At 43.0% G+C, this 117199-nt stretch overlaps 4 protein-coding genes and 1 long non-coding RNA gene across 12 annotated transcripts; 2 read left to right on the plus strand and 3 right to left on the minus strand.

Annotated features, from left to right (window-relative positions):
• Window positions 1-17760: 17760 nt before the first annotated feature.
• Window positions 17761-42173, minus strand: STYK1 (serine/threonine/tyrosine kinase 1). 7 transcript variants are annotated; one of them, XM_080391637.1, is made up of 13 exons: window positions 41200-42173; window positions 39948-40026; window positions 36435-39469; window positions 35352-35886; window positions 27616-27720; window positions 26563-26706; window positions 25350-25598; window positions 24844-25025; window positions 23133-23216; window positions 22683-22891; window positions 22402-22442; window positions 21373-21469; window positions 17761-20670 (listed from the first exon to the last, which is right to left on the minus strand). In XM_080391637.1, exons 5-13 carry the CDS (start codon window positions 27680-27682, stop codon window positions 20466-20468), a joined length of 1278 nt encoding a protein of 425 aa, XP_080247763.1. In that variant the 5' UTR covers window positions 27683-27720; window positions 35352-35886; window positions 36435-39469; window positions 39948-40026; window positions 41200-42173; the 3' UTR covers window positions 17761-20465. The 7 variants fall into 7 exon arrangements, with proteins under 7 accessions (XP_080247763.1, XP_080247767.1, XP_080247764.1 ...); XM_080391641.1 differs by lacking the exon at window positions 36435-39469 and having other exon boundaries at window positions 35352-35746; XM_080391638.1 differs by lacking the exon at window positions 36435-39469.
• Window positions 41742-47829, plus strand: SYCE3 (synaptonemal complex central element protein 3; the record flags this gene model as incomplete). 2 transcript variants are annotated; one of them, XM_080391681.1, is made up of 3 exons in its annotated part: window positions 41742-41777; window positions 42851-42959; window positions 44065-47829. In XM_080391681.1, 2 exons carry the CDS (start codon window positions 42851-42853, stop codon window positions 44232-44234), a joined length of 279 nt encoding a protein of 92 aa, XP_080247807.1. In that variant the 3' UTR covers window positions 44235-47829. The 2 variants fall into 2 exon arrangements, with proteins under 2 accessions (XP_080247807.1, XP_080247806.1); XM_080391680.1 differs by lacking the exon at window positions 41742-41777 and adding an exon at window positions 42233-42292.
• A 3158-nt stretch (window positions 47830-50987) lies between these two features.
• Window positions 50988-74736, minus strand: YBX3 (Y-box binding protein 3). The gene is made up of 9 exons (XM_080391646.1): window positions 74329-74736; window positions 70582-70645; window positions 68946-68979; window positions 63955-64044; window positions 63249-63371; window positions 57294-57388; window positions 52700-52871; window positions 51943-52043; window positions 50988-51504 (listed from the first exon to the last, which is right to left on the minus strand). Exons 1-8 carry the CDS (start codon window positions 74597-74599, stop codon window positions 51978-51980), a joined length of 915 nt encoding a protein of 304 aa, XP_080247772.1. The 5' UTR covers window positions 74600-74736; the 3' UTR covers window positions 50988-51504; window positions 51943-51977.
• A 151-nt stretch (window positions 74737-74887) lies between these two features.
• LOC308065599 lies at window positions 74888-99185 on the plus strand. Its single transcript, XR_013928807.1, has 3 exons — window positions 74888-95219; window positions 95888-96001; window positions 98140-99185. It is a non-coding gene; the product is annotated as an uncharacterized lncRNA (long non-coding RNA).
• Window positions 99186-99321: 136 nt separating this feature from the next.
• LOC308065594 (uncharacterized protein) lies at window positions 99322-110841 on the minus strand. Its single transcript, XM_080391679.1, has 8 exons — window positions 109248-110841; window positions 108123-108167; window positions 104896-104940; window positions 102707-102751; window positions 102234-102272; window positions 101341-101388; window positions 100472-100522; window positions 99322-99511 (listed from the first exon to the last, which is right to left on the minus strand). Coding segments are annotated over exons 1-8 (345 nt in total). The 5' UTR covers window positions 109318-110841; the 3' UTR covers window positions 99322-99509.
• Window positions 110842-117199: the final 6358 nt, after the last annotated feature.

Consider the following 117199-nt stretch of genomic DNA (forward strand, 5'->3'; position numbering starts at 1 on the left):
CAAGTCTCCAACTGTACCCTGCCTTGAACTGCCCATCCTGCCTAACCTCAACAGCAGGTTAGAAAAGAAAACTTTTTAGCGTACAAATGCAAATCTCTACTTCAGACTTGAATCTGTTAGACTGTTTATTAAGTAATGCATACATCTTTCCCTTTATTAGCAGACTTTACCTTTGCTCTCAGTGTGCTCTTTTCTCTGTCTTCTCATCATCTTCTTCTTGGAAGAAGTGCAGTCTTTCACATTCAGATAGATGTGCTCCTTTTTATTCCTGTCACATGCTTTTAAGTGTTGCTTATTTTTACTTCGGTTTACTTGGTGTTTAGAAGTCCAGTTAGCTACAACATCCAGATCTGGAACTGAATTTCCCTGAAGGTCAACAGAACTTCCCTCCCAGCTGTTTGGAATCATTTCTAATGACAGAGCATATTATTAGCAGAAGAGTAATACACAGAAAGAATGATGTCCTAAATCAGTTTTCTGGAATAACAAAACACTTAAGCAATGACAATAATTCATTAAGAGCTCTGCCTTTGTAATTAAAATGCTGCTATGATGGATGCTACGTAGGTCAATGTCAGACGGGGGATCTTGCTTTCACAGGGAATTTATCTAGCCTTCTCTACATTGACTAATATAAGTAAGCGACTTCGGCTTGACTGAGATGACAAAGGTGAGGAATTAAATTTCCTTATGTAGCAAATGGATAGACATGGGTAGTTCTAGTGGGAAAATCTGCAGAACACATTTCTCCTTTCACTGCAAGCACTGTCAATAAAAACGATACAGATGCATTTGATCTTTATCAATGACATACTGATTTAAAAAAAAAAAAAAAAAAGTCCTTTGAGCATTTGAACAAAAAACTGGGGGAACTTACCTAAATTCCACAGGAGGAAGCTGAAATGCAATAGCAGAACTGGCTGTGCATCTGTCCTGATGTCCATATGTAATGCTGCAGGGTGACAAAGTGATCGTTGCTATCAGACCAAAACATGGCAACTGAGAGATGAGAAAAAAGTATTGTGGCAAGCCACACAGGAAACTCACATTCTTTTACCCCAGCAAAAAGCTCTACCCTTTCAGAGCTATAGTAACAGAACCTGTTCCTGCCATGGTCACACCAAACTCTGAGCTAATTGTAATGTTGCAGTCACTGAGCAACTGTCCAGGAGCTGGGGTAGAGTTAATTTTCTTCTTAGTAGCTGGTGCAGTGCTGTGGTTTGGATTTGGTGTGAGAAGAGTGTTGACAGGACACTGATGTTTTTAGTTGTTGCTGGGTGATGTTTATATTAAGTCAAGGACTTTTCAGTTCCTTGGGCCCTGCCAGCCAGAGGACTGGAGGGGTGTGGGGAATTGGAAGGGGACACAGCCAGGACAGGTGACCTGAACTGGCCAAAGGGATATTCCATACCATATGATGTCATGCTGAGTATATAAACTGGGGGAAGAAGAAGGAAGGGAGGGGGGACATCTGGCATTATGGTGTTTGTCTTCCCGAGTAACCATTACGCGTGACGGAGCCCGGCTTTCCTGGGGATGGCTGAACCTGCCTGCCCATGGGAATTGGTGAATGAATTCCCTGCTTTGCTTTGCTTGCGTGCACGGCTTTTGCTTTACCTATTAAATTGCTGTCATCTCAACCCTCGAGTTTTTACATTCCTTTCTGATTCTCCCCGCCATCCCTCTGGGTGAGGGGGGAGTGAGTGAGCAGCTGCGTGGTGCTTGGTGCCAGCCAAGGTTAAACCACAACAGCAACAGAGCACGTTGAACAAGTTGAATCTGTAGAATCCATTACTAAAATCATAGGCTTGTACTGCCAGTCCTTTTCCTACAAGAACAATTTCTCTGATCTGTCCAACAATATCAGTCTTTCCACCCAGGAGCTGTCTGATGTCATTGTGAGGCCAATTTCAATAAACCTGGAAAGGTAATGGTGATCAGAAGAGGTCTCTGAAGACTGGAAGACAGCAAATGTGACTCCTGTCTTCAGGAAGCAGGATCCAGAGAACCACAGGTGAGTCAGCCTGACATGAACCCCTGGGAAGCTGATGGAACAACTAATCCTAGGAACCATTTCTACAGACACCAAGGACAAGAAGGCAATCAGCTTCTCGTCAGCATGGATTTACAAAGGGGAAAACATGCCTGACTGACCTGACGGCCTTCTACAATGAGGTGACTTGCTCATGTCCCCGAGTTCTTTATTCTGCTGCTGCAGCTGGCTGCATATTCTAGGGTAGGATGTTCTTAATTTAAACCATAGATGTATCAAACAAATTTAAATACAGAATGCAGGATTAGATGCAATAAAAGCCTTCCTTTTTATAATTCAGTATAAGAAACTAAGCAATTAAACTTACTAAAACATAACTAATCAAACTAAATGCTGTCCTCCATCTTAGAGCTGGAGTATACCTGTGCAGAAAGTACACATTCAAAAAGAAGTAGCAATTCAACCTATATCTGGCTCTTCTTTCTTGTCACGAACAATAAACCACGGTAAACCCACACTTTGAAAAGATCACACCAGCTCACGGGAAATGCTTTTTCTGAAGACAGTATCTTCAACCAGACAGGAAGCATTGGCTTCATAAAAAGCTTTGGTGCCTGATATATTGCTCATGGGAAGGAATGATTTATAAGAAAGCCAATGAGGAAGCTCTACGTGCTCCTCTTCCACAATGCCAAATACCTGTCATAATGCCATCTTTCTGTGTCTCAGCAGATAGGTCTATTTTGCAACATGTCCATAGGTTAAGAACTTAAGCAAAATGCTTCCATTTCTGCTTTCTTTGTTTGTTTGGAGGGGGTGGGGCAATTTGCTGCTCTGGTTTTTGGTTATCTCAGAGTCAAGTCTTCTCACAGAAATACAGAAATACAATTATCAACAAACAAACTCATTTAAACAGAACAGCATATGTTGCTTTATACTGTACATCTCCACAATGTACGGTGCTGCTCCTATCTCTTCACCTCATCTTGAAGATGGGTTGTGGTGAAGAGCTGGGAGCTGCAGCTCAGCTACACACATAAAAGATCACATACATGCAATTGATACAATAAAGAAAGGTACAGCTGATCATGACCTGACTTCAGGCACAAATATTTAATTGATTTCATTCTTATTACAATGATTCGGGTGAAAAGTAATGAAAGATTTCTCCAGCGGCAACAGCTCTGCTATAGCCTTTCCAGAACAAAATACTCTCTTCTTACCTACCCAAGCCCCATGCGTCTCCTCCATGGACTGAATTTTGAAGTACAAATCATGGGAAACTGATTAAACCACTACTGCTCACGCTGACACTAAAACGTTTCTGTAAGGCTATGTGGAAGGTGAGAACATCCACTTTATTACAGTCATTTGATCAAGGACCCTTTAAATGCAGAAGAAGATAATAAGTCGTAGAGACACAAACCTGGGGCATATAAAAATAACAGAGGCAACAGCAAAGACCAAAAGTCTTCAGACACTAATTGATGGGCCATCAAGAAACTCCAGGCAGAGCTTTGGAGAGGGACACCCTGGGCTTTGTAACTGCTGAGAAGGGGACAACAAGAGGAACAGGGGGATTGGGATATCCCCAAGGCAAAACTTGTCGAGGAAAACTTGTCTACTCTATGATTTTAATGGTTTCTACCAGCCTGTGTAATGCGACAGGCAAGCTTCTGGTGTGTAGCTTTAAGACCCTTAAAAAGTGGTGCTGTGTTTGTCTTTTGTTTCTTTTGTGTTGGGATACATTCAAGAAGTAAACTACTCTGCTGGGCTGACCCTGGCCAAAAGCCAAAAACCCATCCAGTCACTCACTCACTCACTGCCCTCTCCAACAGCACACAAAAAAAATAGATGTGAGGTGAGAGGACTTGTGGATTGGGGTAATGACAATTCAGTCAAGAAAGCAAAAGTTGCACACCCAAGCAAAGCAAAAAGTTTTTTCACTGCTTCCCACCAGCTAGCAGATGTGCAGCCAATACCAGGAAGGATGGGCTAAGCATGTATAATGGTTGCTTGGGAAGACAAATGCCATAGCCATGAAGGTCCCTCCTTCCTCTTCCTTGCCATGACCTGGGTGTTTCCTCTGTTGTTTCTTGCTCTTTTTATCCCCACCCTTTCTTGAACACATTTCCCGAGAGGTGCCACCAGCCTGGCTGAGGGGCTCAGCTGTGTGCTGCGGTGGGTCCATTGCAGAGCTGGCCACCCCTGGTCTCTTCCCACAGAGACCACCCCTGCAGCCCCCCACTGCCTACATCTTACCGCAGACACCCAGCACAGTTACTTACCTAACTCATGCATCCAGGGGGAGCAGAGAAGGGGCAGGTGTTTAGGGAGCCAGAGCAGCAGCAGGCACCAGGCACCAGCTTCCATCACCGGGGCAGCTGGCACTGGGGTTGCACCACAGGCGCTGCCTGCCTTGCCCTGCGCACGCTCACACTGCGGCTTCCTAGCCTTAAGAGCTCGGTTTGGAAAGGTGCTGTTACTTCTTTCCTATGTGCGTTCTGCCAAAGGGTTGTGGGGGTTTTATTCTTCTGCTTTTTTTCCTGGTCCTGGTGCTATTTCACAGTGACTTCTACTTTCTAAGGCTCTTTTTTTACCTCCCATCTTTTTACCTTCCTTTACCTGCCAAAAGCTGCACTTTTGAAAGTGTGACACTTAAACTGATGTTCTTTCAACATGACTTTAAATAGGTTGCTGTATTTATGTGGTTCACTTCTATTAAAGACATACGACATTGGCTGGTTGGTTTCTTGTTGTGGTGTCCCCTCCCCATTCAGAACTGCAGCTGCATTTCTTCCTGAGGCCGTGCACCCGTGTGCGAGTGTGTGTTGGGGCAAGAGACAGAAGAAGATGTGGAGAAACAGCGAGAAATACCATTGTAAGGATTGTGATAAATAATAAATGAAAAATAAATTAAGACGCCTCTGTTGGGTAGTGAAGTTTTTCATCTAAACTGCTATGGACAGAAATAGAGACTTTTGTGAATGTGAACTGCTGTGTTGGCTTTTTTCTGAAAATGTCATACATGAAGAGGTAAGCAAGAAGAAATGAAAATATCACAATAGGCAACCAAAATGAGAGACAATATCATTAAAATGTCCCATGCCCATGATCTGAGGTCTGGCAGCCAGGACCGGTCAGCTGCTGAGCCTCTGGCCACGGGTTGTTCTTGGGCTTTGATGAAAGGTTCGGACATGTTGATGAATCTTGTTCCCATCATATTTGATTTGTTTAGATTTGCTAGCATAGAAGCAACAGGTAGTATTTATTAACACACAAATACCTCCTTGTGAGGCCCAAAGAATTTGGATAGCTAATTCTGAGAGCACATCTCCATCTATAGATTCATTAATCTATGGCAGCATTTTTGGGTCATTCCAAGTGTAGCGGAAACATTGTCAATAGCTTGTTCAAGTTCAGCAACACCCAAGCGTGGAAATAGAGCATGTACAAATTCATGAAATGTAGTTGGTCGGGTTACTAAGGGCTTAGACACGCCATGCTTATTACATACAGGGTAATAGTTGCACTGGAAGTTAAAGGTTAAATTTTTAGATTGGACTACAAAAGGACCGAGATGTGCCTGCCTACTGTGGAGGTACCCTTTTGTAGGCATTAATGCTACAAAGCCAGAACCATCCGGGTATTAAAATGGTGGGCCACCAACCCCGTCTAGAGTCGTTGCGATGCTTGCAGAATGAACACCATGAGTTCGAAGGACAATTGAGTTTCATTAAGTGCATTTGACTTAATTGGATTGTCCAAAGGGATTGCAACCAGACACATTGTTTGTGCTGTATGCATAGCAACTACCATTAGTACTCAGACAACCATTCCTCTGCAGACCACATCATGTGGAATTAGGACTGGTGAAATTATAGTATCTTTGAGATTTTGTGTTATTAACATTCAGTGTAAGGTTCCCAAGTTCCAAACCACTAAAAACACCTTTCTTGGCAATTGCTGATTCATTATTACAGATCCATGAGGTTTCCAGATCAGAATCAATACAAGCTTGTGTTCTGTCGCATTTAAATTGAAAGCATCCTTGGATATGATTGTAATATAAAATGTAATTACAACTGCTCATCTTCCCCACCCAGACTGAATTTACACCCTGGGGCATTGTCATGTACCATGGGGCTATATCATAATGACATGCCTTAAAAGGTTGTTGTCAATAATTTGGAGTATTGGGAAATAAATATGTCAAATTAGGTTGATACCAAGATGCTTATGTGACAGGTTCTGCTAACCACCAACATTTGCTTCCAGTGCCCAAGGCTGGTATAAACAACAGCAGCAGTCTGATTCATTGCGCACTTGAAAGATTGTATTCATAAACTGAACAACACGATTGCTATCCCATTCCTGGGAAAAGGGAACAAACACTACTATAATCATGTATATTAAATAACAATTATATGAAAGACAAAAAAATGAGGGAACATTGCTCATGAAATGATTTCATTTCAGGTGAAATTGCCAGTCAGTAGGATGAATAAGTTAGACCAAAATCCAAGGAATTAATCTGAGTTCCTGGTTGCTGATGTTGCAAGCAGGGCAACCTTAAAGAACAAAAAACAAGACGCCTTCATTTATTTTGGGTATTAGGTAGTTTGGATATCCTGCACTCAGAAGTGAGGTGCTTATTACTCTAGTGACTGAACATCTTCCACGCAGTACTTTGAGGAGGTTTTGTAATACGCAGGAAAACTTCCTTTTTGTGGAGATTCACCTGGACAATTTGTCCAATAGATTATAATAATTTATGCCTGAAGTTGAAGTTATCCACAGATGCATCACTTCTATAGCAAAAGTAAGATCTGTAATAGAAGGGACAGCTGCTTTTCATTCAATCCATTCAATATTTTTATTCAATGTATGATAATTTATCATCAAACGCCAGGTATCGTTAGGCTTACAGACAGGCCATGGAGGCAAGTTATATGGGGAGTGAGTTTTCTGAAAAATACCCTGTCTTTCTAACTCCTGACTGAGAGCAGTTACGCCTTGTGAGGCTTCAGGGTGAATATGAAATTTGTCATACACGGATTAAGTACTTTCAGGTAATTTAGGTGCAGCCTGTAACAGAAAAGTAGTAGACCCTCCAGCTGGTATTGCATCCTTAGAAATTACAGAAATCTGAGTTTGATGGTTTGGCACCCAATGCCTAAGGGAGTCTTAACAGTCTGAGATTTTAATAAATCCAAACCTAATATACTTAAGGGTCCTACTGCCACTAAAGGTCTCAGTGTTCTTCCATAGGGCAAAACCAACTTTATCTTGGCCTGTCTTTTTTTGGCAATCCCTGTTAAAGAAATTATTTCTTGAGTTTTCTGAATTAATCCAGGGGCATCCTCAGCTTTAATCATTGATATTGAGGCTCCCATATCCAAAGAGACAGAACATAAATCTATTGCTATTAATGGCATGCAAGGACTTTCACCAGCATTAATTAAAAAAAAATCAGCCAACTGGGACAGATCTGCAGAACTCCCTGGGCTGTAAATTGGGGTTTTCTCTGTTTCTTTACCAATACTAGGATTGGGAAAGCCAGTGGAAGATTTTCTTATTCCTCCTCCCAGGAACATTCCTATCCAGTCCTCATTCAGTTTTTTGCCATACTCTTAGGACACCTGCCTTAGCTGTTCTTCATGAAAATTTGTGGTGGCCATCACAACCGAGGTGGGGGAGCACCTCTGCCTCTGGCAGGAGCCAGGAATTGTACCATGGAGGTTTTAATGACAGAGTACGAGGAGGCTCTCTTACCCGTATGATGCTCAGGTAAGGACGTGGGTGTGAAAGTCCTGCTCTCAGAATCGAGATCATGCTTTTCATTATCAGTTTTCAATATGTTGGTTCTTTCAGCAATCCCATTCCTTGAGACTGGGTGTGTATGCTCTTGCTCTGGCTGTTGTAAAGCCAGGGGTCTGAAATTAGTTTCTAATTGTCAGAGTAATTGGCTCTTATCACGACTATGAGATTCAAAGGCAGCTGCTCTAGCTCACTATAGAGTATTTTGAGCTTGCTGCCTCATGGCTTTAAATAAAGTGCCAGTGGCTGCTAATGCCTCTTAAGAAGCCCCATGAAGGACCCTTACTTGCCTTTGTTACATTTATGAGCCTCCTGGCACCTCTGAAATTTTGCTTACAGCATTTCCCAATTGAAACACTTTTTAGCTACTTAATTCTTCTCTCACATACGTGTTTTCCATGCCTTATCTTCTTGTTATCTTCACTGTCTTCCTACCGCCTCTTCCTGTGGCCCTGAATTTTCCCAGGTTCAGAGCTGAGTTGGGACAATGGGATGGGGAGAGAGACCAATTTCCAGAGCTGTACTCGGGTAGCCTGGCTTCTATGCTAGGACATCCAACTAGGTTTTCGTTACTGTTTCTGAAACATCAGTTTCGGATTAAAGACCTGAAGCCAGATGTGGGTGCCCTCACCGTAAAAAACATTCTAAATTTTTATAGAGATATAAATATATAAGTGGAAAAAACCTGGTGAGTGTTTGGTTTGCATTTCCTTTCTTCCATGCAGTGTGGCTTCAGGCTGCAAAAAAACAACAGGGGCATTAAGCAAGTATCACGCAGGACCATCCCTTGGCACTCAGCAACTTAAATAAACACTGACGTGTAATACAGTGAACAAACATTGTCCTGACCGTGATTGTTCTCAGAGTTATGATGCCCACTTTCTTCAAGCCTCAGCTTCTTGTGAGATACTGCTACCAATTCTAAATGTTGTAGAGAAGCTTCTGTACAGCTATACTCAAGGTTTTATCATCTGCGTATCGCATGTTGCAGAAATCATCGTGATCTGCAAGTAATTTGCAGGAGTTTTCAAGGCTGCATGCATATGTATAGGATGGAAAAATAGCTGGTAATTGTGAATTTTCAAAATGTGCTCACAACAGAGCTGCTAGTAGAAGCTGTGTAAGTATTGACCTTGATGGGAAGTCCTGCGTCTATCTCCCCATGATTTTCTGTTTCTCATTTTAGGTCTTTCCTTTCTCTCATTTTGGTTTTAGCAATGAACTGCAGTAACCACAGGCATCCTCTGCCTACTATTAACATAAGCATTTTTTGAGTACATACATCCACAGAAAGACACAAATATGAATATCATATATCCTTGCCTGGTGGCAAAATGTACCTTTGATAGCACGCCACAAAACTCCAAGTCTTAAGTGAAGCAAAGCAACCCTCTCACTATTTCATCCCTTACATTTTCCTAGACTTGTTCTCTGGAGAAGCAAAAAGATACAATTGGAGGTCAGAGATGGGCAGCTGGTGCTGCAAGAAGAGTACAGCCCTGGTAAGCATACCTGGGGGCACACCCCACAATTACGCTGCAGGTAGGACATAATGGCAGGACTATCACCCACACGTCTTGCTGCTGTCAGGTACAAGACAAGCACCGAGCAATCCCACTTCAAGCAAAACCGAAACAATGGATGCCTCCTGGCCGCAAACAGACCATCTGGAGTATCTCAGCACGTGCCAACCTGGACAGGAAGCCTGGACAGGAAGCAACCACCAGGCAGCAAAGCCCCCTTCTTTTCACAAATGATGCTTCACTTCAGGTACCAGCTTCTGCCAAACTGATGACAACCATGGTGGAAAAGACAAGTCTGGTACTAGTTACAGCATCCATAACCACAATCCAGACCTTCTTCCAGCGTCCGTGTCCTCCAGCAATCCTCCCTGGCACCATGACCAGGAGCCCCAGGCACAGAGCAGTGCAGGCAAGCGTTTTGGCCAGTGTGAGGTAACCTGGCAGCTTTACCTCTGGGGTGAAAAGCTGGCTCTGTCACAGGCAATAAGATAACCTACACTGGAATTACAGTGCGGTGCCTGGAAAAAAAATAGCAGCTAGGAGATTATTTTTCTAACTAACTTCTTCTGACTCAATTCACAGACTTCCATAGAAGAGAGCTCTTTCAAACGCTTTTTTCCTTATCTTTGCCACATAAATCAGCTCACTGAGTAATCACATGGCTGTACTGTAGCCTCATAACTCTGGATGTGCCCTGAGTGAGAAGAAACATACAGCTCCTCTCACTGAAGAGGTAATTATCGTGTTTGCATTCAGCAGCTCCTGCAAAGAAAAAGGTGGTTTAATTAATATGAATCACACTAGCACCTCTTCCTACTCTGAATAGTCTTGGAGAATTTAGTCATATCATAGCAAATGTTGCCCTGAAGACAAAATATCCAAATGTGCTAGCACCAACAGGTGAGGCAGCCAGCTATTAACAACTAAGAAGCAAGAGAGAGCATTTTCCACATAACGCCCTTGCTTAAGATTAGCATGAAGAACAGTTCCAATGCAGGTACTGCTCTATGATCCCAAACCAGGCAACTTGCTCAAAGTCAGATGTTTGAACAAATTCAGCAGTCTTAGTCTGGCTATCTTGATGTTACTCTACTATCCTGGTGGGCTCATCCAGATCCTGTTCCGACATACCCAGTTCTCCCTGGACACCGCAATGAAGGGCTCTAGATGTCATTGCAGGGTGGAATGTATCTCACACAGCAAACAATCATTGTGTTATTAATGAAGCAATAGGGAAAGAACAAATCTGCAGTGGCTAGCGGGAATCAGGAAGAAAGGCGCAGCATGGGTGTCATGACAGGGCTTGGTCTTGTGCTTCCTGATAAGCAGATCCAGCCCCTTTGGAAGGTACTGGATGGAGGCAAGGGTCATCCTATGGCAGCAAGAAGACACAGTAGCTTCTTCCTCTGCCATGAACAACTCCTTAGCTTCTTTAATCCTGCCCGGGCTCTTCTCTTGCTCTTTAATAGTTCTTTCACTCTAAAACCCTGGATGGTGACATCTCTACTTCTACCAAAAAAACGCTGCAAGAAAAAAACCTTCAAATTTAGATTCTGGACAGAAATCATTCCTTGACTTATGTGCACTGATTTAAACTCTAAAATAAACAGGATTATGAATATTTCGTAGTAAGTCTTGTTGGTAGTGTTGTAGCTCAAGCATAGCACTGTTAAACGCTGCTTCCTCACAGAACAGGTCTGCTCTAAGTTTCTCAAAGTCAGAATTAGTTACTGTAAGTGAAACAGTTTGTGCAGAAGGGAAGGAGAGGGTAGAGTGAGTTGGTTTCATTGTAAGATATTTTTGTATTCATCAAGTTAATCCATATATGACAAAATGACAAGTTTCTTATTTACATTTTTGATTTTGGTTGTTTGTTTGGGTTTTTTTTTAATTTACACTTTGAGATGGAAACTCACACTCAAGGTTGAACAGAGATATTTGGAAAGGAGCAACTTCTGTGAATACAGTGTACGGGGTGATGAAGCAGGACATGCTTAGAGGCAGTCTCCAGGAAGCTGGCCAGCTGCTGGGAGCCCAGGAGACAAGAGGCTGTATATCTGTGCACCGGCGGGGGACTCCCCATGCATGCTTCCATGTGTGACAAAAGACCAGCTGTAAATACCGTGACAGACGCATTTTCAATACACAGAAAGAAATCTGTAACACAGGACACCTCAAAAAAGAACCCAGCACTTCTACCTAAAACAGCTGCAAGGGAGAAGAGATTTCAGCTTAAATAACACCTAGCCACTCACTCGCCAGTGAAGGCTCAGCCTCCCCACTCACACTTCAAGCTCACACAGTCTTAAGAGCTCAGCAACAAGTCCAAGATGAACTTTAAATCTGTGCCTCCAACACGAACAGGAAAAAAAAAAGCTGTGCCGGGTAAGAAACATTTATCAAACCTAAGAGTGAAGTAAGAAGCAAGATCCAGGAGCTGTGAAACTCTTGGGACAGCTGGAGTCCAGCAATTTTTGCTTCAGCTTTAAAGAAGTCTATATGTGATGCAGGTTCTATGGATACCTATCATCCTTACTAAGATCTGGAATTTCAGGACCCTTTTGCCTTATCTGATATGATATGGTATTTCACATGCCAGTTGCATCCATGTCAGATTCACTCTAAACAAGCAGAAGAAAACACTGTGGCTGCACTTTCCACACCACGTTTCTTCATCTGCTGCTTACTGACTGCTCACCTGTAACTCAACCACATGGCAGGGTGCTTACAACTCGCAAACCAACCACCAAACTCAATTTTAAAGCGGCTATAAAAGCAGCTACACAGCACAGCAAGATTTCAGTAACAGTTTTCTGAACAAACTACTCATAACTGAGGTGTATCCTATCCCTTAGAGTAACAAAGGCTAGGTCGGATGCCATTCCAACATTGGATCATCAAGAATAGACAGTAATTTGCAATAGGGGATCACAGCAGATTATCAACATTTTCAACACAAGCAGCAAAGCTATGGTGGGTAAGACATGACAGGTATTCAGGAAGCATTCTCTAATGCCAGTGTACCACTTGGCCTGAAAAAATAAGTATTTGTTGTCAGTCCCAAATGAATTAATGTCACCTTGTCAGTGTTTTCCAAGCATTCTTTTTTTACCTGATATCTATCTATCCATCCTGAGTCAGACTCCAAACTGTGCTGCCATTACAGATCTGAAAAGTCACTCATGGCCACCCACATTTTTCACGTTGTATGCAGATCTTAAGGAAAAGACTGATCTCCTTCCCTGGTTTCACTTGGCTAAAGGCACCCACGCTGGCTGAAGTCAGCTCTTTCTCTACAGCCATTAGCTGTATCTAGCAGCTTTTATAACCTTTGAACAGAAAAGCTACTGCCACATAGAATGAGGCTTGCAAGCACACATTTGGACCCCGAGAGTATTTAAAAAATATTAGTTAAAACTACCCTACAAACCACTTAAAGATTTTCTGCACAACTCTGCCTTTATATGTTTAGTCTATTTTAAACAGCTCTCCAGGGGATAAGACCTTCAAGCCTTCTGCCTTCACTTCTTTTCTGGAAAAAAAAAAAACCACAACAAAATGTAATTATTTTAACATGCATAAGTCCAGTCATGGACTATACTAAGCATGTTTCCTGGTCATCTTTGGTTTCCTGATACGTTTTGTACATGAGCCATATTCAAAAGTCCTTGGATCACCGACAAGCTATATGAAATCCACTTATTGTGCTGGGTATTGAATAACTCCATTAAACTCCACAGGATTGCTCATGCCATGCAAAATAAGAGTTACTGTATTTTTGTGTGTGATATTAAATGAAGAATTGAAGAATGGTTTTGATATAGTACTCAAGCCACTGTTGCTAAAAGTCAGTGATGGCAGCTCAGGCTGGCTTGCTACATACTCACACGAGATTCTTGGGAACAAGTTACGCAGGGGAGAACTGTAAGAAAGAGAGGAAGGTAAAGTAAGATTCCAAAGGCAGAACTGGGCAGAGGTGGGCACAGGTGGCAATGATACACCAAACCCATAAAGGGAAATACAGCAGCCTGAACAGAAATGATTTACATAGGCAGTGGAATCTGAGATAAAGTTATTACAATTCAAAACAATTTATAATAGGAAAACCAAGACAGCATTTGTTAACATGTGGAAAAAAAACTTACTGGGTAGCAAGAACTAAGCCACAAAAGACTCAAAGATTTCCATGAGCATCACCAAGCTAGCAATTTAAAGTTTTGTGTATGAATTATCAGTTTCACACACTGAGTAGAAATCTGCAAATGGCCCAAAGGGTTGATTAGGAAAGTCTCCACCAAACCAGTAAGCATGTGGGATAACCCAGAAAACAGAACAGGAATATATCCGTTCTTACAGCAGTTCAAATGTGGCAGGCTTCATCTGAAAGCTCAAACTCTATTAGAAGACAGTACAGCTGCTACTGTTACCTGAAATGTATGAACCAACTACACATGGAGTTGTTTTAATGGTATTCAGGTTCACAGTTGCATCTAAACAAAGCCAGGCGTACAGACAAGTCCTCCTCTTGCATCGCAGCATTAATTCTTACTTCTAAGGTAGACTACCAGGGGGCAGATGTGGTAAGGCCAGCCAGTCCTGCCATACAACTGACAGCAGCGACTATATGGAAACAAGGGCAAACACTGCAGCCCGTGGGACAGGGCTGAGTTTTGCCACGTTGCTGCCTGTTTCTTATATAAGAAACCACGCCGGCATCCTGTATGAACCCGTGTGAAGTAAAGGCACCCACAACCCTGTTACAAGGATTTTTTTGACATCCATTTGGTCCGACAGCTGAGAAACTTGCCCCGCCTTAGCAAAAGCCACTGCTGCAGTGATGCATGACTGATCTTTGTCATTAGGATGCCACCTCAGAACAGCCCTGACGGCAAGGGCTGCTCCAGCAAAGGCAAATAAAGAGCAAAATATGCGGGGTGACGGCAGCAGGGGAAAGTAAAACAGAACTAAAGTACCGGTCAGAAATTGGAAATAAGCTTGGGAGGTGAACGAGCTTGTAACTTCTGAGCTTCAGCTATAACATGCTTTGTGTGAAGCAATGCTGACATAGGAACAGAAGAGCAAAACCCCAATGCAGAACACAAAGCTACAGAAGTATAATGCCTCTTGCAGAAGCGAATGACAATGGGGGCTGTTTAAAAAAAGCACAAGAGGAAAACCCCAGGCCATCTCCTTTTGTCATAGGTAGAAAGACCTATTAGAGCCTTCTACAAATAAGTATTCTATAAATATGAGACTACAGTGAAAAAAATTAGCACTTTTAGGTGTCTTGGAGAGTTTGCAGGGGATACGTTTGTGAATTACTGCTGTTTCTTTGATGGTACCCGCTATAAATAAAAGCACAAGCTGTAGGCAGCAGCATAAACAAATGCACTCTCACATCCCTATCACCAAACCACAGCTCTCACCAAAAAGCAATTCTGTGACCACAGAAGAGCAAGTAGGAGCACTGCACTATCCCTTTCTGTGTTTAAATGGGAATCCTTTGCAACATGCCCACTGTAGCAGGAAGAAGATTTATGGAGGCCTAGAGAATTCAAAAAGACTCTTCAAGGGCTCATGGCTCCTCTGTAGTTTCAGGAAATTCCAAGCATGGTGAAGCCAAACCATGCCACCGATATTTAATATCTGTGCGCCCTGTCTGTTGTCACTTTTTGGACCATAACCTTTTTTTCCTCTCTGCCTGCACTGGACAGAACTTCCTCATCTTCAGAAGAGCTGTTAGTGCTAATTCAGCCTCTCACTGAAAAGATGATCAAGTGGCTGAAGAAGACAGGTAGCTGATAAACCTTTATCTGTAATGAAAGATGTGCTACATTGACATTTGAGAAGGACAATGAAACAATCCACTGTTTTCCAGTCTCCAATCCTATAGAAGCAGACCCATTGTATGCTGGTCCCATGAAGACTCAGATGCATACAATGTACACGCCGTGGTGCTAAACTGCTCCTTCCCTGTCCTGTCGAAAGCAAGGCTGGGCAAACTCACTCTCAAATGGGCAGTAGAGTGAGGTGAGACAGCCCTTGTTGACCCTAACACTCGCTACCTCTCAGCACACCTGAGCTCCTCCGGTGCAAGGTCTCACCATCAGGGCTTCAAAAATGCAGGAGGCAGCAATGCAACAACTGTGCTGGTTCTCTGCATTTGTTCCAGGCGGAGGAATTCTTCTCTTGTGCTCTAAAAAAGCTTCCAGGCTTACACCCCAAGCCTAGGGCGTGACCACGCAGAAAGTAAAAAGGTTGTTTCAAAGAAACAGTAAACTCACGCTTTTGGTGATTGCAAATTGTCAGACAGAAGCATCACAACGCGGAGAGGTGAAGCCCAGGTGCAAGTCCATTCTGCCAGTTCTGCAGGAGTTGGGGCTCTGCTTCACACTAAGTCAGCGGGGACTGACTGAACTATGTGGATGGCCCTGCCATCTTGCAGAAAAATTCAACATCATAATCAAAAGTCAACATTTTTCATGGGAACAAGATATTTCAATGAAACAAATAAAACCAAGTCATTGAAAAATCCACGCTTGTCCACAAAACCACTGTGAAAAATCTTCACCAAGCCCTCAGTGGATTCACTAATGAGGAATTCATGCGTGAGTCCACACTGATCCTAAAAATTTAGACCCATGCATGGAGACTGCCATGTGGAAAAGATTTCTATGCAGAACTACTTTAATTAGCATGAAGTGTAGTTAAACTAGGGTAACTCCACGTGTGTAATTCCTTTTATGCCACTATAAAAATTAATTTTATTTATATTGTCACTTATTATTAATTTATATATAAACCTATATAAATTAATCCGGCAAAAAGGCAGTCAAACCAGAATAAAAATGCTTGCATCAAGAATCAAAACACTTTATTGAAGGGAAATTAAATTTAGACCTTATTATACAGCAGGATAATGTCTTTCTGTGGGCAAATTCATAAGCAGGGTCTTGGCACAGATTTGCTCCCAGGAGAAACTAAAGCAGATTTTTTGTTAGAGGCTGTGAGGTGCTCAGCATCCTGGATTCCCACAGATTCCCTTGATCAAAGCTTTGATAACAGAAACAAAATATGAGGATTCGTGTAAACCAGAACATTGCTTTCTGTGATGTAACAAGATAGGGAGCTTTGAGAACAGCGATGCATTTGTCACATTTATCTCTCCGTTTAACAAAGCTCCCTGTGAAGCACTGTGCATTATTCATCAGGTCTGCAGCGGCACTATGGATGCTGTTCACAGCTCTGAGATTGTATGACATGTCTGAAACACACCCACCCTTTCACCGGCAAGACCTCTGAGAATATCCCATCCTTGGGCTTGAACCAAGCAAATAGTTTTTTTAAGGGATAGTTTATTCATCAAAAAAATAATATCAGCTGACTGACTGTGAATTTGACCTAGATTTACCAGGTAGCTTTGAACCTGTTTTCAAGGGAGGGAGGGAGAAGAGGATGTTACTATTTTAGCATTTTGGAAAGAAGATGTTTCAATTCTTCAAGCCAGATTTATACCAACAGTGGTTATGAACATTAAGGTGGCAGTTAGCCAACACCGTAAGAAAAGTCAGAAAGCGAACTGAGCACCCTAACGGCATCTGCAACGCTGTTGTGCTCTATGAACTAACATTACTTTTATTTCTGCATGGAAACATAGTTTCTTACAAATCCTAAGCGATATAGGAAAAACAACCATTCAATTAATTGTATTTAAAAGAGGAAATTTCCTAATGTTTTCTTTGGAAGAAGACCAATAAATTTTGATAGAAACAGGAATCTAAGCTCCTTTTTACAGCAATGTATGTTTAATATCTGCAGTGGTGGTTGAAGACGTCCTTCAGGGTAAATATCCCCCTTTAGAAGAGCCATCGTTCAGCTTATTTTCACAACACAGATTTTCAGCTTTGCATCCTAATGGCTAATGTACATAATTTTGGCCTTATCGGATGCTGCAGGTCTGCAGCATGTTCTGAAATTATCAGAAAGACTGAAACCTGATGAACGTGACTGACTGTAATCAGCCTTTTGTGGGTGGCTAATGCCCTCCAACTTCAAACACATACAAGGGTCATGCCAATTGGAGGGATAACAGAGTGAACACTGAAACCACTCTTCACGCAAAACAGTAAAACTATTCTTTTAATGTGCATTGATTCTTTTTTTTACAAGAACCTTTATAGCTTAAAGTGCCAAAAAAATCAGAGAAAAAAAAATATAAGGCACTGTCAACTTAGAAACCACAAACACTAGAAGACAGATGAGAAAATCTGTTTCAGAGACTGATTCTGCTTCTTTTGAAATGATGGTAAAATGTTAATGACTTAAGTGCCTCTGAATTTTTACAAAGTTTGCATGTTCATTACAATCAATGACCAAATATTTTCAGATCAGCTTTTTGCGGCTTACATTATAAAATACAAGTGCTGAACAAGCAAAAAACCCACTTTTTTTGATTAAAGAGACATACTCCTCTTCCAGGCAGACACTGAAAACATACAGGTGCATTTCCACTGGGACTTCAGCCCCTCAGCTGTCCTAGGGCAAGTCTTAGCAGATGCACTACCAATTTTTCTGCACAGCCAGAGCCTGCTCATAACCTGAATAGTCAAATCACGTGCACTCACCTAAATCACCAAGTGCAACAACCCTAGTCACCGAAATCTGTAGTGGAAACAAGACTGGAACTCAAATGAACACGTATCCACTGATCCATGCATGGCGTATGAATGGCTTACAAGAAAAGTACATACATTAACTTTCTCACATTATTATTTTAAGCTGAATCTTGAGCTCATATTGAGCAGCTCACTGGGCAAAAGTTCACCTCTTCCATATGATTACCAAAGTTATGTGTGTTGTTATTATGTAAGTCCTTGAAGTATCTCTGTTGTCATCACAGTATTCACAAAATGCCACATACTGGCACACTTGTCATCGGGTAACTCAGAAGTGCATGTCCAATACCCAGATCCTCGCTGTGGAAGTCATACAGCAAAGGTGTCACCACAGTGACAGGCTATAGTATATTCTCGCCATAATCACACAACAATGTCACTATGCATGTTTATTTTCATCATATGTTGTTTTTACTGTAGATCAGCCTTTCTTATTTGGTGTACTCTTAATATTTCCATACTGTTTTCACAGTAGCTGTTGTAACGATGGACAGATGTCCCCAAAAAACCCCAAAATAATTAACTCAGCAATTAGCAACTCAAAAGAGAAGCACATGAACAAATGACCTGCTCTGCTCAAAGGAATGATTGGTTAAGGCCCATCCCTCAGAAATTCAGGTCTGTAAGAACTTTTTCCTAAGACAAGCATGGCATGGTATGACTTTTGTCTTGGAGTACTGACTTGATCCCATAGCTACTACAGGGAAGGAACACTCTACATGAAGATGTATTACATTAATGTAACAACTTCTGCATCCACAGATATGCACGGATTGTTTAGTTTTTCTTTTAAATACAGTACCCATTCACCCGTGGGAAGTTGAGTATAAAGCACTGGAGAAATCCCAGGTATTTATTGAACACTTAAAAGACAAGAACACAACTGTCTTGAACAGGACCTTAGTGAACGGACAGAAAACTATCCATTTGTATTACCTACTCCGTACACTTTTTCCTACAGGGCTGTGCCCCACAGCATATTCCCAAGGTCGTCTCCTCCTTTGAATACCCAACTGATACAATTTCTTGGAACAGAAAGGATGGGGAGAGACTTCCAGAAACCTCCTTGTGTTGGGCTGACCCTAGCAGGATGTCAGGTGCCCACCCAGCCACTCTATGACTCCTCCTCCCCAACTGGACAGGGGAGAGAAAATATGACAAAAGGCTCGTGGGTCGGGATAGGGAGAGGGGGAGCACTCTGCAATTACCATCACAGCAAAACAGACTCAACTTGGGGAAAGTAACTGATCACCAACCAAAATCAGAGTGGGATAATGAGATATAAACACAAACCTTACACCACCTTCCCCCACCGCTACCTTCTTCCCAGGCACAGCTTCACTCTCTACTTTCTCTACCTCCTCCACTCCAGCAGCACAGAGGGATGGGGAACGGGGGTTACAGTCAGTTCATCACATTAGTTCTGCTGCTCCTTCCTCCTCACACTCTTCCCCTGCTCCAGTGTGGCCTCCACAAACTTGTCCAAAGTGGCTTCTTCCCACAGGCTGCAGTTCTTCACAAACTGCTTTAGCATGGGTCCTTTCCACAGTGTGCAGTCCTTCAGCAGCAGACTGCTCCAGCACGAGTCCCCATGGGGTCACAAGTCCTGTCAGCAAACCTGCTCCAGCCTGGGCTTCTCTCTCTCCATGGGGCCACAGGTCCTGCCAGGAGCCCTCTTGGCCCAGGGCTTCCCACAGGGTCACAGCTTCCTTTGGCCATATCCCCCTGCTCCATCATGAAGTCCTCCAGGGGCTGCAGGTGGATACCTGCTCCATCATTAACTTCCATGGGTTGCAGGGGCACAGCCTGCCTCACCGTGGGCTTCACCATGGGCTTCACCATGGGCTGCTGGGGAATCACTGCTCCAGCACTTGCAGCACCTCCAACCCCTCCTTCTTCACTGACCTGGGTGTCTGCAGGGCTGTTTCTCTCACATACTCTCATGTCTCTCTTCTGGCTGCTGTTGTGCAGTATTTCTTACCATTTCTTAAATTTGTTACCACAGAGGTGCTACCACTGTTGCTGATGGGCTCAGCTTTGGCCAGTGGCAGGTCCATCTTGGAGCTGGCTGGCACTGGTTCTATTGGACATGAGGGAAGCTTTCCACATCTTCTCACAGAAGCCACCCCTGTAGCCCCCCAGCTACAAAAACTTTGCCACGCAAACCCAACACATTCCTTTAACTCAAGCTTCTCATGACATTTTCTACAGCTTCCTAAATCCACTTTGTTTCCAAATGACCAATGGCAGAATTACATCAACAGGTTGATTTAATAATAATAATGATGATAATAGTTTGTTGTTTCTGGCATGGAGGAGAGATCTGATATATATTTAACGTGTTTGAAAAACAAAGGGATCCCTCCCAACATATACACCTCATTCTGAACTTGCAAAGCATCTAGGAAGGGCAAACTTGGAGACTTCTCATTTACCAATATGTGAAAGGGTCCTTCAGAGTATAGTGTATTCCCTCACTAGACTGTACACATCAACACCAGCAACATCAGCATACAGTTCAGGCACCACTAGCTCAGGCACCTGCAGTACTGCACAGCCATTGCTGGTCTTTATAGCTGTTTGTAGGGACCAGATCAGGTCTGCTGGAGAAGGCCGTTTGGTTGCATTCCACTGCCAGCAGGACTTCATGATGTTGTACCTGTAAGATGGAGAAGTAGTAAAGCACTGAGAACGAGAAGCCCCAAACAAGCAAAGTTTTACTACAGTCAAGTCATCTCACATTTAAGACGTCTAGAGACCTCCTCTTTTTCTGCTTCATATAAAGTTCTTTCAATGGCCCTTTGAAATTTGCAACCACATAATAATGTGTGGGGACAAAGGCATGCACTTGTTTGCCAGGATGTCAACTGTGAGCCAGTACGGGAAACGGGAAAAAGATTATTTGGTATTCCCTTCTGAAACAGCATGTGGAAGAAGCCTCTGAATATTAAAAGAAATTACGTCTTCACAAAAGGGCATATAACGCCTTAGATCTTCCCCGTGAATGCTTTGTGTATTTCGGGGAGAATCCTGCAACTTAGAAGATAAAGGCTACTCCAGAATATTCCTGCCTCTTGCAGGGAAGCAGCGGAGCAACAAAATGCAAGGGCAGAAAAGGAAACAGAGAAAAAGCTGTTTCCAAAAGCAGGAAAGAAAGGTTCTGGCAATCAAGGTTTCATGCAGCAGAATCCAGTGAGGAGATGCGGCAGATATGTGAGAACAAGTCTCCACAGCTAACAGGTTACTGTTTTGTATAATCTAGGCTTAAGAGACTTCCTGTAAGATCTAGTTTTCTATGTCCCACTTCCATTTGGCTCTGCAAGATCTCAAGTTCCAATTGTCCATAAAGCAAAAGTCTTACATGGCTTTCTGGCAGCTTGATGGCTGCCTCATAATGTTCTGCCTCTGCAGGTATGATAAAATGTCAGAAGGTGGCACTTCAGGATATGGTGGAGCACCTGGAAGGGCAAAAGGAGTAACAGTAGAAAAAATATAAGGTAATGGCTGCAGATAGAAGTTTCTGTGTAAGAATGTCTTCATTCCCTACCAAAATCCATCGTTTTCTGTCCTGGTTTCAGCTGGGATAGAGTTAAGTTTCTTCTTAGCAGCTGATGATGCATTGCTGTGTCTTGGATTCAGTGTGAGAACAATGTTGATAGCACACTGATGTTTTCAGTTGTTGCTAAGTAATGTTTATAGTAAGTCTAGGACTTTTCAGTTTCTCAGGCCTTGACAGCGAGCAGGCTGGAGGGGCACGGGAAACTGTGAGGGGACACAGCCAGCACAGCTGACCTGAACTCACCAAAGGGGCATTCCATAGCACAGGATATCGTACTCAGTGCATAAACCAGGGGGAGCTGGCCGGGGCCTGTTGATCACTTCTTGGGGGCTGGCTGGGCATCAGTCATCAGGTGGTAAGCAACTGCATTGTGCATCAACTGTTTTTTTTCTCCCTTCCCTTTGGATTTTATTCCTCTCCCCTTCTCCCTCCTTTCCATTATAACTACTGTTGTTGTTATTATTATTGTCGTTGCTATTGTTATCATTATTATTGTTGTTTTGGGTATTTTTTCTCCTATCTTATTTCAATTATTAAATTGTTCTTATCTCAGCCCCCGAGTTTTCCATTCAATTCTCCTCCCCATCCCTCGGGGAGGCGGGGAGTTACCAAGCAGCCACATGGTACTCCGTTTCTGGCTGGGGTTAAACCATGACTACTGCAATTCACACTGACAGAAAGTCTAAAAGGAATTGTCACAACTTTGCAAGTTAGGAAAGACAGGATGCTTATTTAAATAGCCCAATTTTACATTCTAAAATTTGAGATTTTAGGTCTTGTTAATTTGCTGCTTCCTCACATATTTTTTTTATTATATTTAAATCTTCTTACCTAATGTAATCATTTCATACAGTAGAATTCCAAAAGACCATCTGCAATAAAAGAAAAAAAAATCAGTGTTGTTTCTATTCTACCCATCTATCTATCTGAAATACATACAAAAAACGAGGCATGACCTGCAGAAAGGAGAAGTATGAGCTATGAAGTGGAGCATTCCGCTGAGACTAGATATGCCTTACTGTGAACTTCAGGACATGAAATGATACATAAAGGAGTGAAAGAGATAGGCCTGGAAGACAGACGGAACTTCAAGTCCAAAAATTAAATCATACATGTCTGCCTTGATACTGAGGGGTTTCTTCAGGAGCCGCTCTGGTGCCTGCCACTTGACTGGCACAATCTGTGTGACTGAGTTGGCACCATATGTGTGAGCTTCATAGGCTAGACCCAAACTACAGAGCTTAGCAGTGAAGTTGTGATGAAGGAGGACATTCCTGGCAGCAACGTCACCATGGAACAACTTCTTCTGTTCAAGGTAAGCCTGGAAAGTTGGAAAAGAAAGAGACCATGATCATTTTAAAAGGAATTTTAATTGATACAAATATTCAGTTAGTTTATGCCTGTCTTCCACACTGTGGAATACAGGTGTATGCTCACCAAAATAATGCAAACATATTTGGCTCGGTTTTAACAAAGCACATACTCAGCGCTTAGGCCACCGAGCAGACTTGTGTTGCAATCAAGCAAGAAGAAAAAAATGCAGCAAATGTGAGCAGATTTACCAGAGCTGCCGCAACCTGCTGTCCAACTTCGTACACTTGCCTCTCAGTAAGGTCACAGGGGATACCGTCCATTGTCACTACATCCTAGAGACAAAAGAGCAGATCTTGGTTGAAACAAATGCCATAGCTGTAAGGTACTGGGGAATGTTTTTTTCTAATCTAATAAAATGAGTACTATCTAATCTCATGCTCCCCCAGCATAAGATTACAACTGGTCATAAAATGACTGAAATATAAGGGTACACAGATGGGTGATGTTGACAGATGTATGGTGGGCCAGGTAAGACAAATACATTAGAGACAACTGGTGGGTAAATTGAAGGGTGGAGAAGAGATTAACAGGTTAGAAATGGGCAGAATGACAGCTCAGAATGACAATCCATACAGGTGAATGAAAGATACATTATAAATCAGAATGATGAGTAGAAAAGCACATTTACAACATACAAATTGTTATCTGGTATGAGACTAACCGTTCATCTCTCTTACTTCCCTGCCTGTAACAGCAACTCTAGCTAGATGCCCAGATGACAGAAAGAATAAGGTAAGCACAGAATGCTTTTCCTGTGTTGTTTTCCAGACCCAAATTATTTTCAATTTAAGGACTTCCTGAGATGGTTATGGTTTCCAAATGTTCAGTAACCTTTGAACGGTTATGTCCCATGAATGTATTCATTCTTGTTTTGTACTCATGTAAAGTTTCAGTACCTGAAGCAGTCAGTGGCAAGGAATTCCATTAGTCATCTCCCCACTTCATGAAGAGCCACTTCCATTTGTTTGTTTTGAACACTACACTTACTAGAGCTCTTTTTGCTATCACCTCAACCTTCTGCTGGACAAGACAGCAAGCAATCTCTCTGTATTTAGTGTTCCAGGTGTAGGAGAATCATGGATTTATATAGTGACACGGCAGAGTTCTGTTTCTATGTCATTCTTACTAATGCCTAATATTTGAAGTTAACATTTTTCATCAGACTGTGTATTTTCAGTCAGACCCATGACTCCTCATCAACAATGGCCAGATATGAGGCCATCCTTACATATGTGAAGCTAACATGGCTTTTCTACATGTGTATCATTTCATTTTTAACTGTGCTGAATTTCATCTATTCTTTTTATTGGCCAGTCTCTCAATCTTAGAAGATCCTTCTGCAATTCCTCAGGGTCAGCCCTTGCCTTTACTGGCTGGAATCACTGGCAGCCATCATCACCACAGTCATCCCATTTTCTAGGTTATTGATACATGCAAAGAACAGCACAAGGTCCTAGTATCAACCTTTCACTCATGCCCTGTTTCCTGTCTTTTAATCAATTAGTTATCATTCAATGACCTTCTCCCTGGTGTTGTTACTGCTTTCCTTTCTTAAAAGCATCTGGAGTGAGACATTATTTAAAAAATTTTAGAAATTCAGCTTAATTGTAGCAACTGTCACTTTTATTCCAGCTACACCCTTCAAGAACTCCAGCTGTTTGCAAAGTAGTACTTAGCTTTACAAAAGTATGTCAGCTTCTCCAAATTGTATCATATCAATTGAGATATCCACTAATTCTATTCCAGTTTAAACATGCAGAACTTCTTTGGGGGATGGAAATAGATTAGAATGATAAACAGGGATGCATGGAGAGATGAAAAGAATAATCTATGACTTATGGATAGGTATGTACCTAAGGAATTTAAGAAGATATTTTATTATCACTTCTTTTGACTCACCTTCCGACATGTCCATAGAAATGTCAACAGGTCACCAAGAGACACATCCTCCATGATCATATAAAGTGGGAGCTGGTTGACACAGCATCCAACCAATTCAACGAGGTTCTCATGATGGCCAAGATTTTGATGGAATTTAATCCTTCCCAGGAAATCCTTTACTTTCTGGGGACTAGCCAGCTCTGAAAGAACAAAAAAAAAAACCCAAAAAACCAAACAAACAAAAAAACCTGCACTCCATCCACCCCACCCCCTGAAAAAACCCTCAAAACAACAAAACACACACACAAAATGGATGCTGCAAAGAACAGGGTGAGCAGCTTAAAATCAACATGAGCAATCTTCTTTAGTCCTACCAAGACACTCCCACCAAACACCACTCTGACTAGCTAATATAATACTGAACACAGCTTGTTCTTGTCCAGTAATGACTGCAAAGTTCTGCCCAGCATCATGTCTTTGATACAGAGATCTGTACCGAAGTGGATCCTGACCATGGGCCTTACCTTCTAAGGCTTTCAAGACTACAGTCCTAGTCTTCCCAGGGCTCCCAGTTTCCAGTTGTGCTCTGTAGATACTCCCATAGCAGCCATGCTTTATCAGCTGCAAGGTGCCTGGTAAGAGTTTCTCTCGTGGTATCTCCAGTTCTTTCAGAGTCAAGGATGCAGAATTTAGCAGGCCCTCCACAGATGTCTCAGTCAGCTGGATGTAATGGTTCTCTGTGGAGCTGGATTCCTCATGATTCTTGTCATTCACTGACATAAGCAAATACATATGATGCGTAAAAACAGACAGCTGAACTCTTGCAGTAGATGGCAATGCCCATCATCCTATCCTCTTTCATTTTTGTTCCATACTGGTTTGGAAATCAGAATAAAGTAAGGAACTGCTATTGTATCTTACTTAACCTGCTCCTTGAAGAGGAGAAGGAGCTTATCTCCCCCTCAATTGGATGAAAAGGCAGAATGAGTCTAGAAATCTCTACTGTATTAAACTATGTAAACTTTCTAGTTAAGACACATTTGTACTTGATTCCCATGTGCTGAAACAATGACCATTTTATTACCAGCTACTGGTTGTTATGAAAGCAACAGGGTGTTCCCACAAAGGCCTTATCTTTGTTCTCAATTATTTCCCTTAATATACGCTGAAGAGACCTTTTCCTCTGCAAAACTAAAATCAGCTCAGAACTGGATTTTCATTTCCACACAGCAACATGTATCTGCGGCACCAACAAACCTTTCCCTACCCCCTCACCAGTCCCTGCTCTATTTCCTGTTGTCTCCATAGGAAGTGGGAGACAGCAGCTTAAAATTAAATTTCTTAAAATACAGTATAGAAAATGGATTAACAGGTGTGATCTACATCAAAATGACTGTCATTCATAATTACTCCGGTGAAACTCTCCTTACAGAAGCCTCTAAAAGGCTGTTACATAAACACACTCTGCAGCTCTCAGGCGACGTTACCACACTATGTTAAACAGCATATATGGTACGTTGCTTTAGGCTTTCTGAGATCCATCTATACTACAGCTTTCAGTACTACTACTGCAAGTGGTTCCCAGTTTTTCTAACATTGACTGGATTGCTGAATACCACTCTGGCTCTTCATAAATGCTACTGTCTAACAATAGCATTGCTCAAGCAACAGGGAAATGGGATTGTTCTGGCTACTGAAACTAACACTCTTTTCTCTGGTTGAAAAATATTTTTTTACCTTGGTGTCCAGACGATGATGATTGCTCCTGCTTTGCTCGCAAGCCTCGACAGTGGAGCCAAAGGATCACAGTTAGCACAATGACAAAAAAACCCACAAGGAGAACTGGAACAACAATCACTTCAGTCTGATATTCACGCAGAACTGTCAGCAGAAAAACAAAATATGAAACCAAGGAAGACACAGCACTGCCTCATGCACATTGTTTCTGTATAGCAAAGTAGTAATAACCCATTTCAGTAACTTTCAACCCCAAAAACATGTGTATCTATCCTCCACTCCTTGGAATAGCAACTGAACACTGTCAGTGCTGCCACTCTATTTTTCAAAGGTGCTGAGTATCTAAACTACTTGAAATCACTGGGACTCTGAAACCTAAGGTCACTTATTCAAGATGCCTTAACACAGACACTAGGAATTGTAGCCATGTGCAAGTACCATCCACCAGTGAAATAGAACTGGCCCTGGCAGAGGGACAGCAGGGAGCTGGGAAGGGCTGGATATTGCTATGCCATCACAAATACACATGCAATTACAGCTTCAGCTCCTTCTATTAAAATTACATGGAGCATTTTAAAGAGAACAGGGCGTGGTCACCTGGTTTGGAACTTGACCAGAAGACATTGCAATTAACAAGGATGTTGCAGGCAACTAACTCTCTTATGTCCCCAGATTTGGAAGTAGTGCTATGTTTGTGTAGGCCAAGACCACGTTTCAGTTCCCGAAGATGACAGAAAGTCATGAAATCAAAATCTCACAAGAGTCGTCCTTAGGGAAGCTGCAGGGAATCTTTAATGACTATATGATGTCTCATTCAAAGCAGAAATACTCTAAAATGACTAAAATTATGTGAGATGAATCCCACCACAAAGGCTGCATCCCCTTAAAAATTTCTCCCCCGAGACACAACGCAGGGAAAGCTCAGTCAAATCCTTCTGTGTGGGCTGGGATGCAGGTGGAGGAGGGGAAAGGGCTTGGCCCACTTTTTAGTAAAGCTGGACTTCCTGCTCAGCATGTGAAAGCTTATTACTTAAAGGAATCTGTGAATCTTACCACACAGCTTGTCATTGCTGTTGCATTCCAGTAGCATGCGTGTGAATCTTTTTACATCCCCTGCCATGTTCAATTACAAGCAAGTGGGTCTCCAACCTCTGTCTTCTGCACAGACACAAAGAATATTAATGGAATTTATTAGGAGAAAGGATGATTTATGGAACAACAAGCGAGCTTTCTACCCCTTACAATCAGTGGCTGTGTGATGAAGCAGCACTGGGACTTTGATGTTTAGAGAATGACGGAGGACATCCACTATCAAATCCTATGAATGGTAGACTGCATGACCAGAGAGAATTTAAGATTAAGATTGTTCTGCAGTGCTTCACAAGCAAACAGGTACCCTTAGGCCTACAAGCTGGTATACGCACAAAAATTCATAGTCATGAACTTAATTGTATTTAAAGAATAGCCAATACTTCTCGCTAACACACTTAGATGCCAGAATGGCTCAGCCTTTTACCTTCTATAACATATGTCCATAAGAAATGAACAGATCAGCAGCACGTATATAAAACTTGTCTGTCATTCTTGCCCACAGCCCCAGCCACAACTCATACTACTGCTTCACAAAGACAAGGAGAAATAAAGTCTTGTCATCAGGGCTCTCTGGTACCTTAACACTTACAGGTCTGTAACTAATCTGAAATACAATGTCTGGAATTCTTATGCATTTGTAGTTGAAAACCCAGAGTCTGTGCAAGCATGTACCTTTCCAGCTGTAATTTCAGCTATCACTAATCCCTTGGCATGTGCAATCATACACCTACAAAACCTTCTGGTTGTGTAAGTGCATTTGTCATGTGTTCAACCCTGCTCAGACAGGGCTAGATTCACCAGTGTGTGCAGGACTGCAGATGAGCGGCAGGCCTCCCAAAACACATCCCTGATGTAGAATTCCAGCTGTTATACATTACAGGGGGAGAACACATCAGCATTTTAGAAAATGCCCCACTGCTACACTAAGTATACTATCCTTACTGAGGACTGAAGTTATAAAATAGGAATAGGCTCTGTGGTGCTGCATTGCTTTACACCAGCAGAGGCCCAGGATTACTATTTCTAAATTACTAAAATCAATGTGCCGAATAGTGATGGCTGACAGAAAGGCAAGGCATGTACATTTAGCCACTGTTTCTTTCACACATTGCCAAAAATTTAAGACTCAACAGCTTCACAGTGTTATCTAGAACATTTTATAGGCATTGGGACTCTTATCCTCTAAGTACTTACTTTATTTTCAGCTATGAATTTCAAGGCAATTAACCACAATGGCAAATGTTAATAATATGGCATTCTTACTGATATTAATATGGTTTTACAGAAGTTGGTGATGCATGAAACATTAAACAGAGTTTGTACTCATGCTTAAAATTAAAAGGTGAAATTATGCTTTACCAGTTGCACAACAGAGAAAGCAGAAATAGGAAAATGGAATATATCTGCACTTTCAGGTATCACAAAAGGTCTGTTTCATTTTTTATTTCCTTTGATTCTTAATATGCTAGTAAATTCACCTGGTTTCAGGGTGTGGCTACAACATGAATCCAGTCAAAGGAACAATAACAGTAATAACACCAGGCTTTTCAGGTGCACTCTGAAAGCAAGCACACTAAGTCAACCCACCTTGGCTGTAACATACACGGACTTACACACAAATACACAGGTATCACCGTAAAAGGATCAGTCCTAACTTCTTTCACTCTCAGATACACACAGGTATGAAAGACACATACGAACAAACATGACAGAATCACAGGAAAACAGACTTTAGGATCATTAGCCAGCAATCACGTTGTATAATCCGAGTTATAAACAGTCCAAGCTCCACCTTAATACTAGCTAATGGCTTTGCTTTGTACAGCTGCTCACTAGAAATACACACATACATTTAAACCATGTGCATGCACAGGCACATGTAAGCACATGCATACCAACTTGTACTTACACAGAAACATACTTTACTGTCACAAAGATCCATGGAAAAAGCTTTGACACAGCAACCGTGTCTACACTGGTCCCCCGTCCGTAAAAAAAGATTCCTACCTACTCCCTCACGCACCTCCCATCAGTGATGCTGGTGGGTGGCACCCATGTTTTCTAACCATACTCGGGGCAAAATTATGGGATCCAGAAACAAAAACACTGGCAGTCTCATTTGTTGCTGCTGTTTACGGAGTTGCACAGGTGCTACCACTGGAAAAGTTGGATCAGACAAGTCACTTTACACTCTATGTGTTTATCCTCTTGCAAAACTTAGGAAGCAGGAAAAGAAGTTGCACTTAATAAGGTAATTCTGAAGTGCTACTTTCCAGGCCGGGACCAAATGACTTAGCTCTTTCTGGAGCTTACTTGTCTAACAGTAACATTGTTGCAGTTCCTACATTTCCACCCTCACAAGAAGAGTGGTAACTCAGAAATCCACAGATCTCATGTTATTACCTTTAATATATATTTTTGGCAGCGTAACAGTAGGGAACATATGGAGGTTATGTAGAACTAACACCTTCAATGTACAGATGCATACTCACCACACAGCAGAAAGCATACTGGCAGTGCTCAGCCACTTGTTTTATTATATGAAGACAGTTTACCAGTACCAAGATAGGATAAGGGGAACAAAAATAACCTTAAGAGGTTCAAAACCTGTACCTCACCAGCATTCTGATTTTCCTTGTCTGGGTGTTTTGTTGTACCAAGACCAGATCATGAGCACAGAACATATCCTGTATTACTTCCATTTAGAATTTGCATTAGATAATTTGTGCAATCGCAAGTAAATGTTAGCTTAGTTATTCCACTGGTTTTTCATTACACTTTTACATACACTGAAGTCCACTCACTGAAATTAATTTCTCTTTACTGTTTACTTTCAAAAACATATTTGCTTCAACAGTCTGCTCTCCTTGCCTGTGCCTGTCTAATTATTCAGATTATTCTGATCTTTTCCTCATTCAGTTGAAACTCATTGTTTCCATTGTTTACACAAACCCTGGAACTTTCCTTTTTCTCTTAGACATGCATCTTTTTTTCATCTACTGTGCAGCACATCAATGTGACTTAACACCTTATTTAAGTAAACTAGTTGGCAGGGCAATACAAAAATCAAAGACAATAGGTAATGACCACAGTACTAGGCCACTCTTCCTTCAGAATGCCAAGGCTGATATGTTCCTGCTCAGTTTCAGACTTCAAAGCCTTCCTGAAAGACACCTTCCCTTTGATGACAGTGACCAGAAAGCCAATGAACTTTTCTAAAACAAAGCTTCCCAAAACAATGGACTAAATGGGAGCAACAAGAGGCTGTAAAGGTCTTTGTAAATGAGTTTTCACTGAAAAGGTATTTGTTCCACTGATCAGAGCTCTGGAGGGAACAAGGTTTCCACTAGACAGAATTGGAGACATGGGAGGTTTTGCTGGGGCAGGGGGAAATGAATGTGGATCAACGCAGATACACTGGCCTAGAGGACAATGCTCAATGAATTACTACCAACAACGTTCAGATAGTACACAGTTCCAAGCAGTTTGCAACAACAACAGCAGTCAGGCCTTTCTTTGGCAAATACCTGAATCCAAAGCCCCATGTCCAAGCTAAATATACAACGAAGACCATGGTATCTGGAAATAGCAGAAGTGGCTGCTCTTACACAATGAGGTGCAAGGCAAAACCTTAGCAGAAGCTAACCTACACTCAACAGCATTTACAGCCTGCTACCAGCAGACTATTTGGTGAACTGTGCATGGCGCAGCAGTTTCACAGCCTGATGACAGTGCCAGGTTAATTAGCCCCATATCTGCCCTATGCTGATAACGCTTCTCTGTGCATGCTTGCCAACAGCATGAACACTGGGGGAGAAGGTGGTGTTTTGTTTTCAGCCATGTTTGTTTGCCAAGCTGTTCTGCTGCCCTGGCAATTTATACAAAGCACAGAGGGCAACACAGTGACAGGAATAAGCAGCTAAAATATGGCAGTTGTGGGGGCTGCTTAAACCAGTTCAGGATGCCTCAATGATGAATGTGAATATGGTTTTGCAAATGCAGCTGATTTGGCACCAATGCCAAAAAAGGGACTATCTGTTTTCTCTCTGCTCTCTTCCCAATCCTTGTTTTGCTCCCTGCTGTGCAGTTGATCACACAGTAAACTGATTCAAACCACTAACCTAGCAGGAAAAAATCACTGTTCTTTTCCTATAGTGATTTCCTGCCGTTTTAGTGAGTGGCATTAGTTCACCAAGCAATTCAACAAGTGCCAGCGCAGGCTCGAGGAAGTGCCAGGAGGACACATCCAGAACCAGGAACAGGGAAAACGGATTTCCTGCCACCCAGGGTGGTGAACAGCTACCTCGTCTAAACTGTATTGTGAAACCATTCCCTGTGTCAGCACAAATCCACAGGCACTATGTGACAGCATAAGCCCTACTATGATTTTTCCAGTTCCCTGTGATCCATTCCCACATGTATACTGATCCCTTAGCACTAGCACAAGCATTCACATGGCAATGAGGTAAACTGGATTGGGAAAGTGATCTGCCCTAAAATAACCAATCCTCTCTCGCTTTTTATGGACTTAAAACTTCTCATCAGGCTCAATTTATGCTATTTAAAGTGCCAGGACATAAAAGTCAGGAAGCCTGAGTGACAAACATTGTGGTGAAGAATGGAAAGAAAAAGAAATATAAAGTCTTACATGTCCATGCAATGAATATATGGGAACAGACAGCTTAAGAAAGAACTGCACACACAGAAACTGCCTGCTGCTTGCTCCCGCCATGTTCAGGAAAATAAGATGCTGTACATATTCACGGTAAATACACAGTTTTGCCAATGAATACGTTTGACTTGGGAACTAACATCAGTTCCCATCATCAGAGCAAATGAGTAAATCCTTGAGTACTGATTAGCTATTCTGTGTAAAGAAACAGCTTATTAAGTCCATTAAATATGATAAAAATAAAGACTAAGATTCATCTGGATCTTCATTGGACCTTTTAAACTGTGCTGTAAGCTGATACGGAAATAATGCAGTTATTTCTCCAGATTTCCTGGCCTGCATTAACTGCACACAACTTTATTATAAAAATATTCCTACAGGTGTTTTTCATGCACTAATTATAAGGACCAACTGCATTATGACTACAGGCATGTAAAGAACAGCTTAGTAATTACTTCAGTCCAGCATACTGCCTGACTGATAAAAGACAAAATAAATCCTTTAACCATGATGCCTTCTATTTAATTTCTTACAGTGGCGGAACCATACTCTCCAGCTTTTCCAGTCACTATTTCTGTACTGCTTTTATTATTCTCCTCCTCTTTTATATGACCTTTGAACATGGCCACCGTTCAAGGCTCAGGCAACCGTTACGCACAAGCACACTGCCTTGGCTGTGCAGTTGAAAGGGAGGGGATACCAAGGAATTGCAGGAACCATAATGGCAGTGAAATCACAATGTGTGGGCTCAGGACAGCAGAGCAGTTGTGGACATTGAATGTGAGAGAAGAGGGAGAAGAAAAGCATCATGGAAAAGCGAACAGTGAAACTGATTTCTTCCCCTGTAATGTCCACCATTTTAGTAAATGCAGCATCCAAACCAAATAATAAACATCCCACAGGCTTCAAGCCTAACAACTTGGTGACGTAAGAACATACTTCTGCAAAAAACTACGTATTTGTTAGACTACATATCCTGTCTCTTCTGCCTTCAGAAGACCTTAGTGACTATTTCCAATGGCCTGGCAGATCATGATATCTTTGCAAAGTTTCCCTGGCCCACTGAGTCATCTCATCCCTCACTATAAGGTGCCTGTGGGTTACCAAACAGCATCTCCAGCTGTGTAGAATGGGAAATTCTGACAGGTCAACCCAGGTTATAACATACCAAAGCCACCTCACTTCTGTCCTGAACAAGGATTACTGATAACACACTGTGGCTTGCTGTACTGTCTGTAATAATATCTCAGCTAGAAAGATTTGGTACTCTCAACTCGCTTTTGCAACAGCTGGTAGCTGCAACACCCTGCTAGAAAATGAAGTGTTTCAAAAAATCATGTACATTGACCCAAGATTTTCTTTTGGTCCAAAATTAGAAGCAGTACCTGAACATCAAACCTAGGCTAGCTGCTACTGAAGCATATTAAAGGAGTGAAAGAAAATGGGGCTGACTGCTTCTGAAGAGCTAGCCCATAGAGAAAACAGCAAATAATAAGGAGCCATGCTGCTATCTGAGCAGGTGAATTACTTCTGACAAACCTGGCTCCTTTTCAAGAGAGCAGAAAAACAGGCAGTCAGCAGATGCCAGTGCATTGAGAAATATGAATCAGGAGGACTCTGCACTGCTGTGCTTTTATGCTAACAATGTTTGTCCAAACTGGCACCATATCAGTGGAGATATGCAAGTTCTTATGGTGCTAAATTTTGCTTAAATTCAGATTCTCTCACAAAAATTAATTTATTTGTGCAGCATGAGGAAGTCTGAGTACTGAAGTGTGAAATGGTACAGAAACTGAATTGTGATTAAGACAAAAGTATTTTTTTCTAATGCAGACATGGTCTACTATAGTTTTTGAAAAAATAACATCTATCTTGATCACACTTGCCCTGAACTAAGGTCACATAAAGTAATCCCTCACAGGTAATCTGCCAAATAAAAGTTGAAATAATAAAAGGGAAAAAAAAAAAGGTGAGGAATACATTAACCTGAAGCCCTTTGTGAGCAGGCTGTTTGGAATATGAAAAATCTAGAGGCCAAACACAACAGCACATTCTTACCTATGACTTTTTATGTAATCAAAATCACACACTACTTTTTAAAATGCCAGCCATTCCGCCTCTTTCTTAAGAGATTACTTCTGATTTTGGTGGTGACTGCTATCACTAAGCCTTTATCAAACCTAGCACAAACTCAATACAGATTTTCTGAAAAGCTATGAAAAAACAAGCAGTGACAAGACATAAGAATTAAGGATTCTTTCAAAGCACCCTGTATACATGTAGCTCTTGTAAAAAACACTGTGTGATAAAAATACTGCATGATATCACATTGCTGCATTAATGGTTTAAGACACGGAACATGAATCTGCTTTAATAAATGCACAGCCACAAGGGAACTGAGCTGAAGCTGTGTACGTAAGTTTAGCTTCACAATTTCCCAACTTTTCCATGGGGTTTTGGTGCATTTAATACAGATCTTGTTTATAATCTAATCAGTAGCTCATGCACACACATATACACACAGATACATGCAAGCAGGTAAACACATAGAAAAATCTAGATATCTGCACCACTTTGGATTAGTTAGCTTCCTTACAATCAAGCAACAGGGGTGGAGGTCAAATGCTAATTAGTTCTGAATCCAGCCCTAGGCATGTATTACTTACCCAAACACCGAACATATTTACACACACATGCATAGCACTGCCCTGCATTGTTTCAGGGAACTGAGACTAATTTTATACGAAACTTATTTCCTTTGTTATTTTCTTCCTGATTACAATGTGTCTATAAGTTATTTAAAGCAACCTGTGCGTACAGGAGTTTGGGTTTTTTCCTCAAACCCCAATGCCATTATAATCACAGAAATTTATAAGTAATTTCAATACAAGCAGTAAGTACATGCACGTATGTATATACATAAATACACAGACATATAGACTTTACAGTATTTTTCTTTTTAAAAAAAACAAATACTTATTAGCTAATCTTAGCTAATCTTCCAGCAGTGTTTTCACTCGCTTACCTGAATTACACCACTTCTCTTTGCCCTGCGGTAGTCTTTTCCTGAAGCTTGCCTGCTGCCAGTTCCCAGTCTGTCTGAGGCCACTCCTGGCAACGCTGATGATTACACTGTGTGGTTGTAATTCTTATGGCTAAGTTCCTCCTCACTGATTTTCCTACCCCAGACCTGCCCAGCTTCAACTCCTTACTCCACAATGTCTTCTCACCTGTCTCCCCAGGGAGATCGCTTGAGTGTACGTCCAACAGAGAGCTGACAGGTAGGCACACACTTGTAAAACGGGTCTGCCTGGGTTCCGCGCAGCAGCTGCTCAGCCGGTGGATGACATAGACAGCAAGAGTCCTCGGGCAGGGACATGAAGTGTAATTTGAAAGGCAGGCAAACACAGATCAAGAGGGCTAGGGTAATGTAATAAACAGAAATCATATACTTCAGATTACAGGTTCATGTTTAGAAAAAATGGGTTCTTGGAACAGAAAAACTGTACAAAATCCCCATGACTCCAGACGCTGAAAAAGCTTTCTATCTGGAAGACAATCTGCAAATGAAGAGAGAAAAGATTAGTAATACCAAAACATGCTACAACAGACAGCAATGCAGGCTTTTTTAATATTCTGGCTCGCTCGTTTGTATCTCTCCTGCTTGGGTTATCTGTGCCAGCACTTTCCAGCCCTGCCACCAGCTTTCCCCTGACCTTTCGCGCCACCAGTCCAGTCTGGAGCTCCCACACCGCGCTGGCAATGACCCTCACTTACAAAACCCCTTCAAAAATCCATCCTGATCTTCCCAACCAGACCAGATAATATTCCTGAACTTGCCCTGTGACCTCTTCCTGCTTTGATGCCCTTGGGGTGACAGCTGTGCTCTGCTGGTGCGCTCAGTCCTCCATAGCTGTGTGGTGTAATCTTCACTGCACCTCAGCTCCTCAGCATTTTAGTTCTGGGGACCTTCTTCCCACCCAACCTGTGTACACAAGTCCCAGCTGTTGGCCTGCCCCCCCCCCCCCCAGTCACTGAAAAATCATGTGTTACAGAGTTTCACATTCCTGACTCCTGGTTATATGAGTCTGTACAAGATTATTCTTACCTACTTCATACAGGTGAGAGGCAGTTGCATTACAAGAGGAAACAACATGAGACCTATTGTTGAGAGACACAGTTGGTTTCACAGTCGACACCACCACGCACGTGACTTTGGGAAGATGTAGAAGATGATATGATCTCTGCCAACCGTTTGAGCAAAACTCACCTACTCCTGGTTAACACCTCAGTGCTGCATATACTATGTTGTGGGAAATTTTAAGTGCAGTAGAGGCAATAGTTTTAGATACTGAAACACAGTAGTTAATTTAGCCATAAGAGAGAATGCATATCTATATATTTGTACACTAGTACATCCAAAACTTCTCTCTGGGTTTATTCTTTCAGCTGCCATTTACTGTCCGTGTGTGCAAAATAGTGAGAGACAGAAGTGGTTTTCCTCATTCCTTGATCTCCCTACAGAGACTAGCAGAAGTGGGCAAAATAGTATGAATGAAATAGCTCTGTGATGTGGACTTTCATCCCCTGAGACACCAGAAGAGACAACTTTTAGACTGAAAATTTTCTTGAGTTAGAAAGATCGCAACAGCTGCAGGGTGTAGGCTCAGACTCTGGTTTCAGCTTTCCTCTTACTCTGGTACTAACTTGCATTGACCCTCAGCGGTATTTTCTCCATGAAGGAGCAGAGGATCCGTCCTATACCCCACTCTCCATTAAAAAGTGGCTAAAATGTGAAGGATGGTTCCTCATTTAAACGGTTTTTTTACTGAAATGTGCTACTTTCCACAGGCACCACCCTCAAGAGCACCTGGGGGAACCTATTCAGATTCCTATTTAAAGATATGATAATTGGCAATATTCCTCCTTTTGCTCTTTCAAGTTTCTACAGCCCCAAACTGTAGAAGAAAGAGTAGGCACGGCAAAGGGTTAATATTCAAAGTATGCATATGCAAAAGCAGCAACTGCTGCAGCTTTTCGTTTCCCCAGTGAATGGCTCTGCTGTGCTCCCAGTCTGACTGGTTGGAGAAGGTATTTTAATGGTTCAGAGTTCAGGCCTCAGACCATATAATCTTCCTCACCGACCCACATGCCCCTCCCTCTGTTTAAGTTAAGGGACAGCAGTCATTTATTGTCACGTTTTGTCCTGTGAAAAACAATTTTTTCCTGCTGTGTTTTGTATTGTGTGCACATGCACAAAGAAAACACTGCCTGTTAACTGCCTCTGTCCTGTTTTTTCCTTAAACAAGTATGATTAGGCACACTGAAAGACATAGACTAGCAGCCTTATTAAGAAAAACATCCTCTTTATCTCCAAGACAGCTACAGCACACCCAGGAATCATCCAAACCACACACAGTTGCTCAGTAGCCTCAGGATGCATCTCTGGGACTAAGCTGCAATTCAACCACCAACCTTTCAGTCTTTGTCCTGTGTGCTAGGACTGTTAACAAGGGTGCGAATTTTGCAGTTCAGTTTCCAGAAGGTAAGCATACTCTGTCAGAGTAACTGCTGCTGGACCAGAAAAAGCAAGCTGAACCTGAAAGGATCCCCTTTTTAAATGTCACTGTGGTATTCACTTTGCCTGCAGTAATTTGGAGGCTGTAAGGTCTCTGACTTACTTTCACATCCTAATGTAAGATTTAAAACTGTGCCTTATAGCTGCAGACTGTGACTGTTCTTTTGGTCAACCTAAGCTCACAGAGGCTGAAAGGCTCAGTACCGGTTCTTTAGTTTCTTCAAGCCACCTATTCGTCACTGACTAGAGTAAGAATCAGAACAGATGATCTAGAAGTGAAAGAAAAATTCCCATCCTTATCCCAAGTCTGTTCTGCTTCATGAGCTTTGCTTCTCAAGATGGCAGTTCTTGTGACTTGAGAACAATTTATTTGCCTATTTAATACTTAGATTTTTCTTGAAAATGGTAGTTCTAATGTGATTTTCAGTTCTTCCCTGCAGTTTTTGTTATTTAAAATTTCCAAATTAACAAAGGCTAGGAGAGGGAGTATTATATAAAAAGAAATAAAGTAAAAAATCCCAACCAAACAAAAAAGCTTCTCCTTACAAAAATGAAATGAAATGAAGGATTATGCATCAACCTTCTTCAGTCAGTTAAAGGTCCAGAAATTTGCTAGCACTTCCTCTATGCAGGGTTAAGCACATCTAATGATAGGGTTTTTTTTCCCACTTTCCTGCCACATTAGACCTTATCATTCCCAACTTATTTTCTTAAGTCTAAATTGAAATTTCATTTGCACGGTTTCATGCAATCACTGGTCTGGTCATCACTCCTTTCTCAAACCAGATGCTCAGGAAAGATCCTGAAGGTTGGTTAGATGCTGTAAGCAGGCTACAGTACAGTTTCCCCCTTTGATTTCTTTGGGAGATTTTGCAGGCCCAGAAGCTGGGATTCATTGAGCACAGCTGAAAAACAAAGTGAAGGTCATAGTGCCCTAGGTTCTCTGTATAGTTAATACAAGGTCGTAAGAACTTCTGTAAAACAATTTAAGTACTAAAATCCTCTCTCTCTACACTGATGTCACAGGTACAAAGGGTGACCTAGCTCCTGATTTACATGTCTTGCTCAAACATCAAAAGTTATATGCCATACATTTGGGCTAAATTCTGTTGTCTTCCTCTTCTTGAAAGAAATAACTTCCCTGATTAGAAGCAATCTGGGTTGCCAAAATCAGTACCCAGGTCTCTCCCAGAACTCCAGGGCTGAGATGAACTCTTACACTGTAAATCAGGTGCAGCACGTATCACTCGCATTCAGTTCCACTCTGTCTAGTTCCTAAGTGCTTTTGTTCTCAGCAGCCAACCTCCTGAGCACAATATGTATGCATATTTTTTCCATTACTTTTACCTTTTCTCTTTCAGTTAATATATAAATTTCCTGCTTAAATTCCTGCTCTTTGCCACCGCATTTTTACACTGTTACATTTTCCAGTGGAAACCCAACAGCTCGTCTTGACAAAACCTAGAAGCTGGTGAACAGACCTCTAGTGACTTAAACAGCCAGTCTCAGAATGGAATAAATTGCAGGGATTCACACACAGGAGCAGCAAAGGAGCCAGCTATCCCCTGGAAAAGATGCCCATAGAGAACTCAGAAGAACTAGAAAGTACGTATCATCAAGAGCTGTAACACTGTTAAATGAAAACGCATTTAAGAACTATTCCATTTAATAATATAATTTTTACACCTGTAATTCACCCTCTAACACATTGCTATGTCCTAATTATAGTAGAGATGAATCACAAACAAACTAGGGCATGTTCAAACAGAAACAAAACATGCTCCTGTCTACCAGTCTGCTGCCAAGGGATTATAGTACATTTATTACTATGCAGTAGCAAGGTGGCTACTAAGCTGTTGGAATCACTTGCATAAACACATTATATTTGCTGCCCAGGTTTTCACAGAGTAATGAAGCACTATTAAAAAGCAACAGCACTAGACCAAAAATCAGCCTTTTAACCACATGACATACACACACGACAGCAGGGAAGCAGCACATGAGAGACAGCTTAAAGGCAAAGAATTTAGGAGCTGGGATTACCTAAGAAATGACTGTGCCACCTCAAACCAAGGATCCATCAGCCTAGTACTATACCTCAGACAGCTGGCAGTGAGAGTGCCTAAGGAAATGGAAGACTGTTAACAACATAAAATGATACTTCCCTTAATACTTACCCCAGCCTCTAGCATCCTGTGGTTCAAGGATGTGTCACCAAATACAAACTTCACTTACATACACCTCAAAGGATGTTTGCTTGACTACTTTTGAACTGCTGCAAAACTTCAGCAGTGTAGTGCTCTGTGATAAATTCTGCAGCATTCATTTAACTTTGGTGAATAAAAACTTCACTATGTTTTGAAGATGGATTGCCATCTTTAAACCAGCTACTTATTTGGCAGTGAAATGAGGGGTGATAGCATGAGATGAGTAAGCTTCACACATGATGAGAATACGAATATACTTGATCATTTAAAAATAGGACTAAGTTTGTGTTTGTACAGATGTAAAAGGAGAACAAGAGACAACCCAAACTGTTTAAGGTTTGGCTATTGATCTGGAATGGGACTTAAATTAAGTCACAAGCAATTCAGAGAAGAAACACTTGACAAACTTTGAGTCTTGCTGCTCAGTCTTCAGCAAACTCTTTGCCTACTGCTGGGAACGCTTTCTCCCAATTTTTTTTATTTTTTTTTTAAGGACAATCTTAGTATCACAGAACAGTTTGGGTTGGAAGGGACTTTCAAAGATGACCTAGTCCAACCCCCCTGCCACAGGCAGGGACACCTTCCACTAGATCAAGTTGCTCAAAGCCCCATCCAACCTGGCCTTGAACACTTCCAGGGATGGGGCATCCACAGCTTCTCGGGGCAACCTGCTCCAGTGCCTCACCACCCTCATCATAATGTATTCCTTGTATCTAACCTACACCTAGTCTCTTCTAGTTTGAAACTGCTGCCCCATGCCCAGTCAGTACAGGCCCTGGCCTGAGGTCTCCCTCCATCCCACAGGCGGGGAGATGGACCCCCAGAGAACAGCAGCAGAGGTACCACCCAACTTTCAAACTTCAGGCTCAAGCCTGTAACTTTTGAGTTACTTTCAGGACAGTTCCAGAAATGACAGGCCAGCTGGTGTGACCAGTCCTGCCACAGCGTCAACTGCCAGCAGCTGGCCTGACTTGGGCGGCAGCGCAGGAGGGTGAGGGGAGGCCCGCAGCGGGCTACCGTAAGGGGGCTATGCAGCCCGGGGGGCCGCGGGGACAGCCTGCGGGGCCGTAAGCGGGGAAGGGGGTTACCTCCTGTTGTCCAGCCTCCGGGGAAGGGCAACTACGGCACCGCGGCAGGCAGGGGACAAGGCGCTGCCCAGCAGGCCTGGCCTACCCCAGAGGCCTCGGGGGGGGGGGGGCTGGCCAGGCCGGCTGAGGGGCCTGCCGGGCCGCGGCTGGCTGCGGGTGCGCCGGAAGGAGGCGGGTGGCGGGACACGGCGCCGTGCCACAGTCCGGGCCCAGAGCCGGGGCGCGCCTCCCTGCCGCGGCGCCGGGGGCGAACCCGTGCCTTTCCCCTTGTCCGTCGGCCGCCTAGCTGCTCACCCAAGTGCTTGTTTTCGTGAAACACAGAATTAATCGAGTCCGTGAGCTCGGCAGCCGAGCGGCCAGCAGAGGACGGAGAGGGCAAGAACGGCGGGTTTTTGGTGTCCCGTTCCCGCCCGCTCCTGTCTCCCCACGCGCTGGCGGCGCCCCTCGAGCGCGGGGCGGGGCGGAGCGCCGGGCGGCGGCGGGAAAGGGGAGGGTGAGGCGCGGGAGGGGCCGCCTCACACCGGCCTCGGCGGCGGGGCGGGCGGAGGGCCCCCTCAGGGGGAGCGGGCTGCTCACAGGTGGGCGACGGCAGGCGGCGCTCCTCAGTCCTGTGGTAGAACAAGGACTTTGGGCTTTTCAGCGTCTCTGGGGTAAAGGGTTTGCCGGGACACAGTTGGGAAACCTGTGTGGCGAGACCCATGAACACCCAGCGCCTTGTTAAGGCTCGTCATCGCTTTAAAAACGCTGTAAAGCCGTTATAAACCGTTGCGTTCCTTCCACATCTATTGACAATAAAAACCGGAAAGCAGATACCCACCGAGTCTGAGAAATCATATCTATAAAAGCAACTGACAAAAGCTATGCCAGCGGTGTGATGGGTATAGTCACTCCAGGGAAGCTCTTCCGTCTCCTTCATAGTTCCATCCCAACCCTCTGGTTTTCAGAAAAGGAAATAAAAGGCAAACCTGTGCATCGCATTTTCAGTTAATACCAAGGTGCTGAAACTTAGAATGGCCTAAGCTGGGCCTTCCCTATGTTTTTGCCCCGAGTATTTTTATTTCCTGAAATTTTACTCCCTACGACTTTGGCAGAGGTTAGTCAATCACAAGCGCTTGGCTGCTTGACTGGTGGCAGACCTCAGTGTATGTAGGCACCTGGCTGTAGCAGGCCACTGAGAAATGCTGGATACAAATGGTGATTTTACAACTAACTTTTAAAACCAGGAATTGCCTTACATCAGAGTGTTTGGGAGAGAAGCTGGAAGACAACTGTAACAAGAGTAATAGAGAAAATTTTCTAATGAAGCATTTGACACAGTGATCTTTGTTGTTTACCGTTACCAAAATCTTTATTTGGCACAAATGCAGCATATCTGAATTTAATTCTACTTGAATTCTAAATGAAGCTCAAAATGAATTGAAAATAGTATCCAGCATACAGGTGATGACTGGTAACTTCAAGGTCAGATTCTTAATGAATTCCCATGTAAATTGAATGTTTATATACGATTCTTAATGAATTCCCATGTAAATTGAATGTTTATATACATTCTGTGGGGTTTTTTTTTAAATTTATTGCAATGTTACTTTCTCTCAACTGTGAAAATCAATTAACTTAAATATAAAGTATAAAATTCCCATTTTCCTTGTAGATGGCCGAATCAGAACCTCAGGAAGGAAACTATGAAAACCTGGTAAAGGCAGTGGAGGACCTGAAGGGGGACTTAGAAAAACTTATGGAGGAAATGGAAAAACTAACAGGTACAAGTCATTACTACAAAAGAATGATATGCATTTGTCTACTAGCCTGAAGATGTTGAAGATTTATTATTTCTATTTATTGCTGTAAATTTCTGTGTGATAGAAATGTAAGTGGAAACAATCACCATCAACTAATGCCCTAACGTCCTTAATTGGGAGAAAGCATGCAAACAATCTAGAAGTTTTGGATGGCTCAGAGTTGAAAATTAATAGGTGATGGATGCTCAGTTCAGAGTGGTGGTTGAAAACTGAAATAATACTAAGGTATTTAATGTGTAATTATTGAAATATGGTATGTAAAATGAAACTTAATTCTGAAAAATGGTAGGATACATAGCACCTCTCAGGTCAGCGCATGACGTGTTTTAATTCCTCAGCTAGAATAAAGACTCCTGTGCAAATCTAATCTTAGTCCTGTATGTATGGAGAGGACTGTGTATTCCTCTCCATGTTCTGCAACAATTCTACCAGAAACTGTATGCAACTAACAAGAATAGATGGAAACTGTTAATTAAACTATTTGTAATTAAACACAATTTATGAGTGCCATTGAGAAAACTACAGTCAATTTATGGTAAAACAAAAGGGAAAGTATGAAATAAGTGCTAAAACTATTTGCTCTGCTTTATCAGATACTCATTATTTCAATACCAGTTTCATTATTTAGGTAGTTGTTAAAACCTTGCATCTCTATGCTGCAGCCTTTTTGGTCTTACTCTTCCTTACCCAACACAAGCCTTCTAACCGTAACTGATCTAGAGAGAGGATTCTTTGGTTCATTTATTTTAAGTCTGTTGAACCCTTCTTTTTAGTTACGTGTTTTGTTGTAATTTTTAGGTAAAGCGGCTATCTACCTTTTGTAATTTACATAATTGTACTTCCATTCTGAAATATTTTGAGACATTGTTATTAAGAAGTAATACTGAACAGTCTTTTATGCAATCTTCAGTATTACTGTGGGGAGTTTCCACTTCATTTTACAACAGGCCTTCTCTGACATAAGATCTGAACTGTAATAATTCAGGTCCTTTATTCATTTATTGAATCAGCTATTGCTTTTATTTAGCCAGATTTCCTGGCTTAGTACTGTCTGTCGGGTTTGTAGTGCAGGCAACCTGGACGGCATATGACATGGTAGTCATACGTACCAACCCAGATCTAGCCAACTCCATGAAGCGTTTGGAAGATGCCTTCCTGAGTTGCAAAGAAGAGATAGAGAAGAAATGGCAAGAGGTGCTAATAGAATCTAAAGGTGAAGAGCAAAAAGAGGAATAAATTCAATTCAGTCATGCTGGCAGAAGAACTACATCCCTTGGAATATCACTCCAGTCTTTTTGTTTTCCAGCTGTGGAGGTTTCACAAACATGGTGGAAAATGGATTTGCTTTCATCTTGCTAAAACTACTTAAAACTATACATCTATGGAAGTAATTTAGTGAGATTACACATATATATATATGTATTGTTGAATAAAAGGTAAAAATGTCTATTTTTATTACACTTATCCGTAATCCTTGTAGCGTGTGTGCATACACAACCTGCATGCCTTTTTTCTTCCTGAAAGATCACACTCACTTTGTTTCCAATATACACAGAATTATTTTGACACCTGAACAAATTGGGGAAGAAGCAGAGGGGGTGCTTTGGACATCACAGTAGTATTGTACCAGCAAATGCCTTTCAAGGAAAACCAAAGAATTACTTCCCCCCCCCCCCCCCCCTTCAATGAAAAACAGGTGAAATTCTAGATTTGCAGATAGATTGAGTTAGTTTGATGTGGGATTGCCAACCAGGTGTTCAGTTACACAATTTTATTATTCAGATAGCTCAGCTGTAGTTGTTTCATTTTATTTCCTTGGATTTTTAACCATTTCTTTGGTTTGGTTTTCCCAGAAAGATTGTTCTTCTCAAACCCTTTGAAGGTAGCACATCTCATCTAAGAAAAAATTGTTTACCGTTACAGACTGCACTGTGTGTAGTGTAGTCTGTGGGACTGCTGCAGAAACCAAATTAACCGTGTTCTAAAACATGCTTTTATCCATATGGTCCTACTGTGCAATATTAAAAAAGGAAGGAAAGATTAAAAAATTAGTCTTTTGTAGTCAAGACTGTGGATTAAGAGCACCACCTTGTGGCTTGCAGTTAATGTATAAACAAGTATTTTATCTGAGATGGAAGTCAATGCAAGTTTTGAGAAGGAGCATTCCTTTTATTAAAAATCAGTCTCTTTCAACTAGAAAGTAAGCACTATGTAGCAAGTGAGTGCATCTCCATCTTCTTTGAAGAGGTATTTAATGATTCAAATCACGTGTAAATAATCTGTCAAAAGTTTGCCAGCAGTAACCCAGATTGCTGGGTTAACATCTCTTAATCCTCCCCCACCAAAGATTTCTGTAATGAAAACCATCAGCAGCAGTTTAGCTCTATTTTCACTCTCACTGAACTCCACTTTTGTGATGTTAGGCCATACAGCAGTTACTCACAGGTGCTTTCCAGACTGGAGGCAAAGCATGCTTCTGCAAAACCGCTAGAGAAGCAAGAGAATTTGGCGTCAGTGTACTGCCAACCTGTATGCCGAATAGAGCAGTAAGGAATTCTGTTTCCTTAGTTATTCATTCCTTAGCCTCTATTAAGTAACACTTAGTAAACGTGTCACAAGTGAGTTGAAATTTTTTTTTCTTGTTGTGCAGACACATGGACAGGTATGAAATCTGTATTCACCCCAGTTCATTTTACATGGGTAGACAGGCTGAGTCTTCCTGCCACCACTAGCTATCAGCTTTAATCAAGAAGTATGTGAAGCTTAGCAAAAAGGTTACAGACTTGACCCTTAAAAAATAATCAAGGACAGTAGATGTGCCAGTGTTTTAACACTGCAAAGTGTTTACTGTCCTTTTCACAAAAAATTTACTCATTTTAGTTATGTACTTAACCTCTCAGCACGGCAAGGGTTGGATGCTTAAGAGGAAGCTATCCCACAGCCATCAAACCTGAGCCATATGTTGTCTGGTCCAAATAGTCTGTAATGGTGTACCTCAAAGTACATTTCTCTTCTGAATGTAAAAAGCTATCTTGCCTGTAGAATGGAGGTGTGCAAAGTGTCCTGCAGCCCCTTTTTGTCTAGCAGCTCAAGTGCTACTGCATTCATCAGACCTAGCTGGATTCTCAGCACTGGTTAGTTTTCATTAACAGTTTCTTGCCAAGAAACAGACAAGACTTAGCTAGAAGGCCAATATGCAGCCTCCCAGGAAATTTTGATGGTGGAAACTGTGCCCTCTCCCAGTGTAAAACAACTGAGAAGGGACAGTGGACATTTCACATGTCCACTTAGGATCTCAGTCCTTGTCAGAACATGCCTAGAGCTCCTTTTAGAAAATTTAATTTATTGCTAGTGCTTTCCAGTCCTTGATTATTATAGACCCATTCTCATTAGCTCAGAAAGGCTAAAGAAGAGAATCCATACTAGCTGTTTTACTTGTTGGCATAAATGGTTTCAGAATTTCAGTCCAGATCCTTGCAGCAATTTTTCCTGAAATGTGTATGGAGAAATTATAGAACCTCTAACAGCCCTACTTACACATACCATTATTACAATGATGTTCTTTTTGCTGGCATTCTTAGCAGAGAAGCAAAGACCTTATTGAGAACAAAGGGGGTGAACAACATTCCTTCTGAGTCAGTCATTTTCTCCAGGGCAAGGACTATACCACCTAGGCACTAACAGCATGAAAATGGCAGTGCCTTTTCTGTGTGCATTCCATTAATACTGATTTCTTTTTTTATAGCGCTGCCTCCTCCCTGCTTCTGCATTACTGTAAAATGCATTTACATTTTTCCAACAAAAAGCATGGTATTATATTTTCTTATTATTCTGTTTCTGATAAGCTACTAGTTTTCTGTAGATGCTCTGGGTTTGGATCATCAGAATATGCACGTAGGCAGAAAGATTACAAAGTTTTGAGGTGATGTAATTTTACACGTGGATTGAGGTCAGCTAGCAACTAGGAAATTCTCTTTGGCTCCTCAGAAAGTCAAACGGTGAAAAAAGGACACATGGCATCTTCCCATTTATAAAAAGCCAGACTGAATAAAGGCATGGGAGATACTAGTTAGAGCAGGTTAGTTTAGTGACTGTTTAAGCTCTCACGTCACATTTAGGATACCATCCCAAGGTTGTGAAATTACTGGGATTTTACTTGTAGTTTGTTACATATACACCACCACTGCATTACACAGAGCATTTTAAAGGAAGAGCAGCAAGATTTAGAGGCCATTGAAAACTTAACAGCACTGTCCAAGTCACGGACAAAAATGTGAGTATCGTGTAATCTAAGTGAAAATAATTGGCTGGACCAACACACTGAGCAGTAACTACAGAACACAGACCTGATAAGCTTTTGGAAACAAAACTTATTACAGGTACACTGTACAAAGCATATTTTGACTCTTACCACTGAACTGCTGTTAGCTAGTATGTTAAGTGTGGCTGCACCTCAAGGCAGTCAAAGTAGAGTTCCAGGCTGATACCAACCACTTAACTGAGCTAGGACTGCATGGATCTTCACACATTTAACCCACACTCCAAACTGAGAGCAGATCTGTTTCTGTACTACAGGCACAAACTATGGCCAGTCATCCTTAGAATTCTTGACTTAATTCTAAGGACCTACATGGTCCTACAAAAGTCACATTTTAGAAGTCAAAACTCCAGACTGATAGCCTGGCATTGAAGAATGCATTTTGACAATAGTCAGGAAACATGAAGCAGCTCTGAACTCAGTGACAACCTTCTATAGGTCTTTCCTATCACATTTTAAAATCTCATTGTATTAGAAGTAATACCACCAGCTGATGAGATGAATAATTAAGTCATCAGGATCAATTGTCTGCTCCATGCATCACTGTCTAGCTCTAAGACTCAAAATCAAATCACAGCTGCATTGCTCCACTGTTAGCAGCACAAAATGAAGAGTTCAAGCTGCCACTCCAAAACTTTAATCTCCTTTACACTTGAGCAAGGATCCCACTGCCACTTGGCTTGTGCAGCTGCTGTCAACAGCTTTGCTACCCAAATCACATCCAAGTTCATGCTAGTATTCTATGAGGGAAGCTTCAAGCATGTGCCCCTGGCATGAAGTAAGTATGCACACAGCTTGCCATAAGGGTTGTGAAATCAAGTTGGGGTGGTTTTTTTTGGGTTGTGTGTTTTTTTTTTTTTTTTTTTTTTTTTTTTTTTTTTTGTGTTGTTTTTATGTAGCACAGACTTATTTCCAAGGTTTTTCCAACTGCAGCACGAAGTCTGTTTCACTTCCAAGTTATTTGTTGCACCTGCATACAGTCCTCCCACAGAAGTGGATGGTAAGGGCTTGCACAGATATGTTACTGCTCAGTGCAGAAGTTTACAGGACGCTTCTCTGAATCAGTGAGTATCTTGTCATTGCAAGACCATCGTGTTCAAATGAAAACAGTGCACAGACAGAGGCCTACAGAACTTTCTTCTTCCCTTTTTTGTCCTTCTCAAGCCACAGAGTATGTTTTTGTGGCTAAGCAGCAGTAGACAGCAGCCTTCCCCAGCAAACAGCCTGGTTACAGTCAAGGCAGGCAGAGTATTATGAAAACACTATAAAATGATTACACTATAAAAGTGTAATCCTCTCCAAGTGTAAGCCCTTATAAGTGCCCATGAAAGGGAAGAATGCTGGAATGAGAATGAACATAGCAGAAAAAAACCCAGTGGCTCCAAGTAGGTATAAAAGCATGTTAATTACTCTGCAAATTCAAAATCCTTGTAGCTGAAAGTCTTAAACAAAAGAACACAAACTAAGCACTCATCTGAAGTTCTACTTGAGGCAAGTAACCCATAGCCTTAGTTACAGGTACACAAGCACCACAGTTGCCAAGAGAACTGACCCTCAATCCTGAGCACCAGTTCTGTATTTCTTCAGCCAAAGTTCAGCCAACAAGAGAACAAGCAGCCTAGTAAGGGCACAATTTATGCCCAGCCTGCAGATTCTAAAAAGTACTTTCAGTAAGTGCTTTAGACTTGCGCCTGTATTTTCATAACCAGGAACTCTGGGATAAAGACGATTGTCAGTCACAAGCTTCTGCTTTATGCCAAGATTCCTTTTATCACAAAAGTAGGACTGAAAGAAGAGAGAACGAGATACTAGGACACTACTTGCATCTCTCCTTCAATTAATCCTTTCATAAAATAAAGATAGCTAGTTAGGTACCTGTGTTAAACTGATTCAATCTGTCCTACCGTTTTGCAGAGATTAAGAAAATTCTATTTGACCTTATTTTTGGCCTTTAAAGTCTCACTTTAAGAAAAGCACTTTTGAACAACTGAAGGCAGTTCAAGCAGTTTGTATGACAAATTCTGCAGTTATGTTTTACTATTTATGAATCTTACATCTGTTTATTATGATAAAACAGCTAACCTCTCCCCAATCTGCCTGAAATAAATTAGGTTCTGAACAAAACACTGAAGCCTACAATTATCCTGCTCAAGAATTTTTAAAAGGTGCATTGCTTTCATTTCCCTCACCTTATTAGGTTTCATTTTGTGTCTCAACAGCCATATTCATTCTCCAAGGAAAGACATTAGAATACCGTCATGTCCATCGCAGCACATGTCCCAGTCTACAGCTTACCAGGTTTGGTTCAGAAACTCAAGTCTCACAGCAGTCCTTGATTCGATGTACTTTTTGGAACTGCTGTGTACGTGATCCAGTGCTGCAATGGCAGGTTACACTACACGAGCTTGCAGTGAATGCAGCAAGTGTATGTACTCAAGGGAGTCAGAAGAATTCTCCTTCCTGAACCAAGCCTGTAGCTTTCACTTCACACCTCATTAGAGGTTCCCAATTCATTGCAAAAGCAAGCAGGAAATCCCCGGTGCAGTCAGCTGCGGGCAGATGTAACTCATGCATCACTAAACCTTGTGCCACCCCTCAAGGCAAAGGCAAATTACTCACCTTCTCAGAAGTGGGAAGCCAAGTGCTTTGGAGCAGTTATCCACTGTGCTCCCTCTAACTTCTCATTTCCCAAGAAGTAACATGAGAAACAGTTTCCAGAGAACCTCATACAATTTTTAATTATTATTAGTGTGCAAGAACAGGGAAACTAGAGGAGACACGGTCAGAAAATACCTGCCAAGAACTCTACTGTCATTCAGTCCTACATGTGTACAGTTACAGTATTGCTCCAGACCAAGGGATTTTACATGAATTGTTATTCATTAAAGGCTGGGTAAAGGTTGCATAGCTAAGAACAGAAACAGGTGGTTTAAGTAAACAAATACTCAAAGGTTTGGATAACGGCAACTGCAAGGCAGGAATGTGAGAAATGTTGTGTCCTTCATTCTCTAGTCCAACAAGATAGCTGAAAAAATACACCCATATTAAACAGCTGGAAGTAGATGATAACACTTGCAAGACATCCAAGTTTTAGGGAGAAGCATTAGAAAGACACACCCATTAGTAAGACAGCTAAGTACTTAGAGAAGATGGCCCAGGTGCAAAGATTTTACTGGTTTCAAATAGAGAGAAGTGGAGAGGCTGATAAAGCATACTGCCATTATTTTGCACAGAAGCTTGAAAGACCTTAGTAACTGCCACTTCATTCATCTTTTTCAGCAGGAGTCTCCAAGCTTGGATTCTGCTCTTTACAGAACACAAAAGCCTACTGAATCAGATGAGCAAAATAATATCCCAGTAACTCCTACCACGAGATGGTTACAGCCAAACCCAACCATTAATACCAGTTGCACCAGAAAAGCAGAGAGGACACTCACTGTAGGTTATAGCTCCATTATGCAATTTCTTTGCAGAAGTTGTTTTGGGTTGAAGTAGACCCACCTAACCTGGCTATTTCCTTGCACATTATCATCCAGCATAGTTTTTAGAAAAGATGCATCAGCAAATACTAAAGGGGCAGATCTCATTTTCACATATAAATGCTAAAGCAGCAAGGCTAAAATCATGAGTTATTTTAAAAGTAAACATGAACAAACATACTAAGACAGGGGTTTTTTGTATTTGAAATAACTTTTATTTGTGAGGAACGTCACCCATGCTGCAGTTTCAAATAGATCTTACCAAGGAAAGCGGAAGTTTCTCCTCCCCGTGTCCTGCAGTAAACAGGACTGGCACAGAAAAAAAAAAAATCACCACACCTGGGAGGTTTAGCACCAGCATCCAATAAAAAAAGCATCTGATTTCAATTTCAGTTCTTTGGTTGGTTTTTTTTCCCTTTTCAGTTTCCCAAAAGAAAAATCGAAAAATTCAATACTAGTGAAACAGTGACATTCTGGAAAAAAAAAAACCCCACAGTTACTGTTGAAACTGGGGAGGCTGCTCTTTCTGAATCTCGCTCTCTTTTCTTCTCTTCATGCATCTATCTTGCAGGCGTTCCCTGGATCTCAGCTGCTGGTATTTTTTTGTTTTAAGTTCCGATGTTTCAGATCTTTGCTTTCATCATCACTGTTGACAATTTATTGCTTGTGTGTTTCTTTGGTGTTACTTTTGAGTTGTATTTTAGGACACCTGTTAAAGAGCCATATTTAAGAAAATGCAGTTTAAGTTTCATTTTGTTGTAAAGGTAGTATGTCAGGTGGAAAGGGAGTTTTATAATAGACAGGATAAATGTAACTGGCTTATATCCTGTCTGTAAGCTGAGAGTACACTATCTTCCTAAAGCAAAACATTACTAACTCATGAGCAGATGCTATTGCTACATAGACCAGATATTCTCCCTGAAAAATCAGAATTATAAAGCAAAAGTTTACTTTGCAACAAATACAGACACCAAGGCAGAGGACAGAAAGAAAAAGCAGCAGACTGTTCTTGGTTTGCCTATCTAGCACCCAGAAGTTATTGGAAGTATCTAGCCACACATAAGGGGATGTGGCCAGAGTCCAAGTCCTAGCAGTGTACACAGTGCTGCTTCAGTTGGAGAACAGCAACTAAATTTATATTCCTTACCTGAGGGATGATAAAGGTGCCTGGGGAGCCGGACATTACTCAGCACCACTCTGCTCAGTCACTGGAGCAGGATTTTCAGTAGGTGTTTCAGTCACCTTTGTCTGAGACAAAACAAACATTTGTTATAGGCAAAGGCTGACCTCCAGACCCTTCCTCTGTTCAGTGGTGGGGTCAGCATAACCCAGGCTTTAAAATAATCATGGAAAACAAATACTCAGAAAATATAAACTATAGGAAAAACCTTAAAGCCTAAGTATTACACAGCAGATTCTATCAGTGGACCACATCAAGTAGATATATAGAACGAGAAAGTCTTTCCTCATTAAGGTAAAATCTGGGTTTGCAAACAGTTCCCTGAAATCATCTGGTTCAAGCAGTTCAGGAAATTGATCTGGAGCTTTGAAATCTCTTATACTACATACAGACTGAAGGTTTGAGGAAGCTGGAACACACAGCTGTTTCTCTCTGCTTTGAAAATATTTGTTGTAGTCTCACTGCAGTTACAAACTATCCAGAAGCCATCCCTATCCCACTGCTGGTTCCACTTAAGAGAAGCTGTTCCTTCTCAAAGAAGGCAACAAGAAACAGGCAATGAAACCAGCTACCTTCAACCAACAGCACTTTGGACTCTGGCCATCAGACTCCTCCAGCACACCAAAAATACACTTAAATCAACACTCCCACAGGACAGAAGGTCTTGGGCATTCACCCTATCCAAACCTTGGTCTCTGCCACATTTTGCCGGGAGCACGCTCACCTCTTTCCCATCCTGAGCTGGAGCATTGGGTGGACGAGGTCGACGCCGGTAGTTGTATGGGCGCCTATACCCACGGCGAAGCGGCTGCTGACTCATAGCATTGGCCTCATGATGGTTCTCTTTATTTTCAGTCTCTCCAGCCACTGGGGCAGGGCGTGGACGCGAGGGCCCTCTGAAGAGCGAGAAAAATAAAGATTAAACTACCATAATTTTAGCCCAGCAAAAGTCTCTCTAACCAAGCACCATCTTTAACAACTTTGAATGCTAGCAAACCACCCCTCTGGAGTTTGGCTGGCACATAGCTGGAAGGGAAAGAGAAGCAACCTGGATGTCTCTTCACTGCTGAAGCTACATCAGCATATTCTACTGTCTGTCATACAATAAAGGTGTAGTTAGCCCATCTGAATTGCTGGCTAGGAAAAGAAACAAGCCAGTAATGGCCACACAGGCTGATTCTGCCAAGTTAGCCTTGGCATAGCTATATGCCAGCCCAGTCCTATTCAAAGTTAATGATGCAATCACTGGCAATCTCAATCCACCTCGTAAGCCATTCTTGAATCTTCACTCTTTGCTTTATGTTGCCCCTCCTGACCATGTGAAAAAGCATAGCATGTATCTGTCAGGCAAGCTGGACCTCATTAACACTAAACTATCAAGTCTATGTTCCTGAAGTATGCAAGAGCATTTCATCCCATTTCCAGTATAAACAAAGTGTGTTTATAAACTGTCAAAACACAGCTGAAAGCAATGACAAAGTAACTGCCTAGTATCTAGTTCCCATTAGCTGGCTTACCTGATCTACTGCTATCTAGTCCCAAAAGCTAATTTACTTTTTTCCAAAAGAATCCAACATAAAAGTGACTGGATTTAATGCATGTAAATGCAAGCAATTTTCTACCTGTTAACTCAAACAGAAGCATTCTGCACTCATACAGGATATATCATACCTCTTATAGAAGAAAAAAGCATCAGAAGTGCATAAATTCTCATTAGCCATAAGCAAGTTACCCACTTGTGATTCACCCACATGGCATGCAAAAGCTCAGATGCTTCGCTGTACTTGGTGTGGTGCTATTCCTGACTGCCTATGCTAATGATGACTTTCAAGAATAAAATTTATTCAGCTCAGATCCCTACAAGCAGCAGTACTACCCCTTTGCCCACAATCCAATATAGGAGAGACAACTTAAATATTCACAGATAGAAAAGCTCTGAGTAGAGGTAGAACCTCACAAGGTTCACATGCCCCCACTTCCTGAGCTTGTCCAGATCCCTCTGGATGGCATCCTGACCCTCAGGTGTCTCAGTTGCACCACTCTGCTTGCTGTCACCTGCAAACTCGCTGAGGGTGTGACACTCAATCCCACTGCCTATGCCACTGATGAAATTAAATAGTACTGCTCCCAATACAGACCCCTGAGGGACATCAGGCATCACTGATCTCCATGTGGACATCAGGCCCTTGACCACTATCCTTTGGATGTGGCCATCCAGCCAATTCCTCATCCACCAGACAGTTCACCCACCAAATCCATCCCTCTCCAATTTAGAGAGAAGGATATTGTGAAGGACCACATCAATGTTTTACAAAGAACACCAGTGAAAGTAATCCAGTGTTTTATTTAACTTGTCACTCATCTTCCAAGATAAAACAATTCACAAGAAACCAAGAATCTGAGTAATCTTTTCTACTGAAAGGAATTTGGGGGGGGGGGGGGGGGGGGGGGGGGGTAAGCGAAGCAACATCTCAAAAGGTATGATAGTCAGAGGCTAACTATTTCACACTGGTATTTTTAACCACACCAAATTCCTTGGCTATGGAATTGTTCCCTTAGTGCAGAGGCTGGGAAACAAAGAAAGCAACCCTACGCTGGCCAGTTTAAAGTATGACTAATACTGATGACTCAGCAACTTTCTCCACATATCCCACCAGAAAGCGTTAGTGTTCATGTGAACTCAAAGTGATCTTTACTAAGAATGTAAGCATGGTCTACTAGGTCTTCCAAGTGTTCATTTACCCCAGTTCTGTGAATCCCTAGGGGCAAAATAAGGATAAGGAAGCCTACTTTCCAGCCTCCCAGCTGCCAGTTAATTGGTTTCCACACTGGGGATTTCCTGAGCCAGACAGAGTTTGCCTATTCAGGGATATCACAATGGTGTCCTCTTCCAGTTATTTGACTAGTCTCCAAGTTTTTAACATAACCAACATCCCATGGCAAAAAGCTCCAGAAATCTGCTGTACGCTTAACAACCCAAGTCAACAACCTGAGCATGAGCCAGCAGTGCACCACTGCAGCAAAGGCAAATGGATTCTGGGCTGCATCCACAGAGACATTAGTAGCAAAGAGAAATGTCAACATCCCACCTTACTCTGCACTTATCAGGCCACACCTGGCATACTCTGCCCAATTCTGGCCCCACAATTCAAAAAGGAGATAGACAGACTGGATACAGCCCAAAGGAGGGCCCAGATAATCAAAGGGCTAGAGGAACTGACCTATGAAGGAAGACTGAGGGAGTGAGGTCTTTTCTCCCTGGAGAAGAGAATGCTTAGAAGGGAACTCACAGTATTCCAGTACTTGAAGGGCAGCTACAAAGAGGACAGACACTTCACAAGGCGCCACACTAAGAAAACAAGGGGCAACAAGTACAAGTTGCACCAGGACAGGTGTCATCTTTATACAATAAAGATTTACAGTGAGAAGAATAGTTTACTTGAACAACCCTCCCCAGGAATGTGGTAGAGTCCCCACCACTGAAGGCTTTCAAGATGTGATTGGACAGGGTGCTATAGTCTCATCTAGGCTCCCTTTCCCACAAAAGGTTCAGCCAGATTATTTTTTTTAAGGTCCCTTCCAGCCTCAGCTGTCCTGTGGTTTTATGAGCCTCCCTTGGTTTTTCAGCATGTCTCCTATTTCCTTCATCTGAATGCTCCTCAAGGTCTTGTTAGGTTTTGGGGTTTTATCAGAGATATAGTGAAAAAAACCTAGAACTCTGCTGCAGACAAACTGCATAGATAACAGAAACATTAACACCCAGGAGCTTAGCACTTCAAGAAGGGACAGTTAGTACCGATGTAGATGAGCTCAACAAGAATGTAAATAAGGAGCCTTCTGACAAGGACACGCTAACTGCTAAAAGAAAAACTAGAGTAAAATAATTGTGGTAGTAATAGTTTAGTAATAATAAGAGATCAACGACTTCCTACTCAAATGGCCCCCACCCCGAAGAAGGTGGATCCCCTGCCAGAGATCATGCTGATATAGATTAAAACCAGCCCAGTGGGCATGTATTAGCTTTACATGTTTAGAGTGGACAATAAGGAAGGACTAATCGTTAGCCAGCAGATGTTTTAAGATAACAAACTCAATAACAAAGACTGCTAATGTATGCAAAGATAAACAAGAACTTCAGGTAACTGCCCAAGAAAAGTACATCTTGAAGAGGCACCAGAGGGAGGAGATTCTGAATGTTCAGAAACCTTATGTATATGCATGACTTTGTATAATAAATATCGGACTGCTAGTTGAAACTCCATGCAAGTTAAGAGGAGTGATCTCCCTTGCACCTGGTGCTGCAATAAACATACCTGTTTTGTAACTTCAGGAGAGTTGTAGAGTTTGATTCTGCATGTCATCAGAAGAAATAACAAAACTAAATCTCATCCATCCTTTCCATGCTACTCATTATTTGGAGGACCTCTATATCAGTCTTCATTTGTCTCTTCTCCCAGCCTCAGACTCCTCAGCCACTTCTACACTTAACACATTCCCCCCGGCCCTTCAATCATTTTGATAAGCTTTATCTTATTATTCCAGAAGCTCTCCTGTATCTATAGTACTCCTTTTCTCCAAAAGTCCTAGCAAGAGCCTCTTAAGTAATCCTATTTTGTTACCCTCTCATTTAGGAGCCCTCGATGAACTTAAATTTTCTCTCTTAACTGACAGCAATACCCTCCCCTAGCACAGGATGCTACAAGGTAACTATAGTGCCATCATAGAGTTGAACAGCCTGTAAGAGATAGGATACAACTTCAGCCTTCCCTGAACAGTAGGCTTTCCTCTGTACCTACAAGTAGCACCAGTGCATAAAACCAAGCCTGCATGACACTTAGGAGCGAGCTGGATGTGCACAAGCTACTAGTTCAGTGCTTAATTGGAAACTACTGTCTGCAGTTCACAAGAAAAGTTATAAAGCACACCCTTGCCCCTGCAGATGGTGGGCCTAGCTGTCCCAGATCAAGTGGGGTTTGGATTCACTACTTGTCTAGGAAAGCCTAAGAGTTCAGCTGAGAAGACATGGACCCTGCAACTTATTTCAGTACATTGCTCAACTGTGAGAGGTAAGAGAATCCTAAGAATGATTTGCCTTTTCTAGACCTATTCCTGGCTCTGAGCAACATATAAGCACATTAAAAAAAAATATTTATGGTTGTTTCCTTACTCCTGTGGCTCACCTTTCTCCTACTAATTAAAAAGTTTCTCCCACCTGAATACACATTAACACTAGGGAATACAGCTTCCTGCTCTTACTGAAGCCTGCATAGATCACAAAAGCATCCAAATGTAATGATGAACAAGGAAACAGTACAAACCTGCGATAGCGGGGACGATAGGTAGGGTTCCTATGGACTTGCTGATGAAGTTGTCCTCCTTCTGTGACCCCATCCTTCATCTCTCCCTCACCACCCTACAACCAAAAGAAAACAGAAGGCAAAGATGAAGTGTTACCTTATTTCATGGGCAATATATTAAGCCCAGTGATCTGAACACAAGCTCAAGAACAGTGTATCAGTACAGAAACACCAGCATATCAAGTAAAAAGCAGCAGATACTCAAAAGGCTTTAATACAGACAAAAGTAAGAGTAGAGCAGAACAGAACAAGAGTCAATCACACTGTCCTTGCTCCTCATAGTAATAGATAAGGAGGCTACCTCACAATACTTCCTCCCTGTCTGCCAAGAACAGCAGAGAACCTCACAGTTCTGATGTGCATGGAAGTGCATTTCAAGTCATGACACTGCATTGTAAGGGGTAAATGTGTTATGGAGAGGCAGCTATGGATCAGGACACTTCTGAATTCACAAAGCTAACAGACATCATGCACAGACTTGCCAGAGACCACTTCTGGCTTCATTCTACACAAAGCCCCACGCCACAGAAAAAATAAATCAAGAAATTTAAAAGGTAGAAAACCTGTACTACATAGTGTCAAATACTCTTCTACACAATCATTTTCATTGCAGTGGTTATCGTTCCCCTTTACTTGTTAACTAATAAAATTTCAATTTGTTTCAGGGTTTTTTTTCCTCATCTAGTTTGTTGTTTGTTTTGTTTTTTTTTTTAAATGCCAGCCATCAGTACTGTCCGTTTTATAAGTCATTAGATGATTTTCAGTTCCCATTGTACTATCCTCCTTTAAAAGGAGGAATTTAACAAGAACTCTGGAAACAGAAGTGCATCTTTTGTATCTGATAGAGTAGGAAACAAGCTTTCTGACAGCCTTCAGTAGTCTACACTAGGTTTGACAGGTCTATTTCCAATTCTGCACAGCTATTTTAACCACCACCATATTTTGCTTTATTTTATCTGAATATCTCAGGTAATTGCATGGGCAGTGAACTTCTCTTTAGCTAAGATATTGTGATAATAAACATTTAGAAAGGCTGGAGTGCTGTCGGTTCTAACACCTTAGGGAGTTAAGTGAACCTCAGTGACTAACCTGGACAATCTTCTCTTCTCTCTACAGGAAAATACCCTCCAAATGCATTAATTTCAAGCACCCTGTAGCTTTCCAAGTTTCCAAAAAGCACAAAGACATGGCCTAAATGCAGCTGGAATATTTCACATGCTGTACCTAGAGCTAGCTATACCAGCTATTCTTAATGATATGACAGGGTCAGCTGCTGAGTTGAGTAGAGATAAATCAGAATTCAATTTAAAAACCACAAATAACATTATCCATTATGGTCTCTCACGTATAAAACTGATCAGGATAACTAAATATCCACAGGAACTCCCAGTGACTAAGTAGACAGTAGTAACAGGTAGCATCTGATAGAAGTTGAGAAGTACTCGAGAGACTCAGAAACCAAATGGAAAACTATGCTTCTGAGTTTACAACAGTATTATACTACTTACATCTGCTTTCTAATACCAATCTGTCCTGTTTGTATCAGGATGTTTACAGTTTAATAGACCTGTGATGGGTAGTCAGAATTTTTTCCAACAGTAAAGTAAGAAATAGCACTGCCAGTATTGCATGTGGCAATAGTGATTCATGTCTTGAGGTTTGCCATTTGTGAAGCAATAATCTAATGCTCTCACTCTCTCCTCTCACTCTCTTCCTCACGTGAGGACTGGCAAAGCACAGAAACGGGAGAACAACAAGATGTGAAGGGAAGAGAGGATGCCAAACTAAAGCAATCCTGAACATGTTCCAGCATAATCATCACTTCTCCAGGATTTCTGAGCAAGCACACGTGAAATCAGCACTCAGTTCTAGTGCTACAATGCCAGAAGTACAGAACCATGAAGGCCTAGTAGGTCTTGTCAGAGGGGCAATGTTGCCAAAATCAACAAAGCCTCAACCAACCCAATTGTAGGGAGGGACACACAACAATATTTTTGATCAGCCAAAGCTCTCCTATAGCACTTGACAGTCAGGATCACATTCACAGCTCTTTAAAAAGCAGTATTGAATTTCTACATGTTTTTAATGGCAGAGCCCAAGCCCACTCCTCCCTACAGAGGGCTGCATCAGAATCTCACATAAAAGACTCCATCTCCTGTAGTGATGGAAAGAGTGACTACACCTGATGAAGCATTACAAGAAAATTTCAACATTTTCCTATTCATCTTGAGCTGAATGTTATGTCAGTATTTTAAATGGGTTTGGCTTAATCAGTTTAAAACAGAATAGCAAAGCATCTGAATTGCTTAGCCCAGAAGTCCTGATAATTTCCTGCATCTTCTATAGTACCACAAAAACTCAATTAACACATTACATTATATCACTGTCAATTGATCTAGGTCTATTGGCTGGAAGTGAAGTACAATTCCAAAATAAAACAATTATGCTATTAGAAGTCACTCAAACAGATGCAATTTGACCAGAAAACAGTACCTAAGCTTTGAGGTCTTGTTTCACTACACTAACAGTAAGTACATTAGATTCATTTATTAGTCAAGCTTCATTTTTACTGTTAAAAGCATCACACTATGTCTAGCACATACATGATCCTGTTTCACGATCTCCTCCACAGGAACCTTCCAGCTCAATGTGATACCTTCTAACAAGAGATTAGGTTATCCTAAAGGACAAATGAATGAAGCTGGCCTGCTGCACTCTACATTTTCCTCTGAAGAACAAAATAGGCAAGTAGGCTGTGATTCTCTATGAAGATCTTGCACAGACTTCTCTAACCCTAAAAATGTACAAAATATTACTGCCATCTCCCAAAGAAGAGTTTTGTAAGCATTAACAGTAACTGCAATGAGCTTTTTACCCATCTGCTTCTCCTAACTTCTTCCTTTGTTAGTACATTGCTTCAGATCAGTTTCTAGCTTTTGTGTAATACTATTCATTTTTTCAGGTCTCTTCTCTACAAGAAATAGCATCAGCCTATAAAACAGCTCTCAAACTCTTTTGCTTATTTTTTGACCCACTAGTATAGAGGCTTCCTCTATTAGTGACACACACAGTATCTACATGAGGCCATCATCAGTTCTCAAGGCTATTCCATGATTCACTGTACTAACATCCTGACTACAGCTCCATGCCATGACTGTGTTGGCAGTTTACTGAAGAGCACAGCCTCTTTTCTGTAGTGGATACAATTAAGAACTTTCTGATATGAACAAGTACTTCCACTTTCCACAGAACTTTCCATGCAATCCAGACACAGTTCCACTGGAGCTGATTAAATACCTCAGATTCCTCAAGGTTCTCTTCACTGCTGAGAAATTCACACAATGTGACGTGTTCAAAAAACAGACACAGTAACTTAAGACACAGTACAGGCACATTTGAGCTATTGTGGCAAACAAAGGATAGCACCTTTAGTTTGCTTTAAACCATGCCAGTGAGGGAGAAGAAATAGACTCTTGTTGCACTACAAAGCTGGAGTGGAGCTGCTAACTGACATCAGTTAGAAGTTCTTGAAACCTAGGAGGCCAAAATGTCAAAAGTCACCTTAACAAATAAGACTTCCCCCCTGCTCCATAAATACAGGATTGGCACGGACACCTTTCATCTCTGCAGCCTAGTAGGTTTTTATGCATGGCAGGCCTGGGTACACCAAAACCTCTTCCTTCAGGTGTGCAGCAAGAGTCAACTGCAGCTGAGTAAATCTCCTTTCAGCAAAGACAGCCCAAGAGTGCCATACCTTCAGCAACTCACACCTGTCTCAGAAATAACCTGCACGGCTGTTAGCTGGAAACGTTTCTTCAAGTAGAGGCGCGCAGCCTTTAATGCGCCCATTAATGGGACCATACAGAATAGTGTACAAATACTGCTATGGCTCACAAACACTGCTACCTTTCATCCCCCTTTCCACACATGGGAATGAAAGTGTTAAAGAAAAAAAAAGGTACCAGAAGCATCTTTCTAAATGCAGCAGACATGCAGTTTCAATGTGAAGAAACTGCTAAGAGTTAAAAATCTCCAACAGAATATACTGCTAGTTTCAGATGAGGATTCACTCTACTCTCAAAAGATCTATGAAAGCAAGCACATAGGGGATGACAAGAATACCTGGACAAGTTTAAGTGGTTTCACCAACCTAGACTACGACAACTTCAAGGACAGTCCCTGCAAAGACTTCCTTAAAGCAGAGCTTTGACTTGTTCAGGCAACTAGCAAGTGGGTAAGAAGGCCCAGCAGAACTGACTGCACTTGAAACTGGCTCAGAACGCAAGAAGGGTCCACTGCAATGTGCAGCAAGTTGAGCAGGCATAGCAGAACATCAGCTTTGGCTGCACAAGGAACTCCTGACTGAGCTCAAACATGGAAAGGAAATATCACTTTATCACAGTTTTTTCCTCCCTCGCGTAGACCTTCAGGTACCAGGATCCAAGTGTGTTAGTGTCACATGCAAGCCAGGTTTTTAGCTGCATCAGCTTGCATTAGACATCCAAGAGAACATGTCCCAGCATGACTACCCCAAGACTGAACGTTCCCTGTGCTCAAGCTGGGTCTCATTGCTCTTCAGGCAGAAAGAAATAGCCGCTTTCCATACTCAGCAGTACACAGTGCTGTCTAAGCTGTGATATGCCTGCTCATTTAAGATCTAAAGCAGTTCCAAGACAACACTGATAACCACCAACTAAAGCATTCACTCCCAATAAAAGGTTGAGATTTTAATCTTGGCAAGGCAAAAGGAAACAGAATCAGTACTGGAATGTAGGTGGCTGGCAAGTGAACAGATAAGACCAGGAACATCAAAAAGCTGAACAAAACCAAGTATCCTAGTTCTTTGCCACTTAGCATGAAAGTTGAAGCTGCAAACTGTATTGCCACAAAAACAAAGACATACTCTGTAATAAGTAATCAGTTACCAGCACAAGCTTCCAGTCATTTCCAAGGGACTCAGAAAGAACACTTTTCATGTATTTAAGGCTCAGTGGTGTCCAGCAGGATTAAAGAAAAGACCTCATGATAGCTAGTGTAAACAGCTAGGCTTTAAGGAAGGGTTTCACAACACTTGCTCTGTTTGCCCCTATGCTGTCAACTCTGTAGAAAAGAAGTTATGCTGCTTGGGCAGAGACTTCCACCAGGGCTCATACTGCATTATTCACATATTTCTGCAAGTGATGATCACAGACTCTTAAAGAAAAGCTAATCAAGCTTGGAGTATGCTCTAGTTTGTTGGATTGTTCCAGGCACCAATTTAGCACAATGTGGACAGGAGTGGTAACTGCTAGAATTAAAGTCATCTATCTCATACTTTTCCCTCTGCAAAAACTTGCAGGGAAGTAGCTTAGGAAACTTTGCCGATATTCTGAACAGTGGTGTGTAGCTAGTTTAAAGAAAAAAAAAAAAGCATTATCTTTACACTGAACTGCTGTAGGCAGAGGCCTATGAAGGTTTCAGCTATTTGGTCAAACTACTACCATGCCATGCAAAAGCAATGAACTTCTAACCAGGTGCCATTTTCCAAGTAACCCTTCCAAGTTCTGGTTTATTACTTAGGGTCATATACATACTTCAGCTTGCTTCAGGTAAAGAGCATGGTAAACCATTCAGGTGTCTCGCTTCGTTGTGTTTACTCTTCACACAGATACCTTAACACCCAAACACATTTTTAACACATTATAGAAAGACATGCCAAGGATGGGCCTAAAGGGTACTCAATAATAGAAAATGTCAGTATCAACATCAGTGACGTCCTAGGGGAAACCAGAATATTATTGAACACTACTTACAACTTTTTAAGCTGTCAATGCTTAACTATATGCCAGTGCTGAACCAGTAGTCCCCTCTCATAAGGGGAATTCAGAAGACTGCTGAGGAGGTAGGACTACCACCACTTTAAGAAATAAAACTTACACTTCGAGGTGGTCCACGGCGTCGGCCAAAATAGCCACGTCGATAGCGGCGCCGGTCTGCAGCATAGCGGCTGCCTTCTACAGGGACTCCATCTGGACCAGTGACATTAGCTGCTTCTGCACCCTAAGAAAAGAAAAGAACCATCAGCTACAGGGAAAAGATAACACAGGAAAAAGGCTTTTCTGTATCAGTTCCACGCTATAGAGATTCCTTTCCCCCCATGCAGTGCAAGAGCAGGTTTGTTATTCTCAACCCCATAACCAAAAATTACAATCATGAGTTAAGACCCTATTAGCTAGGCTAAGTTCAGAGGGGAAAAAAAAACAAACACAGAACTCACAAAACCTCAAAAGATGTTTGAGAATGTAGAAGAACTTGAAGGTTCTTACAGTCATTAAGCTACCAGACCCCAAGACAAATTCTTCAGGGCAATATATGCCTCTTAACGATTACTGGGCAGGCTACAAGCTTCAAATGCTTTATCAAGTAAGAATTACAGATTCTAGAAGCACTAGAACATAGTTAGTGTTGTGAAGTACTTTTTAATGAAGCCTTTTAAAAACAGATCTTCCACAGAAAAGCTGTATGAATGCCACCCACCCTAGGGATTAATGTAACAGATACACAGCTAAGGTTCTGTGTTACATCTCACTACAATGTTGTTAACTCTGTTGGAGCACATCCCTAAGTATCCATGATCTCTCACCTTCTCTCCCTCGACCACATCAAATTCTACAGTCTCTCCATCACCAACACTGCGCAGGTATTTCCGTGGGTTGTTTTTCTTTATCGCCGTCTTTAAAAAGAGATACAGAAAAATGTATTATTTTGTCTCTTAGTTATCTTACATTCCTAGCCCTCTAGAGGTAGTAAGGACAGTACTCTTCAGCTACAATCTCAACTCTACACACCAGAGCATTCATCCTGCACACTGGTATATCTTTCATTCCACAGGCCCTTCAATACTCAGTCAAGGTTTACTCCTTTCTCAATATTTATGAGTTTAAGAATCAGCCGTTGCCCCAGGATCCCCTCTGCCAATCCTACTAAATATCCAGATCATTACATGTTTCTGTATAAACAGAGTTCACACCAAGTATTTGATCTCCTGCAAGCTGTACCAAGGCAGCTCCAGCAGCAAGTGTGACTCATGTCTGCACAGTCATTGGACCTGTAGACCATCTACAGAGAACTTAAGACCAGGAGCATTTTCATAGAAAATAGCATTAAATATGAAGTAGTTTATATATAGGTATAAAGTACCATTGCAACTCATAGCAACTAAAGAAGACTTACTACAACTGTGGTGTAACATAAATGACTATTTTACCTAAGCGCATACACAAACCCCCTCCCCCAAATCAGGCCAAGTCCCTAACACACAAAGGAATAGTACCAGAACAGACAATTACAGTTTTAGTCATCTCCTAGGTGGAAATCCCAAATTATAACATGGCTTTGAATCAAAACATCAGATGCACAGGAACACTCAAACCTCCTGGAGTGATTTTTAGCTTGTCTAAACTACAGAGGCCTTTTCCTCTGTAGAGTATTTCTAGGATTCCACCAAGGGCTGTTAGCAAGACAAGCCTACTATCTGTTCAATAGGTAAGAGTACACAAACTGGAAGAGGCTGGGGGAGAAAAAAAAAACCAGCCACCACCAAAACGCACACATTGTACAAGCCACTCAAGTAGCAGACTTTTTACTGAAGTTCTTCTGGATTATTAAAGGCCAATTAACTTTGTTTCCCCAATACAGGCATCTTGTTAGTGTGAAGGAGGCAGGTGCAGATCCAGTAGATAGAAGCACACATGGAAATACAGGGCACAAGTCTGGCTTAAGAAATGGGATGCAAGGCAGAAACAGAAGAGACTGTTGTCGTATCTGTCTGCAGTTCAAGAAAAACGGACAGTTGACAATCAGTTGAATTGCTGCCTGTGCATGGCAACTAAATTCATTCAGTCAACAAAAATATTTCCCACTGAAAGAAAAGTTCTAATCAGTTTAAAGTTGAGCTTGACCAGTTTAGGAAAAGTAGTCTCATTGTTGCCGAATACAGTCCCCTTTGTCTCAGGCAACAGGCCAGCATGTCCTTTTAGCTGTACATCTAGCCACACCTTTCCCTGTACCCTGCAGTGTCCCTGAAAGGCTTAAGGAAGAATGCAAGAGTGTAGATATTATTGCTAGGAAAGCAAAGGCAACCCAAGAGGGGTTTGTTTTGTTGTTTTTGTGGTTGTGGAGGTTTTTTTATACAGGAAGAAAACAAGCTGCTCAAGTGAATTCTTTTGGGAAATTAGCAAACAAAGACTCCCACCATCAGCTACGACAGTTTCATTTGTTTCTGCTGACCTATTAGTATAACTGCCCCATTTCTAAGATCAGCTGAAGTGCTAGTTTTTCCTTAAGTGCTGTATATTCATACTAAAATAATAATCTTCACTGCGGATCAGGGGTTTAATTCTTTCACCACCACTTGCATTGAGACAACTGACTCAAAATCAAGATTTTTCCTCTGCATATGACAGATGTCAAAGCTGTATTTCAAGCTCCTTCCCCTTCCTTTTAAGTGCAGGGGAAGAAAGGACTACCAGATTTCTTTTCAGGAGCAGGTTTACTTAAGATTAGCAAAGCTCCTCAAACATCCTCGAAGAAGGGTAATGGAAGATAAATTCAACAGGATTCCACATGCTCTTTTCCAGCTTTGTGAAAAGAAACATCAGAAGTTCAGATTTGCAACTGAATATGCTGCCAACAGGAGACAGAGGCTGCCGCACAGTAGGCTGGGGTTTGTTTCATAAAGGCAACCAGGAATCATTTTTAAGTCCTAGAATTCAGAGCAGAAACTACATGGTTCTGCTGCTTACTACTTCAGCTGCAGGTAAACGTTGCTGAAATAAGCCTCTAACAAGCCTAAACTACAAGATTGATGAAAAGACTTTTACTCTATATATCCAGAGGGGAGAGAGCTCTCTTCTCCCTGTTACTGTTCCCCAGTATCCTGCAGGCTCCAGCTTCTTTGATTCAAAAGAGATGTTTTGTGTTAACACAGACAGCACTCAACAATTAAGACAAAGCCCTTCCTTTCCCAAAGGGACACTAGTGAACAGACAGCTCTAAGTCTTCAGAGCTAGTTCAGTATTTTGTTTGGAAGAGTTCTTTCCATATCCTCATATCACCACACCATGTGCACATCCAGCATCATCGCAGCTATAGCCAAAAATCTGTTACACCAGTTATCAGTGCATGTACACCAGGCTGTGCACAACAAATGCAATCCAGCAAAGTAAAGAAAAAGACCTCTGCATCAGAAGAGATTAACTCCTCCTCACGGGCTTGTTGATTCAAGCTATGCCTAATTAAATTGGACATCTCTGGCTACTGACACTTACAATGGTGTTAAATTGCAAGACCCTCCTCCCCCCTCCCCAGACACACTCCACGTGGTGGATCACATCGGTCCTTAATGCTCACACCACCTCTAACTGACACAGTGCCCTAGACAGCACCTTGCATGAACCAACTGGACAAGGATACAAGCAAGACAAAGCAGGTGAAAACCGCCCTTCCCCAAAGCACTGCTTGGGTCCCCCGCAAGACAAAGGGTTAATTCAAAGCAAGCCATGCATGCCCTAAAGAGAAAAGCATTTTAATCTGTACTAGGTTTATAAATAGCATCCAATAGTCAGACACCCGAGCGTTAACCCCCATTCCAATCATGAGATCGGCTTGTTCCCTCCCCACTGCGGATGCGTGCGGGGGAGGCAGGGAGGAGGCTGTATCTATTCAACTAGGTCAGCCTTATTCTGAAGGGATTAGGCATGTAATCCAGCCCCTCCCGGGACAGGCGCAGGGAGGAGGGGCAGAACCGGCATGGAGAGGGAGCTCACAGCAGGATGTTTGCTTAAACCATGGATTTGCTTCCCTTGCTGGGCGGCCCCATCAGGAGCTCTGGCCAGAACACCCCAGGCTCTGGTAGCGAGCACGTTCACGTACAGGAACGGCTCGAGATGGAAGAGCTGAGGAACACCCAACTGCGGCCAACCAAGGCCAGAGGCAGAAGCATCTCCTTTGCCATGCACAGCCCACCACGAGGGTTAATTTGTTGCAGGCTTGCACATGATGATGTTTCAGAAATACCACAAGCCAGTTTTCCTCGGTGCTTACTCTGAGAGTATTTCATTCACAGGAGATAGGAAATAAACTACACCCCGTCACCCCGGTTTACATTTGGGTGAATAACCTTCTCCACAGGTGAAGGAGACAAAACACCACAGCTAATACTAGCTTGCTGTTGGCCTTCACTCTTTGGGTCTCTGCAAGTGGCCTTCCCAAGCAGAATAACACTGATCCATGTTATATGTCATCAGCACAACAACCACTTTCCAGGATATCTTCCCACAGGATACTTCACTTGCCTTTCAGGTAGTTTTACAGTCCTGCCTATCCAGAACACTTTTCTGCTACTGTAACTCTTTCCACCTTCCTCTGGACACACTCTCATCAGGCCACAGATGCAGCATCTGTATCAGCATGCACAGAGCACACAGTCATTAAGGAGAGTGACCATTACAACTCAGTACGTGCATTAGAGCTCTTGCTCTGAAGTCCACCAACTGAACCAGGAATGTGTACTGCACACACTTCCAATATCACCTTTGCTCATTACAAGCACTAGACTCATTCCTTCCCAGCTTCCTCCATTTTGGGATAATTGGTCTATACCCCTTGAACCAGAGAAACAGGCAATTTATTCATGAAGCCATAGGAACTAAACTACCTCTCAGCGTTGACTAGCATGTTTAACACAACTACATAGACTGGTCCTCTGTGATGAGCTCTTGAGCTTAAGTTTCCTGGTTACACTTGATAGAAATACTGCTACTTGTGCTACAAAGTTCATGCTTTTAAGGATGGCATGGGCCTGCAGGCATTTCATATGGGACAAGCTCCAGGGGCAGTATTTCATTTTCTGGTGAAGTCTCAGATGATGCAAAACCAGATCCAAGCCAACTATTCAGTTTACATTAGCATAGAAACAGCATCCTCCGTCTCCCCCATTAGTTGCCTGCGATCTGAGAGTCATAGTATAAACTTAGAACAGCCTACTGACAGCTCAAGGGAAGTTAACCAATGACAAGCTGCTGAGCAACCTCTCTCTGCTTGGGCACACTTGGCACATAGCCTCCCTCCTCTTCTCCCTGACAGCAGCTGTCTCATGCAGCAACAGCTGATGGCAACCCAGGCTGGTCAAAAGCCAGCCCAGATCACTTTCCCTCCAATACCAGGGAGGGCAGACAGAACAGACCTGAAAACAAAGAGGGTAGGAAGAAACAGAACACACAAGGAGCATGAGGAAATGGGGTGGGGAAGGACAGACAACCAGTAAGTAGCAAAGCATTTACAGAAAAGAGTCATCTCCCCAGATGAGGGAAAACCAAACAAAAAACACCCCAAAACCCCCCAAACAACCTTTAGTGTTTAAATCAGAGCAGATAAGAGAAAGCATGAAGGGTTATATCTATTCCCTCAGTTATAACTCCAGACAGAAGGAAAAAAATTCACACATGTCCATTCAAGGCATTTGCAGTAAATATTCTGGAACAGACACCCAAACTTATCCTGGCTTCGCCTTAGAACGTTACGTTAGAAGCCTACCACAGTGCACATCTTTAAGTACAATTACTGCTGTCTTACCTGATGAACAAACACATCTTCTTTGGTATCATTTCTGCGAAAAGAGAGTGAGAAGTCATAAGAGTATAGACTAAGAGACTTAAATAGAAGTCCCTGACTTCACAAGCGAAACCCTCCATCCCCCAGCCTTTAGTACATCTCCTGAATTCCATACATTCTGTTTAAATCTATGCTACCAAGACCCTGCTCTGAATTTCCAGGGTCATCTGCCTGACAGCAGAAAGGACTCCTCATCCTCCAGAAGGGTGAGGGGACTGGGGGAGGCTCTCCATAATCTCCTGGCAAGTGTCCAATATTTTGTTTTGACACAGGGCACAGTTAATGACTGGGTTGGTTGCCTTCCACTGTTCCATCCCCCAAAAAAAGCTTCCACAGGGGCTGCAACCTGAGCTGTTATCCCAGAGGTCAAGCAAGACTATCAACAGGACTTGCCACAGCTGTTAACAGAGCTCTCCTTTCAGGAAGGCTCAAAGCAGCCCTGCACAAGAGGTGTTAGGAGAGTCCACTAGCAGGGGATCCAGACACGAACATGAGGTTGTCTGGATTAGGCCAGCCAGCCTAGACACTGCTGTATGTTCACTCAATTCCTTCTCTGTAGAGGGAACAGGTGGGTCAAGGAGTTTGCAAAGATAATGCATAACCCAAAGCTTGTTGTGCTGGACCGAAGTAATATTAAATTTTGGTTTAGGAAGAAAGTTAACAAGTTAATACAACATATCCAGCTGAAGGCTCTCACAGCAACCGCTATGAAAGCCTTTAATTACAGTACTTATTAATTCAAGCTTTTCTAAGCTTACCTAACACTGGATAGTAGTCTCCAGAGACTATATCAGAACTGACTTCAGATCCATAAAACAGGGGCTGTTCTGCCCCTTTCTATGCTGTCCAACTTGCCCAAATCTACCTGCTGTGTAACAGTTCAAGGACTTGCAGAACAAAGTAACTTGGCAGGTGTTATCTTCTACAAGACAAGCATTCACCATGCAGGAGCTTTGTTTTTCATAAAGCAAAAGGCTGGAGTATCTGTTAGGTTTAAGGGCTTAAAAGCCAGTTTCCTCCAACTTGGAAGAAGAGGTCTCGTGTACCTAAGGTTGGAGTGTGATCAATATCACTTACAGATATTTGTATTACTAATGCCATTCAGAGGTTTGCTCATGTTCAGAGCAAAAAAATAATATAGAGAGAACTTCTGTGAACCCAGGTCTAGAATATCTTCAGTTAGGTGGTATCAGAGCATGTCAAAGTATATTTAGAGTAGGTATTTTGTCCAATTAGTTAACACCAGAGTTTTAATCCAAGAGTATTTCCCCTCATACTCCAACCTTACTTGCACTTTTCAAAAAACAGGCAGGCAGTCATAGAAGACTATACAGTTCATTAAAGATGCAGACCGAGTAAACAAATAACAGACCAAATTTGTTATGAGTTTGACCCTTTCCGTTTTCTCTCCATTCACACAACCTTCAATGGAGGGGATGATACCAGAGTTTGTTGAATGCCTGGCAAAATCCGGCTATCAACTGCAGGAAGTTGTAGCCAGGTCCTTGGGTCTCCACTGCAATTACTAATGAATGGCATTATTATCTGTACCATGAGTCTTAGTACAGTACATTCAACTATCATAATTTAAACATACCTGTTGATAAAGCCATATCCATTTCTGACATTGAACCACTTGACTGTGCCAAGAACTTTGGTGGCTGAAACAAAAAGTTAGTGTTACTCTAAAACATAAGGAAGTACAAGAATGTTACAAAAATACTTTCATACCTGCACATGAAGTCACAATAAGACCTATTCTGCTGCCTTAACACTTAAAGTGTACTTTCATCTCCCGCTACAGTTTATACCAATGCAGTAGCAGGAAGCAGAGTTTTAACATGCTGTTCTTCAGCCAAGAGTTCACACAACATCTAGAATGAAGTCCAGCTCTATTTTCAGAACTGGCCATCCATCCCTTCTTTATTTCTTGTCCCAGAAAAGGGCAGTGAAGCTGAAAATCGTACTGCCATTCATCAGTTCTCTTTAGCTTAGTAGCCAGACACGAAACATAGCCAAAGAAAGCTGTTTAAAAGTCCTCTTTCACATAGTTACCCTTTCTTTCTTCCTTGGAAACCAGAACTGGTCAAAGCAGCAGTTATCAAGCACCATGCAACTTTCTCAAGTGGAGAGGCAGCACATCCATCTTTTGGACAAGGGCTTTCTTGCATTTTCAAGATCAATCTAATCAAATGAAACCTTGCAAGACACTGGGTTTGGGTTGGTTTTTTTTTTTTTGTGTCCCACTCTATCCCTACTTCTAGGTTCCAAGGCTTCTAGGATCAAGACAAGCTTCTGTCTCAACACCAAAACAGCATCTGACTTAGAAGCCATACTGCAGAGTCTTATAGGATCTGGTGAAACCTGTTCCTCCAACGTATAGGAACGTGTGGGAGGAACTCAACAGCAACAGACGTAGTTCAACCTCTCCTTCCCTCTCAGCAACTGGGTGGAGACCACAAATTTGTACTTTTCAAACCTATAGGAAAGGGAGAATTTGGGGCTCTAGACTTCCATAGATGTTACTTATCACAATAACATGACCACAACTATCTAAGCAATCTACATAGTACTTATTTGAAAAGGGTCTAATCACCTAGAGATGACTGCTTATTAAAAACCTCATGTTTGGGGGGTGGGAGGAGCCCAAGAGGAACTAAAAGGAAAATAGTCTAGAGACAGTCTTCAAAAGTCCAAGCCACTCTGCTAGAGGCATAAAGAACATGCTGTAAATTTTTATCTGCTCTACACCTACATTCTCCCACTAGAAGACAATAGAGCTAGACAGACCTTTGGTCCCACGCAGTCTTGCCATTCTTATATATCCCCATGACAGAAGTAAAGAGCAGTCTCTTCCTCCTCCCCAAATACAAAGCTAAAACAGGAACGTTTACTAATAGCAGTTCATTGTATTACTGTTGCTATTACTGAAATAACAAGCCATTTATCATTGCGCTTTTGGAAGTGAAGGTTTGTCTTTAATATACTTTTCTAGCAGAAAATGTTAACATTTAGGAACAGCAAAACCATGTTAAAACTGAGGTAGTTACTAGAGAAAAGGGCTGCAACTAGTACAGCATCCATTCCTGAGATAAAACCCCCAAGTTGCACTGCCTAGCACTGATTCAGCAACAAGTCTTTAGCATCAATATTTATAGTTGTGCTTTTAGGTTTCATTTCAGGAGGACAGCACCAGGTACAGACACTTGTTGCTACCACAAAGACACTGGCTACATACAAGACCTCACTGTGCTAAGACAAGTCAACAGGGGAAGAAACAGGGGGAAGCACAGAAACAGGTGCCAGTGGCACACACAGGTTTTAGCCTGCTTTAAGAAGGAAGGCCAATTACCACTGATTCCCCCACAAAATAGCTATTGAGTCTGTTGGCCTATTTCAATCAGATGTGAAAGAGGGCGAGAAGCCTAGGAAGCCTGACAAAAACACTCAAGCGAGTCAGAAGGCTGGTGGAAGGGAGAGGTAGTCAAAACTCACCCTACATGGCCAGCTGGCTACTACTAAGTGGATGCCCATACACACAGCTTCAGAGCTAAACTGCTCCTTTCACACAAGTTGCTAGAGAAGAGAGATGAATCTCCAAGATATTCCTCAAGACACTACTGCGGAAATAGTATTCCCTACTCACACTTGCCTTAGAGTCTCCTCTAAGCACTACTAGGGCGGGGAGGGGCACCTCAAACACAACAGCACAACACTGCACATCCACGTGGCCATGGTAGTACAGCCACTGTTAAGCCTGAGCTGTCGTAGAGATGAGATCAGGCAAGGAGGAGGACAAGCCCAGAGGACACTCTAACCAGTTTTACCGAGTCAGAGAAGGTAGCTGATGTGATGATGACGCCTGTCCCATCAGCAAGCGAAAGCCCACATAATTTCCACAAGATGCTGCACTCTGATGCTATTAGAGGAAACAATCATCAGTCATTCCTACGTAACAAAATAGCCTTTGTATTAGTTTTGAGAAGGAAAGCCAAAGCTCCCTGTGACCAAGAGAGAAGATAAACCTGACTACCCTTTATCCCTGTTCCTAGAAGTCAGACATTTGGATGCCCTGGGCAAGCATCAGGCCTTGCTTCTAATAGGATCTTTGTAAGAAGAGACTTAAGCGAACATAATTACAAGACCATTAACGAGGACATCTGAGGTAGACTTGAACATAAGCCCATTTTCAATCAGCATTACCAATGATCATTTTCTTTACAACTCCTGCTAAAAAGCTTGCCTAGCAAGAAGACCAGTGTGCAAAACCAAATACCATGGCGGTTTTATTTCTCCTGCTAAACCAGGAGAGGCACTTGTGCCTTCGCTTCCCCCCGCAACCCCCCCCAAGCAATAGCAACAGGCAGGCAAGATAAAAACATTATCAAGAATGAAACATGCCACATTAAGGCAAGAAGCAGCAGCCAGACATATGAAAAGACATGGATGTGCCTTGATTGATTACTGATAAATCAAACAGAACAGGGGAAAGTCATCCAAACCGTACTTACCGCTTCAGTTTTGCCAGAACCCTTCCTACCTCTCTGCACCAGAGAAATCCTTCACCCAGCTTCTCCAAGTGCTGCACTAAGCCCTCAGTCTCTCCCTTCAGGAGGTGTCTTTCCTTAGGGAATTTCGGGACTCGACACTAGCAGTCAGCCTCCACTCTGCCTCTACTAACCTCTTAAAAGTTACGCAGTTACAAACGGCGCATCCCCGTTTGCACCGCGGCCCTGCCCTTTTCAACAGGTTGTTCCTGTTCGGTCACGATACAAACACACTCGCGACTCACCGGCCCCGAGCACAGGCGACAGCAAACCCAGCCTTTTGCTCGCCTCTTTATCCATCAACTAAAAGCTAAAAAAAAAAAAAAAAACCAAACACAAAAAAAAAAACCCAAAAAACAAACCCAAACCAAAACATCTCGACCATTAAACCTAGACGCGTTATTAAAGGGGCAATCTTGACAGACAGAAAAACCGCTCAAAGACCTTAGGATTAAAGGGGGCACACAGGGTTTAACCAGCACCCCCTTCCCCAGAGGAGCTGCTCCCGCAGGGCACGGGACCGGCGGCAGGTGCCAGGAAGACCCTCAACATGGCTGCACTTCGCTCGCTATCACCGCCCGGCCCCGGAGAAGCGGTGCTGGGGCCGCCGCTGAACACAGGTGCTCCCGCCCAGCCCCGAGCTGCCGTCCCGGACAGGCACCGCTCGGCGCCCCCCTGGCGCGGCCACCTCACAGCCGCGGGGAAAGGGCGGGGAAGGGGGGGGGGGAGCGGCTCCCGCCACAACCCCCTCCCGCCGCAGGTGCCCCGGGAAGTTGGACGCGGGGCCCGGTGCTCACCCAGCACTTTCTTCTCTGTCTCGGTTGTGGTGGCGGCGGCGGCGGCAGCAGCGCCCGGGGCCGCCTCACCAACAGCCGCGCCCGGCGCGGCGGCGCTGACGGCGCTCTTGGGCTTGGCGTCCGGGGCAGCGGGCGGCGGCGGCGGCGCAGGAGCTCCGGCCGGGGCAGCAGCAGCGGTGGTTGTTGTGGCGGTGGTAGTGGCGGCGGTGGTGGTGGTGGTGGCCGCGGTGGGCGCCGGGCTGGCGGTGCTGGTCTCCGCCGCCTCGCTCATGGTGGCCGGCGGGTGGTGAGTAGGTGCGCGGGGCTCGGCGGCGGGTGTCCCTCGGGCCCGCGCTGGGTCTTACTGGCCCCAAAATGGCCCCGCCGAAGTTTTAACACAGTCAGCGGGGGCCGGCGCCGGCACTCGCGCCGCCTCATTAGCATTTAAAGGGGCCGCGCCGGCGTTGAGCGGGCGGCGCGCAGCGGCCAGCGGCTCCCCCGGGGCGGCGCGCGTGGGGCAGGCGCGGCGCGCGGGCGGGTCGTGCGCGCGCCGCTCTGCGGATATTTACGCGGCCGCCTGCGTAACACAGGAGGGCGCGTGCCCGCGGGGGCGGCGTGGGGCTGAGCGCCGCGCGTGCACGCACATCCCTGTCCGTGGGTGCGCGCAGCCGCACCCCACCCCCCCCGCCTCGCCACGCGGGGTGCGCGTGTGGGTGGCCGTACGCGCGCACTGACGCAGCGGCGCGTGGGAGCGCGGCGCCGCCCGGTGCTTCGCGCGTGAGCCCCTGCGCTTTCAGGGAGACACGGGCGTGCTGGGGGGAGGGGGCGGTGCGCGCGCCGGCGGTGCCACTCCCGCGCCGTTCCTTGTCAGCTTTTCCGCGCCGGGGCTTCCTCTCCCGCGGCGTCCCGCAGTTTGCACCGCTGGTGACACCTCGCGTCACCCCCGCTGTCCCGCTGCCGCCTCCTTTCCTTGCCCCGGCCGGGTCCCCGCTGCCGTGGCAGCCCGGCCGCCCGCCGCCCCGCTTCTCCCAGCCGCCTCGGCCTCGTGTCCCCCTGCCCGGCGAGAGCGACGCCTGAGGTGCAGCTTCACGCACCGACCTTCGCTTTCCGCAAGTTCCGCCTCGCTCCTCTGCGAACCCGCGCACTCAAGGAGCGCGTCGTGCAGGGTGGTCGCCTTGCACCCCCTCCCGATCTCCGCTTCTGGCCAATTCCTTCATGGTTCTCAGGACAAAAGTGAGGGTCGGTGGTGGGCACCCCTTGCTGAACGCCCCTGGGGCAGCACGGCCAGCAGCAGCCCCGAAGCAGCCCCGGCTGAAGCCTCGCTGCGAGGCACGCCTCAGCGCGTGGGCTGGACTGGAGGAGGCCTCCCGCACTGAAACTCCCCAGGAACCTTGAACCTGGCTTTGACAGATGTCAGAGCCAAAAGAAAACCACGAACACGCTATGACGCGGACCCTCCCACAGCGGCAAACAGGCTGGGGCTTAGCTGCTCCGCAGGCTGGTAACGCGCTAGAGAGCTGTTTTGAAATTCAAAACGCTTTCGGAGCATTCGGAGGTATTTCCACCCACACGGGCATTGCTGCTCCCAATTCCATTACTTACACCATCTTCTAAACCCTGGGTGGAAATTGTTATTACAGTTCTCATCACTGCATCCCACTGTACACATAAGAGAAAAAAATCTTTTTGGTCCCACAGTTTTTAATCCCCCGCTCTATGTTAATTCCGTTATTTTAAGATTACATCACTTTGTGTTCTACGTTTTCACGGTACGTGAAAGTTTCTAAGAGGTTGCTCATTTGAATCAATTTTGAGAGGAAGGCTTATTACGCTAAGTCAAATGTGTTACCAAAATTCAGACACACGGATGCACTTGAGACATCAGATTTGTTTTCAATGAAGTTATTAATTTTTCTTCCTCAAGTTAATTCTAGAGTTTTATTGAAAAGCCCATTCAACAAAAATTTACAGTATACAGCTCTGGAAGCGTACTGTGCTTTGTTCCATTCCTTTGTAGAAAACTGGCAATGTTTCCCTCTATTTTTTCCAGTATTTTAATAATAAGAAAACGCAAGAATCAGAGTAGTCTCATTTTTCCTTTTCTTGCTGACAATTGGTAATACATTTCCTCTGCTTCAGTATTCAATCTCTTTTCAAAAATTATGTTGTAAGTCATTAATCCTCCAAGCTGGGTAATAAAAAATCGTAACTTCCATGTGGAGACCAATTTCTGCATCTCCTACATTTTCTGAGTACTTCCTGTCAACTAGTTGTAAATAACTACTTTATAAAATTTAGAACAGTACAGAATCACAGATTCGTTGAGATTGGCAGGGACTGCACCCTCCCTTCGGGTATTTATACTCGTTTCTAAGATCCCCCTGAGCCTTTTCTTCTCAACAGTCCCAGCTCGCTCAGGCTTTCCTCCTAGGAGAGATGCTCCAGTCCCTTCATCATCTTCGTGACTGTTCGTTGCACCCTTTCCAGTGTGGCGGTGTCTCTCCTGTACTGGGGAGCCCAGCACTGGACACAGTACTCCAGGTATGGCCTCACCAGTGTGGAGGAGTTACCTGCTGGTAACACTTCTCCTAATGCAGCCTAAGATACTGGTAGTCTTCTCTGCAGCAAGGGTACACTGTTAGCTCATCTTCAACTTGGTGTATCCACCAGGACCTTCAGATCATTTTCTGCAACGCTGCTTTCCAGATGCGTGGCCCGCAGCATGTACTGGTGTCTGTGGTTGTTCATCCCCAGGTGCAGGACTTCACCCTTCTAGCTGAATTTCATGAGGTTCCAGTCATCCCGTTTCCCCAGACCGTTGAGGTTCCTTCTGCGTGGCACCACGACCCTGTGTCCTATTGGCCACTCTTCCCAGTTTTGTATCGTCAGCAAACTTACTGAGAGTATGCTCCGCCCCACCATCCAGATCATTAATGAACATGTTGGACAGTGTTGGACCCAGTATTGACCTCTGAGGTCAACTGGCCTCCAACTAGACTTTGTGCTACTATCACCACCCTCTGCGTCCAGCCGTTCAGCCTCACTGTCTGCTCACGCTTCAACAGCTGCTCTGTGAGGACCTTAAGGGAGAGCATGTTGAGAGCCTTATTGAAGGCCAGGTGGGCAACATCCACTGTTAGGCCCTTGTCTACCGAGCCAGTCATTTCATCATAGAAGTTTATCAGGTTGGTCAAGTATGATTTCTCCTTGGTGAATCCATGCTGGCTACTCCCAGTCACCTTCTCGTCCTTCATGTGCCTTGAAACGGTTTCCAGAATTAGTTGCTCCATCACTTTCCCACGGATCAAGGTGAAGCTGACCAGCCTGTAGTTGCCTGGGTCCTCCTTCCTGCCCTTACTGAAGATAAGAGTGACACTTGCTTTCCTCCAGGTCCTCAGGCACTTCTCCCAGTTGCCATGATCGTGATCAATCAGGCAGTATTGACAGTTGTCGTGCAATGACATCTGCCAGCTCCCTCAGCACTTGTGGGTGCATCCCGTCAGGGCCCATGGACTTATGCATGTCCAGCTTGCTTAAACATTCCCTGACCTGATCCTCTTCCACCAAGGGTACATCTTCCTTGCTCCAGCCTTTCCCTCTGCCCTCTGGGACCTGGGATTCCTAAAGGCAGGTCTTGCCAGTAAAGACCAAAGCAAAGGCGCATTTAGTACCTCAGCTTTTCCCATGTTCCCTGTCACCAGCTCCCCAGTCTCATTCAGCTGTGGGGTTACATTTTCCATAATCTTCCTTTTGTCACCCATGCACTAGTAGAAGGCCTCCTTGTTGCCTTTGACATCCCTCACCAGGTTCAATTCCTTTTGGGCTTGTCTTTGTATTCCTCCCAAGTTACGCATCCTTGCTCCCACCCTCTGTATGCTTCTGTTTAAGTTTGGGTGGCCTTTCCCTTTTGAGGGCCAGGAGCCCCTAGTTCATCCACACATTTTTGCCTGACTTTTTGCTCATCAGGATGGATAACTCTTGAGCTTGGAGGAGGTAACTGCTGAATATCAACCAGCTTTCATGGGCCCATCTTCCCTCCAGAGCCTTATCCCATGGGACTCCTCTGAGCAAATCTTTGAAGATGCTGAAGTCTTGTCGCTCTCCAGGGTCGTGAGCTTGTATTTTGCCCTGCTCCCTCCTCCCAGGATCTCTACCGTCTCATGGTCATTGCAGCAAAGGTTGCCTTCAACCTTCACATCCCCAGTGAGCCCCTCGTCCATGAGTATGCAGTCCAGCAGAGCATCTGCCTCATTGGCTCCTCTGTCACTTGGGTCAGGACATTGTCATCGATGCTCTTCCAGGACTAAAGTCCTCCGTGAGGACAGGGCCTGAGAACATGGGGCTGTGCCTAGCTGTTTGTACAGGGCCTCATCTGCTTGTTCTTCCTGGTCAGGTAGCCGACAGCAGACACCCATTACTGTGTCACCCACACTGGCCTGCTCTTTAATCCTTGCGTTGCTCACATCTTTGTGTTGGCTCATCATCAATCCCCAAGCAGAGCTCCAGGCACTCCAGCTGCTTGCATAATGGCCAACTCCAGGTCTTCTTGGCCTGTCCTTCCTAAAGAGCCTGTATCCCTCCATTGCAACACTCCAGTCACTGGAGCCATCCCAACACACCTCTGTAATCCCCATGGGACTGCAGCCCTGCAACCGCACACACATCTCTAACTCGCCATGTTTATTCCCCACGCTGCCTGCATTGGTGCACAGGCACTTCAGAGAGGTGTACTCCAGCATGCTCGTTTTCCCACAAATGGTCTGGGTTTTTATTCCATAATGTTGCCCTGTCAGCAGTTCCTTGTTTGCATGTAAATTCTTGAGTTTGCCTTAAGCCTTGATTTGTTGATTTTGTCTTCCCTCCTCTTCACATCTCCCAGCCCCTTTGCTCGTCAGCCCTGTGCATCGCTCCCTCACAGGGCTGCTGGCGACTCTCCCTCCCCCATCGTTCCATGTGTAAAGCCCTTTTCACCAGGTCAGCCATCCTGCTGGCAAGGATGCCTTTGTCCTGCTTAGTGAGGTGGATCCTATCTCTCCCAAGCAGACGTTGATCCCATATGGTGTCATAGAAACCAAACCCCTGTCGCTGACCCAGCTCCTCAACCAGTTGACACACAGTTGTCTCCTCTTCCTCCTTGCACCCTTTCCCCTCATCAGCAGGGTTGAAGAGAACACCACCTGGGCCCCCATGCCCTGACCATCGCCCCCAGAAGGAACACTGTTTGCAGAAGATGCATTTTCTTTGAAAGTGTCTAGAAATCTCTAGACATTTCTAAAAAATATTTTCATGGCTCTCTTTCCTAAATAATAGATCCATAGCACATTGACAGCATCCTTCTGACATTGCTGGTGGTGGAAATACCAGTCTTAAACATACTGTTTAAGTTGCTCATAACTTGGCCAAACTGTATAGCTTGGACTGAAATTTGTACTTCTCGTCCAAAAAGTTCAGCGAAAGATACTCAGTCCTGACAATGAGATGAGGGACAATTTTTTCCTTATTTTAATTTGGTTTAGGACTTGGCTTTCTAAGTTGCAGTGACTCTGTGCTTTTGAATGGAAAGCTGACACTGAGCTGTGATAGAGATACATGTTTTACAGTACCTGTTTGGGGGGAGAACAAAAACCACCCCTCAAAACTACTAGCAATCAAATTTCACCAACTTCTGAAAAAACACCTTTAGCACAAGGTCAGTAGAGAAATTATCTGAAGGTGCCGTCTGGAGGTGCGCCGAGCACGCTCCAGCTCTTGCCTGCTGCTTGAATCCCATGTCTGTTGCTCCCACGTGAGCACCATGGGACAGCTGGGGACAGCTGAGCAGGTCACCCTTGCAACTACAGTTCCTCTGGGGCACTGTGGCACCAGTCACTGGTGACTGGAGAGAGAAGACTATCCTGTTGGGTGCTCTTGCATGTCCCTTCTGCTGCCCAAGCTGTGAAAGGCAGGAAGCAGAGGGTGGCTGGGGGGCACGGGGTCTGCCAAATGCAAAACCAGGGACTGAAACGTCCAGGGTGAAGAGACTTGTCGGAAGGGGATGAAATGCTACGGGCAGAAGAAGCCAAAGGAAAACTGGTTGAGAGAGAGAAGAAAGGCCTGGTGGGTGTTTCATAGCCCCCCGATTTGTGCTCCATGTGCTTTGCCTGCCGCCGCTCCGGCTCACCGAGAGTTAGGTGTCTGAGCTGGAGCCCTGAGGAGCTAGACCTGCTTCTCGCTCAGCTTGGGCAGAGTGGCTGTGTGGGACAAAAGTTCTGTTCCCCAGACTGGGGTTTATTGCTGTTTTACTTTTGGAAGGGAACTGAAACCCACTCGACAAAAGACAGCAAAGCTGCGAAGTTAAGCAAGGAAAAGTTATGAAAAACTAGGAATGAGGTTACTTATAAGCTTTAAGTTCAGCTCCTTTAAGTGTAGGGATAATTATATATTTCTCAAGTAGATGATCACATATTCCTCTTCCCACAGGATCCTGCCTTTTTTCAGCAAATGAGCTGTATTTCAGTAGTCCCTTTCATCCCCCTCGCTCGATTTGCAGCTCAAGCTATTATTTAATGCATATTATATAACCCTCAGATAGATGCAGAACTATTCATTCCCTTCTTTCTTCAGGATCCTGTGGGGCTTTTACCGTGATGTACCCATGGGTCACAAGTATTAACATATTTTATCCAGCATCATGTGCAAACAGCTGGGATTTTCATCTCCATTCTGGGAGTGGGGAACGGAGGTAAAAATAGATTAATGCTACTGCTTTCAAGCACCTACTGATTCTGGGTAGCTATGTTGAACGTACATGCATTTCTCTTCCATGGAACTTGCTGCCTTTATGAGTTGGGTGGGACATGAGACACCTGCGTGAGGCGGGGACGTGTAGCATGGGAGCACGGGAGCTATTTTATGGGGCTATTTTGTGTCCCTGGCTTCAGGGGAGGTTGCGGCTGCAGATCCCGAGTGAGAGGAGACATCTCGCTGCAGCGCTGTGTCGACAGCCTGGCCTCCTTGGAGGGGCTGGGCTTGAACCGCATCTTACCTCGCTGCTTCCCGCTGGTGAGCGTACGTTGTTGTTCGTCGTATCCAGTGAATTTTTCTTTCAGTGACTAATCCCTGCTCTGTGTGGGCAGCCCAGGCAGCCAGCTCCGCTTCCCAGTCCCGCAGGGCTGTCTTTTACAATCCTAGCTTCTGGAGTCCTGTGGTACCCTGAAAAATCTGTGCTTTCATTTCTTTGTGCAGAAACTCTTTGCTGGCTGCGTGAAAGATCTTGAAATGTAGCGTTTATGGCTTAAATACCACAAGACAGATCAGAAGAGCTAAAATTCATCGTTGTTGTAAAAATTTCATCGTTGTAAAAATTTCATCATTTTAAACCAACCCCAGTGAATTGGAGTGCTGGGAATTGGCAAGGGTATGCCATAGGAGTTCTAGATGAGATAGGCAGTCTATTTGGTGATTTATGGATATGAATAACATTTTCTACTTATAAATGAGCTCTTTAGGGGCCTCACGCTCTATTGAGAAATCTGAGGGGAAAACAGGGTTTCTGAGGATTCTACACAGTGGATGATATGCAGGTGGCTGCGTTCACCTGTCTGTAACAGGGTGTGCTGATCTAACAGGCTATTGCAAAGAGCAGGTTGCGCCATCAGGTTTTGTAATTAGAAAATGCCGTGTTCACCAAAGCGGAAACATTTTGCAAATACAAATTAATTTCTGTAATTGTATTTCTTGGAAAAAATTGAGATAGCACCTTTCAGCAAAGTGGAAAGGTTCTGTTTCAATAATTGCAGAAACTAACATTTCAATATAGAATTTCCAAATAATTTCACATACTGAAATTTTGTAATACAAAAATGTTTAAATGTTTGTGGGGTTTTTTTTCACAGTAAACAGTATTTTTCTGGGGATGTATTTTATAAAATACATATAGAAATACTCCTTTTTCTTCCAGTTTTGGAAAGGAGAGACATTTAAAGCTGCAGAACTTCCTTTAAAATGGAAAACCCTGATCTACCCAGGTCTAGCTAGACAAGTAAAAGTTTTATTGGGCCTTAAGCCTGAATTTAAGCCATAAATTCTTCAAGTTATAAATGGTTAGTGTGCTCTTATACACATTCGGTGTAATTGGGACCTTATCTTCACTGCAGCCTGTGCTTGTGTTGACGTTGTCATAAAAATTATAGCACAGTGTTCTACTACAGGCAGGTCATTTATACTCTCTACTTACCTTCCTTATTGAAAAATTAATGTAATAACATTTATTTAAATGCAAGTTTAACAAATCAGAGAAAAATAAACTAAAATATGTGGCACTTGATCTACCAAGTCAGTAGGAAAATGGGCTTGGAATTAAGCCCTAAGTGTATGGATGGATCTAAAATGTAGAGGATTGATTGATTGTAATTACATTTACCTTGCATTTTATATTGTCAACAGCTACTTCTCAAGTACGATCTTTAATATTGGTCTGAAGGCAATTTTACAAAATCCAGCTAGTTGTTTGGGGTTGGGCTTTGGTGGGGTTTTTTTTGAGAGCTTTTATTAAGAAAAAACAACTTACACTTACTTTAATGGCAAGTATTGACAGTCTTGTAAATCCTTTAATCTAGAAGGAATCAAAACGGTTTATAGATTAAATGTCTGCAGAGTACACTGGTGAAATGCAAAATGCTGCTTGCTCCACCAACCAGTGTCCAGAATACATTAAATAATGACATAAGAGGCAAGTAAAAAATATCTTTCCCATTAAAGCTGTGGAAGGTGATCTTGGGAAATATAACAAAGATACTGTGGTAAAGAAATAACAAAGGCTCCAAAAGTCATTGCCCCTTGATCTTCATGTTGACCTGCAAGCACCTCCCAGCCTGCTCTGAGAACGGTGAAGCTGGACCTGGGGGGAAAAAGAATTCGTATGGGACAATGTTATGAATTGAGATCACATTCATTAATAATTTTAGGCAAAATAAAATTTTAAAAATACTTCAAAATATCCATTTGACTATGTTAAATAAGTACATTGGTAGTCTACATACAGTGCACCTGCTTCAGCATGGCAAATAAAGAACAATCCATCCCAAAATAACCCACAGCTTGGCACTAACCTGCAAAGTGTTGGATTGAATTCACTCTTAGGACTGCTGTGTTCTACCACACAGAGTATGTGGTTCAAACTTGGATAAGGTACCTAAGAGTTATCGTTTATAAGCAATTTTGGATCATTCCAGATGGAAGGACTGGCAACAATTTCCATCAAGATCTGTGTGTTGTAGAATACAGAAAAACTTATGAGCAAAATAGTTTTGATTATTTGGCTATCTGTGAGATATGAAGAACCTGATTTCAGGCCAAAGTTGAAAGACATGAACTTCACAAAAAGCTGCCGCTGCTGAAGAATGAAAAGTTCTTTTCTAAGAAATGAAGGAGCTGACCAGCAGCCAGTGAAGGAAAAATTTCTCTTGATGGATCGACATCTAAAAAGTTTTGATCAGGTACCCAAGTGTGTCAAAAACTGGGTAGCTGACTAGGCTTAAATACTATGTACTACCATGCAAATATGACTTTTAATAAAGAAACTTGAGGAAGGAGTTCAGCATTTGCTTGCTAGAGCCATTCTCAGGCTCGCTGGGTGGCTGGGGAGCTGCTGCTGACTCTGCCCTGGTCAGTCCTGCCACCTTACCCTGCCGAAGGGGGGTCTGCCCTCTCCATTCCTGTTCTCTGGATGCTCCTTTGTATCATTGCTCCAGCCAAGGCTTCTGGCAGTGTCTTAGGGGTTAACGTGACACAAGACAAATGCACAATAGGCAGTGTTATTCTAAGGAGTATAAAGTATAGCTGGAAGGACCTTATCAAGATAAGAAATTAGCTCACTAGAGCACTGAATTGTGTAGTGACAGTCACACCGACTTGCTTCCGGATCTTTGTTTATTTACCATTTTAAAAAGACTGGATGACAGCCAGCTGTTGGCTCTGCGAGAAGGCAAAGGAACAAGATGTCTACACTGGCAAAGGAACAAGACGTCTACATTTGCAAAGGACTTTGCAAGTTGTAATTTGTGTTATCGTGGCAAACAAGTATAGAACACAGTCCCTAAATTTCAACTCGTAAATCCATTCCTCAGCCGCATATACACACCGCAAACCACACATTCACAACTTCGTCTGCACATACAACACAGATACCACACACACAGAGAACTACACCCAGCACATCCTTCGTAGCCACAGATCAAACCCCAGGCAGAGGCTCAGCGTAAGCAGCTCAGCTCAGTACAGTCAGTAAGAAGGGTTGAGATAAAAAATAACGGAGAGGTGCAGAACATGCTGTGCTCCCTAGGGGACACGAGAACAATATTGTCGTGTCCTCCAGCATCTCTCCTGGAAATGGTCTCTCCCTTGCATTTTGTGGTTGTTTCTGAAGTCAAGAGCCTTTGTAATCTTTCCTAAAGTGGTAGTCTTTGTATAGCTATAGAAATTCATACAATGACAGTAAGGATGAGGGGGTTATGAGTGGAAAAGCGTAAAAGGAATGTAAACTAGCCTCTGACACAGAGTAACACACTCAGGGGAAGGTGTCTACCCAGGAGTATCCTGGCTTTGTAATTAAATGTAATGCTATACCAAGATGAATAATGCTGTGAGATCTGCCTGTGGCACTGGATTCTCCTTTTGCCTCTCATGGCTAATGAAGACCATAGAGTTAATAAATTCCTTCTCTGCTCCTGAGTATGCCGTCAGCTTTTTTTCTTTCTTGTCCTCGGGAAGTTTTGTGGAGGAAGCATGTGTCAAAGCAGACTTGGACACTGAGATTCGGTTCTTAAGTCTGGGGCCTGATCTTCTGAAACAAGCATTCTCCTTTTCCTCTGAGTCTGTTCCCAGTAATTATCATGCAGCATATGACGACACATTCCTGCAGGGAAGATGGTTGGGAGATACATTGAACATAGTCAGTTCAAGGTTTTATGGCATGTCATGAAAGAGTTTTTAAAAGTGGCAAGTGATGAAGTGAATTGTCTAAGCCAGTGCAAAACATTTATAATTAGGAAACAAAGCACTGGAATAAAGAAAAATTACCCTGGCCTGCAGGGTGTGTATCTGCAAGCAGGTGGCAACTCTGCCTGGCAGGAGACGTGCTGATAGCTAAGTTGTTCAAAACTTTGTTCATAAAAGCAAGTGTCAGGCTCCGTGGGGGTGGCAAAAATCCCATTTAGTTTAAACCTAAGTTGCATTAAAGCAAACCAGAGCTCCAAAGAAGAAGTCTGCTCTGTCAAGTAAAAAGAGAAGTGTCTAAGGTGTGATCTAATACAGTGCCTTTTCACTAGGCATTTAGAGGACCCTGTGAAATGCTCCAGGAATGCCTCCTGTCTGTGTTGCAACATGAGCTAAATGTTGTTGGACTCAAAACAGCTCCCAGCGGACTGACAGCCCAAGATAGCAAGGCTGGGGAGGTTATGTTGCACCAACATGGAAAAGGCTGGATTTGGAGCCTGCTCTCCTGTTCTGTTCTGACACCAGGACTGCTGGTGCATTCAGGTGGGCTCACCTAATGGTTGCATGTAAGACAGGAGAAGAAATACATCAAGGGCTAACCATGATAAAAATCCATCCAATCTTGCTTCCCTTCATAAACAGCAAAAATCAAAGCATCAGCCTTTTCTGAATGATTTCTGCTTGACTTAATGCCTATCTGATCATTTACATGACACTAATTAGAGAGTTAGAACATTACCTGCAGCTAGTTTCCTGAAACGATGAAACCTGAATGTTATTGCCTGACAGCACATATAAAGAGAGTCGCACTGCAGGATACTGTTGTCCAAGGAGACAGTTGCTTTCTTTCACCTGAAAGAGCTTCAAGGTCCTTGGAGCCCTTTTGCTAGTCCTGGCTGCAGGTTAGGCCACAAAACTAATGCTCCCAGATTGACACTCAAGATGCATTTCAGCCCCTTTTGTAAAGCCCTGTTTTAAATTACACTTTGGGAAGGCTGTGGCATTTGTTCTTTTCCAAAAAAAAAAAAAAAAAAAAAAAAGCATTGCTTCAAAATAAGAAATGCAAAACTCTTTTGTTTTCAAAATGCTGAAACAATGTTTGGCTTTTCCGGATCATCTTCTTTTTTTTAGCCATGACTTCGCCCCAGATAGGGCCTGAGCTTGCCGTTGCACAAGCGCTGCATTTCTCAGTTAATCCATTCCAAAAAGCCTTCTCTCTGTGGGTCCCTTGTCAGTACACTGCTGTTCCACACCATATGAAGTGCTAGCTGTCTCATGAGGGACCCTGCTGACAGAAGCAACCCAGATCTCCTGCTTTAACCTCAGGTGGTTTGTGATTCTACAATTTTGAGGGTGAATGCCAGGCATCCTCATGAACATACGGGACATTCCCCTTCACTCCAGACCACCACTGCAAGAAGATGTGAGGTGGTGATGGAATTTGCCTTCCTCAGAACACATGACGTATTCAGCGTTGTCTTAGGTAATGCAGAGCAAGCCAGTTCCTATTAAAGCGAGAAGTCCCATTCCCCTGCTATACACAGCTAGCCCGTTTCCTTACTTCTTCCCAGGAATTTCCAAGCTCACGCAGGAATCCTGCAAGGAGCATTGTCAGGTCATGCAGGAAAGGCTGCTACACTGCTGCACCTCCTCTTGCCAATTGAGCCAAAAAGCCTTTTTTCTATATATCCGTGCTGAAAAGCTAACAGGGAATCAAACACATTTAAAACAGAAAGGAAGACAAACCTCCCAAGGCCGGCAGAAATAATGGTTTTATCACAACTTTTAGCTCTTAGGTAAATAAGAGTAAAACCGAGAGATTTATTCCAGGCCCCACGATGAGTCCGTTCAGCCAGAGCCGGTAGATGGCAGTAAAAGATGCGGAATAAGGAAGATTAAACCTGCAGTGGGGAAACGGCAGGCGGGTTCCCGTTTCAGTGCCGCGGGGTAGGAAGGCATGGTTTCTTGGAGAGTCATTTTTTTTCTTACGCCTCCTGCCTTTCTCCTTAGGTCCTTTGGACACGCAAGAATTGCCAGTGTTATCTGTACATTAAATTTGTTTTCACGATTTAACCCCACAAATAAGATTCCCTCAAGAGTTGCAAGCCTGATTGATAGGTAGGATCACGCACAAGCTGCTGAAAGGCAGCTCCCCTTCACCCACCGCCCGGTAACTGGTGGGTATGATCCACCAACTGCACAACAGCTCATGGAGAAAGGGAAGAATACAGCCAGCTGACATGCAGATAGCCAGCTGAAGTAACCGAGAGCCCATTTGTCCACAGTAATGTCTGGTCAGCGTTTGGATTAGCAAATTGAATATGGCAAAGAAAAACCATCCCAGAACCTTGAGCGAGCGTAGCGGTCAAAGCCCGGACTGTGCACTTTAATACAAAGCAAAACCTTGTACAGCAGAATACCGTGTAGTCCTGCATTGTGTGAGCTGAATGAAATGCTCGGCATTGTGGTCTGCGTTAGTTGTGATTCCATCCTGCAACAACTGAGTGCTTCCCACCTGGGCTCTAAGGGACATGGCTCTCACCTGTCATGCTGAGAGGGATGAAACACGGCACGGGAGCGCAAGACTGCAGAGCCATCAGACCCTAGCTTTGCATGTCTTGTCATCACATTATATCCGTAGGAAATGTATTAAGCTCCATCCCAAAACTAGTTTGTTCTCCTCCTCCTCCCCCCCAATAAATGCCCTCTGATTATCACCTGTAGTATCCCATAGGCTGCACTCTGTTCCAGCTGTGACATATACCATAATTCTATAAACTGCAATGAACATAAACAAATTGTTATTATATAACATATACAATACAGAATCAATATAATTAGTGCAATTAAAATACATTGAAAAGTCTAAATATAAATAATAAAATTTCCAGTTCACATTGGAAGCAGGCTGGCATTTTTCACAGAAAAAGGCTTCTGCCAAGTGAAAAATTAATTCCAAGTTCTTAAAAATCTGGAACTTTTTCAGCAGGTAAAACTATTCAAAGAAAGTTTTTCAATGAAAATAGAAGCATTAATTCCACTGAAAAGTTTTCTTAGGGGAAAGCTGCTTAATCACAAGGTATATGTAACACCTAGAGAAAATAGCATCCTTAGCTGAGTCACCAGCAACCACAAAGACTCCTGGATTTTATATTCCGGGCCTGTCCCTGCTGAGAGTGAGAGATCCCTCATGTCACAGCCCTAGGAGGGTTTAAATTAAACCAACCTCACACACACTGTGTGAGGCTGAATTTAATTTAATGGCTTCTGCCTGATACCCCAGAGGGATATGTGTTCTCTGAAGACACTTCAACAAGACCCTTTGGTAAGTCCCAATTTGTTTCAATTTATCCTTGAAATGTACCATTGTTCCTTTTCCTCTCCTTTTCACACCTGTCACCATTTTAGAATCACAGAAAAATTTACGTGGGAAGAAGGTCATCTAGTCCCGCTCCCTGCTTAGAGCAGGGATAACTTCAAAGTTTGATAAAGTTGCTCAGATTTTCTTGTAGAGCTGAAAAATCTAATAAAATCCTGTAACTAGGACAACCAAAAAGCTCGTTGAATGGCAAGGAAACTCTTTGTCATGGCGTATCTTTAAGCGAGGGCTGAAGGCGTTCGCTGACACACCGTTGTTAACACAGAGTTCTGCGGTCCCTGTTCCAGACTCTGTAAAGAACATACAGTATAAACTGCACAGGCGATATGTATCAGGTATGACTATCACTTTCCATCATGCTTATATAAAACATAAGTTGCAGCGTATAAAGCAGTAATGCACTGAGATACCCAGGCAGGTATCTAATGCCAGTAGTGACTTGTCTACTGTTTAATGCCACAACGGCTGTTACCAGGTTCTATTTGGAGGGGAGGTCGCTTTACCTTGCCAGGTGCTTTCTGAAGTTAACTTCGGGGATCAGCAGTCCTCTGGAGGAGTGTTAAAAGTGAATACCAGATTAAGGTGTGAATCATGGGAAACCTTTCTGGGGCTGGTCTACAAGGTTTGCATTTGAATTGGATCTGCCTGGGGATAACTTGACAGTGCTGGGACAAGGATTTTGATTGAACGGGAAATCCTAGCCTTAAGGTTGTATGAGTGGCTGGACAGCTGCAGGGAACAGATGATGAAACCTTCTGGTTTCGATCTACAAAGCTGAGTAAACATACTTCTTCAATTTCTGTACATGCAGAGCCATTTAAGTCTTCTGAGCTCGGCAGGCAAAGCTGGTTTTGTGGTCCCGCAACAAGGTGCAAGAGCCAGACTGTTCCTGACTTGGGAAGTGGAATGGGGAGGGCAAGGAGCAGACCTGGAATGGAGAGAGTGGGGAAGAGAGCCCCGGCAGGGCTGTGCTTCCTCATCCTGCTGTTCCCTGAGAAGGATGGAAGGATGGCATCTGCTCCCCACTGACACGCTCCTGCGGGAAGCAGCTCCCAAGCCCTCCCTCAAGCACAACAGCAGCAAGCCTGGTCTTCCCATGCTGCAGCAGGGGTAAGGGCCTTGGCTATTGCTGCTCTGTGCACACAATAAATGTGTTGTTAGCATCATAGTAAATGCTTCTTTCCTTATTTTCACTTTAGTGCTTGTCTGCTGTAAAGGAAGATTTCAGAGCGACTGGTGAGCAGCAAGGCATTGCATACCTGTGGGTAGGGGAAATCTCTACACAGGGGTACAGAACCACCTCCTCAGCATCCAGCCTTCCCAGTACAGAAATCGTGGGTAGCAAGGGTGTTCCTCCAGTGAGCTCCAGCAGGCAGGGTGAGAGCTGGTGAATGTGGGGAGCCCTTGATGACCAGCTTTAGCCAGATGCTCCCTGGCTGTCCTTCAGAGAGCACAAATCCCAAGGACCTCTGGGAAGGTTGCTGCTCCCCTGAGGGTGCAACTCTCCATATGAATTATTGTGTCATTGTATTTTCATCAAGATTTAGGCTTTCACTTAGAAAAAGTGTTATCTAAATATTCTCTTTGAAAAGAAGACACAAGGATCCCGTGAAGAACCATATTGTTGATCTCTGGAAAAGGCAGTGTGGATGGGTTCAATTGCTTGCACAAGGGCATGTACTTTTGTCTGGGATGACCTACTACTTCTGATACAACTCCAAGGGATTGGCAAACACTACACAGCATCTGCAGAAGGTCTTCTTCTGTCTGAGGGGGCACCTGGAGGCTAGAAGGAAGACTTAGGCAATATAAGATGTTCACATTTAGGCATCCCACCATTAAACTCTCTGTGCTGAATGAATGGCTTTTCCATTCTGTCAGGAGTAAGCCTTCAAGAATCAGTTAGCTTATTTCAGAAATGAACAATCTGGCAGTAATTCAGTCCCCAGAAGGCTTTGTGCCACTCTGTTGCTGCTTCTAGCCTCTGTTGGCTTCAGCCCAGGCAGTACGTTGCAGCCAGCCACCTGACCATCGCACTGCCTCTCTGGCCACCGCGGGGCAGTGAAGTTCTGATGGCCACCTGGAAGGCTGAGAAGACTGAGAAGAGAGCTGGGCTGTGAGCCTGGGCTCCGTACTTGAGGTATCTACAGGAACCCCACTAGCTGCTCTGGGCCGTCTGACCCTTTGCTGCAGCCATGACCCAGACCCTTGTACCCGAGCTGAAGCGGGTAAGCTCTCGGTGACCCAGGCAGGTAGGAGCTAGAGGGAAGATGAAATGGCTGGGAACAGGGGAGGGGATGGGGAGGGAAGGAACAGCAGAACTTTCCTCCATGTACCATGTAATGATCTGCTTAGTAACTACCACACCCTGCTGTGTCCTAGAGCTATTTTTATCTGATGACACTTCTGTGCTGACTCATCCCAGTACTCAGCTTCTGACACATGCCTATGAACCACCAGGCGAAATACACACCCATACTCATGCTTTAACTCCAAACCCACTGATCTGCCTATAATGCTTTAAAGCATGTAAGGAGCATAACAAGCTTTCTTTTTAACAAGACCCAATGACCTGCATATACCCTGTCACCACAGCACAGTGGCATTATCTGCCAGATCCTTCGATGATTAGGACATGCCCAAATGTTCTTAAAATTACCGTCAATGTGAATGATACTGTTATTATCTGGAAGAGGTGGACTTTTGTAGCACAACCAATATGTCCTTAAACCAGAGATCAGCAACAACAGATCATAGCAGTAAATTCTGATTTGGGTACTGAAGGTCTGCTCTGGCTGCACCTTAAATGTTAGGAACAGCATTTGGGCTGAGAAGAAATAGAAAATACATCACAGAGCCTGAAAGTGATTTGGCAAAATTATCTCACATTCAGTAAAATCATACTTGAACCGTCTTCCCTCTGCCAGCTGTCAGTGCCGAGCTGCTCCTCCTGGGCCTGATTCACTCACATTTAGGAAGGCCACCAGCAGTAGTGGGCTTCCTACCACAGTTCATACACTGTACATTGCCCAACCTGATGTTCCCGAGTGTCAGAATCAATCAGAGTTGGTTCAATGGAATCATATTCTCTGAGATACAATTTTGCTTCTTAATTATATTTGGTTTCTTTGTATGACAGCATTCTTTCTATCACCAAAGAAACTGCTACAGAATTACTTCTGCTGATAACCCTTTTGACTCTGATTTTTTTCTGTCACTGTTAGCTGCTAATACCTATCACTGTTACATAGCTTGTTTTATGTGGTCACCAGAAATATTCTCTTCCTGCAACTACAGCCTCCAGATATAGACAAGAAATAATTGACTAGTTTACTCCCTACTCATCTTCTGTGTGATAGACCATCTTCTTCAGTGAACACCCCAGCCAAGAGGGATCTTCTACACCCCCCACTTTCCATCTTTGCCTTTCACTATATCCCATTTCATACATTCTCTAGCACCTCCAATCTCTCTATGCTGAGTCATACTTCTACTAACTTTCTGGTTTGGTGGCACTTACATGCTAGGATTTTGGATGACACAAGATGTTTTTTTCCTCTCAGGTAAAGGAAGAAACAAACAAAATCAGTTAGATCCTTCTGCAACAGGCAGGTGACAGTTACTAGTAAAATGAAGAAATTGGGAGTCTGGGATGTATTAAATGATGCACCCAGAAGAAAAGGAATGGCTTCTATCCCTTGTCATCCTGCCAGTCTACTTTCCTAGCTACCAAACCTTCCACATCCTAGATTAAACCCTCTCAACTGCTCACACCCTACAATCTAGTCCATCCAAACTCCTGGACTTGCATGAGTCCTGTGAGTCTCCAGAAAATTTTCTCTTACATATATACTTCAGCCTCTGTTCATAAATCTTTGCTGGGAATACTTCAGAGACAATGCAATGAGATTAGTACTTGATTCCTGCAGAGCTTGAGAGCAACCTAATAAATTTAATTATGGTCTCAGTAAAACCCTACTCCCAGGTGTATAATCAGTTTTTCTCATGACTCATGTTTGTTGTGTTTAGAGATCAGGCTGACTACACCACTGTGACAGCTGAAGAATCAAGTGTAATTAGTAGGTCTTTTTCACTTCTATTTTTCCCCCTAATCTGTTATGGCTCAGCCTCTTTCTTTTCACTGACTCCCACTTCTTAGAACATGTGAAAAATGTAGAAACTACAATCTGGATCGGTCAAACACACTGCTTACCATCCTTTTGACTTCACATGCTGCAGTCCTGACATATACAAGGGCCACTGGCTTAAGCAAGATCAGACCTACCTTTGTAAAATGGTGCTTCTCAGACAGAAGACTGCCAAATATCAATTCCACCTGGTAGTCCAAATCAGAGGCATGAATTGAAATGAGAAATGTTGATCTTATGAGATGGTCACATTAGAAGTCACCTCCTTGGGAAAGATTCGCCATATCATTTTCAGTTGTAACATTTTTTCCCTGGAAATAAAGAGACTCGGTGGTTGCAGCTGTACCTCTTATCACTGAGAAGCCATCTGGACATTTGACTGTTGAGGCCAGCTAGAAATAGTCTGCTTAAAATTCCAAATAACCAGACGTGTGTTCTGCACCACATGCTTTCTTTCCTGAGGTAACAGCATCAATGAGCGGATGCAAAATCAACCAGCAAGCATCTGTTTCCCTTTGTTTACCCTTATTCTGAAAGTTCTGAAATGATCATCTTTTGGGAAGCAGAAACACAAATTACTGGTGTTAGACAACGTTAGTAGAGGGACTGGTCTGAAGAGTATGAAGAAATGGCACGAACAGTAGATGGACCTTTGAGACCTTGTGGGGGATTGGTGGCTGTGCCGGGGCAAGGCATGCTAACTACTTATTGGAGTTACCCTGGTATGGGATGGTAAAGGACCTTGTTGCAGCTGGCTAGTTTTGAGAGTGCTGCGACAATCGGTGCCCCGTGTGAGGCTCAACCTCGGGACCTTCAGATGAGGAGACTGAGTGTAATGAGTGGTGACAGCAATAATGGCTGTGTCAGTGGACATTTGAAGTTTTGAACAGTGACGGCGGTGCCCAACATAGTGGAGACAGGCGGGGACAGCCTGCGATCCAGATCACATTGGGATAGGCGGGAAGAGCCTGGGGATCTGGATCAGACACCTGTAAAGTTGAGCCGTTGGGATCAAAGAGAAGGAAGCCTGACTGCCGTGGAGACCGAGGGTAACTGGCGATAGTGGCAGAGTACATGGCCTGAAGTGGCAGCAGCCCGCAGCAGCGGCGGGTCCAGAGCGGGTCTGGCCAGACAGCGGTGATGGCTGTACCAGGGGAAGGCGCGGGAGCAGTGCAGTGCCACGGGTGGCTCCTGTTGTTGCTGCTGCTGCTCAGCCTGGTGGTATTCTTGCCAGCGTTTATGTGCTCGCTGAAGGTGTCTCCAGTCGTAGAAGAAAGAGCAACCACAAGGATGTTGAGAAGCTTGTTGGGACACAGAGTAATGTATTAGTGCTGTATTCTAGATCCACTGCTGTTAAAAGGTCGTTCAGGTTACTGTCCGGTGTGACCCAGGAGGTGAAAGGATGACATACTATAAGCTCATTAGAATTTCCCTCTGAAGAAAAAAAAATCCCAGATTTCAGGAAAGCAGATGAGAAGAAAGGTGATCAGCCCCCAGAAACTGAAAAGCCCAAGATGAAAGTGAGGAAAGGATATGTGTATGAGTTCAGGGACAAATTGTCTGGACTGTATGAAAAGTTTATTTGTAAAAAGGTTGTGATGATTGTTAAATACCTAAGGTACGAAATGTTAAAAAGGGAAAGAAAAAAAGGGGGGAATTGTAGAGGAATGAAGCTGGGTTAATTAACATTGGTAACATACAGCTGTGGGCTGGCTTCAGGGGCAGCGGGTTGGCTGATGTAGACAAGGTGCAGCTGTGGCTGGTTCTGTGAAGTGGTTAAATAGCTCTAAGGGGAGCAGCTAATGGGGAGGGATCTGGAGAGAAGTGTCTTGGATGAGAGGAGGCCAGGAGAAGGCAGCAGAGGTGAGAAGTAGAGGGATTAGTCTGATGAGTATGAAGAAATGGTACAAGCAGTAGATGGACCCTTGAGACCTTGTAGGGGTGGGGTGGTGGTGAACGTGCTAGGGCAAGGTGTGCTAGCTACTTATTGAAGTTAACCTGGTATGTGATGGTGAAAGCCTTGTTGCAGCTGGCTAGTTTTGAGAGTGCTATGACAGAGGTTCAGTCCAGGCCACCAGCATTTTGTAACGGTCTTCACCTTGTGATCGCTTTAAAAATAGGTCTCCTGGCTGTAACAGTAAAGCCTGTGTTTTGCCCTTCTTTATGGCCCCACAGAGGACACCCACGTGGCCTTCCTCACAGGTCTCCCAAATGAATTCCTCCTGGTGATGAAACCACATGTAGCATCTGAAAGGCTTCCCACCCTGGGAATCTGTCCTCAGCACTGGGGAGGTCCAACACCCAGCTTCCCATCCCTGGTTCTTCCACAGTGTCCTCCTCTTCCTTCCTCTCTTAAGTGTTCAACCATGTCCTGTGGAGATGACACAGAATGAGGAGACCACAAATGCTGTGTAAGTGCTTGCTGTGCAGTGTGTGAAACCTTACTTCCAATGTATAGTTGTGTAGTCCAGAAGGACTTATATGAGAATGATCTAGAGATCAGCTTGTCCTCTTGAGCTTCACGGAGAACTAATAAGATGCTGATTTAAATAAAGCTGTAGATGGAAAAATCCACAAACTATTAAAAAGCTCTGATTTTTAATGAACATTTTCCAAACTGTATGTTTACACGATGTTGTGAATGAACTAGCACAATGCTGGCAACAAGATGCCCCAAATGATTATAGAAACATTTGCTACTTGGCCACTTCTCTCAGGGACTGAGGGGGATCTGACCTGTTTTTTCACTGCAGGTTTTTTGTTGTGGTGTTTTGGGTTTTTTTTACCAGCAAAGATACAGCATATAGTGGTTCTGTTCTGTAATTTAGATACCTATTTAATCAAAAGTAAAGTGAGGCTTACTGCTTCACAGCCAAAGGAACACCAGACAGGAATTGAACACCACGAGCTGAAAACTTCCAAAATTTCTTTTTTTAAAAAAATACATTACTGCCCTGTAATAACAAGCCTTTAGTGGTCTTACAGCTCAAATACATCCTTATTTACGTTAACTATAATTCTCAGCTCACGTTAGCAATGAGGAAAAGGGTTTGTTATACCTAAAAGCACTCTTTTTCAGGATCTGGTTGCAGACATCTAGCTAAATAAGAGACAAGGAAAACATCTACGGGCTGTCTCTGGAAAACGCCTTCACTTTGCACTGGCTGGTGCCTTCAGTTTCTCTGCAGCCACAGTAAGGAGCCCAAGTACAGAGAGATTTCAACCACTGGAGGGCAGCAGCAGCTGCACCGTCACACAGCAATAGCTATTTGGAAATTGGCCGAAAAATCTTTAGAATTTGCTGTTTGCCCTCAAAACACTGGGAAATAGATTAGTACGGTCAATCAGCCAATGATTTTTTTAAAAAAGTATGTTTAAGTTTCTAATTTATTAACAAAAATAATTGTAACGGATTTCAAGTGAAGAGAAAGATCACCCTAGCAAGTAATTTCTGGCACCTGACAGAAAGTGGGATTTGCAATTACAATGATAAATGTCAGTAATGCCATCAGCCTTGGGAGAACAGACCCAAGGTCACATCGGTGAAAAAAACATACACATTCTGAGCAGCCTTTGACGTAGCTGCAGTAAAACGTTATTCTTCAAGTACTCCTGTGCCAGGTGGGTAACACTACCATGTCAGGTGTGGAACACAAAGCTGGGACTGATGTTTCAGACATCCTAATGGCTGCTTTTTGCAATGATCATGGAAACTGCAGGATGGAAAGGACTTCACTAATTTTGAGAAATGCTTGGGACATGGTTCAAATAAAATACCACCTCTGAAAAGCTGCTCTGGAATAATGACCATAAGCGTACTCAGTTTCAGCATCCCTACAAAATCCATTACATTGGTGTTAACTTTCAGGAGCAAGAGTACAGAGGTACAATGAAATTAATACAATCAACTAAAGTGATTAAATACTTCAAAAGCAGTATGGACACTGTTGAAAAACAGGCAAGGCTTAAGGAAAGTAGTTCAAAAAGACTCTCTTCTAATTTTTTCCTTCCCAAGCTATCAAAGGCCAAGCACCCCAGTGAAGTGGAAATAAGCAAAAAGTAGTAATAATTTTTTGTACTAAAAAGTAGTAGCAATAAGTAATCCTGCAAAAAGCTTAAAACCTGCCCAAGCAAAGTTTTTAAAAAAAAAAAGTACACTTTGGCAAGCAGGATACAAAAACACAGGTAAAATATGGAGGCAGGAAAATTTGGAAAAACCTTCCCCATGGCATAGAAGTCACCTCATGATTTTTGCTCAAGCTTGAGAGTCAGGAATCCTACCCGAGGATCTGTATGGCCAATTGCTTATGCTTTTTTAAAGAAAACAGTCAAAAAAAAGACAGAAGTATGGCAAAAAAACAACCCAACCCAAAAAATCCAAAGAAACTCTTGGTCTGTATTGTTAAGGAGGTTCCTACATCAGAACTTTTCCTAACGAAGGATGCAACAAAAGCCCTATTACCTGATCAGATTTTAATACAATATAAGGTAAAGAGCAAACATGGCTTTTAACAAGGGCACTCATCAATGGGCTGGAACTCTGTATATAGGCAAGGGTGATCTGATTTACACTTGGATTTTTTAAATGTTTACAAGGAAATCCATTGGAGTGTCCCAAAGAAAAGAAAAATTAAATTAAAAAAGGTAAATTTCTGTATTATTGTCTAGTTAAGAACAAGAAATGGAGAAATAAATAGTTCACTGTCACAAACAATGAAGGTGACTATGTCCTAAAAGGAACTTTATTGTAGCCTGTTGCATCTTAAGGACTCATGAATGATTTTGAAAAATGGGTACAGAGGAGGGTGTAAAATATACCAAAACTGAATTGCTTAGAACCATAATAAAAAAAGCAGACTATGAAGAGTTAAGAAATACTAAGTCACTAGCCAATAAACCAGCATTCATTCATTCTTTATTGAAAATGCAGAGATGCACATCAGGAAAAACCATACACATACAGACTGATGAGCACAGTCTGAACTAGCAGTGGTCAGCTGGACACGCTTCTCTTGTAACAACAGTATAGGACATTTCTGGTCAGCGATTCTAGCATATGTTAATTATTCAGTTGGCAGGGCCAAAATAAACAACAGCAGGAACTTTTTCAGTGTTGTTAAATTAAATTTTCAAACGTGGTTACAGGATTTGTACAACCACAAAACTTAAATTTACACAAGAGATTTAGATAAATTCCTGAAATTCCTTGCAGGATTAGTAGACACTAATCTTGACATGGAAAGTCACTAATGAATAGATTGCCGAGGTGGGAGGCAGGACCAGAGGCAGTATCAGTGCATAATTGCCCCATCCTTATTTTCTTCCCTCCAGATCTGCCTTTGGCCACTAAATGAGAGCATTACCAACAGGGTAGGCAGATGTATCATCTGCCCTTGTATACAGCCTCCTGTATAGCAAAAGTACATTACTGCTGATAGACATGGACCAGCTGAGTGACGATGCAGCCCTAAAGAAGTGTCATCACCAGCTCAGACCAGCAAAGAGCCCCATGCAAAAGACTTTCTAATTAAAGCCTATCCAAGTTGATGACTGAATTTGTGAAGTAGTTTGCCATTCATTTTACAGGGGACAGTGAGACTCGGAGCATGTGAAAGTCTGAGTTTTAGAAGCGCTTACATTACAGATTCAGGGGGCATTTTTCGTGATTTGCACATTTGAAAGCAAAGCAAACAGGTCTGTCACAAAACCTGCAATAGCCTTTACTCACAGCCACCAGACCACCATGCAGTGTAGCGGCATCTTAAAAGATTTTACTATCTCCTTCTGTACTCTGCCTGCCTACCCATTCCTCTTCTGTTGCCATTCCTGCTCTTACAGCTTGAAACACCTACTTTTGCAGCCTACAGCCCCAAAGGCTTTCTCTTGTGTGTAATCTCTTCTGGTCCTTTTTGCTATCTAGAACCACAGTTCTGTTCCTCCTCACATAGCTTTCATCCTGGAATAGCAGCTTGGAATTGGAAGCAAAGAAAAATAAGCCATACTAGAAAACCAAGTCAGATAGGGCACTGAGGAAGACAGGTTCAGGCAATGCTCTTCAGGGGCCCAGCACATTTAATCTGTGTCCAGGGAGCTGAAGCAATCGCTGGTTTTGGTGGTATACAAGAAGCCACTTGTGCTGCATCAATCAAAGCTGTAGCTTTCTATGCCCATTCATCTCTGACATGCGAAGCTGGCCAGAAAAAGAATGAGACAGACTGAAAAACTGAAGCGGTTTTCTGAAGGCTTTCCACAGAGCTTTCAAAAGTGATTTTTTTATTTTGCTGCTTTACTTCAAATTTGAGGCTTTGTATGGTTCATTGTGTCACTCCAAGACTCAGCAGAAATATTTCCAGACCACAGCACACTGTTAGTACGCCTAGCAAGGATGTCAACAGAGCATCTTTTCCTCCTTGCAGGGAACCTGACCTCTAAAGTCCAGCCGATCAGCCAGGGTTCTCTACCTCTTGGTCCTCTCACTAAGAATAAAATCAAGGCACTACAACAGGGCAGGGCAAACGTTGATGCTGATTTATTGTAATCCAGATTCTAACAGCATCAAAACACAAAGAGGATTCAAAGCAAATTTTACAAAACAATTCCTACCCTACAAAACGGATTTAGTAACTTTAGCAATCAAATGTTCCTGTGATGGAGCTGAAATCACCAGCTGATGACCAGGTTTCTTCACTCTGTGCATCTCTTTCTATACAGGAAGAGAAGAAAAGAGGTATCAAATCCTGAGGTGGCTCTCAACTGTCCCAGCATGACATAACACTAAGGAACTGATCCATCTGCTCGTGATCCCCTTTTCCTTACTATCTCACAACGGTTCTTTAAAAGATGTACAGCTAAAATGCGGTTATCTGAGTTTAGATGCCTACAAAAGGCATTCACTTACAAAGCTGATCCTTTTCTCCGCCGTTATCCTCACCGTAGATGGATGCCTCTGTAACAAGACATCAGAAGGGTCACACTGCTGAACGTTACCCCCTTACACACACACAGTGAAGATAACAATACAGCCCCATGCCTTCATCTGCCAGGCAGGACATAGTGATCCCAGAGGGGGGATTGGTACAGATCAGGGTAGTCACAAGAAAACTCCAAAGGGGAAGCATAAAAATAGGATGCTCTGGAAGAGCCCAGGCTGCCTTTTCAACTAAAAGGGTTTATTACCTTAAAAAACAGCCATGCAACAAGCAATCCTAGATAATTTCAATCTACCCAAAGACACCTTATGCTTTTCTTTCCATCCAAACAAATCACCTTCAGAAGCAGACATAACCCTACTTTTAAAATTAAGATCTAGATCCAGAGCTCCAGATCTAGACATGTCTGATCAGATGTGGCAGACAGCCCAGTCACTAGTGAGCCAGGATGCAAATACAAACTAGAGGTAACAACTTCTGCCCTTCCTCATCCACGCACAAATTCATAAACTTCTAGTGGTAGGAGAAAGTTTGTGGTTTTGTTTTTTTTTAATTAGGCAACAGAGCATTGTCTCTATATCATGAAGATCTGGATCTCCAAACTGATAGAGACCATGAAGAAAACAGATAACATCTGTTAAAAAAGAAAAAGAGCAGTACTTTCACTTAGAGGACCAGAAAAGAAAAGAAAATTAAAAAAGAAAAAAAAAAAAGGAACAGATAGGAATACTCACATGGCTCCCCAGTCACAGATCCTTCATTCAAACTGATGCTGTGCTCAACTGCTGGCATAAGGAAAAGATGTTAAAAAACAAAAGACAAGCAAAATCCAGAAACCAGTAAGGCCAGTTCTTTGCAACAGATCACTCTATTATAACAAGTCCACTAGGCTTTCTGCTTCCAAACTGGGTATGAGGTACCCGAAAAAAGTGATCCAGAAGCCAGGCAGCATTAGTAACTGGCATAACTGCATGGACCACCTGGCACTGGCATGACGCTTCTCCAACTGCACTGTTGCAGAGAAGACAATGTAGCTTTAATGTCCTATGATGGTAAAACCAGGAATGCTGGAATTGCTATGCATTGGTTGTATCCCTTGCAATGTACATTTCTTCTCTGGAGATAACCCACATCTTACTTGTTCATGGTTTATGGATGGTTTCCCTTGTCCTGAATTTAGATCAGGATCCTAGCACAGCCAGGAGGCTTCCATATGTGATACTAAGACAACTGCTTATTATTTATATTACCAGAATATCTGGGTACACTCATTATGAGCCATGGGACTACTTCATTAGGCATTATTGTTTCATACCACAGCAAAAATACCTATCCTTGCCCTGTTTTCCTCAGCCAAGAGTTACATGCTTTCTGCATTTCTTTATCAAGTTATTCAGGCAAAACCTACTGCTTGATGCTCCCTCAGTGTGAAGACGTCTCTGTGGATTTAAAAAAGCCCCTACAGTCAGCAGCCCTCTCTCCAGCATTTTCATGCTTATAGTTCTTTGTAATGTGCCTGAAATTATTTTTTTTTCCACACTGTAATAAAGACAGAAACACTACTATTTATAAGCTAAATAAAACTGGAGTGGAAACTTCTTACATGTTCTCTTCTGCACATACTGCTCAGGGGAGATGATGCTGGGTTCACCTACAGAAACAGAAAAATCAGTACTCTATGGAAATGTACATTTCACATCCTTTTCAGCAAAACTCTTTGTAAATTGCCACTGTGGAGCAGTGTAGGGTTGGCTGCACTAGGCAGAGGAAGCGGAAGTAGCAAGCTAGCTGAATTTCCTGCATCGCCTCCTAGCAATATCAGTAACTGGTTAGTTTTTCATGCAAAGCTGGCTGTTTATTACGTACATAAAACGGATGGTGCTATTTTTGCCTTCTTAAAATAAGTACTCACAGATATTTTTTCCCTTTGCTTAGGTTTATATACAAAACTTCTATCTGCTGCAGGCTTGAAGAGTTTACGACAACAATAAAAATTAGTAAAATAGTGGCAATACAACAGACAAAAATGAAAAACGTGCCAAATGAGAAGGATATTTGGATACTGTTACAGAGGGCTTTGGGGTTCTAACATTTATTTTATTTCCATACTTTATTTACAGATGCAGAAAGGAAATGGATAAACACTTAGCTATTTCTCCTACTTAACAGCATGATGCAGCATACTAAAAATAACTACCTCCTCTCTGAGACCTCCAAGAAATTTTCTGACTAAACTAGAACAGACATGAAATTTTTAATATTTTTAGGATGAGCAAAAAGTCCATAAAGAATAAAAACCCCAGTCCTTCTGCCTCTTACTATAATTCACAAAGGAACAGGCTAAGAAACCAATATCCAGGCAGTGACCACAAAATTTTCCTTTTTCTCTCTACAGGCTATCATACACTGTAGGAATCCAAGGTATGTGTGAGAAAGGGTAACTGTGAGGGTCTTGGCTGAAGACGTTTGCAGGCCAAAGGAGCTCCCTGGACATACCAGTCAAGTAGTCTTCCTCTGCGATAGAGTCATGTTCAACTATTAAAAAAAAATAATATTGGCATGTTTTAAAAGGCAAAATTTTCTAAAGGCTTTAGAAGAAAACTCATCACATGAGAAAAGCACCAAGGTTCTAGTTTCATTCTGTGGAAGAAGCACTCAAGCCAAATGCAGAAGAGAAAGAGGAAGGCAACAGGATCCTGATCCACCCACCTCTTCTCCCCATCACCCCAACCCCTCTTGAAAGCCATACGACCAAGGAAAGAGTAATAAATATTTCACTTGCTACTGAGCAGACTGAAAACTAATATTGCTGGTGGGAGCTAAACCCCTCAGATTTCTCAGCATGTTTGGCCCTGTGTACAAGTGTTGCTTGTATACAATGGGAGCTACAGCCTTTCATGCAGGAATCACAAAGATACACCTCACAGTAACAAGAGTTAGATGCTTCAAAAGTAGCAAGACTAACTTACCGTACTCACTTCTCCTGCCTCTGCTTCCACCAGTGGTCACTTCATCTGCAGCAATGAATATAAGAGTATATTTAGACCAGTCATGCTCTACTAGATGCTCTCCAACACCTGCAAACCCTCAGGTACATGGGGCCAACTGCTGTGTCTATGTACCAAAGGAACAAGAACATCTGGGCTACTGGGAAAATACGATATCTAAGACATGCTCCACTGCACCAGTATCAGTGGTATTGCAGTAGAGATGCCAGTTTGTGCAAGCTGTTACCTCTGCAATAAACATTTGCTCCTTCTTGTTCTGTACCAGAAAATACTCATCTTTCTGTTGTGATGACTGAATTATCTGAGACACTACACTGTGAGCCCCGGCCAGAGAACTGATCCAAATAAGGGGAAAATGCAAAAAGAAAAGCTGGAGTTGCAGCTAATGCTTGAATAATCAACCAAGAGCTTTAAAGAATCAGTCACAGACTGTGGTTAACAGGGTGTTCCGAAAACAAAAGGGTCTTGTGCAGCACAGTGAAAACCAAAACATAACACGAAGAAAACATTTAAGCTGCAGGATATTCACTGAGCTTAGCTCCATTCCAGTGAAAGGTGAGTTCAGCTAGACAAAAAAAAGAACAACATTGCAAATACATATGGCCAGGAATAACTGTCAGTTACTGCTATTCTTTTATGTAGGCTACCTTTTCCTACAAAATGTTTTAAACTATCTGTTAAGGAGGCATTTCAGTGTTAACATGCCATCTCAGATTAACCTGCAATCACACCAAAAGCCAGAATGGAACAACTACTGCAGGGTGGAACTGAAGTGTGTCAGCACAGCAATGCAAAGGATTTAAAAAAACCCTAAAACTGCCCTGGGACATACTGAAACATACAAATAAAGCTATGGGGGCTCCCCTGGGCTGAGCTAGAAGGGAGGCTTCAGGGCAGGAGTGCAAAGCCCTGGCAGAATGATGTGGAAACAAAATTAAAATAGAAACGATGTCTTATTTTAGGACCACTGGACTCAATGATGCATATATTCTTCACTCTTTAATACCACAGTTTAAAACTGAACTAACATGCTTCAAAGTAATTTTAATTTATTCCTTAGACCATTAGTAAAGAAAAAAAAAATCCTTTTTTTTTTACTTCTAGCAATTATCAGGTAGAGGTAACAAATATCAAGGTTAAGAAGAGTTTTGAAGAAAAAAAGGATGACACTTAATTCACCTGCTGCCTTTCGAGCTGAGTCTTTGTTGTGAGAAGTGATTTTTAGGAAAGGTAATCAAAGCAGACAAATTAGTTTCTTTCTAGTCTTGTGCACTTGCCAGTGTTGGTTGAAGAGCAAAGTATGAAAGAAAGAGACCCAGACTTGACAAAAAGACTTCTCCCTATTGTTCTAAGGATTATTTTGAAATGCTTGCAAGTATTATTGTATATTTCCTTATACTTTATTTTGTCCTCACAATTTCTAACGTAGTCATTGACAACGAACATAATACATAACAGACACAGCTACAGGAAGGTCTTTTTCTTTTCCTGTGTAGATTTAGAGAACATCTTTATAAAAATTGCTCATTTCAAGAAAAATGAGCAATGTCCAGGTGGACAGCTGAACCATAACAAAGTCGTCTCTAAAAGAACATATTTCCTGACAGCATGAAATATGCAGAGTACAGGCAGCTTAAACCAAAGGAAAAAGTAATATTTCCTATAGCAAACCACCAGAGGGTAACAGCATATTTTCTTAGGAAAAAAGTAGAAGCAGCACTACCAGAAAAATGCATATTGCTATTAATGAATAAGTTACTGGTTACAAATTTAACTACTGCATTTTCAGAGAAGAATTAGGACTGCTCAGATATGGACTTACTCCTTTTATTCTGTACTTGTTTCTTCTACAGAAGAGCTGAAGTGCAGGATAAACAAAACTAGTTTTCATTAAAACCACATGTTGGAAAACTGGAAGAAAAGTCTTTTATTCAAAAACTTATTTTTTTGATAGTGGAAATTTGTTATTCCTAAATAGAAGATTTTTATGTCCTTTTTCCAAAGAGGGAAAGAACAAGATCCATCATTTCATAGCTGTGCTTTTCTTTTCCTTTAGTATCACTAACTGCAATATTTTGGAGGCATTAGCATGCTTCCATGGGATCCCTTGTTTCTAGGAAAGTAAATAAGTAATTTAGGTGCAAACTCACCAAGTATCTTTGTTATTTCTTCTTCAGTAAAAGACTGGGTGAAACCTGGTGAGACAAATAAAAAGACTCAAAAACTGTTGGAAACATTTTAGAAAAAACAATTACTAACTGATTTCATCTTAATTGCATCTGTCAGATCTTTCATAGTTATCATGTGTAGCAAATACTAAACAAAATGAAATTAACAAAGGGAATTTTTGCCTATGAACATATTCTTAAAGAGTTAAGTTTCTTGTGACAGCATTCCTCTGGGAAGTGGTGTGATTTACATTACCTGAGTCTCTTGATTTAGACTAAGCGACAGCATATATTGTATGAATCAATCCTGAAAAGACCACAGCAGGATCGAACCATATGTAATAAAACCTCTTACATATCCAGTTTCTGGAATATTGTATTGCTTCTCTTGGACATTTTAAAAGCCTTTTAACTACACTGGATACTAATCTGAGCTAATTTAAGACATAAAGTAAAACAAGACTCAACACGTCTAGTATGTTACTTTCACTGTGTAAGAAGAAATTCAGAGAGCTGCCCACTACCCTCTTGAGATGCGGTTGAGACATGGAGCCAATTTCAATGTGAAATAAAAGCTAGTGAAGCCCAAGCAGGGTCTAGAAAGGAAAAGGCATCAAGAGACTCCTTGGGTAGATCTAGACATAAAGAACAAGGTTGCTGCAGAACCAAGATTTCTGTGCATCCGTGCCTGTCCTGCCCAGCTGGCTTCTGTCAGAAGTTATTCACAAATGCTAACATAGTACTGTAAAAACATTAAGGCCAACATTTAAAAGAAAAATGGTTGTTGGCTTCAGGTACTCCGTTTGGGGCCACAATTAACATACAGACTCTAATGTACCTGGAATATTTCTCCATATATTAGAAAAGTAAAACTGTATTTCATTATGTATGACGATATAGTGTCGTGCTTTAACCCCAGCGGGGCAACAAGCACCACGCAGCCACTCACTCACTCCCCCTCACCCAGAGGGATGGAGAGGAGAATCAGAAAGGAATGTAAAACTCCAGGGTTGAGATAAGAGCAATTTAATAGGTAAAGCAAAAGCCGTGCACGCAAGCAAAGCAAAGCAGGGAATTCATTCACCAATTCCCATGGGCAGGCAGGTTCAGCCATCCCCAGGAAAGCCGGGCTCCGTCACATGTAACGGTTACTCAGGAAGACAAACACCATAATGCCAGATGTCCCCCCTCCCTTCCTTCTTCTTCCCCCACTTTATATACTTAGCATGACATCATATGGTATGGAATATCCCTTTGGCTAGCTTGGGTCACCTGTCCTGGCTGTGTCCCCTCCCAATTTCCTGTGCCCCCATAGCCCTCTCGCTGGCAGGGCCCAAGGAACTGATAAGTCCTTGATCCAGTATAAAGATCACCCAGCAACAACTAAAAACTAAAGACATCAGTGTCTTATCAACATTATTCTGACATCACAGCCAAAACACAGTGCTCTGCTAACTACTAAGAAGAAAATTAACTCTATCCCAGCTGAAACCAAGACATATAGCATTATTTTCACTTTCCTCAGCAATCCAGCTCCTTCTCTGCAGTCACAGTTTTATCTGCTGACTTCAGTAATTAATATTTGTTTCAACTTTTATTGCAGGGGTCCTCAAACCTTTTAAACCAGGGGCCGGCGCGTGGATTAAGTGGCAGGAAGTAATCTGCGGCTGCTTGGTTTACCCCCCCACCCCCAACCCCCGGCAGGAGGGTTCTGTAAATACTGGGGGCCGGGCTGAGGACCCTGGGGGGCCGTATCCAGCCTGCAGGCCGTAGTTTGAGGGCCCCTGTTCTATTGGCTTTACAGAGCAGACTGCCATTTATTAGAGCCCTGGTGCAGAATCAGGGAGAAGTGTTCCAGTGCTTGTTTTGTTACTGAACTCCTGTCTGATTTTTGGCAGGACATGAAGCCTTTGTGTGTGTCCGTATTGATGTGCAAAATGAGTGTTGATAAATACATTAAAAATTGTTAGCCAGTGATGGAAGGCATGCAAGTAGCCTGGATTAAAAGCGAGGAGGGCTCAGAGACAGAGCTGCATCCTTTTTTTTTTTTTAAGAACATTTTTAGAATCATAGAATCACAGAATTTATTAGGTTGGGAAAGACCTTTAAGATTAGAGTCCAACTATTAACCTACCACCACCAAGTTCACCACTAAACCATGTCCCTAAGCACATCTACATGTCTTTCTTTCAAATACCTCCAGGAGATGGTGACTCAACCACTTCTCTGGGCAGCCTGTTCCAATGCCTGACAGCCCTGACAGAAATTTTTCCTAATATCTAATCTAAACCTCCCCAGTGCATCTTGAGGCTGTCTCCTCCTGTCCTATCACTTGTTACTTGGGAGAAGAGACTGACACCTACTTCATTACAACCTCCTTTCAGGTAGTTGTAGAAGTGATAAAACCTCCCCTGAGCCTCCTTCTTTGCACACTGAACAACCCGGTTCCCTCACCTGCTTCTCACAAGTCTTGTCCTCTAGATGCTTCACCAGCTTCCTTGCCTTTCTTTGGACATGCTCCAGCAACTCAATGTCTTCCTTGTAGTGAGGGTCCCAAAACTGAACACAGTGTTCAGGGTGTGGCCTCACTAGTGCCAAATACAGGGGCAAGTACAGTTCCCTTGTCCTACTGGCCACATTGTTTCGGATACAAGCCAGGGTGCTTGGCCTTCCTGGTCACACTGCTGGCACACATTCAGCCACCTGCCAATGAACACTCCCAGGTCCTTTTCCCCCAGGCAGCTTTCCACCCACCCTTCCCCAAGCCTGTAGTGTTGCATGGAGTTGTTGCAACTCAAGTGCAGGACCTGGCACTTCTCCCTGTTGAACCTCATACAATTGGCCTTGGCCCATCAATCCAGGCTGTCCAGATCCCTCTGAAGAGCCTTCCTACCCTGAAGCAGATAAACACTCCTGCCCAACCTGGTGTTGTCTGTTTTCTTCTGTGAGAATCAGTTCTGAAGTTTCAGTCAACAATATCCATTCAAACACATTGAAATATATGTCCTAGGGGCTGACATATGCTGGAAAGCATTATAGTAATCAGTTTTCCCCATTTTTAGGGTTGATTTTCATAGCAGGAAGCTTGAGATGTGAGCCAGACTGCAATGCCGTACATAAACTTATAAAACTCTGCATGGCTGAATAGGAGCTCCTGGTCTGGGTGTCCACTCATTTTGTAGTTTGTTATGTGGGGAAAAAAAACTCACCAGTAACTTCTGTGGTTGTGCCCTCCAGGTGAGAAGCTGTAATATCTGAGGAAAATAATTATGAGAAATAATTAAGTATCTCCTGTACACGCAGAGGACATGAAATACTTGCCTAAAGCTTTAACATCCACAGCAAACAGCAGTCTCCACTGTCTTGAAAGGCCTTCAACTGTGAGTCCCTAAGAGCTATTTCGATCTCTAGAAGTTGCGGGCACAAACAGTTATGAGACTAGCTGAATCGTTGCTTCTCAACAGCATCTTGGGTCTCCACACAGCACCTGTGTTATCATGGAATGGTTTGGGCTGGAAGGGACCTTTAAAGGCCATCTAGCAGGGACATCTTCCACCAGATCAGGTAGCTCAGAGCACTGTCTAGCCTGACTTTACTGAGAGCTGTGTTCAGCACCTGGTACATGTGCTAAGAAAAGCTCCTGTGCAGATTTTGTCTTAGAAAGGAAAAAGGATTCAACTATTGCAAGATTTATCTCAACTGAGGAGGAGATGACGCACAGCAGGCAACAACCTGCAAGCAAACCCGTGACGATGGGCATGCCAGGGAAGGGCCCCTAGAAAAAACATACACACACACACCCCCCCCCAATAAGTTGTCTGGGGAAAGCTGCTCTACCCAAACAAACCCCAGCTCGCAGGATGGGCTGTACGCCCTTGCTGGCACACACACCAGCAGGGCCGCTGGGATCACGCCAGCCTGCACCTGCCCAAACGGCAGGCTTGGTGCCCCGGTCAGGTGCGCTGTCCCCCTCAGGCACGCTGTCCCGCCCGAAGGCACCCCGATAGCCTCAGGCGCGGTGTCCCCCGCAGGCGCACTGTCCCCCCTCAGGCGCCCCGTCCCGCCTCAGGCGCGCTGTGCCCCCCTCAGGCGCGGTGTCCCGCCTCAGGCGCCCCGTGCCCGCCTCAGGCGCGCTGTGCCCCCCTCAGGCGCGGTGTCCCGCCTCAGGCGCCCCGTCCCGCCTCAGGCGCGCTGTGCCCCCCTCAGGCGCGGTGTCCCGCCTCAGGCGCCCCGTCCCGCCTCAGGCCCACTGTGCCCCCCTCAGGCGCGCTGCCCGAGGCCGCACAGAGCGGTCGTGCCACTCAACCCACCCCGCGGGGACGGTGCCGGGTTACCTGGTGCGGCGGTGGGGAAGGCCAGTAGCGGGGCCAGCCAGGCCAGGAGCAGCAGGGCTTCTCTCAGCATGGTTCGAGGCTCACCCGCTGCGAGAGACCACTGGCGGAGCACGGCCCCGCCGCTACTTGAGGAGCAGCCGTGGGGGTGGGACGGGGAGGGGACAGGCTGGGCACACCGCGGCCGGCCGGGAACCTATTCCCGCATTTTACGGGCAGTGGAAATTCCCATTTAGCCGTTCGCTGGTTTGCAAAAGCCTAGCCTGGGGCAGGGCGGGTGGCTTGGCCCTTCTGAAGCAGGGGGAGGGGACCACCCTGCGGGGGTGGCTCAGCTCAGCTCGATTCAGCAGCTCTCCCCGTGGCCATGGCCATGACCTTGGTGCTTCCAGCTTCTGTGCCAGGCCCGGAGGAGGACCGGCATCCCTGAAAGCACAGATAGGGCTTTTTTTGCATGCTGTAAGCTCATCTAACAGAATATAATATGCCGCCTGATAACCCCAGCTTGGGAGGACGTGTGACGTTTTCTGGATTGTTCTTTATTTTTAGTAATTCTTTTGCACATTATTATATTGGCCTGAAATAAACCTAGCTTATTTATTATTTTCTAGAAGAAAAGGAAGTTGGCCTTCATTACACCACGATTCCAGACTTCCTCCTCATTGCTTTTAAAGAGTCTGTCTAGATCATCCTAATTTGATCCTTCTGCCTTTACATTTACAAGAAGGCCCATCAAATTTGAGGGAATTGCTCAGAGATATTCTATGGCTGCCTTCCCAAACTGTGAGCGCAGTAATCAGCTGTGGTGTGACTAGATCCTCTATTAGATATCTATGAATCCACACAGGTGAGCACCTTCAGAGAACTACCTTCTAATTCTCCTGATCAAGAATGAGTTGTCTCTCTACCTTGGGAAAAGCAACTGCTAGAAATCAAGTGACTTATCTTAATTAACAGCATAATATGCTTTTAAACATGGCAGACCTTGCCTGCATGAGACACTAAGGGTGATCAAAATGTCTTAATTAAAGGCTAGTTATTCTTTAGATGACACCTTTTACTTGTCTAGACAGGGTGAGGTGATAGCTGTGTGATCATTAATACCAGACCTGGGCCCTGGAGGGTTAAGGAGCAGTACAGGGTTGTGCACAAGGTCATATTTCTGATGAATCAGTCTGGGACAGCATTTAAGCCAGTAAGTTTTTCCAGCTATGAAAGGTCAGATAATGACTGATCTGGCATCGAGTCTAGAGGTACAACATTGGGCCTTCAATATTGTGAGAGTTTCAAACAGCACAAAGTAAAGATGTTTTCTTGTGACACTAGAAAACCTCAGGGCAGATTTACCATGATGCCAAAGCCTGGTCTCAGTTTCTTTGCTTACCAGAAAATGTCTCTTCTTCATGCTCTGTAACAGACTACAAGGCCTATTTGTTCAACTCTTAGGAAAAGAAAGAAACCCCCAAAACCCAGATGCTGGATTAGCCACACAGAAATTCTGAAGTGTTTTGATGGAAATCCAAAATAAGGAGTCACTAGTAAGCAACGGTATCTGCAGAAGAACATGGTTTCAAAATGGAATTTGATAGACCCTATGCAAACTCCACAGGGTGCTCAGCACAGCCTGTATAAGAGGGGGTGGGGGCTTCAGCCAGTGTGTGCTTGCAGAGCATTAAAAGGTGAGCAATCTAGTGTTTCTAGATGAAACTCTGAGCTGACATGGTGTCCTTGACCTCAGCTTTTCTGTCATGCAACTGATGCAGTCCCAGACTCTATGAGTCATGTTCAGAAGCACAACATGTTCAGGAACCCCTCTGAGATTTCATAATGAAGGGATTGCTTCATTGTTGCAGCTACATTGTTACATTTTAATAATAATTCTCTCTTTTTTTGTGTGTGTGTGATTTTTATGCCAGAAAGTGAAGGAGGTTTGGGCAAAAATGGTATGGAATCTCTGGACAAGAGAAGGCTTCAACAGCTGTTTTAGTCTCTTCCCAACTTTGTGTTTATTACATCATCTAGCAGTAGAGTTTATTTTGGAGAATGCCTAATAGCATGGACATTCTTAAAATACTGTAATTATTGTACATTATCTCTCAGTGGACCCATCCACTTTGTCTCAGGTGGAAGAAGATTCCTACTCTTGATAGTCCTTCCACACTACAGAAAAGCTCCAGGCTTCTTGAGTTACTGCAGATTAAACTGCAAATAAAACATACGAGCTTCAGCTGCTTCCCCTGCAAAACCAAGGAACTGGGCTGAGTAGTTGTTACTTTCATTGGTTTTCACCACTAACAGAAGTCCCACTGTCCAAATTTCTGCCCTCAGTGACATGTTTCACCATCATTGGGATGTGACCACAAGGTTGACTGTCGTTCTGTAAACCATCCTCTAGATTATGCACAAAAAATAGTAGCCTCCAGCTCACCCTATTGCAGCTTTGCAGAATCTGTAGGGTGAGCACAGATGAAAAGCTGTTGATGATTAATCACTCTAAAGTGTCATTCTGACACACAGAGGAAAGCTGAAAAATAGGTGTATTAGTATATATATGCTCATTCTCCATGACCATTTTCACATGAGAAATGGCGAAGAAAATAATCACAGCTATGAGCAGACTCCACAGCACTCTTTTGCTAATGCTTTATGTACCTCTGTTCATCAGGGGAAATATTTTTCATGTTGAGGCTTGAATTTTCCTTTCATATAAACAATTTTTTTGCAAAATGCCTGTCTACTACTGTGGTGTATTTGGGTAATACACTACAGAGGGAAGGAGGAAAGGTACAATGAGTGAAAAATGTTATTCTGCAGTGAAGTTTAAGTATATATTTTAGAGGTAACCTCGATAAATAGATTGGATGTATAACTGCAATACAAATAGTACTTCATGTTTAGGAGATAAATTATGCCACTGAATCAAGTTGCAGGATAGAGAGGCAAATGGCTGGTGCCAGCAGTGATCTGTAGCGTGACTCCTCGTATCCCTAATTCCAGGGTGGACAGACAACAAATACCAGCTATGAAAAATAACAGTACATGGCATGTAGTTCACTGTGTTGCCATACCATTGAGTAGTGGGATGAGGTCAGATGGGTCCACCTGCCATCCAGACTTGAGGTAAAGGGACCTAGATCTAAGCTGGTCTTCATTTTACCAAAGAAATCTCCACTCAGACAATTGAAAGAAAAAAGAAAGTAAAACCTCTAATCATTAACTTTTGTCTCATTTAATGTTGAATAACTAAGCTGCATACAGGGACAGTTCAGCTTGAATACATTAACCATCTAAAGCTCCTGTATTTAATATAAAGAACAATCATCAAGGGTTAAGACTGATTTATATTTTTTTTTGAGAAAAGTAGGATGCCAAGAAAATAATTCAGATATTGTTCTCTGATCTACTTTCATTATCTTCTTCAGAGATTCTGGATGTATTTGCAAAGAACAAAAGCAGAGGCTGAACTCAGTAACTACAAAATTAAACATGTAATTATTTTAATAAGGTGTAACGCCAGTGTAAGGAGTTTTTCTAGGTTGTGCTGGTTAGAAATTTTCTAATTAAACAGTTTTCTGTATTTAAATATTGACTGATCAAAAAAACCCTCCCAATACTCATATCGAAGAATTACTGAGTCATAAAGAATGAAAATCATGCTGTCTTAATTTCAGTGGATTTCAGGTTTTCGTTTCAAAATGTATTTTCTTATTACCAGAAAAAATGCAAAGCACTACGGAGCTTAAGCTGCTTGTGCACATTCAGGCAGAGCTCCCTTCAGTACACAAGAGGGCTGGACTCTCTTGAGTGGTTTTTACAGGGTCCCTTGTGGTCTTGCCTTTTATTTTCTCTACTGGAGTACTGAAAAAGTAGAGGAAAGTTAAAATAAAAGCACATCTTAATTTGTAGTGAAAGTAAATATTTTGAGGAACACTAAAGAATTTCTACCCCAAATGCTCTGTAACATAAAATTTAATCATTCAGTGCTTCATTCTCCCTGAAGCAAAACTAAGGACTGTAATAATGGAATTTCCCCCAAAGCACAATTTCTCTCCTGAATAGCTCTTATCTTACACTGTCATGAAATCTCTGGGGTAGGGTATGTATGGCTGAGGAGTGGCTGGCTATGGAAACCACCCAGTCCTTCTCTAAGTTCCAAATATCCTAATTGGTCTACTGGGGGGAAAAAAAAAAAAAAGAAAAAAAAAAAAGTTGAGCAGAGGATATTTTGGTCCTCCCTGTCTACCTTTTGGTAGATAACTAGAGAAAAGCTGTAAGAAAGGAATAGGAAGAAGCAGGTTTCACTTACTAGATGGTTGCCCATGTGGCTGCCAGCCTAGTTGACCATTTGTTTGTAAAACAGATTCCCTGCTTGCTTCTCCGCTAAGGTCCCCATTTGGTTTTCCAGATTCTGAGACACCAGATTCCCCATGAGAAACAGAGAGGAATGTAAACATTCATGCATAAGTGCCTACAACATACAAAATGAGGTGATATTTATCCCCTGTAACATTGTTCTCTTGGATGCCCCATTCAGCTCCTAATTCATTTGGGATTACAGAATGAAGTGTATCAAAATGGTATGGCATTATCGTTTACTTCATCATCATCCTGTAGCATATCCATGGAATCCAGGGGCATGTGTTGGTTTTCCTCACCTTTGTGTCAAAGTTGCATTTGGAAGAATTGGAATTAAACCACTAGGAGACCTTTTCCCACCCCCCACCCTTGAGGAGTACAGTGACACACAGTAACAGTACATGCTTTATTTGCAAATGAGGATCATCTTGAATTCCCGTGTAGGACTAACTTACTAGAATTAGGAAAAAAGAAAAAAGTAATCAGATGGACTGTTGAGGGACATATACACTTACAGAACCAGTCCCCAGCTCATCCTCTGTGAAAACAAAGGAAGCTTATCTGAATGGACCAGAACTGTAACACTGTGATGACAGAGGTCAGAAAATTTCCTTTGCATTCAGGGCCAGTTCAGACCTCAGAAGCCAGACGTAGTTTTGTGTTCAGTACAGAGATAGGGTGACTTAGGTTCACCAGAATCAGCAAGAAGAAATGCAGAGCAAGATGCATTTGAGACTTCTGCAATATTGTAATGCTACCAACTCATTCAGAAAGAAAACCTGTTTGATGAGTGAGGAATCTAGGGCCTTCTGATTCTTGTGCATCCTTGAGCATCTTGTATCTCAACAGCCTGGTCATGCTAACAACAAATGACCATATTGTAGTCACTGAATTTGCTGCTCTGATCAGGAATGCAGACAAGACATTCTTGGCAGCTTTGAAGTAAAAAGGGTTCCAGGTGGAATCTCACCCCTGAAATATCAATGAACTTCAAAGTCCACTAAGGTTACCTTGTGTTTATATCAGAGAAGTTGTAAAAAAAACCCAACAGTATCATTGCCTTTTCCACTGTTACTGCTATCTCGAATGAAGCCCCCATGGGCAGGCAGAGAGTAGAAAGGAAGAGCTCTGGATGTGTTTGAAGAAAATTCTCCTCCGTAGTGAACCTTACAGTAACAAAACAAAAAATAATTTCAGAATTAACTGCTCAAGTCTCCTACCTCACAGGAAGATTGCCTGTTTAGACTGGAGAGTCCAGCTGTGCAGGTAGGTGGTTAGTGGTTTGTTCCAAAGACAGTGGGCTACGGTATATCCTGTCATTTAGGAGGAGCTATTTAGGAGGAGTTTTACCATTGCAAGACACTTGAAGTCCAGGAAATGATGGAGTCTTTGCGTTATTGAGGAACAGCAACACATTTCCAGCATATGCACACCGAACACGCCGTTGCAGGCAAGCCAGCCCTATGAAAAGGTACAGAATTAACCAGTACAGCTCACAGAAGTTCCTCCATGTTCACAGCTCAGGTCCTAACCAGATCATCAGCCTCCCAAGCATTTCTGCTGGAAGACCTGTTGGGATGCACGATGGCTCCCTTGCTGGCAAAGCACTGTTGTCTCTTATCTTCTACCCGTATGGAGGCAGGACACAAATGAGATAACACCTCCCACCTTGAAATCCTTCTGCCTGTAAAGATGACATTACTCTGGGATGATTTTCTACATAGGTAGGTAGGGAGCTTTTTCTAATGAACTTCTCACTTGGTGACTTGATGCCAGGCAGTAGCCACAACAGCATTTCTGTTGCTTTCCTTGTAAATCAACTTTGTTACAATTTCTCACAGAAATTGATGCAATGGTGAGAATTGCTAGGCAGAGACTGGATATTGAGTGTTCTGCTAGCTCAGAATTTGGCTATTAGGAAAGAAGATGTACAGAGTTGAAAAGATGAATGATTGTATCTCCTGTCCTGATGAGCTCCTGTCCCTCCTATTACTACACTGCAGCCTTCAAAAACAGTGTGCTGAATTTCCAAAGAAAATGGTTTGAGGCTACACCTAGTTTAGGATCTTAGTTGTTCTTTTTACATTTTTATATTTGCCTTCATCAAGGTTCTGAGATTTTCTCTCTAGCCTATGCAATTTAATCAAGGCCATCCTTTTAATGGTTTGTTTGTGTTCTTTTAATTATCTCCTTCAGTCTTTACATATGCATTACTATAGCCGTGAATAAAAGGGATGGTGCTTATCAGCTAGGGCTGAAAGAATGTCTGAAAGGCCAAGCCAGAACAGCAGGAATCAGTATCACTCATAGCTATGTGCCTGAAGCCAGAGGGAGAGGAATTGGCTAAGCTCCAGGGAAAAGCAAAGGGGCAAGAAACGAAGGAGAGAGACAACTCCCTAGTGCTGGATTTACAGTCACATATGATTTTTTAGATATCATGTGTTATATGTATAATGTCACATATATAATCAATGACCATGCAACCCGGTTTTAAGAATTCAGTATCAAGTAGGGCATTTTGCTCTCAAGCTGTGTCTAAGAAGGAGTTTGCCTTTATGTTTGAGAGCAGGAGGGTGTGAGAATGAAACAGGTGCAAGGAGAGAGTGATTTCGTTTGCCCATATCCTTAGTATTGTTAGGATGAGAAACTGTCACAAGCTGTCCCTGAGAGCAACCAGGCTGACTCAGCACAGAGCTGACCGGCTGGCAGCACTCTGCCAGCCAACAAGTAACCAAGTAACTAGAGCTCAGCAGGTATCTGCACGAAGCTGCTGCACACCTTCCCATTCATAGCTTTCTACCTGCCAAGAGCCATCAGCTGGGAAATATTTCCCACTTCAGAGATGCTAAATAGATTATTATAAACATTGACAAACTCCCCAAATTCGGTGAACACAATTACATTCTCTGCCTGTGGAATATGAAGCTCAAATTGAAGTTTGTTAAACTTGGTTTAAATGCTATAGTGCACTGCCAAAACCACAGGCCTGTGCCCCAAATTCTCAGTAACCACAGAAAGGACAGTCACTTCATTTTTAGTTAACAGCTTCTCATTTCAGAGTACTTTCCTTCCTCCCCCCGAGTTACCAGGCAGTATGCATGCTTCTTACCCAGTTGTCTACACAATGCAGATGGTTGCCTTTCAGATGCTAGGACCTGCCACTGAAATTCCTGGAGATCTGCCTGCAGCAACTGGAGACCTGGTTATCTGAGTGAGTCCTGTTGGGCTTATAATCAGTGATGGTTTCTAATTGGTCCTGAAATGCCTTTCTCTTTGCCGTGCTTGCATCTGTGTGTTCCTTTCAGCTCCTTGTTTTGAAATGAAGACTTTCTACTTGGTAAAGCCTGTAAGCCAGGAACTAATGAGTGCTGGTGCTACACATCCCTTTTCAGCAATCTGCTATTATTGAACGGGTTATATATGCAAACCCACATCACATTAGCTCTCGAAGACTGGGCTTTTTCTTGCTTCTAAAGAAAGCTGGAGCTAATTAATTTGGACTGGCATCTTCATTTGGTTGTAGGGGTTATCTGAGAGTCTGATGTGAGAGACAGCTGTCTTAAGAATCTTGTAGCTAAAATCAGGTCAGGTTAGTGAATGAC

Source organism: Falco punctatus (genome assembly GCF_963210335.1).
Source record: "Falco punctatus genome assembly, chromosome: 6".
Lineage (NCBI taxonomy): Eukaryota > Metazoa > Chordata > Aves > Falconiformes > Falconidae > Falco > Falco punctatus.

Excerpts from the sequence above, each read along its gene's own strand:
- LOC308065594 (XM_080391679.1), bottom strand. The coding sequence starts at position 109,317 with ATGCTGAGAGAAGCCCTGCTGCTCCTGGCCTGGCTGGCCCCGCTACTG. Across the intron at positions 104,941-108,122 it reads CACAACCACAGAAGTTACTG|GTTTCACCCAGTCTTTTACT; the intron begins GTGAGTTTTTTT and ends TTGTCTCACCAG. Across the intron at positions 102,273-102,706 it reads AGGCAGGAGAAGTGAGTACG|TTGAACATGACTCTATCGCA; the intron begins GTAAGTTAGTCT and ends TTTTTTTAATAG.
- YBX3 (XM_080391646.1), bottom strand. The coding sequence starts at position 74,599 with ATGAGCGAGGCGGCGGAGACCAGCACCGCCAGCCCGGCGCCCACCGCG. Across the intron at positions 68,980-70,581 it reads GGATATGGCTTTATCAACAG|AAATGATACCAAAGAAGATG; the intron begins GTATGTTTAAAT and ends CTCTTTTCGCAG. Across the intron at positions 52,044-52,699 it reads CAGCTCAGGATGGGAAAGAG|ACAAAGGTGACTGAAACACC; the intron begins GTGAGCGTGCTC and ends GTTTTGTCTCAG.
- STYK1 (XM_080391639.1), bottom strand. The coding sequence starts at position 27,682 with ATGGCAGGGGATGTAAAAAGATTCACACGCATGCTACTGGAATGCAAC. Across the intron at positions 23,217-24,843 it reads TTCTATGGACATGTCGGAAG|GATGTAGTGACAATGGACGG; the intron begins GTGAGTCAAAAG and ends TTTTGTCTCTAG. Across the intron at positions 22,892-23,132 it reads AGCAGGTTGCGGCAGCTCTG|GCTTACCTTGAACAGAAGAA; the intron begins GTAAATCTGCTC and ends CCAACTTTCCAG.